Below are 119,618 nucleotides of genomic sequence, written 5' to 3'. Positions count from 1 at the left end.
ATATACATTTGGAGTACATAATCTTAGTTTGACACTTCTATGAATCTACTGACTCACTGTGCACTGAAACAATGTTTTATTTTCTGTACCAGTATTTAAATAAGAGGACTTCTAGGCTATGAACATTCAGCTCCTGTGTGTGTGTGTGTGTGTGTGTGTGTGCACGTGTGTGCATGCAATATTGGTTTTTAAATAAAGCCACGTCCTTCACATTTTAAATTTCTACTCTTGATATTTATTTTTTATAGGATAAATGAAATTTTTTATTTTTATTTTTTCAGCAATAGAATTTAGTGATTCATCACTTACATATAACACCCAGGGCTCATCCCAGCAAGAGTCCTCCTTAATGCCCCTCACCCCTTTAGCCCATCCCTCCACCCAACATCCCACCAGCAACCCTTAGTTTTTCTCTGTATTTAAGAGATTCTTATGGTTCGTCTCCCTTTCTGTTTTTGTTATTTTTGCTTCCCTTCCCTTATGTTCATCTGTTTTGTATCTTAAATTCCACATATGAGTGAAATCATATGATATGTCTTCCTCTGACTGACTTATTTCTAGTTCCATCCACTTTGTTGCAAATGGCAAGATTTCATTCTTTTTGATCACTGAGTAATACTCCATTGTATATATATACACACCACATCTTCTTTATCCATTCATCAGTCGATGGACATTTGGGCTCTTTCCATACTTTGGCTATTGTCAATAGTGCTGCCATAAACATTGGGGTGCATGTGTCCCTTTGAATCAGTATTCCTGTATCTTTTGGATAAATACCTAGTAGTGCAATTGCTGGGTCGTAGGGTAGTTCTATTTTTGATTTTTGGAGGAGCCTCCATACTGTTTTCCAGAGTGACTGCACCAGTTTGCATTCCTACGAGCAGTGCAAAAGGGTCCCTCTTGAGAGAAAGAGAATCTTAAGCAGGCTCCACACTCAGCTCGGAGCCCGACAATAGGGCTTGATCCCATGACCCCGGAATCATGATCTGAGCCAAAATCAAGAGTCGGACATTCAACTGACTGAGCCACCCAGGTGCCCCCATTTATCACTTTAATACAGGCTATTAAATAAGTAACCTACATGTTTTATGTGGTGTGATAAGCTCAAAAACTACTAGAACTGGAAAGGAAAAAGAAAAGAACTGGAAAGAAATTTTGAATTCTCAACTATTTGTATCAGACATATAGCAATGTATATTATTTAGCACCCACCACAGCAATATAGGATCCATTGTGTGTGTGTGTGTGTGTGTGTGTGTGTGTATGTATGGTTATGGGAATCCCATTTTTAGATATTTCATACATATGCATACACACATTATAATTAAAAATTATTATACATTGCTATACTGGGATATATATACATATATATACACACACACACGTCTATATATATACATATATATAAAATGTGTGTCTATGTATATATAGACACACAGAGATGTATGTGTACAGATAGCTGTCTGCTTTGTACACTGCCATATGCACAATACATATAGGATATATACATGCACAGGCATGCAGTATAGCAATGTATAATGACCTCCAATGTAGATGAAACGCAAACGTCCTCACTTTGTCTTATATACTGCAATAAGCATTACACAGTGTATAAGGCTCTTTAGCAAAGAGGCCATGATTAATTGTGAGGGAAATCTTAATCACCAGCCACAACCACAACCCCAGCTTCTTTGCGGTACACATGCAGCTACCCTCAGGAGCTGACTTGCACTTAAACGCTCTCCCCTGCCTCTACTGTCATCCTACAATTTCAAGGAAATTCACCGGTCACTGTTAGACATTCTTTTTATAAGGATTCCTTAGACTATTCCTATCAGAAAATACTTCCCCTCCCATCTTTAAAAAAAAAAAAATCCCTTGCTCCATTCCACTACCCCTTTCAATTACTGTCCTATTTGTCCTTTCTAGAATAAAGGTCCTATCCTCATTATCAGCAATTCTCTCCTTCTCTTCTCTCCCAAACCTATTACAATCAAGTGTGCACCCAATCCACTCTTAAACTGCTCATCTCAAGTCACCCATAGTCTCCACTTTTTCAGATCCACTGGTCACTTCCCAGGGCTCATCTTACTCACCCTATTAGCAGCATTTGTCATAGTCAGTTACTTTCTCCTCTTTGAATCACTTACATTTCTTAGCTTTCAGGACACTGCTCTCTCCTGGTCCTCTTCCCATTTTTCTGCCTGCTCTTCCTCAGTCTTTTTTTTTTTTTTTTCTTTTCTCATATTCCTCCTCATTTCTCTGTAATCTATAAATGTTAGTTCCTCTACCACAGCCCTTGGTCCTCTTCTCTTTCCTATCTATACTCATTCACTTGGTGACCTTTGTTGAGTCTCATGATTTTATATATCATCTATATGCAGGTGACTCCCAACTTTATATGTCCAGCCTGGGCCTCTCTCTCAAATTCCATACTTGTCTATCCAACTGTCTGATTGAATCTCCATTTAGATCAGTAACATCCATTTCAAATTTTACAAGTCCAAAACTGAGTTCTTTCTTTCCTTTTTTCTTAAAGTAATCTCTTCTCCCAATGAGGGGCTCAAACTCATGACCCTGAGATCAAGAGTCACATGCTCTACTGACTGAGTCAGCCAGGCACCCCTAAAACTCATTTCTTCATAGCTTCCCTTTCCAACAGCATCTCCATCAGTTCTCTCCATCTCAGTGAATGGCTACTCTATTCTACTGTTGCTTGGTAAAAAATAAAAAATAAAAAATAAAAATGTTGATGTCATTTGACTTGGACTCATCTCCCTCTCTCTCCTACTCTGCAGCTGATCTGTTAGTAAATCCTGTCAGTCCTACCTGCAAAATAATGAGACCACTTCTCACCAATCCTACTGCTGCCACCATTGTCCAGGCCACCACAATCTCTTGTCTGGATGACTGCAAAAGCCTTGGAGATACCACAATGAAAGGAAGAGAGAAAGTTAAATTAAGGATCTTGAAAAATAGGCTGTACAAACACTTCTGCCCTCCACACTACCACAAATTCATGAAAAAAAACCCAAAACCCCAAAAACCTGTACTTCCATCTTGGCTGAACTCCATCTTCCAGGAATAGCAAAATATTAAACCAACTCTATACAAAGCAACTATAAAAACACAAATACAAACAAAAAAAAAATACTTTTAGCTGATGAAAATTCTCCCCTCCCCCCAAAACCAACCACAAAGTAGTATACTGTAACACAAAACTCTACACTGAATTATATAGTCTCAAACAAGCATGTAAAGACAATTTTTTTAAAAGCACTTAGGATCATAAATTCCAACACTAAGAAGAGATATAAACAAACAAATGAACCCAGAATGAAAGGCAACAAGAATTGATTAAACTCAGGAAAGTAATGGGAAAAAAAGGCATACGTGTCTAAAAAATGAAGGATAAACTACAACATGCCCAAAAAGAAGGAATTCAAATAAAAATTTAAAAGAATCCATTGATGGAAGAATGGATTATCCACCATAAAAAAATCGAGAAAATTCTACCATTTGCAATACCATGGATGGACCTTGAAGGCATTATGCTAAATGAAATAAGTCAGATAGAGAAAGACAAATACTGTATAATCTTACTTACATGTGAGATCTAAAACACACACACACACACACACACACACACACACACACAAAACAACCAAACTCATAAAAAAGAGATCAAACTTGTGGCTGACAGAGGTGGAGGGCAGAGGAAGGGGAACTAGGAAGGTGGTCAAAAGGTACAAACTTCCAGTTATAAAACAAATCAGTCCTGGGGCTGATGTACAGCAGGATGACTATAGCTAACTCTGCTTGTATAGTATAAAGGAAATTTGTTAAGAGTAAACCTAAGGGTTCTCATCACAAAGACAAAAACAGAAACATTGAAGAAAGTGATTAAAATAACAAGAGAATGAAACTGAGGTAAAGATATTTAAAAAGAGATCAAGAGCATGTTGTGGGGATGGAAAACAGACACACACACAAATCAAAATACACATAATTGGAATTTCTGAAGAAGCGAAATGAAATAATAGAATAAAACTAGTGTTCAAAAAAATTTTAAAGGGTCCAGAAGTGAATTTAAATATATTCTAATGTTTGTTTGTTTGTTTGTTTGTTTGTTTTTAAGAAGGCTCCATGCCCAGCTTGGAGCCCCACACAGGGCTTGAACTCACAACGCTGAGATCAAGACCTGAGCTGAGATTAAGAGTCAGATGCTCAACCAACTGAGCCACCCAGGTGTCCCTAAATATATTCCAGTATTTAAATATAAATACTGATAGGGCTCACCACATGCGTGGGGAAAATGACCTGTTATGATGAACTCTGAGACATATCTTAGAAAAAATCACTAAATTTTAAAGACAAAGGTAACACCTCAAAGCCTCCAGGCACAAAGATAAAATTACTCATAAAGGTAAGAAAATTAGGCTGGCACCAGACTTCTCAAGAGCAACATACAGAACTTTAAAAGCTTCAAAAATATATGCAAAGTCAGGGCACCTGGGTGACTCAGTCAGTTAAGCATCCGACTCCCACTCAGGTCATGATCTCACTGTTCATGAGTTTGAGCCCCGCTTCGGGCTCTGTGCTGACAGCTCAGAGCCTGGAGCCTGCTTCCGATTCTGTGTCTCCCTCTCTCTCTGCCCCTCCCCCATTCGTGCTCTGTCTCTCTCTGTCTCAAAAATAAATAAATGTTAAAAAAATAAACAAAACATCTGTATAAGCATGCTCAAGGACATAAAGAAAAATGCCATAATGAAGTGAGAAATGGAAGATACTGGAAGAAAAAGCCAAATGGAAATTCCAGAGCTGAAAAAGATGACATATTTGAAATGAATAAATTCACTGGATGGGATTATCAGAAGATTAGACACTGCAATAGAAAAGATCATCTACTAAAGATATAGCAATAGAAATGTTTTCAAATGGAAGCAGAGAGGGGGAAAAAGGCTAGGGGGAGAAAAGAACTTCACTTCAGGGATCTGTGGGACAATATTAAGTTATCTAATATATGTATATTGTGAATCTCCAAACAATGGGGGCAGAAAAATATTTAAAGAATAGCCAAATATTCTCTAATTTGATGATAACCATAAACCAATATATTCAAGAAGCTCAATGAGACTTAATCAGACTTAAAACAACACCATCATGTTTTCATCAAATTGCCAAAAACTAGTGGAAAAAGAGAAACTTTAAAAAACATTTAAAACAAAACACATTTGTAGTAGACCAAAGGCAAGAAACATCAAAGACTATTTTCAGAGACAGTGGAGTCAGAACACAGTGAAATGACACCTTTATTTTGCCAGAAGAAAAACTCTCAACCTACAATTCTATATCCAGCAAAAATAGTTTTCAAGGGGAGCCTGGGTGGCTCAGCCGATTAAGTGTCCAAATATGGATTTCAACTCAGGTCATGATCTCACAGCTGTAAGATAGAAACCCACATAGGGCTCTGTGTTGAGCATGGAGCCTGCTTGTGATTCTCTCTCCCCCTCCCTCTGCCCCTTCTCCCCCAAAATCCAATAAAATAAACATTAAAATATATTTTTCAAAATAAAGACTTCTCAGACAAACACTGAGAGAATTTCTCTCTCACACACACATTTTTTTTTTTTTTTTGCCAGCCAGATTGTACTAAGGAAATATTTATGGAAGTTTATTGGGCTTAAGGAAAATTACACCAAGAAAACATCACTCTATCAAAGAAGAAGAACAAAGAGGAAGTGAGGCGGCAAAGGAAAAGGGAAAGGAATAGAAGAAAAGAGGAGGTAGAGGAGAAAGAGAAGGATGAGGAAGAGAAGCAGAATGAGCTTCGTAAGCAGAGAGAGCCTCCTGTTTTTGTAAATAAATGGAACATGTGAATATTTTTACATATTTCCTATAGACAGTTTGACACCACAACAGCAGAGCAGAGACCACTTTACTATCTGGCTCTCCAGAAAATGTTTGCTAAACCCTAGATTATATATCTCAATTAAAGGATAGAGATTATCAGACTGGATATAAAAGCAAAATCCAACTATATATTATCCCCAAGAGACACACTTAAAACACAGGGACATAAGTAAAAGGATGAAAATGATATCAATTTTAGGCAAACATCAATTTTGTTTGTTTTAGGCAAACATCAATAAGTTGGTTAAAGTGACTATATTAATATCAAAGTAAACATTGGGATAGGTAAAATTAACATGAATAAAGAGAGGTGTTTCCTAAAGAAAAAAGGATCACTGCACTAAGAAATAACAATTTCAATTGTGTATCTAATAACAGAGCATCAAAATACAAAAGCAAAAACTCTCAGAACAGACAGAACAAGAAAAACCCATAAGTATAGCTGGAGATTTCAACACTCCTTTCTCACCAACTGATAACATACAGAAAATAAGTAAGAATAGAGAAAACTTGAACCCTATTAACCAACTGACCCAACTGACTTCTACAGAACACTCAGCAACAGTAGAAGATACTTTCTTTTCAAGCACACAGGGACCATTCTCCAGAGAAAGAAGGGGAGAAAGAATCCCAAGCAGGCTCCGCGCTGACAGCTGAAAGCCCGATGTGGGGCTCAAACTCACAGACCGTGAGATCATGACCTGAGCCGAAGTTGGATACTTAACCGACTAAGCTACTCAGGCACCCTGAGGAATTTATTATACCTTTAAGTGTTCATATTGGAAAAGAAGAAACTTTAAACACCTTCCCAACGTTCGTTTAAAGGTGGAAATGTTTTGTTTCCACCTTAACAAAACCAGAAAAGGACAGTTAAATCTAGAGTGAATTGTAAAAGGAAATTATTCAGAGAACAGCAAAAATCAGTGAATAGAAAATAAACAGTAAAGAAAATCAATGAGAGGCGCCTGGGTGGCTCAGTACGTTCGTTAAGCATCCGACTCTTGACTTCAGCTCAGGTCATGATCTCACAGTCATGAGATCCACCCCCGTGACAGGCTCCATGCTGGCTTTGGAGCCTGCTTGAGATTCTCTTCCTTCCTCTCTCTATGGCCCTCCCCCACTTGTGCATGCTCTCTCTTTCTCAAAAAATAAAAATAAATTTAACTTAATTTAAAAATCAATGAAACCAAAATTGTTTTCGTAAGATCAACAAATGCTTAAAAACATCAGCTAGATCAATCAGGAAAAAAAGAGAGAAAATAAAATACCAATATAAGGGGACTACCTAAAGATTTGAACACAGGAGGGTGGTTGAATACACTACAGTATATTCACATGTTGGAAACCCGTACAGTTATAGTAAAAATTAAGGAAGATCCCTGGGGAAGAAATGTGTAGTGGTTTCTAGAATATGTTAAGTACAATAAGTAAAATGCAAATCAGTACATAAAGTATGCTACCTTTTATAAGACAAAATTTAAAAAACATATGTAAATCTGCTTACAAAGAAATTTATAAATTTATTATTATTATATTTATAGATTTTTTTATAAAAAGAAATACAGGAGAAATTACAACTGATACCACAAAAATACAAAGGATTATGAGAGACTACAACAAACAATTATATGCCAACAAACTGGGTAAATGAGAACAAAAATGGATAAATTCCTAGAAACACACTGTCTACCAAGGATGAATCATAAGAAATAGAAAATCTAAACAGACAAACAGGGGACAGGATTGAATCTGCGATCAAAACACCTCCCAACACAAAAAAGCCTAGGACCAGATAGTTTTCCTGGCAAACTCTACCAAACTCATCCAAAAAAGCTGAAGAGGAACACTCCCAAACTCATTTTCTGAGGATAGCATTACCCTGATACCAAAGCCAAATAAAGACCCTGCAAGAAAAGAAAATTACAGACCTGACAAATGTAAACGTGAAAATTCTCAACCAAATATTAGCAAACCAAATTCAACAGCACATTGAAAGGATCATTCACCATGAGAATGTAGGATTTATTCCTGGGATGCAAGCATGTTTCCACATCTGCAAATCAATCAATGTGATTGAGACACCATTAACAAAACAAATGACAAAAATCACATGATCCTGTCAACAAACGCGGAAAAAGCGTTTGACAAAGTACAACATTTTTTCATGATAAAAACACTCAACATATTGAGTATAGAAGAAATGTCCCTCAGCATAATAAAGGCCATATATAGCAGGCCCACAGCTAACATCATACTCAATGGTGAAAGTTAAAATCTTTCTCTAAGATGAAGAACAAGACAGGGATGCCCACTTTTGGCACTTTTACTCAACATTGTATTGGAAGTACAAGCCAGAGCAATTAGGCAAGAAAAAGAAATAAAAGCCATCCATATCAGCAAGGAAGAATTAGTTATCTCTGTTCACAGCTGATATGCTCTTATATATAGAAACCCTAAATACCTCACTATAAACTGTTAGAACTGGGGCTTCTGGCTGGCTCAGTCGGTGGAGCATGCGACTCTTGATCTCTATGTCATGAGTTTGAGCCTGATGTTGGGCTTAGAGTTTACTTAAAAAAAAAAATAAGAAATACAAAAAAAACTGTTAGAACTAATACATGAATTCAGTAAAGTTGCCGAATACAAAACCAACATACAGAAATCAGCTCCATTTCTTTTTTTAAATTATTTTTTATTAAAAAAATTTTTTTTAATGTTTCTTTATTTCAGAGAGAGAGACAGACAGACAGACAGACAGAGTACCAGTGGGAGAGGGGCAGAGAGAGAGAGAGAGAGAGGGATACACAGAATTGGAAGCAGGCTCTAGGCTCTGAGCTGTCAGCACAGAGCCCGATGTGGGGCTCAAACCCACAGACAACAAGATTATGACCTGAGCTGAAGTTGGACGCTTTACCGACTGAGCCACCCAGGCACCCCTCAGCTGCATTTCTATACAGTAATAACAAAACTATATGAAGTAAAAAAATTAAGAAAACAATTCCATTTAAAATAGCATGAGAAACAATACTTGGGAATACATTTAACCAAAGAAGTGAAAGACCTGTACACTGAAAATTGTAACACCTTGATGAGAGATATTGAAGAAAACACAAATAAATGGAAAGGTGTCCCATGTTCTTGAATTGGAAGAATTCATATGGTGAAAATGTTCACATTACCCAAAGCAATCTACAGATTCAATCAAAATTCCAGTGGCATTTTTTTTTTCATAGAAATAGAACAAACAACCCTAAAATGTGTATGTAACCACAAAAGACTCCAAATAGCCGAAGCAATCCTGAGAAAGAAAAATAAAACTGGGGGCAGCACAATACCTGATTTCAAACTATATTACAGAGCTATAGCAATCAAAACAGCATGCTACTGGCATAACATAAGACACACTGATCAGTGGAACAGAATAGAGAATCCAGAAATAAATCCTTACATATATGGCCAATTGATTTCTGACAGGGGGCCAACAACACACAATGGGGAAAGGACAGTCTCTTCAATAAATGATGTTGGGAAAACCAGACAGCCAAATGCTAAAGAATGAAACTGGACCCCTATCTTAATACCACTCACAAAAATTAACTCAAATGGATCAATGTAAGACCTGAAATCATAAAGCTCCTAGACGGGGTGGCTGGGTGGCTCAGTCGGTTGAGTATCCGACTTTGGCTCAGGTCATGATCTCACAGCTAGTGAGTTCGAGTCCCGTGTTGGGCTCTGTGCTGACAGCTCAGAGCCTGGAGCCTGCTTTGGATTCTGTGTCTCCCTCTCTCTCTGCCCCTAACCCACTCACATTCTATCTCTGTCTCTCTCAAAAATGAATAAACATTAAAAAAATTTTTTTAAAAAGTTCCTAGAAAAAAATGTAAGGAAAAAGATCCTTGGCATTGATCTAGGTAGTGATTTCCTGGATATCACATGTTAAGCACAGGCATCAAATGCAAAAATAGACAGGGGTAGGGGGGACTGCATTAAACTAAAAAGCTCCTGCACAGCAAAAGAAACAATCAACAGAGTGAAAAGGCAACCTATGGGTGGAAGAAAATATTTGCAAACTAGGTATCTGATAAGGTGTTAATATCCATCCATAATATACAAAGAACTCCTACAACTCAATAGCAAAAAAACCAAATAATCCAATTTAAAAATGGACAAAGGGCTTGAATAAAAATGTCTCCAAAGAGGATATATAAATGACCAACAGGTATGTGAAAAGATGCTCAACATCCTTAAACTTCAGGGAACTGCAAACCAAAACCACAATGAGATATCACTTCACACCTGTTAGGATGGCTGTAATTAAAACAATGGGTGGCTCAGTGGGTTAAGTGTCTGACTTTGGCTCAGGTCATGTATGGTTTACTGTTCCAGTCCCTTATCGGGCTCCATGCTGGTAGTGCTGAGCTTGCTTGGGATTCTCGCTCTATCCCCTCTCTTTCTGCATCTCCTCCACTTGTACTTACTTTCTCTCAAAATAAATAAGTAAACTTTTTTAAAAGATGCAATTTTCTCTTCTCTGATTTCCCCATATTGATTTGCATTTTTCTCTCTCATGGAACTTATATTTTGCCAGGGGATTATAAATCAGATCCTTTAATTTTTTTTTAAGTTTATTTATTTATTTTGAAAGAGAGAGGGAGGGGCAGAGAGAGCGGGAGAGAGAGAATCCTAAGCAGGCTCTCCGTTGTTAGTGCAGCACCGGACGTGGGGCTCGAACACACGAACGGTGAGATCATGACCTGAGCCAAAATCAAGACTTGGTTGCTTAACCCACTCAACCACCCAAGCACCCCCAGATCTTTCAGTTGAAATCCTTATCTTGTCCCTTGTGATCTTGGGAACTATGGAACTTTTTAGTACCTCACTCTCCCTAAATGTAAAGCAGAGTTGGTAATACCCACAGCACAGGTTTACCCTGAGGGATAAATTAGATGATGCAGGAAAAGAATTTAGAACAATGTCTAGCTATATGCCATACACTATATAATTAAAAGGCAATTCTTCTAAAAAGGAAACAAAACAAGGCCCTAAAAATTGAAAACAGAATTGAAACTAAATTAACTACATCTCAAGTTGATGGCACAGCCATATAGAGAAAATAATTAGACCAGGTGGCTTAAAAACATTTTTTAAGTTTATTTATATATTTTGAGAGAGAGAGAGAGAGAGAGAGAGAGCGAGCATGGGGTAGGGGAAGACAGAGAATCCCAAGCAGGCTTCAAACTGTCTGTGCAGAGCCCGATGTGGGGCTGGAACTCAGGAACCATGAGGTCATGACCTGAGCCGAAACCAAGAGTTGGACATCCAACCAACTGAGCCACTCAGACACCCCAGATCAGATGACTTTAAAACACACTTATTACAACAGACAAAAGGAATTCAATAAACTGTTAAGTAGTTTAAAATAGATAAGTGGTTTCGTAAATGTCATTAGGAAAAAAAGTTTTCATATGAGAAAATGAAACACAAATATAAAATCAAATACATTAAGATAAAACCCTATGTTACATTTGAACTGGAATATTGGTATGAATTCAACATTTTTTTCTCTTGAAATAATTAGATAATTCTTAGCTCTATTCATTGGAAAGATCTAGAACAATAATAACTCAGTGGCAATGAGTACTACTGCTGGTGGTTTCTAACTACCATTTCCTACCAAAAGGAACCAGTGCTTTTTGGAGAAATGACTGATTCGAGGTCAGGAGCAGGAAATGTACAGGATGAGTCTGGCCACCTTATGCCAGAAGGCAAGAAAATGTTCAAGGATTAATGTGATCACATCTAAAATACACAGGAACCAACTCGAATAATTTCTATTGGCCAAAATATTTAAGCATGAAAAAGAGTAACTAAAATAATTCAAATATATGAAAATCCATTCATCACAATTTTTGAAAAGGCCTTATTGTCACAAACGAAGATGCAAGGGCACCAATTCATTATTTTAAAAATAGATAAATAAAAAGAACCAAGCATTGATCCTATCCCTCATCTACAAATTGTATTTCAAGGTAACAACAGCTGATGATACAAAATTCTCTATGGTACCTGGTAAATTCACAAGGAATGACAGAATAACAAACTCATTATTGTACAACCTCTAATAAAATACTGAATCACAATCATCAATTGATGCAAAAACAATTAAGTGAAGGGTTGATGAAAAGCTTTTGAATACAGGAATCAAGCTGATACCACTTGAACCTATGATCAATATTTCACCATAAAAAAACGATACTATGACATTATATGCCTCAAGATGTGATGCGTTAGGAAGCATATAGCAAGTACTATGGAATATTCTCATCTAAAATATGGAACGGAATTTAACAAAAATTTTCGCTCTAATTACCTATCTACAAAAATAAGAGGACTATCTTAAGGAAGGAATATAATAAGGAAAGAATCGGCTAAATCCAGAATATGGAATATATCACTTCTCCAGTAAATCAATGGTATGAAAGAAAGGGTAAGGTGCTAGTAAAACTGAGTAAAAGGACTTAACCAAGTGCAATGCATTGACCTTGTTTAGGTCTTGAATAGAATAAAGCAACTGTAAAGAGAATCTTTGAGACAATCAGAAAAATTTTAATACTTGCTGGGTGACGGATAGTATCGAGTTTTTCTTAATTTTGTAAGTGTGATAATGGCATTGCAAATATGGTCTTATTTAAAGTCCTTATCAGGGGCGCCTGGGTGGCGCAGTCGGTTAAGCGTCCGACTTCAGCCAGGTCACGATCTTGCGGTCCGTGAGTCCGTGAGTTCGAGCCCCGCGTCAGGCTCTGGGCTGATGGCTCGGAGCCTGGAGCCTGTTTCCGATTCTGTGTCTCCCTCTCTCTCTGCCCCTCCCCCGCTCATGCTGTGTCTCTCTCTGTCCCAAAAATAAATAAAAAAATAAAAAAAAAATAAAAAAAATAAAGTCCTTATCAGACATGGGCTAGATGGGTGACGGGTATTAAGGAGGGCACTTGTGATGAGCACTGAGTGTTGTATATAAGCGACGAATCACTGAATCCTACTCCTGAAACCAAAATCACACTGTTAACTAACTAGAATTTAAATAAAGAAAAAAAAACCCTCCTTATTGGACCTGCATATTGAAGTTGGGATTCGCTTCACGATACTTCAGCCAAAAGAAAAAAAGGACAAATTTAGAGACTACTATGAATTATATGCCAACAAATTGGATAATCTAGAAGAAATGAATAAATTTCTAGTAACATACCACTTACCAAGACTGAATCATGAAGTAGAAATTTCTGCTCCCTGATTTCAAAGTAGTATATCACAAAGATATAGTAATCAAAATAGTATGGTATTAGCCTTAAAAAAAAAAAAAAGGATCAATAGGGGTGACTAGGTGGCTCTGTTGGTTAAAGCATCCGATTTTGGCTCAGATCATGATCTCATAGTTCATGAGATGGAGCCCCACGTTGGGCTCTGTGCTGACAGCTCAGAGCCTGGAGCCTGCTTCAGATTCTGTGTCTCCTTGTCTCTCTGCTCCTCCCCCGCTTTCACTCTGTCTCTCCCTCTCTCTCAAAGATAAGTAAACATTACAAAAAATCAATAGAACAGAATCAAGAGCACAGAAATAAACCCGCACATACAGAGCCAATTAATTTACAATAAAGAAGCCAAGAATATCCAGTGGGTAAAGGACAGCCTCTTCAATAAATGGTGTTGGGAAAATTGGACAGCCACATGCAAAGGAAAAAACTGTTACACTACACACAAAAATTAACTTAAAATGGATTAAAGACTTAAATATAAGACCTGAAACCATAAAATACTTAGAAGAAAACATAGGCAGTCAGCAACTTGACATTGGTCTTCATGGATGACTTTTTATATTTGACACAAGAAGCAAAGGTGACAAAAACAAAACTAAGTGGAACTATGTCAAAATAAAAAATCTTCTGCAGGGCAAAGGAAATCATCAACAAAATGAAAAGGCAACCTACTGGATGGCAGAAAATATTTTAAAATCACATATCTGATGAGGGATTAATATCCAAAATTATAAAGAACTTACACAACATAAGAGCAAAAAAGAATCTGATTTAAAAATTGGCAGAAGATCTGAATAGGCATTGCCCCAAAGGCGGCATACAGATGGCCAACAGGTACATCCAAAGGTGTTCAACATCACTAATTCAGGGAAATGCAAATCAAAACCACAATGAGATACCACCTCACTCTTGTTAGAATGGCTAATTTAGAAAAGACAAGAAGTAACAGGTGTTGGCAGGGATGTGGAGAAAAGGGAATCCTCATACACTGTTGGTAGAAATGTCAATTGGTATAACCACTATAGAAAACAGTATGGAGTTTCCTCAAATAATTAAAAATAGAATCACCGTATGATCCAGCAATTTGACTCCCGGATATTTATCCAAAGAAAATAAAAACACTAACTCAAAAAGATACATTCATTCCATGTTCGCTGGAGCATTATTTACAAAGGCCATGATATGGAAGCATAAGTGTTTGTCGCTGGATGAATGGATAGAGAAGTTGTGAGAAGGTATATAATATTCATATATATGAATATTATTCAGTCACAAAAAAGAAGGAAACCCTGCCATTTGTGACAACATGGATGGACCTTGAGGGTATTATGCTAAGTGAAATAAGTCAGACAGAAAGATAAATACTGTATTATATCACTTACATATGGGATCTAAATGAAAACAACAACAACAACAACAACAACACTAAGCTCATAGACACAGAGAACAGATTGGTGGTTTCCAGAGGTGGGGGTTGGTGGGGTGGGCAAAATGGGTGAAGGTGGTCAGAAGGTACAAACTTCCAGTTAAAAGATAAATAAGTCTTGGGGATCTAATGGACCATGTGGTGATTATAGTTAACAATACTGTGCTGTATATGTGAAAGTTACTAAGAGAGTAGAGCTTAAATGTTCACATCACAAGAACAAAAATTAACTATGCGAGGTGATTGATGTTAACCCAACACATTGTGGTAATCATTTCACAATATGTACATGTGTTAAATTATTATGTTGTATACCTAAAACTAATACAATATTCTACATCAATTATATCGCAATAAAAACAAATTTTTAAAAAGGCAAAATGGGGGTGGAACTAGGTTGTAAAAATGTGGATAATTGTTGAGCTAATCAGGGTCGAGGTTGATTATACGATGACCAATATTTTTGTGTATGTTTACATTTTTTGCACACAAAAAAATTCTACAGAAAAAATTATTTAGCTGTCTCCTGCCTAGCTTGGTATAAGCTACTTATTGGGAATACACTCAAAGTCAGTTCAACATTAAGTAATGTTTGTTGGGGGGGAACAAAAGCCCTCATTGTGTAATGATATTAACACACAACACAGTATCCCATGTTCGTTAGTAACACAAAAATTCACTATAGTGAGAAATGGTTTAAAGTTTTATGTTTCTTGAGATGAGATGATCAATTTTTAACTGGATTGGTGAATAAGTTTACAGTCATAAACTGATAAAGTCAGGTGATAGATAAATTTTCCTGAGTATATAAAAAAAAACCTTTTTAAATATCTTATTTTCGGAGGAAACCTTAGTAGACGGTAAAGCTGGCCCCACGTACGTGGGGAAGCACACAGCTTATGTGTGCATCTGGCAGAACCCCCAGTACAGAGAAGAGCAGGTGCTATTTCCCAACGACACCTACTTGTGCACATCCCAAAACTATAGTTAGAAAACAGCTCAGATTTTTAAGTTGCTTTCCCAGAACTCAAAGATCGTCTTCCTGTTTATCTTGGTGGGATGCCTGTGTGATAACTTGTGATTTTTCTGTTCTCTGTAACATTTTAAAACAAGATTGTCACCGATGGGGAAACAAGAGGTTGTTAGTTAACAATCCGATATTTGATTTTTATTTCCTGAGCGGCGAAGATACTCTCTTGTGAATTTTAAACATGTTTTTAAAGGAGAAATGGGGGTAGTCCCTTGAAGGTTAAGTTGTTCCTTGGGCTTGCCTCGAGTCAACACAGCCATTTCTAAATTCATTTCCTCACTTAGCTCTGTCCTGTGTATTTACTCTCAGCTTCACCTTGATCTTTCAGTAAGTCTCTTGTCAGCTTGTAGTGGATACTGCTTTACAGTTTATGTAAACATTGCCAGAAGAGCAAAGGGAAGCCAGATAGGTGGTCAGTTACCTTTGACCCAATCCAGTGTGATATGGAGATGACAGAACTTTTACTTAATTCATCCTCTGGTTTCGAGATCTTGATTAGGTTCGGGGCAGGAAAAAACTTGTAATAATTCCTGGCTTTGGGAGGCACAAGCCTTTGTTCTCCCCAGAGTATTCAGTAACACACCTAATGCTACTAATCATATAATCCTGAGAATTGGGAGGGACACTCATTGCCTTACTCTTGTTTCACCCTCTGTAAATGGGCATAACAATAGTACCCACCCGACAGTGTTTTTATAAGGATTAAATGAATATTTGCAAAATGATTAGAACAGAGACTGACATAGTATTAAGCACCGTACGTGTTTATAAGATAAATTCCCACATGACAATGTAATTCTTCTGTATAACATCTGAATACGCGGCGACTGCTACAATGCTGGTAGAGTTCCAGAATCTTGTCGGTGAACTTGTCATTGGCTGTTGTGTTGCCAGCAGATGGTTTGGTGAAACCCTCCCTAACTTAGAATTAGTTCACAGACTATTGAGCCTGAATGAAAATTCAGAACTTGTGGATCTTTGGAAATATTTGAAACAATACTTCATATTTGACTTCTGCCTATGAAGATTTTGGAAGTGTCATATTTGACTGATTAGGTATTTTCAAGGTGTACATGTTCAGTTTGTGATTTAGTACACTTAATTGGAACAAAATGAAAGCTAATGAAGGTTTTGACACGGACGTCTATTCTTTTAACTAGATATCAACGAAAATATAATGAAAAGAGCATATGGAGATGTAAATACACTTGTTTGCACTATTTAGGTAATTCTTATGTAAACATTGCCAGAAGAGCAAATAGTAATTCTTAACAAAGAGTAATTCTAACAAATTACAAATAGTAATTCTTAACAAAATTGTTGGACTACTTTTAGTACCTACAAATAACTAAGTTTAGAAGAATCAAGTGTTTGTGGAATGAGTGTTCTCCAGTAAAGTTCCTGCCCTTGAGAATTGTTAAGAATCATTTATAATTAGGGTACCTGGGTGGCTCAGTCAGTTGAGCGTCTGACTTCGGTTCAGGCCATGATCTCATGGTTCGTGGGTTCAAGCCCCACGTCAGGCTCTCTGCTGACAGCTCAGAGCCTGGAGCACACTTCAGATTCTGTGTCTCCTTCTCTTTCTGCCCCTCCCCTGCTCACACTGTCTCTCTCAAAAATAAATAATAAGCATTAAAAAAATTGCAAGAAACAAAGAATCATTTATAATTACCATAGCAAAAGGAGGCCTAAGAAGTATTTGGTTTTACTTGTATTGAAATTATACTTTATATAATTTATGTATATCAAAAATGAAAAGTTTGCTTTCTTAAGCCATTAAATAGTTTCTTTACATTTTAAAGAATTTCTAAACTAATTTGCTTGGAATCTGGATTAGTGCAAAGGGCGGACCCAGCAATTCCTTTTTCTTTGTTCCCTTTCCATCCTATCCATCCCACTCTTTGTGGACACTTGGTCCAAATTCTAGGTTGTCCTTTTTCGTTTACAAGTCTACTCCCTGCACTGGACTACATATATACCTCCTGAGTATAACTAGTGTAACTAGTTCATTTGTATGCCAAGGACTTGTGGCATGTAGCACGCTCCTAATACATTTGTTGAAAAGCCTAATTAGTAGTATCTGAAACAATATTTTACTCTATTTAATAAAGCTCTGGGATACACAAGTGAGACTGATTCAGATCTTGATTCTTTACAGAAAGTTGGGTTTTCAGTTTGGTTTAGAATTTGAAGCTGTGAGTATAACATTTACCTCGGTCTCCCAAAGTCCAAACTAATTGGAAATTACTGTCCTCTTTCACCAGGCTGGATTCCCAGGAAACTGTTCATTTATATAGAGGAACTTAATTACACTTTTAAGTTCTGTATAGTTGGTGAAGAGCTTTGATGTTTTGGATTCAGGCTAATTTCTTAAAAAATATTCTACAAAGTGGTTTATAATTATTCTTTATATTCTTCTGCCTTTGACCTACACCTTTCAACTTTTATGTTGTCTGAAAGACCATCACCTCAAGGACTGACGACGTTACTTGCAATCTATTCAGACGATATGAAAGCCTAGCACAGAATTTCCACATTAGCAGGTGTTCAATAAAAATTCTGACAATCAAAATCGCAGCTCTTTTTATTCTTAAATGGAGTGCGGAAAGAAATCTTTGGCTTATTTCTGATAAGGTTTTCACGTTATATAAAACAAAGAACTGTATTCATCTGCGTACCAGCGACTGTCAATACGAGATTTTTTTTTTCTTTTAAGACGTTAACGTAGCAATGTTCATTGACCACCAAAGTCCAATTCTCAGTAGTTTCATCCGTTTGAATTTAAGTGCCTGAATGTGGATACCGGAATGCGCATTAACTCATCGAACTTGGTAGCCAAAAATTTCTTCACAAGGTTTGACACTCGCCAAGATTTCACAGGGCTTAGAAATGGTTTTTTAAAAATTTAAACAAAACTTCAGCACCTTTAAATATAGCTCGAACGGGGCATAGGGGGCTTGGATGAACACCGCAGCAATAATTAGTACTTTTAACCATTTCAGGCCTCGAAATGGGGGCCGTGTTGGTGTGATGGGAAAAGCAGCCTTGGAATCTGACAGAGTCTAATTCCTGGATTCCGTCCAGTCCTGCGTGACCTTGGGCGAGTTACTTTACTTCTCTGAATTTCCGTTTCCTCCTAGGCAAAAAACCAGGCGAGAGCCACCTTGCAGCGTAGGCTGGAGCGCGCCTAGCGCACACCGGGTGGGCCCTAAACAAATAGCAGCCATCTTCTGGTCCCCCGCTCGGCGCCGCAACCCCCAGCAGGTGTAGGCACCGTCCGCGGCGTAGGGCCCGGCGGCGGCCGAGCGGCCCCGCCCTTCCGCCCTCCCGGGCCTGCCCCTCGGCGTCCCCGCGCCGGCCTCCGCGTCCCGAGCCCGCCCCGGGCGGAGCCCGCAGAGGGGCGGGGGCAGGGCGCCGGGACCGACTCCGAGGCCCAGCCCCGCCGAGCCGCGTGCGGGGGAGCGGAGGCGGCCCCGGCGCCGCCCGCGCCCGAGCGTGTGTGCTCGGCCGCCGCCCCCTCGGCCCTCCCCTCGGCCCTCCCCTCGGCCCCCTCCGCCCTCGCGCGCCGCCCGCCCGGGTCGCGGCGGGGCCGTGGTGTACGTGCAGAGCGCGCAGAGCGAGTGGCGCCCGCACGCCCTGCGCTCTTCCACAGGCCGGGCCGGGCAGCCCCGGACGGTGAGGCGGCGGCGGCGGCGGCCGGGGCGGCCGATCTCGCGCGTCCGGGCCCGCGTGCCCGAGCGGAGGTCGCCGTCCGCCGCGCAGGCCGCGGTCCCTCAGCTCGCGGCAGCGATGAGGCGCTGAGGCGGCCGCCGGCGCTGCGCGGCAGGACCCGAGGACGAGGCAGCGGCCGGGCCGAGAGCGCGGGGCGCCGGCCTCCCTCAGGCGAGGAGTGGCGGGTGCGTGGCGCAGTGACGGCCTCTGCCGCTCCGCCCGTTCCCCGGCCCCGGGCGAGGCCCTCCGGCCGCCACCCGTCCTGCTCGGCCGCCGTCGCCAACGCCGCCGCCATGGCTAATGACAGCGGCGGGCCCGGCGGGCCGAGCCCGAGCGAGCGAGACCGGCAGTACTGCGAGCTGTGCGGGAAGATGGAGAACCTGCTGCGCTGCAGCCGCTGCCGCAGCTCCTTCTACTGCAGCAAGGAGCACCAGCGCCAGGACTGGAAGAAGCACAAGCTAGTGTGCCAGGGCGGCGAGGGCGCCCCGGGCCCCGGAGCGGGCCAGCACCGGCACCCCGGCTCCGCGCCGCCCGCCTCCGCGCCGCCGCCCAGGGCCGGCGGGGCCGGGGCCAGGGAGGCCAGGAAGGCAGTGCCGCGCCGGGACAGCGCCGCCGCCGTCGAGAATGCGGGCGCGCGGGCCGCCGGGGACGCGGCCAAGGCAAAGGCCAAGCCCGCGGCCGACCCCGCGGCGGCCGCTCCCCCGCTTCGCGCGGCTGCAGGCGGCCAGGGCCAGGCGGCGGCGGCGGCGGCGGCGGCGGCCGAGGTGGAGCCCGCGAAGGAGGAGGCGCTGGCCCGCGCGTCGCAGTACCAGGAGAAGGCGAACCTGTACCCGCCGAGCAACACGCCGGGCGAGGGGCTGAGCCACGGCGGCGGCCTGCGGCCCAACGGGCAGACGAAGCCCCTGCCGGCGCTGAAGCTGGCGCTGGAGTACATCGTGCCGTGCATGAACAAGCACGGCATCTGTGTGGTGGACGACTTCCTGGGCAAGGAGACCGGGCAGCAGATCGGCGACGAGGTGCGCGCCCTGCACGACACCGGCAAGTTCACGGACGGGCAGCTGGTCAGCCAGAAGAGTGACTCGTCCAAGGACATCCGAGGCGATAAGATCACCTGGATCGAGGGCAAGGAGCCCGGCTGCGAAACCATCGGGCGGCTCATGAGCAGCATGGACGACCTGATCCGCCACTGTAACGGGAAGCTGGGCAACTACAAAATCAATGGCCGGACGAAAGTAAGTGAGTGCTAGAGGGTGGCGCTGGACATCTCTTACTGGGCGGGCAGCCCCCTGCCCGGCGACGGGACCGCTCAGGGCAGAGGAGCATGGCTTCTCTGTATAAAAGTAATTTCCTTCTTGTGTAGCACCCCCATAAGAAAAAGGGATATAATCCGTGCAGTAGGTGCTTATCTAGGTAGCTGCTTTCTCTGTGTCCACTATTTTCCACTTAACTACCCGTTGACAGGCCTCTCTAAGTGCATGGTTTTGTGGCTAAACTTAGGCCCTCCCTTTCACTTGGCTTTTTTTTCCCCCCTCCTTTTCCCTTGCACTGTTAGTCCATTCAAACCTGACTGGAGTTTTAAGCCTCCGGGTTTGGGGATATTAGGGTAGGACCCAAAGCAAGAGCTGGTTCTGGATATGCCTTGTGTCTGCATATGCCCCTCAATTCTCTGTGGTGTTGGAGCCAGGGGTCAGATTGTGGTTTACAGAGTGGAATGCTGTGTTTAGTTTAAGAATCTGCCAACTTGCCCACGAAAAGATAAACTTGAAATAGGCATGTAGTCCAAAGACTCCTCATATTCAGGAGCTTGGCTGCTCCCCTCTCACTATTGCTCTTTCCCCCCTTCCTGTCCCTTCTGTTTTGAAACCCACTACAAAAAACGGGGAAAGAAGTATTTCCGTCTTTAGACCTTTCAGTGTAGGTAGGTTACATTTTTAGCAGAGGTTTCCTTTATTTGCTTTGTTAGTGTAATCCTCCTGTTGAAAAAGCTGTGTTGTAGCTTCCTGGAAGAAAAAAACAACAACAACACGGAATTGGAGCAGGAGAGAGGGCTGGTTCTGAAGTCTCAATTTGGTGGAATCTCTTTGTTTTCTCTTGTTTTTCCCCAACAGATTCTTTAGTTCGTACCTACTCTAATCCTTCTTCTCTCCTCTAGATGGTAAATGGGAGACTCTTCCCTCCTTAATACTCTCTCCCAGTTCTTTTTCATTTTACTTTCCAGGTCTTAATCTTTTCTTTGTATCCGGCTCCTCCCCAGGCCACCCTGCTCCACCCTCCTCCACCATCAATCTCTGTCTGATTTTTTGAGTTTTGAGAGCTTGTCTTAGGAGATCGTCACATGTGTGTGTTTGTGCACGCATGCTGACTCTTGCCTCTGGTTCTTTTGTGTGTTGTCAGGGCGTCTTTTTTAGCTGTCGTTGTGGGTGACTCTCAGGCTGCCTGAAAGGCTGAGCATAAGGCAATGAGGAAAGTTCTAAACATGAAAATCTTGTGGGGGAAAATACAACGCCAAGTCTGATTTATATATTGCCGCTTTATTAGTGGATGAAGGCATAAGTCTGAAGGTCATGTAGTTTGAAAAAAAACTGAGCAGTTTCTTAATATTAAGCTGGAAGAGAAAAAGGGGTCTGATTAGACCTCAGTCTTGGTCTTCAATGAGAATTTCATTTATATTTAAAAAAAACAAAAAACTTTGTCATAGATCAGATCTGAATATAGTCACGGACTCTAGAGCAGGACAGGAACTAGCTTGAAGGGATATTAATATAGTTCTGTGCGGACTGACCAGAGTAGTTGAGGCATAAGCTTAAGGTGAAGTCCTGAAGAAGTTAATGTCCTAAATCTTCCTTGATCTGCTTTCCTTAGTTAATTTAGCTTTCCAAGTTAAGCTAAGCCCTCTCCTATTCTCCCTGTTTTCACCTGTCCTCAGGGAAGGGACAGGTGTTAGAGCTGTTAGTCAGCCCAGCTGTTAGAGAAGTTGCTTGTCATGGGGAGCTCCTTCCTCAGGTGTCCCAGTGGCTGAAGGGAGCAGTAGTTGAGGTTTTAAATCACTTGACTGCACATACTGTCATATGATAAAGGACTTGCTGCAGGACGGTCAGACTGTTAAACTCTTTGGATTGATCTTTCCTTACATTAATTTTCAGGGCACAGTTTGAAAATCTGTGAGTTATTGTTGGGAATCCCCTTCATTGTATTTGGTTGAGAGAGTTTTTGTTAAGCGTGTTTAATCATGTAATTTTAGTATTGCTTAAAAAAACACCAAAAACAAATATCTTGCTGTGAGGGAATGGGAAGGCAATCAGATTATTAGCCACTGTGCATTGAGCTAGCACAGTGGACTAGGCACCAGATTAAGCCCAGGAGAGACATGATCACAATAATCTTCATCCTATGAAGTAGGTAGTAGTATTCCTAATTTCCATTTGAGAAGGTTTCAGGTCTGACTCGCCTAAGGCCTACCACTTAATGATAACCTCACTGGGATTCAAATTTAGGTCCTTCAGATATCAAGCCCCAGGCTTTTCTACTACTGTGCATGCAGGTAGGATATAGATAAGATGAAGATTACCTAGCATACTGGAACTAAAATTTGGTAGATTTTATTGACAGTGGTAGTCTTGTATGTGAATAACTGTACTTTATGGTTGGGCTCTATAAACTTTTTATTAGGTGACTACACAATGCTTATTTCAAATGTTTATTTCAGTGTCTGCAAAGCCATTTTAAAACTAGCTATTTCAGTGTTGGTCATTTCGGGATAACTTGTAAGAGGGGCAGAATATGGGTACACAGTGGGATTAGAGAGGGGGTCTTCAATGAAGAATTCTGTTGTCCTTTACAACACTAGAGTGATTTAAAAAGTTACTTGCGTCAAACGTGTAGTGTTTTTCTCACTTAGCTCTTCACAGCAACTCTGTGAAATAGATTGTTGATATGTTATTCCTGTGTGTAGGTTAGAAAAGTGAGTCTCAGGGAATCGTGCACTTGTTGGAAATCATGCAGCATACCAGGACTTAAACTGAAGTTTTCTGACCAAGATTCTGATGTCCTTTTTTATTTTTATTATCTACTGTGTGGTTTTGTGTGTCTGAGGGCCTGATAATCAGATGAGGTATAACTGGTTGTGGCTCATTGAGCGTTAGACTCTGATTTCCCCCAAGTTTCTACTTCAGGCATGCTTATCTGGCTCACTGTTTGTCCAACTGCTTTAAAAGAGGAATTGCAAGGGAAGGATGAAGTAATACACAAGGACACTGATGTAACCCGCGTCAAGTTTCCACTTTCTCTGGTCCTTTTATTGGGATTTTCCCCTCTTATGCCCTTAGACTGACCTTTGATCCTTTTTCCTTTCTCATACCCTTTCTTTAGCTGGCAGTGGTGTTTGGGCGGGAGAAATCATTGTCTGCTGATTTGTGGACTTAAGAATAAGGGCCTTGACTTGGGTGGAGATAGACAAGAAGCACAGACCAGCGGGGATTGCGGGGATCATGGGGAAATGCCGAACCTTAAGGGAGTGATAAAATAGGTTGAGGCTACGAAGAAGGCCATATATATCTAAGATTTTTTGTTAGTGTCGTAGTTGGTCTGCTGTGGCTGATTATGGCTTTTAGAGCAAAGAATAGGATGAGGATTATCATCACTGCTGTAGACATGTGACAGTCCTAGATGTTACAAACCAAACCAAACTTCCTTCTCAGTCCACTTCTGCCACTTTCCTCTGTACTCTTGACATCCACCATGTATAAAGGGGAGCAGCCTGTTCAATGTTTTAATAGCGAAATCAGTCTTAAAGATCAAAGTCCGTTATTCTGTATGCAAAAAGGTTGAAAACATGGCAGCTGCAGTAATAACAGTTTCACTGTAGTGCTTTACAGTTAAAAGAGATTCATTTGGACTGAAAGAGTGGTCTTCATAGGTTGTTACGGAATCAAGGTCAACTTTGTAGGAAAATGTATAATGAGTTAGTTTGCATGTAGTTCACGTATAACGTAACTCCTTTAACTGTAAAGGAATTTCATTAAAAATCTTTTTTTTTTTTTTTAATTTTTTTTTTTCAACGTTTTTTATTTATTTTTGGGACAGAGAGAGACAGAGCATGAACGGGGGAGGGGCAGAGAGAGAGGGAGACACAGAATCGGAAACAGGCTCCAGGCTCCGAGCCATCAGCCCAGAGCCCGACGCGGGGCTCGAACTCACTGACCGCGAGATTGTGACCTGGCTGAAGTCGGACGCTTAACCGACTGCGCCACCCAGGCGCCCCTTTTAAAAATCTTTTTTAATGTTTATTCATTTTTGAGAGAGAGAGAGAGAGAGAGAGAGAGGGGCAGAGAGAAAGGGAGACACAGAAACCAAAGCAGGCTCCAGGTTCTAAGCCATCAGCACAGAGCCCAATGCGGGGCTTGAACTCAGGAACCGTGAGATCATGACCTGAGCTGAAGTTGGACGCTTAACCAACTAAGCCACCCCTGCGCCCTAAGGAATTTTATTTTAAATCAAAAGGAGTTTGGGGGCACCTGGATGGCTCAATCAGTCAAGCGCCTGACTCTTGATTTCGGCTCAGGTCGTGATCTCATGGTTCATGGGATCGAGCCCCGTGTTGGGCTCTGCACTGACAGCATGGAGCCTGCTTAGGATTCTCTCTCTCTCTCTCTCTCTCTCTCTCTCTCTCTCTCCCCCAACCTCTCCTCCCTCTCCCTCTCTCCCCCACTCGCATGCGTACTCTCTCTCTCAAAATTAGAAATTGAACAAAAAAAAACCTTTAAATCAAAAGGGGCTTTTTGTTTGCACGTTGATAATTCTTCACTCATCTATTACCTAGTAAGCTGCAAAAATATCCCATGAGACCTTAGTCACACAAGAGGACAGCATCTAAACGTGGAAGGAGGCTGGACTTTGTGCTGCTGTTCAGTCTGGCTGGGCTCCTGGATCAGCCACTGTTTCTGTGTCCTTGAGCCCCTTGCTTAATATTTCTGAGCTTCGGTGAATGACTCCATTTGCACAGTGGCGTTAAATCCATACCTGCCTTTTCTGCCTTGCGGGCTTGCTGTGAGGAGTACACATAATTATACATATAAAGGCACTTTTTAAAATTTAAAGCAAGGTTGTGAAACCTTTGTTAACTATTAGTCTTCTCATCATAAAAGTTTTCAGTTTTTCTGATTCTTTCTGGAAGAGTTCTATGCTTTTCCTGTGTTTTCCCCACTTATAACCCGGAGGGGAAGAGACCGAGAATGATCACCCATGTTTGACATGACCACTACCACTACCCCCCACCAACACATTCGTTTCTTTTTTAAACAGAGGAAATAAGTCCCAGAGAGGTTAAGTGACTTGTTCAAGGTCATAGAGCTCCTTACTGACAAATCAGACTGACGTTTGATTCACTTCTTTCTTACACCTGCAACTTTTTGCTGCATCTCTTGGAAAAATGGACATATTCCTACTTAACTAATTTTGGTGTATTTTATACCATTTTTGAGAATTGCTTGAACATTTATAACTTCCCTTTTCTTCTCCCTCTTATTCCTCTCATTGTACACTTTGGCTTATCTGACCTATTTAAAATTTTCCTCCTTTGGTTAATTCCTCCCTAATTTCCCCAGATGTTCTTTATTCACCTTCTTTTCTCTCCTCCAACATTCAATCCATTTTCCTGAAGGAGGCCTACCCTCTCATGTTTCCTTAGTAGGAACTGTCTTTCCATACTCTGCATTTCTGATTTACACTTTCATTCTCTGTTTTCCTCCCCCTTCCTTTTTTCACTATCAGACTGCAAATCTATGTTTGTTCATCTTCTCCAATGTTTTCTGAAGCCTGTGCCTTGCTGGTATGCCTTTTGGATAGTGTTATCAGCTTAGTCTTTTTTTTTTTTTTTTTGAGAGAAAACATAAGGGAGAGGGGCAGAGAGACAGAGAATCTTTTTTTTTTTTAATGTTTATTGTTTTGTGTGTGTGAGAGAGAGAGAGAGCATGTGAGCAGGTGAAGGGCAGAGAGGGAGGGAGGGAGAGAGAATCCCAAGCAGGCTCCTTGTTTTCAGCACAGAGCCTGACGTAGGCTTGATCCCACAACCCTGGGATCATGACCTTAGCGGAAATCAAGAGTTGGATGCGCAACTGACTGAGCCACCCGGGTGCTCCTATTTAATGTTTTGCTTTGCTCCTGTTTCATTTTTTTTGCTTTAGACTTTAAAGTGAAACCAAATGTTTCAGTCCCTTTCATTTGAATCCGTGCTTAGAGGGTTTTCATAGATGCAGTTTACTGCTGTGCTTGCATTTTGCTACCATGCTTGTGTGCTGTCTCCTTTTCCACTGTGCCCTTGTTTCTGTACTTGAAACCCTGTAACTATGGGATGGCATTCCTGTCATTTATTGAACCATATTCCTAGCTTTTCTTGGACTCTTATTCCAGCTGAAAGCCTTCCGTTCTGAAAAACAAAACAAAACAAAAACAAACAAAAGAGTCTTCCCTTAAACTATTTTTTTTTTTTTTTTGCACTTGTATTTCCTGGTCCAAACTCTGAACTGTTCTGCCACCTTTATGGGAATGTCTTCTACTTTGTTATCACATTTTCCCAGAACCACCTCACATTTCTGTTTCCAAAGAGCTTAAATAGTATCTGTAGTCTCTATTTGCTCATTAACACCGCTAGAACCTTTTCATGTGTTTGGAGTCCTCATTTTCCTTACTCAGTGTCCCAAATCCCATTTCTTTACAAGAGTGAAATGTATGTATTCTTGGTTCCCCCTTATTCCTGTCCTCTGAGTCCTGTTTTGATAATCTCTTCCGTCCTTCGTTCATTCACCAAATATGAAGTGAGTACTTTGCGGTTCTAGGAGTTAGGATTACCTTAACAACAACAAAAAAGCCCTCGTTCTCACGGGGCTTAAATTCTACTTGAGGTGGGTGAAAGGTGGGGAGAGACTGTCAATAAACAAGTGTGTAAGTAAATATACAACATGTTAGGTGGCAAATATTAAGGCAGAAGGTAAACAAGGCCAACATTAAGGCAAAAAGTAAACGGGGTACTCTCTTAGGATCCATAAAGTAGTAAGATGATATTTAAGGAGACGCTTGAACAAAACGAGGACCTGGCTTATGTGCATACATGCAAGAAGAACATTGCAAGTAAAGATACTACAGAGCAGATACAACAGTGCTCGGTGTGTTGGGAATACTGTGGTTAAAGCAGAGCGAGGGAGGGGGTGTGGCAAGGATGCAATCAGTGAAGCAGTGGGAGAAGAAGGAAGAGCAGTTCAGGTAGGATTTTGCCTCGTAGGCAGGAACGGTGGGTTTTATCCTAGGTGACGGGGAGGCCATTGGGGAGTTTGTTTTAAAAGCTCTCTGTGGCTGCTGGGTTGGAGTAGACTGGAGGGGAGCAAGAACACCAGTGAGGGAATCCTTGTAGTCGTCTAGGCTCTAGAAGACGGTGGCTTAAATCGGAGTAGCGACTGCAGACATGGTGAAAACGGGTTGGGTTCTGGGTATATTTTCAAAGTAGAGTCCGTGAGATTCGCTGATGGATTTGACGTGAGGTGTGAAAGAAAGGAAGGCGTCAGAGTGACTCCAAGGGTTTTGGCTTGAGCATTGGGAGGAAATAATTATTATTTTGTTTTGCCCTAACTCTCTGCCTTTCTTCTCTTGCCCCACTTTTTCAGTTTCTATTTATAGCAGCTTGTTGACACTTATTTTGCAGCCAGAGCTACAGAAAAAAGTTCTGCGCTCTTCTTTTGCACATTCCTTCAAGTTGGCTGTGCTGGCTGCTACCGTTGTTGACCTTACAGCCCATCTTTTCTTCTCCAGAGGCTTTATGGCTTCCTTGCACAGTGTGCGCTCCCGTCAGCCCTACCTCGGGGGCTGCCTGCAGGGATTGCTGCGGGAAACCTTGCCGCATTTCTGGTGCTGTCCGCAAGCCTGGCTGTGCCTTCTTGCGTGAACTGCTCACTTAAGATGGCTTACAGATACAAATCATGTAAAAAGAATTACACGGATTGGGAAAGTCTAGGGAAACACTGGGGAAAATTGAATGGTTCAATGTGAGAGACAAGCAAAGATGTAGATTAAATGTCCAGATAAAGTCAGAAATAAAACACCTTCATGTAAATATGCTGTGGAAACTCAAACGACAATAGAAAATTGAGAAGAGCTAGAAGGGATATAAAATATCAAAAGTAATCCCATTGACATATAGAGATAACACAGGATGATGTGATAGCTTCCTGTAGTAAGGAAGGAGGGGATAAATTTATGATCGCTTGGGGACCATATTCAGTGGTCTGAAAAGAGGCCAGAGAAATAGTTCTCATACCCTTATTGATAAGTTCCCATTAGAATATTGTATCCAGGACTTTGAAGGATAAGAAGCCTTGGTTTTGACTCCAGGGTGAGGGGAGGGCCCAGAAGTATGGTTGAACATTAGGTTATTGTGTATGAAATGGTTTTAAAATTTTTAAACCTGAAGAGTCGAACATGAGCTTATAGAATCCAGGAATCTGTACTCTCAATTTAATTCAAACAACTTCAGTTTAGGACTAAATAATAAAACCTAGGTAGGAAATAGCAGATCTAGCCAATTAATTGGAAAGGTCTAATAAGGATTTTGGAGTAATCAGAGATTGACCATGCATCTGAATTTTTTCTCAGTATAGGTACTCAGTTCTCATCTATAAATGGTAACTAGAAGTTCAGAGTCTATAGTTTTGTCTTATAATTATCCTTCATTCTAGCTCTAGAAAGTTTTTACCTTCTGTTGTGCCTTCCTCTGACTTCTTAGCACTATTCCTCTGAAATAGGTGTCTTAAAAGTTACTTTTTTTTTTTTAATGTTTATTTATTTTTGAGAAAGAGAGACAGAGTGCGAGTGAAGAGAGGGAGACACAGAATCTGAAGCAGGCTCTAGGCTCCCAGCTGTCAGCACAGAACCTGACGCAGGGCTCGGACTCAGGAACCGTGAGATCATGACCTGAGCCGAAGTCCGACACTTAACCGACTGAGCCACCCAGGCAGCGCTAACTATAGTTTTTTCTTGAAGTTCAGTTCTTAATTTTCTCCTCCTTGCTGTCAGAAGACACAGGTAGGGAGAACTTGAAACATCTCTGTTTCTATACTTTTCTTTTGCCTATTGCTACATAACAAACTACCCCAAAACGTAGTGACTTAAAACAGTACGGATTTATTATCTCACAATTCCTGTAAATCAGGAATCTGGGCACAGCCTAGCTTCATCCTTGCCTTCGCTGTTCCTCAAGATGTCGGCAAGGGTCTGCACTCTCCTACCAAGGCTTGAATGGGGTGTGTCTGCTTTCAAGCTCGCTCTCTGGATGTTGGGGGCGTTCATTTTCTCATGGGTTTTTGGACTGAGGGCCTCAGTTCCTTGCCATGTGGGTCTCTCCAACACAGGAACTCGCTTCATCAAAGCGTGCAAGCCAAGAATGCCCCAGCAAGACTGAAGTCGCAGGCTTTTGCAGCCTAACCACGGAGACATCCATCACCTGTACAGGATTCTTTTGTTAGCAGCAAGTCACGAGATTGATTCCACACTCAAGGGGAAGGAATTACACAGGGTGTGAATGCCATTTCTTAAGTTGTCTCTTCCTTTGCCACGTGTGCCCCTTAAATGTTACTGTTCTTCATGGTCTGTGGTTTGTCTTCTCTCTTTGCTCTAGTCAACACATTTTTCTCCCTGGCTGATTATCACTTTGTGCTTGGGAAGCTCACAGGTTCTTAGGGTAGTTTGCCTGTGTTCAAAGCCTGGTTTAGCTACTTAATTGTGCTCTGATTTTAGGCACATTTTCTAACAATTAAAGCATCAGCTTCCTCATTGGTATAATAGGAGTTAATAGCGCCTAATTCAATAATGTTTGTTTGAAGATAGATGAGATAATGCACGAGAAATGCTGAGCAGGTGATCAGTTAGTGCTCATTTAATATTAGTTGTAACTGTAATAATAATGGAAGGAGGAGGATGAGGAGAGGAACAACCATGACTTCAGCTAGCAGGATTTGTCAGAGTCCTCGATCTGGCCTTACCCTGGCATCTGCAGAGGACTAATGGATACCTTCACCTGAATGTTCTGGAAGTACTGCAAACTCAGCATGGTTAAGACTGAAGTGCCCTCCCAAGTTTCCTCTTGGAGGGGATGAGGGTTGGTGGGGCTATGTGGTGGGGAGAGTGGGGGAGCAGGTTTAAAATTGGTCCTGTCTTTGAACTGCATTTATGTTTTCAACAACTATTTACAGAGTGCCCAGTATATGCCAGGGTCAGTGCTAGGCAAGTCACGGTCATTCTCTCTGCCATTCTGGAGTTTTATTGTCCGAGGGGAGACAACCTTGAGCCAGCAATGCCATGTGTGGTGGATGTTGATCAGATGTACGAGGTCCTATGGGAGCTTGTTCGAGGGGCCCTAATAGCCTGCACGCCAGAGAAGGTCTCCCGGAAGAAGCAGTTCTTTAGACTTATGCTTCCAGCAGTTCAGTCAGTTTCAGTGGAGGAAGTCCATTGAAAGTCTCCAGGTCTGAAAAGAGCATGATGTTTCAGAAGAACATACCTTTTTTTATGACTATGGGAATTTTACCTATTTAAAAATTATTTCCTACCTGTGTCTTGTCCCTGTTTCCATTTACACTGCCCTACTGAGACCCACCTTCTTTTCTGTCTAGATGATTACAAAAGTCTATTTTTTTTTTCTCTTTTCATGTGTTTCCTTTCCTGTCCATTCTCTCTTGGTGTTACGTTCCGAAAACACAGATCATGTTGTTGTCCTGCTTGAAAATATTTGTTTCCTCCAGAGTCTTGATATGCCATACAAATTTTTTTTAAAAAAACATCATTTCTCATCATATACTTTCTACTCCTGCCACCGGAGCCTTCTGGCAGGTTCCTTGAACCTGCATTTGCTTTCTGCCTCTGTCCATTTCCCTGGCTCTTTCTATGTGGAAAGGTGGTAGGGGGGTTTCTGTGAGTGGAGTCTTGCCCCAGTTCCACTAAGCAGAGTTACAGTTCTATCCTGTGTGTTGCTGTGACACTTCTTATCAAGGATAGCGTGCTTTCTACAGTGGTGGGACTCCTGTCCTAAACGTGAGCCACTTGAGGATGGGACCCCTGTCTTATCCGTGCTGCACAATGCTCATCAGGTGAGGCGTCCAGTAAGTATCATATTTAAATTTCCACTGCCCTATTTTGATTACTTTGCACCTGGATTGTTACACAGTATTATTATTTGTTTCTTAATTCACTCTTTTCCATGTACTACTTGTATCCATCTTTTATAAATTCAACATTTGTCAAAAGCTTACTCAGAAATCTCCTGAGTTTCATTTAAAAAAAATTTTTTTTAAATATTTTTATTTATTTTTGAGAGAGAGAGACAGAGTACAAGCGAGGGCGGGGCAGAGAGAGAGGGAGACACAGAATCCGAAGCAGGCTCCAGGCTCCGAGCTGTCAGCACAGAGCCCGACGCGGGGCTTGAACTCATGAACTGTGAGATCATGACCCGAGCTGAAGTTGGACGCTACGACTGAGCCACCCAGGGCGCCCCATCTCCTGAGTTTTATTTAAAGGAGACAGTTTGATTCTTATGCACATAATGCTCACCGATGGCCTACAACCACACCATCTGTCCGTTGGTCTTTGCTTCTCCTCTTTGACAAACGCGCTACTTCTGCCAGCCTGTTTTCTTCCTGTTGCCCTTCTCACTCCGCCCAGCACATCTGTGAATTCTTTGACTGGTTTATGATTCGCACACCCTGCTCCAGCAATTTAAATCTTTTGTGTTCTTTAAGACCTCGCTTAAATCCCATTCCCAAATATCTCCTTGAACACTGTGCCTCCACCGATCTCTCTTCTCAAAAACTTTGTATACCATTTATTCCTGACGGATCTTCTCCAGAAAGAAGGGCAGAGGGGCTGTTTATATAGCGTTCTGACTTATGCAAAGCACCTTTTGTTGTTGTTCATGGTTTTTATTATTCACATATGAACACTTAGTCGTACCCAACTGCCCTGCACCACAGCACACCTCACCCTGCTCCCCCTTATTTCCGTCTCATTTCTAAATCTACAGTAAGGGGTTTAGAAAGTCCATGAGGGCTTCTGTCCTATCGTGGTCAGCTTTCCTTTTTGTGCTTACTGTGCTGCTTCTAGTCCCTATTTTTCCAGATAAAAATAACCCAGGCCAATATGGCCTAAACTATTTTTAACTCCTAAGTCTGGGTGCTGTGAAGATAAAATGAAGTTTCATGCCATTGCCTAGGCCCAAAGTCAGTTGATCGGGTTACAGATGGCTGTAGAATCCTGCCCGTCCGTGAATCTCAAGGGGGACGGGCCTGCGTGCGTATCTTCCCTCCCTCTCCCCCACCAGTGGCATGAGAATCCCCAGGGAACATGCGTCACTTCAAAACAAAGCAACATAATAAACATGATGTTGAAAGTGACCCCTTGTGTATTCTTCTGCATGACCTGGAAGAGAGAAGCTTATGGCTAGCAAGCTGACACGAAGTTCAAGTTGACATTGATACCACATGATTAATATCCAAAGTAAAAATTTTCAAGAGCAAACTTTGAAACTTCTAAAATTATCCTACTTTTGATTTGGTTTTAGAACTATGTTCAGAATTTCAAATAACATTAAAGATGGTTTAAGAGTGATATTTAACACCAGAGGACATGGGTTAAACAAGGTGAGACATACTTCTTTATGATCAGAAAACCTGTGACTTTAGCCACATTCAAGCATTCAATCAGTTTGGGGGAAACTGTTGACTTAACTGTTCCAAGAGGGCACCAGTAGTGCCGATGATGGAAACCCGTCAGTGTCATGGTCATTTGAATTTGGCCTTGAAACGTATTCGGACATTCGTATGCTTAAAAAGAGTTGCATTTCCTAATTTTGCTGAATTTTGGTACTTAAAATGTGTTTTCCTTCTCTGAGTACAGTTTTGGGGTTGGTAAGGAAGGGAACCTGAGATTTCATATTTACTGCAGATAATTCATGTGTGAAAGAATGGTTGTAGTTTTGGTGCATACAGCCTGGAGTATTGTGTATTTTTTGAATAAAGAAAACTTAGACTAAAAATCATGTATAATAATAAAATAGCATCCTTCCCCAATAGCTTAGGAGTTTTTTTTTTTTTTCAAAGTAATTATGCATGTTAGTGGTTTATAACTTTGTATTGCTTCTGGACCCCTTGGGGAATCTAATGGAAGCTGTGCAGTTTTTTACCCTAATGAAGAACATGCATGTAAAGTTTTGCTTATTATAACACGTATCATAGACCCAACATTAAGAACACTTGTTACAAGAAGAGTTCTAAAAGAGTAAAACAAACATTTTTAAGCATTTAAAAATTAAATGTTTGTGGTAGAGTGAATTTCTTATTTCTTTTATTTAAAATTTTTTTTAATGTTTATTTTTGAGAGAGAAAGAGAGACAGTGCAAGCAGGGGAGAGGCAGAGAGAGAGGGAGACACAGACTCCAAAGCAGGCTTCAGGCTCCCACCTGTCAGCACAGAGTCCGACACGGGGCTTGAACTCAGGGACCGTGAGGTCATGACCTGAGCTGAAGTCAGATGCTTAACCAGCTGAGCCACTCAGGTGCCCCCAGGTTTCTTTATTTATTCAGTTGCTGTTCCTCCCCTGTGTCTGTAGAACTGTGCCTTGGATTTCCCCCCCATGGTAGTACTCAAGTTGTAGAGACCCAGATAATGGGATATACATTATAATTTAAAACTAGTGGTGTATATGTATGGACTTCTGAAAGATGTTTGCCTCATACAATCTGAATATAATAAAACAAAACAAAGTTAACTGGCATGTACCAAGGTGGAAACCATAACCTTAGTACTTCTCTAAGCAGGTGCTGGGTTAAGCCTTGCTTTAGTATTCTAGATGTACAGTTCCATAAGATTGAGAACCTTTACCAGAAATGATTAACACTGCATTGTGTTTCTTTCTCTCTTTTCTCTTCCCTTTATACTGTCTTATTCCCTGCTCCCATTGCGTGCGTTCATGTGTCTTTTGCTTTTATTTTGGTTTCTTACTTGTAACTAGCATTTCAGTAAGATTAATTTGAATTTTTAAAAAATAAAAACCTCAGTAACAGTGCACCAGGGGCCCAGGAGTAGGGGTACTCTCTTACTAATAAAAATGAAACTAGAATTTATTGGTTGGTTTTATTTATATTAAAAATAGTTCCTAGAATTGTTAAGATCTAAAGCATCTCTTGATAGTTTTGGTAGAAAGTATCTTTAAAATATGTAAGAACAATTTGTTCATATTGTTAGTTTCTAGGAACTGTGTTTTGATGTTGCATGACAACAGTGAGGTATTTCTCTAGTGTATACTTACTGTAAAGGTTCCTGCAGGTGTTTCTTTGCTTAGAATTGTCTCGAGAAAGGGAGGACAGTAGGGAAAAGAGGTGATTGTTGACAGGAGCCAGGAATGGGAATAGACTGGCCACCCTGCTCTGGGTTCTTGTCCTCTGTCTCTCAGTGCTGAGCGAATCACTCAGCATCTCTCCCAGTTACTTTATCGATGCAGTGGGAATCATATTGACCTAGTTAAAGGAGATACGTTGAATAATTGATTATTGTAAGAAGTTTTTTACATTTTTTTAAATTATTATTATTTTTTTAAGATTTTATTAAGTAATCTCCACACCCAGTGTAGGGGCTTGAACCCACAAGACCGAGATCAAGAGTCGCACGCTCTCACCAACTGAGCCAGCCAGGAACCCCCGTAAGAAACTCTTAAAAAAGTGATTATATTTTTAGCTTTCTGCAGCACCTTTTCAAATTGTTAGGACTTGGCCTTGACTCTAGACCTTTGTTCTCCTGCCTCATGTTGATTAACATTAGCATCACAAGTTAAAGTTCAGTTGTAGATTCTGAATTCTTGACTTGTCTTTAATGGGATACCAGAACCGTATTTTTATTTTGGGGTTCTTTTTTGTTTGTTTTATTTTATTCCCAGTTAGTTAACATACATTGTTACATCAGCTTAAGGTGTATGATATAGTGATTCAACAATCGTATACATTATTCAGAGCTCATCATGGTAAGTATATTCTTAACCCCTTCACCTAGTTCATCAGTCCCCGCCACCCACCTCCCCTCTGGTGGCCATGAGCTTGTTTTCTATAGTTACAGTTTTTTGGTTTGTCTCTTTTTTTTCTTTGTTCATTTGTTTTGTTTCTTCAATTCCAAATAGGAGTGAAATCATATGGTATTTGTCTTTCTCTGACTGACTTACATTGCTTAGTATTATATTATACTCTCTAGCTCCATCCATGTCGTTGCAAATGGCAAGATTTCATTCTTTTTATGGCTGAGTAATATTCCATTATATATATACGTATACACACACACACACACACACACACACACCCCACATCTTTGTCCATTCATGTATCAGCTGAATGGATACTTGGGCTGCTTCCTTATTTTGGCTATTGTAAATAATGCTGCAATAAACATAGGGGCGCATATATCTTTCCGAATTAGTATTGTTGTATTCTTTGGGAAAATACCCAGTAGTGGGATTACAGGATCTTAGCGTAATTCTATTTTTAATTTTTTGAGGAACCTCCATACTGTTTTCCACAAGTGGCTGCACCAGTTTGCATTCCTTGCAGCAGTGCACAAGGATTCCATTTTCTCTACATTCTCACCAACACTTGTTTCTCGTGTTTTTGATTTCTAATTCCCTGATGATTAGTGATGTTGAACATCTTTTCATGCATCTGTATGTCTTCTTTGGAGAAATGTCCGTTAATATCTTTGGCCAAGTTTTTAATTGGATTATTTGGGTTTTTTGGTGTTGGATTATATTTTGGGGATACTAACCCTGTATCATATACGTCATTTGCAGATACCTTCTCCTCTTCAGTAGGTTGTCTTTTAGTTTTGTTGATTGTTTCCTTTGCTGTGCAGAACCTTTTTATTTTGATGTAGTGCCAAGAGTTTATTTTGGTTGTTTTTTTCCCTCGCCTCCGGAGACTTATGTAAGAAAATGTTGCTACGGCCAATATCAGAGAAATTACTGCCTGTGTTCTCTTCTAGGATTTTTATGGTTTCAGGTCTCACATTTAATCCATTTTGGTTCTTAATCCATTTTGAATTTATTTTTATACATGGTTTGAGAAAGTGGTCCAGTTTCATTCTTCTGCATGTAGCTGACCAGGTTTCCCAACACCATTTGCAGAATCTTATTTTTAATTAAAATGTATTTAATGTTGATTAGGCAGTTGGCACATAGCCTTGACACTGTAAAAAAAGAAATGGTCCATTGATAAGGGCATCTTGCACTGAATTTCAGGTAGTTGTGTTACATCATGGATAATGAAATAACAGACAGGGACACTTTGATCAAAGCATTTCTCTCTCTCTTGGCCCTCTTTTCCCCCCACTGTCTTCACTCTGCCACTCTATGTCCTCTTAGCAGAATGAAGTCAGATGGCAGTGAATATTTTATTTATTATTAATTTAATTACTTAAGGTGCATCTAAAAAATTGAATCTTTTAGGTGTTAATTTTAGAAGCTAGTCATGCATACAAATTAGCTAGTGCCTATAAAATGATTGGATCAGATCTCGCACAAGTGAGTTTATACTTATTTTATAGTTTTTATTGGTGATGTACACATAGATCCGGTTGTTTTGTAATCTGTTGGTATTAGTATTTCTTTTATTTACCATAGTGTCTATGGCTTAATAAGCTTTTATTTCATTATTTTTTTATGTTCATTTGCTCTTGAGAGAGGGAGAGAGTGCCCGCACATGAGCAGGGGAGGGGCAGAGAGACCAGGACACAGAGTCCGAAGCAGGCTCCAGGTTATCAGCTGTCAGCACAGAACCTGACGTGGGGCTCAAACTCATGCAGGATGAGAGATCATGACCTGAGTGGAAGTCTGCCGCTCAACCAACTGAGCCACCTAGGCACCCCAACAAAAAGCTTTTAAAACAAAATCCTAAAAGTTAATTCTTAATTCCCTAAAATGATGGAAAGTGTTTGGCGTTAACTAGTTATTTTTCAGCCATGCTTTATGGCTTCTTTTTACCCTTAATGTATCATATCATCTTGTGGCTGTCATCAATTCCTAGAGTTACTTTGGTGTCTGCTCTGTTGAATTTAACTCATGATATTTGTGCTCATAGTGAAAGATGCATTTTAAGAAGCCTGTGTTGCCCTTGATTTAAGAAATTGCTTGGGGATGCCTGGGTGGCTCAGTCAGTTGACTCTTGATCAGCACCTCAGGTTGTGATCCACCGTCGTGAGATTGGAGCCCCGTGTTGGGCTGTGTGCCGAGCGTGCAGCCTGTTTGGGATTCTCTCTCAGTCGCCCTCTCTCTCTCTAAATAAACAAATAAATAAACATTAAGAAATTGCTTGTAGATTCCACACTTTTTTTTTTCTAAAATTGATCGTTCTTGACAGTTGAAACATGAAACCATTGAAACCATTGAAACTTTGCATATTATAGGAAGCAGCTTTACTATGTTTTGACTCTGGTTAAGATTATTTTAGTTGTTTACAAAGGAAATAAAACTTACTTGAAAATAAGGAATGGAAGGGCAAGTGAAGTTAAACGGCACGTGTCCATAACTGAATTTTTCTTATAGCAATATATCTATCCAGATATTATAGAAGAGTAATTGCTTTGAATTTCACAAATACTTTGGATAATTTAATTAATATAGCTTAAATACGTGGTAATTTTAAGACTTTTTTAATGTTCATTTATTTTTTTGAGAGAGAGGGGGGAGACAGGATCTGAAGCAGGCTCTGTGCTGTCATGGCAGAGCCTGACATGGGGTTCAAATTCAGGAACCGTGAGATCAGGACATGAGCCGAAGTTGGACGCTTAAATGACTGAGCCACCCAAGTGCCCCAGCTTTATGTGTTTCTGATGAAAAATAATACAGTGCTTCAAAATACATGAAGCAGAAACTGATGGAATAGAAAAAAGCAATAGACAAATTAAAAATTAAAGGTGAAGATTTCAGTGCTTAGTTCTAGTCATTGTTATAGCTATAACAGTTATGTATAAAATAGAGGAAAATCAATAAGGGTGAGAAGACTTCATCACTATCAACCAACTTGACCTAATTGACATCTGTTGAAAACAGAAAATCTTTGTGACCTTGAGATAGGCGGAGATTTTTCAGGACAAAACAAAAAGATGAACCATAAAAGAAAAAAACCGACAAATTAGACTCTAAACATGAAAGCCTTTTGCTTATAGAAAAATATCGCTTAAAAAAAAAAGATGATATTTTCTCTCTTTTGAGAGAAAATGTTTATAAAACATAATATCTAATAAATCTGGAATATATGCTTTTTAAAAAATATAAGCATATATTGTAATCTACATATACAGACATAAAACAGGAAAGAAATAACCACTGTTAATGTCTTAATATTTACTTTTTCTCTCTCTGGGTTTTGCTATTATGGCTAACTTGTTCTTCATAATTTGCTCTTAAGCTTTTGTTACTTAGTTTTTGTGTTCTTTTATGAAAAATTTCTTTAAATGGGGGTTGCCTGGTTGGCTCAGTCAGTTGAGCCTCTGACTTTGGCTCAGGTTATGATGTCACGGTTCATGGGTTCAAGCCCTGTGTCGGGCTTTGCTGACAGCTCAGAACCTGGAGCCTGCTTTGGATTCTGTGTCTCCCTCTCTCTCTGCCCCTCCCCCACTCATGCTCACTCGCTCTCTCAAAAAATGAGTAAACATTAAAAAAATTTTTTTAAGGCAAACAGCAGTCAAGGTGATTCATTAGATATTGGAGTCATGGAGATAGATGAGTCTGCTCGCTTAGGTAACAACAGAGAGCTGGTAGAGAAAAATCCTGTCGTGTTTTCCATTCTCCCGTAAATGTCTCTCTGTTTTTTCTCCTTGGTTGTAGGTAGGATCCAGTTCATTGCAGACTGTTCGACTGAAAGCCTTAGTTTCTCACTGGCTGTTGGCTGGAGGACTTTCTCCTTCCCTTGATCTTTTGTAGAGTAGGAAATATGGACAGTTTCACAGTGTGGCAGCTGCTTCCCTCAGAGTGGGCAAGTGAGAGAGGGTGAGAGGTTTAAATATTTCTTATAACTCGGTAATAAGTGAAACAACTTAGGAGAAAATAGGCAAAATATTTGAGCAGGTATTTCACAAGAGAAGATATATAAATGACCAAATATGTGAAAAGATTCTCAGTATATCATTGGTTGTTAGGGATATGAAAATTAAAAGTGCAACGAGATACCGTTGTACATACACTAATATGGCTAGAACTTAAAATCCTGAGAGTACCAAATTTTGGTAAGGATGTAGCAAATACAACTGGAATCCTTCTACACTGATAGATTCGTTACTTGAGAGAATGCAAAAGGGAATGCCACTTTGGAAAACAGGTCGGCCATTTTTCTAAAGAGTCTAAATATAGACTCTTCTTATGGCCCTACGTATCTAAGTATTTGCTCCTAAGTACCCACCTAGAGAAATAAAAACATGTCCACACAAAGACTTGAGTATTATTATTCACCATAGTCAAAAACAGGTAGCAACCCGAGGGGCCATCATCTGGTGACTGGATAAATAAGATGTAGTGCGTGATGCAGTGGGATCCTGTTCAGCCATAGAATGAAACGAACTGTACTCTTGGGCAACAACTTGGATAAATCTCAGAAACATCGTGCCAAGGGAGAGATCGTACTATCAGCTATTTCGCTACTTGTAATGGAAGTTTGTGTTCTGATTTTTTGCTATGGCCTTAGATACCCTTGAAGATACCCACAGTTTTTGTAAGAAAAATTTCCAGTAGTAGAATTGCTGGGTTAGAGAAGGTTTTTATATGCTTATATGGCCAGCATTACTGAATGCTTATGTACCAAGCATGTTTGTAAGTACTCTTTCCACCCAGATTATCTTGTTCAGTTCTCATAACAACCATAGAAAGTAGAGGTACTATTATTTCCCTCATTTCTCACTAGAGGAAACTAAGGCACAGAAAGATTTTTTTTTAAAAACTTGTTTCAAATCACACAACTAGGAAGTTAGAGAGCCGGGGCACAAATCAGGATAGTGTGCTTACAGAGCTATTTATGCATGTTTTGAGGGTATTGTATTTATTTTCAGGTCCCCTACTTGATCTTGCTCTGTGCATTACAGAAATTTCTTAATTTTAGGAAGTTGAGGATAAGCCAAGTGTTTATCAAATGAGTCTTTCTCTTTCCTTACTGAAGTAATTTCAGAAATGTACCATTGGAATGTTGTTTAATTGCAACATAGACAAGCTCATACTCAAGGAAAATACCAACCATTCACTTAAAGGAACATTCTTTTGAGAGTATACAAATATACTATGCAATTCTTTGAGCTGGTTTTTCCATGCAGATTGTATAAAGGTATCAGATAGTAAAATCCATGTTAACCTCAAACACTTATCAAGATACTGTTTTTTTGGGTTTTTTTTGTTTTATTTGAGAGAGCGTGCACGCACATGAGCAGGGGAGAGGGACAGAGGGAGAGAAAGAGAGAGAATGCCAAGCAGGCTCCACACTCAGTACGGAGCCTGATGTGGGGCTCGATCCCAAGACCCAGGGATAATGACCTGAGCCAAAATCAAGAGTGGGACACTCAACCCACTGAGCCACCCAGGCGCCCCAAGATAAGGTTTTCAAATAGGCAGTGTGTGCAGAGGGTGTTGTAGTCCTTTTGGCGTGTAAGTTTTGCACCAGAATCACGTTAATGTCAGGGGCCTGCTGTACATCTCCTGAATCAGAGATTTTGAATCCAGAGTGAAGGCCAGACAACTTCATAGAACTTCACAGAAATTGATTCACATTTGGGTCTGAGGAAAATAGTATAGGACATACTGTTAATCAGTAAGGGATCTTAAAAATGTAATGTCCGATATATGAGATACCCAAAGGATGTTTATTAACTATCCTGAACACTTCTTAACCCAACGATTTGCAAAGAAAAAAGATCTTTTCATTAACTAAAATAATGGGTTTACATATTCTTGATTGCATTAATCCCATAAATTGCTATTTTCTCACCTCCCCCCGCCCATGTCTTCTACAAGTAGATGATACTATCTGCCTTTACTTGTTCGTCACTTACTTATTCTTAACCTCTCTCATAATGTGGCATGTGCCTTCAGGCACTGTACTGAAATTCATCTTCTGAAAGTTGTTATTCCCCTCTTACAAGAGGACCTGTCCTTTTCTGTCTCCCACCTTTTCTCTTTCCCACCTTTTCTCTCCTTAGCTACCCTGTAGCGCTTGACCCCAGTATTATGTGGTGTATTGGTTGGGGAGTGTAGGATTCAGAATCAGAATGGCTGGATTCACAACCTCGCTCTGCCATTGGCTAGTTGTGTGATGATGCTAACAAGTTATCTGCCTATTTTTCACATTTGTTTATGGGAAACAATGGTACTTACGCCATGATCGTGGAGAGCATTAAATGAGCTGATGTATGTAGCGCATTGTACCTGACGTGTCATAAGCTATCAGAATTCCCGACTGTTAGGCAGCCTCTTCCTTTTCCTTTTCTCCCCCTTTGGCTGACATGCTGCGCTGCCCTGGCTTTCTGTAATCTCTTGAAGCAGTCTTCTGCTGGCTTCCTTTCTTCTCACTGAATGTGGGTATTTCCCTCTGATTTGGTGTCAACATTTTTCTCTTCACCTGTAATAGGGAGACTGGCCACTGGCTTTGGTATCAAGTAGACCTGGGTTTCAATTCTTCCCCTGTCACATACTAGCTGTGTGACCTCAGAATTTAACCTGAATCCTTTCCAAGCTCAGGTTTCTGATCTGTAAAACCGGGGTGATCTCTGTATTCCAAGACGGCTGAGAGGATGAGAGAACCCAGTGCCCAGTATAGGGTCTGACACATGCAGCTGCTGTGCTCCTCCTGCTGTCATTTCTAGCATGTCTCATCCACTCAGTCTCACTCGGTTTTGTATCTTCAGGTATCATCGCTGAACTGAGGCTCCTTAATGCCGTTTCTCTAGTTGGATTTCCTTTATACACTGCAAAGGTGTGCTTTCTGTATGTCTTTTGATATCCTGCAGTTTTCATATCTAAGATCAACTAATCCCTTAGAAACTTTCATCTTCCCTCTGAAATGTCCTGTGTTCTGTTTTATTTTATTTTTAATTTTTTTTTTTTTAACGTTTATTTATTTTTGAGACAGAGAGAGAGACAGAGCATGAACGGGGGAGGAGCAGAGAGAGAGGGAGACAGAATCGGAAGCAGGCTCCAGGCTCTGAGCCATCAGCCCAGAGCCCGACGCGGGGCTCGAACTCATGGACCGCGAGATTGCGAGATCGTGACCTGAGCTGAAGTCGGACGCCCAACCGACTGAGCCACCCAGGCGCCTCTGTGTTCTGTTTTAAAATTCACGTTCTGGGGCGTCTGGCTGGCTCAGTTAGTTAAGCGTCTGATTCTTGGTTTCGGCTTAGGTCATGATCTTGTGGCTTCATGGGTTCGAGCCCCACATCGGGCTCTGCACTGACAGCATGGAGCCTGCTTGGGATTCTCTCTCCCTCCTTTTCTCTCTGCCCTTCTCCCTCTTGTGCTGTCTCTCTCAAAATAAACTTAAAAAAATTTTTTTTAGATAAAACCCCATTAAAAAAAATAAAATTCATGTTCTTGACGTCCTCCTAGTCACGGTACTACTTAGCCTTGAATTGATTTGTGCTCCTGTTCAGTCTGTCTCTGGCTCCTCACTGTGCAGGCTCCATTCTTACCCACACTGAGACTCAACCCGTATTTGGCTTGTAGTTCTCACTACTATAGTTTAGACACTCGTTACCTTGTTTGTGAGTTTTTTCTCAGTAGCCATGAATGTCATCATCCCACCTCCATTATTCCTTGTCCTTCCTAATCTGTTTTTTACATTCATTTTCCTCTATCAGAATCATCGTCTCAAAGTGGGAAATCGGCAGATTTTCCCCAAAGGGCTAAATAAATAGCAGATATTTTAGGCTTTGTGGTCCATACAGTCTTTGTTGCAGCTACTCCACTCTGCTGTCGTGTTGGGAAAGCAGCCTTAGACAATATGTAAATGAATGAATGTGGCTATATTCCAGTAAAACTTTATTTTAGAAAACAGGTGGTGGGCTAGAGTTGACCCACAGGCCAGAGTATAGCTCAGATTGTTATCTGTGCTTGTTTACATGACTTCAGGCATTCAGTAGCTTGAAAAATGGTGTCTGAATTCCTCAGCACAGTATGTAAGATCTGCTATTATGGGGCCTCCGTTTCACTTTATTTTCCTCTTCGCTTTATTTTCCTCTTCTCCGCATCACGCATTCCTCATCCACTGGAACTACCTCCTGTTCCTAGGACGTGCCGTGCTTCAGTCCGGTATCTCATGGCTCTTTTGTTGGTTAAGGTCCTAGAGTAAGCACTCTACTTTTCTTCCCTACCTCCCTAATTACCACTCCGTACAGTATTTCTTCAAATGATTCTCTTTTTTAATACTGATTGCAATGTAGGACAGTCTTCCTGGTGCCCTGCTTTCTTACTCTTAACTAAAATATTTTGGCTTTAAGTATAGTTTTGCTGCTCATCATTTGGAGAAGAAAAATACGATGCAGTTGCCAAAGTTCCAGAACTACTGGCTTTTACAGCATTTGCCCTGAATGATAGTTTCTAACTCTTTCTTAGATGCTACCAGACACAGGTTAGTGATACAGCGCTGTATGGATGGAGGTTCTTTGGGAAGGCAGCTTTAGGTTTGATGGGCCTGTTTCTTCAGAACCTGTTTCAACCTGTGTAGTAGTCTTCTATTTTCCCTACCTCATCTCATCCTTTCAGATTACACTGGATGATGAAGGAACATCTCTTCCTTAGGGCTTGGGGGCATTCTGTATCAACTTTGTGGGCACATCCCTTATGAGCCCTTGGAAATCTTCCTGGCAGTATTCTAATTTCTTAAGTTAGATATTTTTTAGTACTTTCTCTAGACCTGTGCTGGGACACAAAGACATGTAAAATGGGCCTAGCCTTAACAGTCCTCGTGGTCGAATGCAGAGGTCAGTAGGCTTTCCCAAAGGGCCAGATGGTAAATGTTTCAGGCTTTGTGGGCTACGTGATCTCTTTTGCACCCCTCAACTCTGCTGTTGTAATTTGAAAAGAGCTATAAGCAATACATAAATGATAGAACTTGGCTGTGTTCCAGTAAAATTTTACTTGCAAAACATGCGATGGGCCAGATTTGGCTTGTAGACTGTAGTTTGCCAGCCTGTCAGGCATAGTGGCGTTGTGCCAAAGGATATTTGAAACTACAGGTAACCAGTGTATCTTCCTTGAGTGTCACTTTTACTTAGTTATCACGTGGAAAAATTTAAGTAGTTTAATTGGTAAGTAATTTAAAAGATTCTTTTTTTTTAAGTAGGCCTCACACCCACCTAGCGTGGGGCTTTAATCATGACCCTGAGATCAAGACCTGAGCTGAGATCAAGACTCAGACAGTAAATCGACTGAGCCAACCAGGCACCCCTAAAAGATTCTTTTAATAACAAGTAGCTATTCATGGACTAGAATGTAAAATTGAAATGACTGTTTAAGGTGAAACTGAGTCTTGCAAGGAGTGTCTTGTTTATAATGCGCTTCTTAGATCTGGATCTCAAACTTTTCTGCAATTTGTTGGAAAAGTTTGAAAAGTGCTGCTGAGCATTGGAGCCATTGAAGGATTTAGAGGAAAGCAGTGACACCCAGGTTTTAATTTTGGAAAGCTAACCTGGGTGGGGCATGGAGAAGGGTTTGGAGCAGGATGTGGCCATCCTGGAGGCAGGGAGACGAGTTTAGGGGGATGTTACAGGAATCCAAGCAAAAGACAAGGACCCCTTTTAAGATAGAGCTAATGAAGATGGAGAGATTCAGACAGATTGGAGACAAAGCAAGGATGTTTGGTTGGATTGATTGTGTAGGAGAAGGAACAGGGAGAAGGATGAGTCAAGGATGATTTCTCAGATTTTCTAGGGAAATTGGTTGAACAAGGGTGCCATTTGGTAAAGGAAAGGGTATTGAAGAAGAGCCACTTGAAGGCCAGGGAAGATAGGCAAGTGAAGTGTTTAGGCTTTGTGGAGCCTCCTGTGCCTGTGGAAATGCTCCTATGCTCGGAGAAATTGGTTTTAGAGGCCTAAGACTCCAGAGAGCCTTCTGGACTGTGGTGGTTGGCATATAGACAGTAGCTAAAACCACAAAATTGAGTGCAGTCCCCTGAGGGAAGAGTTTTACATAGCAAGAGTAATGCTAATTACAGAAGCCTTAGGGAAAACAAAACTCTTCTTTGGGGTGGGGGGGGGGGGGTGGTACTGTTGGAAGAAAAAGAAAACCAGAAGACTATTTTAGAAACAAGAAAGAATAGAGGTGCAAGACGATCAATAGTATCAAACACAGCAGAGAGGCTTCATTAGGATTGGAACTGAAAGATGTGTATTGCTTTTATTAAAAAAGGAGGAGGGCCGGGGCTCCTGGGTAGCTCAGTTAAGCATCTGACTTACAAGGCTCAGGTCATGATCTCGCAGTTTTGTGGGTTTGAGCCCCCCCTCAGGTTCTGTGCACTAATCACATGGAGCCTGCTTGGGATTCTCCCTCGCTCTCAGCACCTCCCCTGCTCATGTTCTCTCTGTCTCTCTCTCAAAATAAATAAATTAAAAAGGGGGTGGGTGTAATCTGGGACTTTGCCCACGGCACTTTCACTGGAGTTGAGACAAGTCAGAAAGCGGTGATCTGAGCAGGAATGATCAGAGGAGAGGAGGCAAGGGGCACCTGGGTGGCTCAGTTGGTTGGGCTTCTAACTCTTGACACTGGCTCAGTTGGGCTCAGGTCGTGATCCCCGGGGTGGTGAAATCAAGTTGCACTTCGGGTTCCCCACTGAGTATGGAGCCTCCTTAAGATTTTCTCTCTCCCTCTCCCCCTCCCCTGCTTGCACCCCTGCTCAGATTCCCTCCCTGCCCCCCCCCCATAGGCATTCTCTCTCTCTCTTAAAAAACAAACAAAAAAACCCCCCAAAAAAACAAAAAAGGAAGATGTAGCCAAGCACTCTAGATCAGCCTTCTCACACTTTAGTGGTGTCTCAGTCACTTGGAGATCTTGTTAAAGTAGTCTGAATCAGTGAGCCTGGGGTAAATCTCCAGGTTCCCTCCCAAGCAAGGAGAATGCTGCTATCCCAAGGACCACTAATTGCACACCAAGGCACCCCAGGGCAGACTGCGGCGTGCCATGGAATGTTTTTAAGTCTCAAGAGAAATACAGCAATGTCTCTTAGATGCTACAGTGTGAAATCACTATATTCCTTTTGTTGATGTCATACCTTTGGAAGGTGGATGTTCGGTGCTTGCTCTGATAAAAAAGTAAGTCCCACCTAAAAATAAATGTGAAACAGGAAATGAAGCTGTCTGTCCAATCTGATTCCAAGGTTGGGAAAGTTGTGCAGCGCCCCAAAGGTGCAAAATTGTTAGGACTTAAATGCTTGCCAGGTGGTTTGGCCCATACTACTTGACGAAGAGAATAGATATTTCTTTTGGCTTAGACGTGCCGTGAAAAAATTACTGAGACATTAATTACTCTGTGAACCAAGATAGTTTGAGAACCATTGAATGTTTCTATGTTCTTCATAGAAACTTAGCTGTGGAGCCAAGCAGTTAAAAACATTGGATGGTAGCTAATGGAAGAGCAAAGGAAGGTTTGTTTTGAAGTCGAGGAGACAGATATGTTAAATGCTGGGGAAAGGAGTAGTTGATAGAGAAGCAGATGTGAAGATACAGGGGGTAAACAAGTACTTGGAGTAAAAGGTCTCTGAGGAGATGAAATACGATGGATCTAGACATTGCTTTTTCTTTCTTTCTTTCTTTTTAAAAAATTTTTTTAATGTTGTTTTTGAGAGAGAGATTGTAGAGAGGGGTTGGGGGGGAGGGGCAGAGAGAGAGGGAGACCCAGAATCATCAGAAGCAGGCTCCAGGCTCTGAGCTGTCAGCACAGAGCCCGATGCAAGGCTCGAACTCACAGACTGCAAGATCATGACCTGAACCAATGTCAGACGCTTAACTGACTGAGCCACCCAGGCACCCCTAGACCTCGCTTTTTAACGTTTATTTATTTTTTGAGAGAGACAGACAGACCGTGACTGGGGGAGGGGGAGAGAGAGAGGGAGACCCAGAATCCGAAGCAGGCTCCAGGCTCTGAGCTGTCAGCATAGAGCCCAATGCGGGGCTCGAATTCATGAGCCATGAGATCATGTCCTGAGCTGAAGTCGGATGCTTAACTAACCGACGCCGACTGAGCCACCCAGGCACCCCACCGTGCTTTTCTAAATGTTGCTCCAAACCAGCAGCACTGTTTTGTTGGAGAAATGCAGAATCTCAGGCCCCAGCTTCAGACCTCTTGGATCAGAATATGGATTTTAATAAGATCCCCAGGTGATGTGTATGCATGTGAAAATTTCAGAAGCAGCTTGGGAGGCAGGACAAGCCCTATTAGGAGAAGGAGCACCTCTTTTACTTATCCCATCACCATACGTGTATCTTGTACGTGCCAGCCATTCTGATTAAGGCAAATGAGGTGGTGGGCTTTTAGATTTCGATTCAGATGCCTTAAGAAATGTGGAAGTAAGAAGCTGAGGAAGTTTCTACCTGGTTGCCTTAATTACCTCAGGGAAAGAGGAAACATCTCCATCTAGTGAATTAAAAAGTTGGGGCTGAGATAATGGCAGAGACAGCCTGCGGTGGGCGTAAGAGCTGCAAAGATTGGAGTCATTTAAATTTTCCCATTTGCAAGGTGAGGTTAAGGAAAAAATAAAGAGGGATAGCAAGAAATCTATCCTGGATATAGAAAGGCATGAGGCCACAAGGAAAAGATGAGGAACAGGAGGGGTAAGAGGATTAGAGGCTTCCTTGAAAAGTCAATGAGAAGGTTGCACCTCCTGGAGTCAGAGGGGTCCTGCCCTGTCCTCATCCACCGGGAAGAAGAGCATTCTTTCCTGTCAGGGCTACAGAGACTTGGCGGGACTCCGTGATTGATTGGGTAACCGAGGAGAAGGATGAGTCTGGAATAACTCCTAGGATTCTGGAATCAGAGACCACTTAGAACACATTAATCGGTGAAGCATTGATCCCCAGTGAGGGTTGTTTGGGAGGGGCAGAGGGAGTGATGGACAGTGTGGAGATAGGATAAGATGAGATTTGACAATGTTAAATTTGAGGCCAGGGGGCTAACCCATTAGAAATAAAGACCTGGGACTCAGGTCAGATATGAAGATGGATTTGAGGATCAATGATATAATAATAGCTTCTACTAATTGAGTATTTACTGCCTGTAGGTGGAAGGCTGAGCAGTTTATAGGCATTGTCATATTTGTCCCCTCATCAGCCCTTTTTTTCTTTTGCCACTTTATTTACTTATTTTTAAGTAATCCCTGCACCCAACGTGTAGCTCCAATGCACGATCTTGAGATCAGGAGTCGCATGCTCTTCTGACTGAGCCAGCCAGGCGCCCTTCTTATCAGCCCTTTGAGGCAGGTATCAAACTGCTTCATAGATGAAGACGTAGGCTTAAACAAATTACCCATGGTTCACGCGTCTCTTGAGTGCTACAACCAGGATTCGAAACCAGATGTCGCTGATTTCAAATCTGTGCCCTTCGCCGGAAAGCTCGACTACACCCTGGGTCACCAGCTTCTGGAAAGTGATTGGGACCACATGTGTCAGATCACAGATGCAGATATCAAAAACAAAATGAAATATCCCTTAAATGGGCTTGAGCAAACCAAAAAAGAAATTTATTGGTCCCCATAACTATAGATCCAGTGATCAACAGTCTGGCATAGTTGGAACCAAGGGCGCAAATTATACACATCAAAACTTGCTCTCTCAGCTCTTCTGTTACTCTCCTGTAAGCTTTCTTCACGTGACATCAAGTTGGCCCCAAAAGTTTTAGCTTTACAACCTAGAGATATACATAGGAAGAGAGCTTCTCTTTACCAGAAGTTTCCAAATAGAATCCTGGGGTTTAGTCCCACTGGCTCCAAATGGCTTGGGCCATGTGCCCATTTCTGAACCAATCTCTGACCAGGCTTAAGCCTCATGCTCACCCTGGAGGGTAGAGAGTGAACCTCACCCAAACATAGGATTGAGGACAGCAGATCGGGGTTCCCAAGGAAGCCGGGGGTGGGGGTGGGGTGGGGAATGGGAACTGGGAAAACAAAAGCAGGTGTCAGCACATGAGCAAGGATGAAATCCTCCTGTGTCCGTGTTTGAGGAGCATATCGGCAGTGCTGCTAATAGCTCACATTTATCAGATGTTTACTGAGTACCAGGTGCAATGCCAGTCCTTTATGTGCATTCTGTTTTCAGTCCTCATAGTACCCCTTTGGGGTGTATGTGGTTGTTAATCCCCCCATGGAGGTAGTAGTTGTGGAGCTGAGATTTGAATCCAGGCTGCTGGCTCCGAACCTTACTAGACCATTTTACTGCATGTTGCTTTACCCTCTGTCTGCCACCGTAACATTTTTTTGTAGGTTTCCCATTGCCACTTTTTGTGTATTACAGTTAAGGATTTATGGTGGGTGGAAGCATACTGAATCAGATGGGTCTAGGACATTTGTTCTATATAATATGCTTAAGAAATAACTTATAGTGTGACTTAACTAACATTTACCTTAAGTGTTAGAGTAGAAATTGCTTTTTTTTAAAGAATCTTATTTATTTCTCTTTGAAATATTTTGTGATATTTTATAGTTTCATCTCAAAGGTTTTTTTTTTTTATATGTTTAGCCCCAGTACTCTTTTTTTAAAGACTGTATACCATCCTTGAATATATAAAATTCGAGTTGAAGTTTTGCATTTAACATGTCTCCAGAGACTGTGACAACTTTTTGTTGTTGTGTTTGTTTAGCCTTTATAACAATAGTTTCAGAATCTTATCCAGGATTTCTATAAATGCTTTAAAAAATAAAAAAGCTAGTGCTACTGCAAGGCTGTTATTATAAAAAATTTATTCTGGGACGCCTGGGTGGCTCAGTCGGTTGAGCATCCGACTTCGGCTCAGGTCATGATCTCGCGGTCTGTGAGTTCAAGCCCCGCGTCGGGCTCTGTGCTGACAGCTCAGAGCCTGGAGCCTGTTTCAGATTCTGTGTCTCCCTCTCTCTCTGACCCTCCCCCGTTCATGCTCTGTCTCTCTCTGTCTCAAAAATAAATAAACGTTAAAAAAAAAAATTTTTTTTTTTAAATTTATTCTGAGGTTACCTTGTTCATTTATGAGAATTGGGTATTCACAAAATTAAAAGATAATATTACCTTATTTGAAATGCTTATTTTAAGCAGTAAAACCTGGTGTTTTGTAGTGACTAATAAAGTGAGTTTTTAGAAAATAGAAGTTATTAAGTATTGTTTACTTTTGGCACCCATGTTTTTTGGACTTTGTGATCCCAGTAATATTTCTTTTAATCCTGTTTGAAATGTCTGCTCTGTGTCATTATAAAAGAAGCAATGTAGGTTTGGAAATCGATTGGGAAACCCAGATTTTTGTCCTTTGGGACTCCCAGGTTTAAAGAGTTTGGGCCAGTCCTGTATGGTCTCTTCCAGTTTTGAAATTCCAGAGTTTTTGTTTTAAACCTCTGCTATATCAGAAGTGTTGCCACATGGAACCATATAGTCTTCAGATGAGATTGGAAGATTGTGCAGACCAGGTTCCATGCCTTAGAAATAAACCTGGCCCAGATTATGTGACCCACGATCTCTCCCCACTCAGTGGCACAGGGAGCAGAGACAGAAGCTTTTCTACAGCTTTGCTTTCCTTACAGCTGTACTGAGTTGAAGACGGCTAGCATTCATTTATTTGATGAAGGAAACACTTACTGAACATCTTATCCATTTAAGGCATTTTACTAGGCATGTTATTAGTTGCCGAGATATACAAATGAAGGAACGTGTATGAAAAGCCGTATATAATGGAGGCTCAAAACTGGGCGACAACAAACCTGGGTTCCCAATCTTCGTGATGACTTAGCTCTGCGGCCTCATGTGAACTAGCCATTCCAAGCCTGTTTCCTTGTCTGTAAGCGAGGGTACTAGAAGCAGGCCTTTTATAAAGTTGTGGCAAGGATTACATGAGATAATAAAGGTTATGCTTAGCATAGTGCCTGGCGCATAGTAGGCTCTCTCAGAGATTATGACAAAGGTGTTTATGAAAGAAGGAAGGAGTTAAGATTTACCGAACACCTGTTGTCTTGTTTCATTCCTAGCCCTGTGAGTAAATAGTGGTAATCCTAATTTTTCAAGTGAGGACACAGCTCTGGGGGCTTGGGACTTCTCCAGTGCCCCATAGCTAATGGTCGTAGCTAATGTTAATGCTGCTTGCACACTGGGCAGTGTTTGTAAGCAATTTTCTATGTACTAATGTATCAGCCGTGCAGATACGCCACTGTTATTTTCATTTTACAGACAAGGGAAATCAGGCCCAGAAATGTTAAATAACTTGTGCAGAGTGACCCACCTGGGAAGGGGCAAAATTGGAGTGTGAGTAACGGGCAGTCTGGCTTCATAGCCCCGTCTTGTTAATCTCAGTGTGCTTCCTTTATTTCATGTGGCCTTTCGGGAAGGTAAAAGACATTTTGCAAAGTGGAAAGCACCATGTAAAATGTGGTGCTATTTTTATCTGACTCGGGCCCTGTATTCCAGAGATTGCAGCCCACTGGGAACATCTTCTCTAGGTTGAACCTCTTCACTTCCTGCCCCTTTTCCTTACTGGACGTTGCCCTCAGCATTTTGGCTGTTTTTTTAAAAAATACTTACACCAGGGGCACCTGGGTGGCTCAGTCGGTTAAGCATCTGACTCTCCATTTCGGCTCAGGTCATGATCTCACTTGTCACTCACATGTTTGAGCCCCGTATCGGGCTCTGTGCTGACAGCGTGGAGCCTGCTTGGGATTCTCTCTCCCTCTCTCTGTCCATCCCACGCCCCCCCCCCCCCACCCCCCACCTCAAAATAAATAAACTTAAAAAAAAAATGCTCTAGCTTATCAGTATCCTTCCTGTAATGTATCCCCAGAAATGAGTAGGGCCTGAGTCGTACAGAATCTAGTTAACTATTTAATGTGGCTTAAGGTAGGCAGAGCTTTTTAGCAACACTTGAAATTTATGGTCAACCAGCCGTACTAGGTTTGTTTTGTTTTGTTTAAGGTGTCTGTTCTGCCAACCAGTCTTATCCCCATTGTGTAGTTCACTCCATATGAGGAGCATGATACCTGCCTCACAGGGACTCTGAGGATCCAGTAAAAAAGTGTAAAGTTCCTGGTGCAGTGACTGGCACGTGGCAATTCCGCAGTGTTGCTGGCGGTTTTCCCGTCGAGTGTGCTCACCTACACTTTTCCTGTTCACAGAAGTCACACTGATAAATCACAGTGTCTTTGATTCAAAATCATTGATAAAAATGTAGATTAGTTAAAGGCTAATGGCAGCAGACTCCCCTCCAGGCTGACAAAGGCCGAGATGTGGATTCATAGAGAAGTGAGCTATTAGTTTGTGCAGCACAGCATACTAGCCAGATATGTGAGGATTTTTTTCAAGACTCTTTTAGATGTATCTGGTTGGTTCTCCATAATTAATTTACTGAAAATTCTCTCAAATTACACACACAAGTGGAGCCTTTAATACTTCAGCTTAAGACTTCTTGCAACATGGAACATCCTTTTCAAATTCCTATCCTTATAGCAATGGTCCTCAGATTTTATCTTATGGCCCATAGGTCAGTTTGGTTAGAGCCACTGGGCCCCATCTGGAACCAAAATAAAACTTCCTCTTTTACCAACAGCACGTTTACACATAATATTGAATAAGAATTTGCCTACAGTCGATTGACGTGTCATGTTGATCGGATGAGCAGGGTAGATCAGTTATTAATAGGATTCAGTAAACATTGTGACATAAAGACAGCCTGGGCCAGCAGAAAACTGTGGATCAGAGAAGCAGGTGGCTCTGAAGAACAGGGGAGAAGCAGCAGAGTGGCATAGATGCTTGTCTGGTGGGCAGTGGGAACAAGGGTTGGAGAGAAATCCTGGAGGTTGCTAGTTACTGGCAATATGCCTGAAAGTCTCTAGGTATAAAGGCTTACAGAACTTAACTTCTTAATACTTGTTGTAGAAATCTTGTGTTTTATTTAGATTCTTTTTCTAAACCATTCACTAGGTATACTTGAACATTCTTTTTTTTTTTTTTTTAAAGTAGGCTCCAAGCCCAACGTGGGGCTTGAGCTCACAACCCTGAGATCAAGAGTCGCATGCTCTACTGACTGAGCCAGCCAGGTGCCCCTACTTGGATGTCCCCCCCACCTTTTTTTTCCTTAAAATAGTTTTAAATCTAATCTCTACACCTCATGTAGGGCTCGAACTCACAACCTTGAGATCAAGAGTTGCATGCTCCTCAGACTGAGCCAGCCAGGCATCCCCCCCGTATTTGAAGATTCTTAAAAATAAGCTGTGCATGGGCCCAAAATAAAGGCATATGGTACTGAATGAAAACCAGTCTGTAGTAGTAATTTGGTAACTTTGTGTATATGCATACATCTCTTTTGCCTGGCTAATTCGTATTCTTCTTCCAAGACCCATTTTTCAAGAAGCTTTCTCTGACCCCAGCTTCCCCTTCAGTGGACTAATAGTGCCTGGCCTGGTCGTTTCGTTGGTTGTGTTGAAATGATTAGTTTTCCTTTCTGTTCCACTGGAATATAAGTTCTTTAAGACCAGGGACTGTCTTCCTAAAACTGTGCGTTATGCATGCCCCAACTGAACATGTTCGGAATGAAACCCCTGATCTCCCACATCCCCCCATACCCAGAGTCATCCTCTCATACCACATGTCAGTCTTTCTGGAAATCCTTTTGACTCATCCAATCATTTCTTAACCACCGTGGCCCAGATAGTCATTATACCTCACCTGATTTAGCTCAGTGGCCTTCTTAACCAGTCTTCGGCCTTTCACTCTGCCAGCCTTCAATCCATTCTGTACATCAGGGGTCAGTAAGCATTTTCTGTAAAGGGCCGGCCAGATGGTGAACATATTAGGCTTTCTGGACCACACAGTCTCTGGCATAGCCTCCCAGATCTGCTGTTGTAACATGAAAACAGCCATTCAAAATGTAAACGAAAGAGTGTTCCAATAAAACTTTACTTACAAGAACAGGCAGTTAGCTGTAGTTTGCCAGTCCCTGCTCTACATGGCGGCCAGGCTACTCAGAACCCTCCAGTGGCTTAGTCTTTACAGTGGTCTCTATAAAGCTCGACGTGATTTGTGCTCCCAACCCTGTTTCTCTGATGTCATCTTCCGTATCCCCTGCTTTGCTCTCCTCTCCAGCCACACTGACCCTCCTTTTCCTCAGACATGCTGGACACAGTGTGCATGGGACGCTCACTTCCTCATCTCTTAAAATTTTGTCAGATGTCAGCTTCTCAGAGAGGTTGACCTGACAACCCTATTGATAATGCGACCCCAGCATTGTGTTCCCCAGTCCCCACGGTGCTTCCCCAGTGTTGATCTTCTGACATGTATTACCCAAAGGTGGTCATTTCTTTGTTCTGTTCATTATTGTATCCCCAGGATCTAGAGCAATGCCTGGCATGGAATAGGTGCTTCGAAAATATTTGCTGAATGAACAAATAGTGGATATATTTTAAGTTGTGGGTTTTTTTGTTTTTTGGTTTTTTTTGTTGTTTTTAAGTAAATTCTTCTCCCAACATGGGGCTCAAACATACAACCCTGAGATCAAGAGTCACATGCCCCTCTGACTGAGCCAGCCACATGCCTTGGTTGTTGTTTGTTTTTTTTTAATGAGTTCTTGTTTCTCTCTCACCACCACCAAATCCTGTTTCACATTTTTTATTTGATCTTTAGTTTTATTATTTATTTATGTATTTATTTAGAGAGTGCACACGAGCGGGGGAAGAGCAGAGAGAGAATCCCAAGCAGACTGTGTGCTGTCAGCACAGAGCCCAGCACGAGGCTCAAACCCACAAACTGCAAGATCGTGACCTGAACCAAAATCAAGAGTTTAGACGCTTAACTGACCGAAGCACCTAAGCGCCTCTATTTTATTTTTTTTTTAAGCAGGCTTCACGCCTAGTGCAGGGCCTAACACGGGGCCCGAACTCACAACCCTGAGGTCAAGACCTTGATTTGGTTGTTTTGCTGCTGTTATTCAAAACTTGGCCACTTGCTAATCAGAATCCTATGGAGTGCGTGTTTAAAATTCCAGGTTCCCAGGTCTCAGTCTGTGCCTGCTAACTCATGATTTCAGGTGGAGGGTTGGGCAGCGTATGTTAAGAAGTACATCCAGTGATTCTTACTGAACATATCTGGCTACACTGGCTTACAAAACAAAGCTCCTGAGCAAGTCAGGAAGAACTTTCCTGACCCCTGCTCATCTTTTCTGCCCCATCATCTGCTCTGCACCACACAGTTCATCTCCCAAAGGGTTTACCCAGGTGCATTTCTCTTGGGATGCCCTGGTAGTTCTTTTTGTAGATACTCTGTTTCCTGTCCTCTGCTGGGAATTTCCCCTGACTCTAGAAACCATGTACTTTTATCCTTCAAATTCTGCTCATTTGTCACTTTCTCCACAAAGTCTTTTCTGAGTCCCCATTCCCACAAGAGCATTCATGATCTTTGCTGCGTGGGTACCTTGTATAAGACTGTTGTGTTTATCACACTGGCCTGGATGCTTTTGCATGATGTTTCCCTGTTGTGATTCATCTTGAATAGATTCAGTTGTTTGGGTATTCGGTTCTTTTTTTGTTAAATGTTGTTTAGTGTAAATATATATAAATATATAAGTATATTTATACCTCTCTTTTCTAGTACTGTAGTCATTTCTGATATCTGCGCTAATAATTGCCTACCTTATGGATTTGAGATGAGGAAACTGGACTTAATCTCACTGGAGTAAGATTTTTTTTTTTTTTAAGTTTATTTATTTTGAGAGAGAGGGAGCCCATGTGTCAGCGGGGGAAGGGCAGAGAGAAAATCCAAAGCAGACTCCAAGCTAGTCAGTGCAGAGCCCCATACGGGGCTCCATCTCAGGAAATACAAGATCACAACCTGAGCCAAAATCAAGAGTCAGGTGATTAACCAACCAAGTCACCCAGGCGCCCCTAGAGGTTTTTTATTAGAAGCTTTCAGCATTAACCAATGATTGTGTATATCCAGTAGTGGTTAACCCCTTGCTCCAGGACAGATATCAGGAACCTTCAGTCCATGCCCTCCAGTCCACTAAAACAAACACGCATTACACTCTGTGCTGAAATCATTTAAATAATGTTTTAAAATCACAACTCTCTTGTAGACTCTGGAATTGAAGTTTTTCATTGGTGTCCCCATGTGGACTGCAGTGCCTGCTCAGGAGGCCTAGGGAAGTGCTGAGGCAGGTGTTTGTAATGTTAAACAGCTGAGTGTTTTGTTCTGTTTTTATTTTTCTTTTAATGCTAAATTGCATACTCTGCCAGGGAGTTCTATTAATAACATAACACGTTTACCATAGCTGTCTGAGTATGTATGTTACCACTGACCCCTCCTTGCATGGGCTCGAATGAAATAACATAACTCCCTCCCTGGGTGGGGATCAAGCTGAGGCTTGCCTGGGATCCCCAGCCTTCTTGCCGAGAGAGGTTGCTCTGTCCTCCTCCTCAAGTTTGCGGTTGGTTGGGGGACAGGGGCGTTGTGGTTGAGTGGCATAAATACAGAGCCCTGCTTAGGAGCCTGGGGGAAGAGTTGTGCAGAGTTGGTGAGATTGTAGCCAAGGTTAGCAAATTATAGGTCTCTGTTCTGATGGCAGGGTTAGGCAGCTCAAATAGAAACTGCTTCACCAGATAGATTCCTAATTTATAAAGTATAACTTCACAATTCCTAAAAGGGAAATGGAGAGTTAGTAAGGCAGCATCATCGTACAGCTCCAGATTGCTGGAGTAATCCAGTAATGCTGCCTACTGGGAGCATTGCCCTTCAGCAAGTCGATTTTTAAATGTATATTGAAGTTTTTTCTCTTAGGATAGAATTAGGGCCCAGGAAGGAAAGTAGTGTGTGTGGTGTTAAACAGTCCGTCATTCCTGAGCCACGTGGGGAGTAATTTGGAACAATGCTGTTTATTATCTTTGCTTTTGTTCCCTGCATTTTTCACATTCCTATGAATATAGTCAGAAAGTCTCTTGGACTTTTTAAAACTTCAGTTTATGTTAATAATTAATGCGGCCATACTCTGCCTTCGTGCACAAATAATAACTACTTTGTATTAAAATATTCTGTAGGAGCACAGTAAAAATGTTGAAATTTTCCTGTTATGTGGCAGAAGGCTAGTAGTAGCTAATGAACTCCTAAAGTTCAGTAGAGAAAGGATAACCGCCTGGTAGGAAAGCGAGTAAATGATGTGAGTGAGCAGTTAACAAAAGAAGAATTTAATGGCCAATAAAAATATGGAAAATGTTTGCTTTCACAAATTGAGATGTAATTAAAATATTAATATACATGTTTACCTATCAAATTGAGCAGTTTTTAAAAGAATAAAATTTAGTAGCCAGGATTGGCAAATGAGTAGGAGGATGTGTATACTCCCAGCAGAGCTGGTGGGGGTGGAAGCTAATATAACCATCCTGGAGAACATTCTGGCAATAACAAATTTTTAAAGGCTTATAATTTCACTCTTAGGAGTTTAATTTTAGGAAAGTATTGAGGATGTTTACAATGACAAGCTCCAGAACTGTTGTTGATCCCAATATTGTTTATAACAGCAAGAAACTTTTTAAAAAAATTTTTTAATGTTTATTTATTTTTGAGAGAGAGAGAGAGAGAGAGAGAGAGAGAGAGAGAGAGAGAGAGATGGAGCATCAGCGGAGGAGGGGCAGAGAGAGAGGGGAAACACAGAATCCGAAGCAGGCTCCAGGCTCTGAGCTGTCAGCACAGAGCCTGATGTGGGGCTTGAACTCGTGAATCACGAGATCATGATCTGAGCCGAAGTCGGATGCTTCACCGATTGAGCCACTCAGGCAACCCAATAATAGTAAAAACCTCTTAAAACATTTTAAGAAACAACCTAAATGCCCCTATTAATCCCATTTTGTAGTATGTGTTTATCATGTACAATTAGTCAATGAATAATTAGTCAAAAAAAATCAGCCATAAATCATTTACAGTTATCAGCCTTTGCCTGGTTATTTAACTGTTTTTGCTGTGATCAGGAAAGCAAAGTTTAATGAGCTTTTATTCCAGATGAGTTTATGCCATACGAATCTGTGCTTTGTTTTCTTCTCTCCCTACACTCTCTTCCTTGGCAATGTCTGGGAGCCACACGGCTTCAGCCCCTGTGAAGAGGCCGCCTAAGTCTGCATCTCCAGCCATGACTCTTTTTGGAGTTCCAGACTTGCATTTCCAACTGCCTTTTGAACATCTCCGCCTGGATGGCCCATCGGCATGGCAAACTCAGTGTGTCCAAAAAAGGAACCGGCCTCTCCCAAGCCCATGCTCCCTGCTTCTGTTCATGGTCTGTTAATCTCAACCAGGCACAGACCCTCGTAAGGCATCTTTGGTTCAGCCGTGTCTCCCCCGCCCACCGTCTGTGAAAACCTTACCAAGTCCTTTCCCTTTTTCCTGGCCAGGATTCCTCCCCATTGCGCCCAGCCCTGGCTCCCTCTTTTCCACCCTCCCCAGAGACCCTCCTCCACATCACACTGTTTTCCCTTTCTTGATGTGTCGCAGTTCTGCGTGTTTCAGTGTGTTCTGGCCGGTCTTCTCAGTGTCCTGCTTGTTCCTGCTCCCTTGAGTGAATCCATCTTACATTCAACTTGCCGTGTTCTGATTATGTTGCTCCCTTGCCCAGGATGCTGGCTCTCCTCTGCCTGTGGAGTAAGAAGGTGCTCAGGTTTGTCTGCAGTCTGGCCCCTCTTACCTCTTCTCAAGAACTCGGTGCGCTAGCAAATCTGAACGTTCCCTGTCACCAAACGTGTTCTGTTATTTTCCCGTGATTAAAACTGCCCTTGTGAAATTCATTCTGTTGGAAGTGCCCACTTTCCACCTTACAGATTTCCTTTTTAAGCTTAGTGCGTATACGACTTCTCCCATAAACTCTGCCATGATCTGCCATAACACTTTCCCAGGACCTCCTTTTCCATTCCTCTCTTCCTCTTTAGAATGAGTTGAGTTTCAGTGAATGTTGATCTTCTGAAAGGTCTTTATTGCCCCATGTGGACTGGAGGCTTTTGTACCAAGAGAAAAACTGGCCTTGTTCTTACTGCCCAACCCTGTTTTTCAGTGCTAGTTTCATTTTTGCCATGACATGGATTTGCAAAATTTGCCTCCCAAAACGTAAAGTCTGGGTTTACTTATGGTGAGATATTTATTTATAACATTAAGCTTAGCAAATAAGAGATTAAAAACGTTAATGCGTGTAGATTGCCCTCTTTCATTACCCCCTCCCTCCGAAGTAGTTAAAGCGGTGAACAAAATTCATGACTTTCTATAAAGTTTTTAGTGGTATTTTTTTGGAAATGAGATTTACCTAAACCGGTGTAATTGAAGTCTGCAGTTTTAAAATTAGGTTATTCTTACAGTACGTGCTCTTACTTCAGTTCTTTTGATGACCAATTATTTTTCCCCATATTTGAATTAGATGTATATAACCACAGAGGTAGCGATGATGGGGCCGGGGGTGTGCTTTCAGAACGGATGGGGAAGAGACTTAAAAGGTAAGGTGTCCTATAGAGCTGGAAAACATCTGTACGTCTGAGAGTTGAGCATTATGCGAGAGTCTGGCATATAGCAGGCGGGGGAATCCTGTAGGAGCCTGTGTTACGGATCCCATCTGAACCTCTCAGACTGAACACAAGCCTCACTGGGGCCAAGAATTGAAGAACACAATAGGCAGAGTGATTTTTCCCTCCAGATTGCCTCAATTTATGTCCCACCTCCACCGCTGAGAGCCTTTGGCAAGATTTTTATTCTCCTTGTAGTTCAATTTTCTAACCTCTAAAATGGAGAGATTAATTGTACCTTCCTCATAAATTTGCTGTGAAGTCTAAAGGAGATCGTCCACACCTGGCTTGCAGGCAGGGACCGCTAGTGTTAGCTGTCAGCATGGACAAAGGGCAGAGGGCTGTGTACCCTTAGGCGGTACATTGTAATAGGATAGATTTTCAGAGCATGAACAGTTTCCCTTCATCCAGGGAAAATAGTACTTTGACAGCCCGTAAAATTTTAGTTCTCTTAGCTTCGTTTTTTTTCTTTTGTTTTTTGAAGATTTTGTTTTTAAGTGCTCTCTACGCCCGACTCAGGACTCGAACTTACAACCCCGATATCAAGAGTTGCATGCTCTACCGACTGAGCCAGTCAGGCGCCCCTAGTTCTCTTAGCTTTGAATCCATGTTTTAAAATAATTCTGTTCAAAAAGGAAAAATTTTTTTAAAGTTTCCTGGTTCAACTTCATATTGAATACAAGTCTTCCAATGCCAGAAATAAATGTCTTCAGATTCCAAAGAGGTATCACAAACCTCTTCCTTCCTTTTATTCTCAGAGTGAAAAACAAATTTATGGTGTTTCTTATCTTAAGAACATCCTCAATCATGTATATTTTCATATCAAAAAGGAAAAAATAGTATTTAATTGTTTTGCTTATGTTTAAATAGGCTTTTCCCAGTGGGAAATTGAAATATTTAAAGCTGGCATCTCAAAGACATGGCAGATTAGGATCATACCTCAGAATTGTAAATGAGCATTTGCATTGTTTGTTTGTTTGTTTGTTTTTCCGGGCAAATGCCTAGATTCTTCTGCTATCCTCAACCCCAAACCTTAGAGGAGTGCAGGGTCAAGTCTAGTCCTGCTTCTCCTGGGAAAGGACAGAGGACAACCAAGGAGTGTCATTTCAATCCCTGATAAGCCTCATTTTGAGTTTTCTTGATAGACTTTAATGCATTTCCTTATCCTTAGAACTAGTACATCTAACATAAATCTGTTGGAACAGTTTTATCTTTTACAGATGTGACTTGGTCCATTCAGACTGCCATAACAACAGCAACAACAACAGCAAAACCAGATTGGGTAGTTTTTAAACCACAGAAATGTATTTCACAGTCCTGGAAGCTGAAAAGTCCCAGATCAAGGTGACCAGCAGGGCCTAGTGAGGGCCTTCTTCCTGGTTCATGGCCAGCTACTTTGCCCTGTGTCTTCACATTGGTCAGAAGGGGCAGGGATCCCCCCAGAGTCACTGTTATAAGGCACTAATCCTATTCCTGAGGGCTCCACCCTCATTACCTCTCAGCACCTCCCAAAGGCCCCTCCTGTTACCATCATCTTTGGGGGTTAGGATTTCAACATGAATCTGGGGTGAACACAGACATTCAGACCAAAGCAGTGTGCTTTATCTTAGAATAATCTTTCATATAAATCCTAGAATAAAAAAGCTGCCTTCTTAAAAGCTTTCACAGTGGTCATACCCACCCAAGGACCACAGTGGCTCACCGTTGCTTCCCTTTCATGTCCTACTTCCTCTGCGTAACTTTCAAGATTTCATCCTGTTTCCACCAAATGAACTTCACCATTTAAGTAGTTAAGTAGTGGAGCAGATCAATAAAATACCCCACAGTCACTTAACTGCTGTATTTGTTATGCTCTTACACTCTGCTTTTCTTCCTGTCACCTTTTCAAATCACATCTGTCCTTCAAAGATAAGCTTCAGTCTTATGTGTAGCCCAAAGCCTCATCCCCTCACTTTTTCTTTATCCTACACAAATACTTCCTTTTTTCAGGATTCTTTTTCTGTTTATTATTTATACGACTCAGTTTATTTGTTTTGTGTGTGCCTATTTTTTTTTTTTTCTTTGCAGTTAAGTCCTTTGAGACAGCTACCATAGCAGGCCTTTTTGTAGTTGCAATATGGTAGGTGTGCCATAAATAACATTTTTTTTAATTCCTTTTTTAAAGTTTTTGTTTAAATTCCAATCAGTGCCATAAATATTTTTTAAGGCTGTTGATGACATCTAGATTAGAATGAGTGGCTATTAGTTGCTTTACCAACTGATTCATAGAAAAAAAAGTGAGTTTACTAAAAGTATTATGAATAAGAGCATGTTAGGTGCATATTGAAAGCAAACAAAACAAGAACAGCAACATCAGAGTCTTTTTACACAAATATATATAAAATGCACTAGGAAAACAAAAGTACCAATTAAGAAATAGAGCATGAATATTATTTCAAAACTGGAAGAACTGGAAAAGCTATGTTACTTTTGAGGAATTTTATTCATTCATTTTTTTATTGAGAGAGAGTGAGCAGGGAAGGGGCAGAGAGAGGAAGAGAGAGAGAATCCCAAGCAGGTTCCAGTGCAGAGCCCACCTTTGGGACTTGATGCCACAACCCTGGGATCATGCCTTTGCCGAAATCAAGAGTCAGACACTCAACTGACCGAGCCACCCAGGTGCTCCATATTTAAGGAACTTTAAATTTTGATAATTCAGATATTTTAGGATAACTGTTTAAATATGAATACTGGCTGAAGACAGTTGTAGCTGCCAGATTTCATGAGATTAGAGAAATACCTTTTTTTACTGTTTTTAAGTTTTTATTTTGATTCCAGTTAACATACAGGGTTATGTTAGTTTCATGTGTACAATGTAGCAATTCACCAGTTCTACACGTCTCCCAGTGCTCATCAAGACAAGTGCCCTTCTTAATCCCGAGCCCTAGAGAAATACCTTTTTGTGTTTTCTACAGTCCAAATGAGAGGAGTCTTGGTATGTGCGTCAGTTACTAAATGCACTGTCCCCATATCAGTATTTGAATGAATTCATCCAGACCTTTGCAGGTTTCCTACAGGATTTCTCTTTCCCCAGAACCCCCCAGAACCTCTAGGAGTGCCCCCCCCCCCCCCCCCCCCCCGCCTGGCTCACAGGTTTCCTGTGACAATCTGGTTTTTCTGGGTATGCTTAGGCTCTGCCCTCCTAGTGTCTGCCTGCAGGGATGTGCTCTGGGGACTCACTCCTGGCCTTGCTTCCTCAGTTGCAAACCAGCATGCGGGGAAATGCTGCCCCTAGTTGAAGGTTGGGGCAGAACCGCCTACTTTGGTCTCTTCTCATTTCTTTTTTTTTTAATTTTTTTTTTTTAATGTTTATTTATTTTTGAGACAGAGAGAGACAGAGCATGAACGGGGGAGGGTCACAGAGAGAGGGAGACACAGAATCTGAAACAGGCTCCAGGCTCTGAGCAGTCAGCACAGAGCCCGACGCGGGGCTCGAACCCACGGACCGTGAGATCATGACCTGAGCTGAAGTCGGACGCTTAACCGACCGAGCCACCCAGGCGCCCCGGTCTCTTCTCATTTCAATGCCTCCCCCCATCCTCCCCCACTCACTTCCCCTCCTCCACCCCCCCCTTCCCTTACCTCTACATAACCCCAGAATTCCAAGGAAAGCAGTTTAGAAGTGACCAGTACAGACAGATCCCACGTCGAGCCATAATCCCGCTGTGCAGTTTTGTTCTGCTCTGGGGTGTCTGGCTCATCCTGACCATTGCTGAGAAACTTCTTTCCCCTTTTTAATAAAAACCGCTCTTTCACCTAGTATTTCCATTTTGGGGAAGACTTAACTCCATTCATCAGATGATACAGGTAGAGAACCTTGAAGTCATCCTTGGCTCTTCCCGATTTCCACTTCCGCTTTGTTAGCAAATCACCTTGCTTTTCTGCCTTCAGAGTATGCCCCACTCTGCCAGCCTGGGCAGCCTCCTTTTCTGTTTCTCTGCTAGAAACTACAGCGGCCAGCTGGCCGCCTCTGTTTTCTCACTCTTTCTTCCCCGCAGCCTCATGTAGCGGTTCGGTATGCCTGCAGTATACCTGGCTCTACTGTCACATGACCCTGAGTGTGTTAATTAGCCTTTCTGGGACTCCGTTTCCCTCACAGTTAAATGAAGACCAGGATAATGATACTTTTTACCTCGTGTGGTTGTATCAGAGGAGTTCTTACACGCAAATCTCTTAGAACAGTGTGGGCAGATGGTCAGCATCTGGCAAACGTCAGCTAGTAGGTGATACTGAGGTTATTGCAGTTGCCATGTCTTATGCATCCAGAACTGAAACCGACCTTCTTGAAACATTGATCAGATATGTTTCCATTGGCTTTGTGTCCCTTTTAGAGCAGTATCCGAAGTCCTTACCATGGCTTGCTGAACCCTTCCTAATTTGCCCTTGCTCACTCTAGTCCAGCTGGCCTGCGATGGTTTTCCACTTGGCCCAGCCATTTCGGCCTTTGCTCTCATTTTCCCTCAGCCACAGTGCTCACCCACAGATATTTGCACAACCTACCACTCCCTTCATTTTAGTCTCTGCTCAGATGTGAGCTCCTCAGAGAGGTCTTCCTTGATTTCTGTTCTAGAAATCATCCTGTTTTCTGTGTCCTTTAACTTTATGAAAAGATAACTACCTAACATTATATCTGTTTGTTTATTGGTTATTTATTCACTACACTAAGTTCCATAATAAATGAAAACAAGGGACTCTGTTTTGTTCATCATTGTAGCCCCTCCCTACCAAGGCCTTTCAGGTACATAGTTGATGCTCAGGGGGTGTTTGCTATGGGATGGATGGGGTGGGGTGGTGGGTGGATGAACAAAGAAAGATTTTCCCCTTTGTTCTTTGCTCAGGATATGCTCAGGTTACCAGATAGCTGGAGAGGCCTCAGTGAACTTTTTTTAAGATGAGATCACTTTAGAGAAGACTTCAGGTTGGGTGTTTTGGTTTTGTTTTGTTTTATTTATTTTGTGAGAGAGAGAGTGTGCATGCACTCGTAGTGGGGGCAGAGAGAGAGAATCACAAGCAGTCTTCCCGCTATCATCATGGAGCCTGCCTGACATGGGGCTTGATCTCACAAACCATGAGATCGTGACCTGAACCGAAACCAAGAGTCGGACGCTTAACTGACCGAGTCCCGCAGGCACCCTGAATTTTGGTACCTTCTTATACTACTGTTCAAGGTCTGCTACCCATGCCTTTCCTAGCTGCTAGTGACAAGGAAATTATTTGGGTTTATTCAATCCACTGAGCTCATGCTGTTCTGCCTGTTACTACCAACCTCAAGTCCCAAGAGAAAGCATGTAAGTCTATCTGGAATCAGAAAAAATAGAGACGTATGGAATGTTTACCAAAAATTCTGCTTCTGAAAGAGCTGTAGGTCCAGGCTGTTTATGAAAATGTGATTTTTTTTTTTTTAAGCCTTCAGGTTTAAAATGCTTCCTAGTCTCTCAGAGATGGAACACTGAGTTACTTATTCACTAATCAGTTGAATATGAATTTTAAAAATTAGCATTTGCCATTTATCCTTTAAATAATGATGTAACTTAATTAGTGTGTAATAACTTTATACTAATTCATTGACATTAATACTGACCCTATTAAAAAAAAAATACTGACCCTATTGACTTCAATCCATGAAGAGATTGGAGAAGTGAAAGATTTCGGGAATAAGTGGTGACCATCTTTATTTTTGTTTTTTGCATAATTCCTGAGGTTTTTTGTTTTTAATCACTCTTTCTAATTTCAGTTGGTTACTGTGTACTACGGTCGTAGAACCTATGAGTTCTTTTAGTGCTTTTCTATTTTAGACCTCTCTTCACCTTCGTGTTTATTAACCCAACGGTCTTCTGAACTACATCTTGTTATAATCTGAGTGAAAAAACGACTTTCTTTCTGGTTTGAGGAGGAGTGAGTCACGTGCTAATTTTACACTTAGCCTTTTTTTTTTTTTTTTTTTTTTTTTTTAAGTCACTGACAAATGAGTTAATGTTTGGAGTTGAACTAAATTCAGAGACAGTGTCAGATTGGGTGTTTGGCCTTCAGACAGTAATAATGTAGGTGTTCTTTGGTTGAGCTCAGGGATGATAGAAGTCTCCCCTGGAGCAGAACAAAGACTCACTTGATCTTGATTATCAGTACGAATGAAGGCGCAAGTAGTTCCTGAATCCTTCTGACCTTTGGGGTTCTAAGCAAGGGCACATGGCTTGTAACAGCCAAGTGATACTCTCTGATTCTTCGATGTCAGTTCTTCCCTTCACCGTGAAGCAGATTTCCCCAGGCTTTGGATTACTCACCAACCTACCTTTGTAGTCTTTGTGTCAACGTAGAATATCTTCGCCTTTTCTTACCTACAAAATACGGTTTTTGTTTAGGAGAATGTAAGTGTAAAAGTAGTCCCAAATCAGAGATTTCTTTTATAAAATGTTTTCCTTTTTATTCATGTATGTATAGACTTTTAAAACCATCATCGTTATTATTACAGGCTATGGTTGCTTGTTATCCAGGCAACGGAACGGGTTATGTACGTCACGTTGATAATCCAAATGGAGATGGAAGATGTGTGACGTGTATATATTATCTTAATAAAGACTGGGATGCCAAGGTATGCAGCTTGCTTGACCGTTCTTTTTTTTTTTTCTTTTTTCTCATAGGTATTAAGACTCAGATTCCTCTTAGGTGAGACTGTCTTTCACACATGGAATAGTTTAAAATTTCTTAGATTTGTTTCAGTCTTGGGTATTAGGAGTGGATCTTTGTAAAGTGAAATCTAATAATATGTCTCAAAAAGTGGATTCCCTTGTTTTCAGATATTAGAGCATTCATCCAAATGTAACATTTTGTTGTTGTTGTTTTTTCTCTTTTAAGTAAGCTCTACTCCCAACGGGGGGCTCGAACTCACGACCCCGGGATCAAGAGTCGCATGCTCTACTGATGGAGCCAGCCAGGTGCCCCCCCAAATTTAACCGATACCAAAATGTATTTAATTAAAATATATACGTTTTAGTGGCTTTTATAAAAAACACTTCTGAGAACACTTGTTTTATAACGGCTTTTGAGGGAGATTATATATAAATATTATGGGTTATTTCCTACTTCTTCTTGTTGCAGAGATACTGTCTGGCATTGAGTTATTGAATTGAATATTGGAGGCAGGATTCCTTCTCTCCTGATTCTGGAAAAACTAGAAGTTTATCAGTGCTGACAAATCCTGTAAAACCTACTAGAGTTTACAGTACATTTAATTTTCTCTTGTTTTAAGTATTTATTTCCTTATATTAGCCTGAGTTTCACTTGAGTTTAAATGATTGAAACCTCAGAAGTATGTCATGCTTTGTTACTGCTTTGTAGGTTGTTTAAACTAATTTTGGGTTGATTTTTTAAAATCTGTATTTACTTTTATTGAAGCAAAATATTCAAATAGAAAAATGAACACACTGTATATAATAGCCCTGTGGATTTTCAGAGGGAACACACCTGTATAGCCAGGGTAATTTTTTTTAATGTTTCTTCATTTTTGAGAGAGAGAGAGAGTGAGTGTGTGTGTGTGTGTGAGCGAGCGGGGGAAGGGCAGAGAGAGAGGGAGACAGAATCTGAAGCAAGCTCCAGGCTCTGAGCTGTCAGCACTGAGTCTGACATGGGCCTCGAACTCCCGACCCATGAGATCATGACCTGAGTTGAAGTCGGATGCTTAACTGACTGAGCCACCCAAGTGCCCCAGTAATTTTTAAAAATCAAATAACCTTTAAACACTTCCCTCCCACAAACAAACATATACATAGAAATGGAAAGCACCAAGTCTTAATTATGTAAAAACCTAGTCCTATCCTAAATCATACCCTAAAACCTAAGGCATGCTCACAGTGTTGTTCCAGTAATCTTTCTGTGTTATACTGATTTAAAGATTTTCCTCTGGTTTTGCCCAAGTTCAAAATGAAGGTAAGTTTTACTGCTAAGTAGATGTTGAGGCATTACAACGTGCATGGTTTTTCTATTACAGCTTTCAAAGTTTAAAAGAAAGAAATTTGGTCATTCACCTTGAGCCCAACATACAAAACAGATTGATGTAACTTCGGTTAAAACTTAAAAAATATTTCTCCCCAATTCTGTGAATATCTTGACAGCTAGAAATATGTTTGAACAACTCCTAACTTCTGTATTTTGTTAGGTTCTTTCTAGGCTGATCTCCTTTTAATTTTGATATGACCTAGCCAAGGTCATTAATACGTAGTTTCTAAATTAGTACATAAGAAGAAAAAAGTCATTAGGATTTTTGTATATAGATCTAAAAGCTTCCATTGCAAGATTACACTGAGTATGTACAGCATGCCAGACATCATTCTGGATGCTGGAAATAGACCAGAAATAGAAATAGCCCTCATGGAGCTTGGAATCTAGTGGAGGGAACAGATGAGTACATTAACAATTGCTTATGCCCAGTGCAGGATAGACTGCTGTGGGACCACATAGGGGGCCACCTAATTCAGGGTTCAGGGAAGGTTTCCCACAGGGGGATTGGAAGCTTTAATTACGTGTTTTCAAATATTTTCAGCAGATCACCTGTGATATTCCCAGTGACTCCAGTCAAAGGGCAAGGGGAAGAAAGGATATGTTCTTGGTCACAGTCTAGAGATTCTTTAGATGTTTGCATGAGTGCCACAGGAATCCATCTGAAGAGAGCCTGAGGAAGGCAGGCCAGGGTACACAGTAGCTCAAATTTAACTTAAGAATGAGCCTGATAAACAGCTTGTCTACAGATTCTGGGCATAGGCTCAACCTCCTTGATGTCTTGATTAAGTATGAGTTGCTTTCAGTTTTAGAATCTACCTGCTTAGGAGTTCGGTTCTTCAAGGGTAAAGAGCTACTCAGTTGGGTGGGTTTTGCCTCACTTTAATTCCCCCCAGATTGTAAGTACCACAAGGACAGCATCTGTGTGCACTGTTCCCTCCTCTGTCCTGAGGGCCCGGCACAGGTCCCAGAACAGTAGACACTCGGTTGGTATGGGAATAAATAGGTGAGTCCATCTGATCCCAGATAGAGAAGGATGTATATTTGGGTGAATAGTAATTATCCTTTCTGGATGGAATCCAGTGCTGTAAGCAGCTAGCCGTCAATGTGTGAGGCCCAGTCTTGCAAGGGAGAGCCCCCATTTCTAATAAAATGACCACAGTGATGATCATAAATGAGGACACTTTCTACTGATAGGTTGAATTCCTTAAGTAAGAGCCATTAAATTTGTGACTGTCCTGTTAATTACTGTTGAACGTTAAAACACAGTAAGCCCTTTATTTGACATACTTAACCATTTATAGTAATTGAAACGGACACATTTTTAACGAATAGGCTAATTAAGCATATCATTAGCATACCTAAATCAGAAAGGTGTAATGACTAGTTTTTAAAACTTCCAAGTGTCATGTTTAAGCCTTTTGAATTCAGAATATTCATCTGTTTCACCAAATATTTACAAAAAAGTCCCTAAAAAAATGAATTTTTCCTCTTATCATTGCATGTACTTGGAATCTCAGCTCCTTTTCATACCTTGTTAATTGGAATGTATTTGTGAATAATCCAGTTAAGAATTTTCATTCTGAAATGATCTCCCCCTGCCCCCCATCAATTTAATTTTATAGTATTCTTACTCTCATACTCAAATATTTGGCTCTTTTCCTTAGGTAAGTGGAGGTATACTTCGAATTTTTCCAGAAGGCAAAGCCCAGTTTGCTGACATTGAACCCAAATTTGATAGACTGCTGTTTTTCTGGTCTGACCGTCGCAACCCTCATGAAGTACAACCAGCATATGCTACAAGGTAGTATTGCTTTTAAGAAAAATTTGGAAAAGACTGTGGTAGAAGAGGAGGGGATAGATAGGATATACTTGAAAGTTTTCTGCTATCTTCCTGTTCTTGAGTAGTCTTTATCATAATGCTTCAGTCATAACTTTTAACTTGGATAATTTTACATGATTTATTCCCAGTTCAGTGCCAAGCATTTGTGACTTTCTTTGCACAGCCACTTATGTTTAGGCTAAGAAATGGAAATACAGGCCATCTGTCTCCAGCCCTGTCTCCTTGTCTTATGCATCTCTAACTACTATCCATTCTGCAATTCTGTGATAGTCATTTGGGGGATAGAAGAATTCTACAGAGAAGGAAAAGGGCAGTTTTTTAAAAGAGAGTGAGGGAAGAAAAAGAGGGATAATGTAGAAAAATTTTACAAAACAGAAAAATCAGAAGCACTCAGAGTAGAAGTGAGGAGGAAAAAGTTGCCATGTGTGGGAGTTCACGTTAGCCAAGTAACTCTTCAGCTTTAATAGTAAGCATCTGTGAGCCTTATTATATATTCTTTCTGCCATTTTCCTACGTTGAAATGTTAAGAGTATTAAAATGGAAGATGTTGCGGACCTCATTATAAATATTTATAGAAAAATAGCACTGTTTTTCAGATACTGACTTTTCATTACAGAAGGGACCTTGAGCATCATGGTAGTGAATTACCGGCATGCAGTGGGTAGGTGGGGGCAGAGGAGGCCTAGCCTCAGATACAACAGGAGAAGAGTGGGCTTTACCTGGTGATGCTAGGCGTGGGCCAGCCCCAGTGCAGCTCCAATTCCAAAGACTTTGTTGTCGTCTCTCTTTTTCCTTCTTTGCATTTTTTTTGTTTGAAGTAATCCCTATACCCAGCGACCTCCGAGGCCAACAGTTGCATGTTCTACCGACTAAGCCAGCCAGGTGCCCCTCTTTTCTTCCTTCTGAGCTGTGCTGCCTTTAACCCTGATTCACACAGCTAGTAGCAAGCCTAGTAGTTTGTGGTAAGATATCCTAAGAAGCCACAGATGGAAACCAGGGGGGATCCTGTCCCATCAGATGATGTGCCCGTCCTGACTCTCCCATCTCTCCTGCTGGCACCCGGTGCCCGTCTCTGCTCCTGCTGCTTCTTTAAAACCCCTTTGACCTAGAAACGGCTTCATAGACCTTCCTTTTTATGGAATCTTGAGTATGGTCTGCTTGTATCGTTTCTAGATAAAGAGAGAGTGGGCACTGTTAGGTAGTAAATGCCAAACAGCTGTGGAGAGTGGATGCTACAGGACGTTGGAAGAGGGAGAGAGTGGCATTAAATGGAAAAGATGGACTAGATGAGCCAGGTGTCACAGTGAAGAGAGGAGCTCAGCTGGGCCCAGAATGACCAGAAGCGCAGAGTTAATGTGAGGAGAAGGACTCTTGAGTAGGTTGATGGGAGATCAGGGCAGAAGAATAGAATGGCGTGTGAGTTTTCAGCTGTGTTCTGGTGAGGACTATGGGCTAGAGAAGGGGTTGATCCAGATGGGAGGACTCCGATTACTAAGTAACTGAAAATTTGGGGCAATATCTGTGCACCTTTCCCATTGCCAAGGCCACTGGGAAAAATAGAAGAGGCTACATGGTTAGAAGGGTGCTGGAGCTCTGGAAGGAGCAGAATCTGGAAGTCAGGAGGCCTCATTTTGACCTCCTTGTTGTCACTCAGCAGCTGAGTGATCTGTGAGCCTCACTTTGCCCAGTTGTCCAGACTCCCAGACTCTGACTCTCCTCTGCCTTTGACTCCTTCCTTGAGACGCCTACACGATTCAGTTCTCATTCAGTTCACATTCACGGGCTCTTCATTCGATCCGTGTTGCTCCCCCACCAGGGAGCCCTGGCCAGAATCTGCATGATGGTTTCACTGTTGTGTTCTAAGGAATTACCATGTATAGGGTGTTTTTACTTCCTGTGTGTGTGTGTGCACTTTCCCCATTATTGGTACCAGAAGCTGTAACTGTGCTCTGTAGTATTTGGTAAACCAGAGATTCTTCCTTTATTTGTGGAATGAGCTCTTCCAATTAAGTGAAGTTTTCAGAGGAATGGAGTTTAGCTAAATAAACTTGAAATGTTACAACAGAGTGTAATTGTTTTGGTAAAAATCCTGAAAACTCTTAGCATAATTTGAAGTCTTTCTTGATGGCTCCAGGTTATAAACTTGTAAACGTCCCTCAGTCTTTGCGGTAATTCAGCGACGTCCTCAGAAGCGCTTCAAACTGTTAGCCCTCCTCCTCTCCACAGGACCCCAGGCCTGGGGTTCTGTTCTGCGGAACTTAATGCTATTGATAGTGTGCTTTTTCTGTAATAGCCAGTTCTTTTACCTTCTTATTGTCTGTTTCCGATCTACTGTGGGCTTGCAAAACAGATAATCAAGCAGGTTAAGTAGGTGGTAAGAACATCATAAAAACTCATCAACTTGGCAACATCACTGTTAGGTGCTCTTGCCCTCTGCTATACTCTTGAGCATTGAGCTTCCTGGAGAGGTGGGTTGTTATCCTCTGAGATCATTCAACTTAGGCATTACTTTGGCATTACACGTTTTAATAGGCTGTTGGAAGAGCTTACCACTTTTTTTCTTCCCCCCGGTGTGATCATTCTTAACCCTATTCTAAATTTTCTTGTAGGTACGCAATAACTGTTTGGTATTTTGATGCAGATGAGAGAGCGCGAGCTAAAGTAAAATATCTAACAGGTAAACATTATTTGGGGCCAGGGTCTACCGCAGGGAAAGCGCCCGCAGTCAGGCGGTGCTGTCCGTGAGTGTGAGCGCAGACACAGCCTTTATTAATTCCACAAAGACTTGCTCCTTATTTCTGTCAGATTCCTTAATTCCCTTAGGTAAAAGAGGACTTCTCTGAAGCTCTCTTCATTGTTACCATTAACCAACAAAATTATTCAAAGATTAGGAAAGTTTGAGGCAAGAAACCTTCGGAAAATTACTCAAACACAAGCTGAGTTTTTCTGTGATTATATCCCTTTCAATCGCAGGCTGCCAAACACTTCTGATAACTGCCATCTGGCTTCCTCTCATGCTCCTTTTAGCAGGAAGTTCATAAGTATGCTTTCCTTTTTATTTTTTACTTTTTTTTTTAAAGTGTATTTATTTATTTTGAGAGAGAGAGAGAGAGAGAGAGAGAGAGAGAGAATCCCAAGTAGGCTCCGCACTGTTAGCGCAGAGCCCGACACGGGGCTCCAACCCACAAACAATGAGATCATGACCTGAGCCGAAACCAAGAGCTGGATGCTTAACCGACTGAGCCATCCAGGCGCCCAGTACCCTTTCCTTTTTAAAAGTACATGCTCTAACGAATACGTAAAGAATCCAGGTTTTCCACATTGAATGTGAATTTGTGAAGAACATTAATACAAAGGAGATGAATTGAAATGCTTGAAACCATTAAGTGAGGCGTGCTGAGTCTGTACCTGCCGGTGGTGTCCATGGACCAAACACACTTGCACCAGATCTGAAGATCCTTCGGTGTGCTGGCCTCCCCCGCCGTCCCCTACCATGGACTCTCTGCCAGGAGAAGTGGGTCTTACTTTTCTAACAGATGGACCACTTCCTTCTTTAACCCTACCCTAGATCTCCAAAGGCTGCTCAGTGCTCACATTACTGATTAGCTGTATTTTCATGAGCCGTCGATAATCCCACATCAGCCTTTTTATAAAACTATAAAATTGGGGGCGCCTGGGTGGCTCAGTTGGTTAAGCGTCTGAGTTTGACTCAGCTCATGATCTCATAACTTCTGAGTTCAAGCCCCGTATCAGGCTCTGTGCTGACACCTCAGAGCCTGGAATCTGCTTCGGATTCTGTGTCTCCTCCTCTCTCTCTGCCCCTCCCCTGCTCACACTCTGTCTCTCTCTCAAAGATAAATAAAACATTAAAAAAAATTTTTTTTAACCCTATAATTGGATGTTTGTGCTTTTAAGTTCTTATTTGTGGCAGAACCCTAGTGGTGAGCTTTCAGTGACAACACACTGCTATTTTGTAGCAATTCACATTGCTTTTGAAGTGAAAAGGAGATAAAATCATGATCGCTGTAGAGAATGGCTTTTCCTTTTGAAGGTTTACTAGTTCAGAGTGATGCATCAGTTACAACAGTGCTGCCGGTAGATTTTAACAGTGAGTGTGTGATCGTTTTCAGGGGATGTATGTTTGCAAAGCTGAGGCATGGTGCACACTGTTAGCTCAGTGGGAAGCAGTAACAGAAGCTATCTGGTGCTTAATGAATGAATAATAATTGTTGTGTTTTTTTGTTTTTTTTTTGCCTTGCAGGCGAAAAAGGTGTGAGGGTTGAACTCAATAAGCCTTCTGATTCAATCAGTAAAGACGTCTTATAGAGCCTTTGATCCAGCAATACCCCCCTTCACCTACAGTAATTGTTGGCGCGATTTGTTAACTTGTGAATGCAAATAAGTGGGATAAAGACAAATAGACAACCAGTTGGCATTTTAATAAGGAAACAGAAACAACTTCTTTGTGTTGCATCAGAAGGAAGATCTGGACTGCGTGACTTTGTACTGCACGATCGACTCCAAACCTGTGATTGCTAATGGGAAGAGTATAAGCCACCAGCTGACAATGGTATTGACATCTGGACATGAAATAAGTGCCCTCGGTAGAATTTTTTCATTCTTAATATTTTGCCAGATCTGTCATCTAGATGAGTTCATTTCATCGCTCCCTTTTTTATATAGTCAAGTTTGAATTTGAAGTAATTTTTGTATGATCAGGTACAATATATCAAAACTGAATTGAGAAAAAATTACAGTATTATTCCCCAAAATAGCATCGATCTATTTTTGTAAACTTCTTCGTACTATTAAATTTTGCCCTAAAAGACCTCTCATAATGATTGTTGCCAGTGACTGATGATTCCTTTCATTTTCTTTTTACCTAACGTAAGAAAAGGAGCACTTTACTCACCAACTAAAAAATCAGATTGTTTTGTAGTCCCGTCTTGTACACTAATTTGAACTCTTAAAAATTGCTGCTGTCGTTTTTTTGACATTGTTAGTGGAACATAACAGTACAAACCATCACCATTTACTACTACAAATAACTTTCAGTTCACATTTTATAAGAAAAAATACCCAGAAGGCTTTATTTTTTAAGTTAGAATTTTTACAAGACTAAAGTGACTGGCACTAAATGAACTTGATCTGCCCTCCGCATCAAGTTCCCGAGATAAAGGGCTTTCTCACGCTTTCAGGTATATTCTGTAGACGTAGAAGGTAACGTCCCCTTCCTAAGAGCTCTCCTTCCCAGCCAGTCAGTCGTACTTCCAATTTTGCTGTTATGTTTTCCTCCTCCTGCGACCCATGTGATGTGCAGATCAGAACCTTGCTTCTGTTGGATGGTGTCGGGGCGGGGGCGGGCGGACAGAGCGCCAGGGCTGAGCCGAGGTAGCGCAGACCAGTGCCGAGGCAGGTATTCCCTAGGCGTGATACCCGCCTCCTTGTCAGTACTGAAAGGTGTGTGTTTAGCTTAAAAAAACAAAAGAAGTGGAAAACCAGATGATTTTTTCTGTTTTATGATTTTTCTTTTACTTTTCAGAAGAAGAGGGAATATTACAGTATCACACAAGGCCTCCCAGACTTCTGTTTTTGATATATGAACTGGGATGGATACATAAGACTTCATTTTCCTGGGCTAGTCTTTAGCAGAGCCCAGAGGGTGGTATCCGTATTTAACGTGAATTAGGGTCTAGACCTTGCCCACTTCAGTTTTCTATCTCTGTCCTTAATCTTTGCCAAAATGTGTGTACAGAAATATTTCTGTATATTTCAACTTATGACAGTTTTAGTATCTGTATAGTTTGTATTCAATTAGAGACCTTTTCTATGGAAAGCTCAGTAATTTTTATTAAAAGATTGCTATTCATGTAAAACATGAAAAAAAAAATCTAGTGAGACCAACAGTGTGGACTTAGGGTGGGGTTAAATATTCAGTATCGTGATCTCACTTAGAACTTGCAGGAGAAAATTAGAGCTTATGGTTGTTTTTCCTTGCCCGTGTTCAGTTTTGTTCCACTTCCTCTCTCTGTTCCAGATAATGCAATGTAACATCTCTCTAGTAAGTGCCTCTGCCAGCCGGACCTGGGAGAGCAAGCTGTCTTTGCCATCTGGTCTGCGTGCGGCACGCTGCACTCGGCCTTGACTCAGAAACGCTGTCATGTTTAGGTCTAGTGGAGACTGTTCTGTTGATGGGGGGAGGGGGGGTTGTGTGATTGTCAGGGTGGGAGCCCCTGTGTCATTCACATGTGTGTCTCTGCAGTTGTGCAAAGTGTCAGATTCTACTCTATGTGGGTTGTGCTTTCCAGGCAGGTCTTGACATTTGTACTTTTCGGAAAATTTTATCTAATTCCTTGGAGATCATTGTGAAAGGATCAAGGAATCCAGGAGAGCCATTTCTTTAATATCCATTTAAAACCTGTTCGTTTCATGTTAGCGGGACCGTTAACTTGTCACCAAACAGGACTCTGTTTAAGACAAAATTTAAAACTACTTGTGGCCTATATATGTTTAATCCTAGTTAAAGACAAAGCTTCTAATGCTGTTTTTCATTGAATACATTAACTGGCTGTAAAACACAGACCTTTATCAACAGCAGGCAAAGAATTTCAGGATTCATATACAGATAGACGGGAAAGTCATGTAATTTGAAAAGCAGTGTTCCGTTACGAAAGAGCTCTCAAGTTGCTTGTAAAGCTAATCTAATTAAAAAGATGTATAAATGTTCTTGAAAAATTATGGTTGTTATTTCCAGCTGTCTTTTTTTTTCTTTTGGTTTTTAAATCTTTTATCCTACACGGACAGTCTTAATGGGCCCTTCTATCAGATAATGTGCTTTTCTATCACACATCTCTGGCTCAGTCCAGAATGTCTGGGATGACTTTTTATAAATGATAATGAGGGAAAGAGAGACAACAGTAAACACAGGAGTCTAACAATCCTAGAGACGTCCTGGGGGTGATTGGCCTGTCCATGGGATCCATGAGCTCTCCGTTTGGATTCTCAGCAATTGGATTCTTGCCCTTTCAATAGAATTTTTAAAACTACCCTAACACCAGGGCTGCTGAGCATATCTGTATCACCCACTCCGCAACAAACAAGAAGGGGCATCAGGCATAGATCTATAATTGTCACAGGTGTCCTATCTATGTGTGCACAAAAGTTTACTTTGTGTGGTCGTGGACTAAAATATAAGAGCTCTTGTCATGTGAGATCAATAGACACGTTCCTTTATCTCTTATCTAAGAAACTTTTAGTGTGGTGTTCTCGTTATTTTCCAGCCTCTCTCTTGGGGCATTTGGATAACTGTACTGAAATAAAGCTGGGTGGATGAAAGGAGAGGGCAGATGAGTCCGAGACGAAGACTAATTAAATTAGGTAGTGTTGTGAAAAGAGCACAGGACTGACAAATCTCTCTTCAGTTCTGGCCCAGGAACTTAATTATGTGATCGCTGGGGACTTCTTCATCTGAAAATAAACACAGTAGCTCCGGACCTGCAGAGCTGTGTGAGACCTAATGAAGTACAGATTATTTCCCAAGGTGCACATGGCCCAAGGATGGAGCACTCCGCTGTGGCTGTAGACTCCGATGGTCAGTATTTGTACCGTACATTTAATAATGGACTTGTAGACTGGAGTTTCTCTGTTAGTTTATAACCACTCAGGAGTAAATGCCCAGTCTCCACTACCACATCTGAAGTCAGGAATATGTTCCCCAAATTCTGCTGTTGGTTTTAATGCATATTCTTTTCCTGATCCACCAGCAAGTAAATTTCACTTGAAATAGGGCAAGTGCCCAAGGATAAACCGTTGGACCAGTGATGTGGGTGAAGGGCCTGGCCTCACGAGCTGGAAAAAGTTTTGTAAGGAGAAAACAAGAAGAAACCACTTCCCAAGACAGGTGGAGCCCTAACAGCTGCCAGCAGCCAAAGCGCCTTCTATCGAACGGGTGATCTTTTAACTCTGAACAAGGTGTAAAGTTTATTAGATAGGGCGTTACTGGATCAGGTCTTTTCATTGGGATTAGGACCTGTCCTGCCAAAGTTAATTACTGTTATTATTGAGTTCTATAAAATCCCTCTACATTTTTTTCCCTCAGAACCAGCAGAGTAGGCCGAGCAAACCTCATCTCCGTTTAGAATTGCAACAGGATAGCGCAGTGATTGGCTCACAGTCACGGAGCTAGTAAGCGGTAGTGAGCATCGGCTTTCCTTTCCTTGTGTAACTTTTTAAAAATTATTTTTTAAGTAATCTCTGCACCCAGCGTGGGGCTCAAACTCCCAACCCCAAGATCAAAAGTGACATGCTGTACTGACTGAGCTGTCCAGGCGCCCCTGTTTTCATAGTCAAAGCTATACATGTACATGTAGCCAAGTCAACTTGTTCTGTAAGGGTTTTTAAGGAATACAGCCCCTCCTGTTCTTCATCTGAGAATTTAACTCTTACATGACTCTTTGGGTTTAATTAGTGGCCAGAAGAGGTCTAAGTAACATAATCCCATTGCTCCATGTTGGATCTTCAGTGTGAGACCTTACGTACTGACCGGTTCCCCACATGAAAGATAAAAATGTAGGTTCCTGTCCGGCCTCCCTCACCATCCCCGCCAAACATGTACAGCACGCCTCCATATCCCCCCATCTTCCTTTTGTAATTCTGTCGTAACCTAGATCAGGTTGATAGTCAAGACTACTGGTGATATTCAGAGCATGGTTTACACAGAGGAAATTGTGATGACTTTTCTTCCAGTTTTTGCTTTTATCCTGATGTCCTGATTTTTCATACTTTTCCTGTGGCTTCTAGCCTGCAGCAGTCCGGAGCGGCTGTCCTCTCTGCCTGGTAGACAGCCGTCTTCCTGAGGTCTCCTTTCCCCATTGTTCTGGAGACCCCCTCCACCACTCTCTGTTGGGTCTCCTGTTTCCTGGATCCCTTCCTTATCTTCCCCTTTCTCGGCTGATTTCCTCGGTCTGGTGGAGCATGTCCTTCACATGTCTTCCTGGGAAAGAGTATGTGGGTGGTATATTTCCCAAGACCAGTGTCTTTATTTTGCCCTCACGCTTCGTTGGTAACTAGAATGGAGCTTACCATTCGAGTTGGGAAATCATTTTCCTTCAGCGTTTTGAAGGCATTGCCTCACTGGTTTTAGGTTCCAGTGTGGTTGCAGAGAAATCCAAGGCCGTTCCTACTCCTCACTCTTTATATGTAGCCTGCGTGTCCTCTGTGGAAGCTCCTGGAATGATTCTTTGCCTCCGGGTCTCTGTAGTGTTACAGCATGCTTCAGCACGATCCTCTTTCTCAGCCAGTGTAGCAGGCACGCAGACTGTACCTTCACGCCTCACATTTGAGGATGTTTTCTGAAACTATGAGATTATTTCTCCTCTCCGTTGTCTTGCTCTTTCTGGAACTTCTGTTGTCCAGACAGTGTATCGACTGGTTTGTGCATATTACTCTTAGTTACCGTGTGTCTTTGTCCTTTACTTGTTTTACATCTCTTTTCCAGTTACGCCAAGTGAGGATTTGGTGTTAATTTCCAAGAGCTCTCTTTTCTTCTCTTAATGTGTGTGTGTGTGTAGGATACAATAACCTGTTCTATTTAATAGATACAGTATTTAACCTTACTTTGTGTTTAATTTTTCTCGTTCACGTTGTAAGTTTTGCTCAGATGTCATAATTCTTGTGCGTTCATATTTAAGGGGAGGTAGCCGGGCTTCTGGTTTTCCAAGAAATATTGGCAGCTGCCTAAATCTGAATCTCTTTCATAATCTTCCCAAGACCATACAGACAAGGAGAACCAAGTAAGTTCCCTATAACGCATACCTGCAGTGTAAGTGTGAGACACAGACAGAAGTTCAGCTTTCAGGAAAGCAGAGAAATAAGCATCCGAGGCCAGCATCAGGACCCATGTGAAGGCAGAGTCAGGTGGAAACTGTATGATAAGGGGACGAGCGCAAGAGGGGCCGAGCGGTGGCAGTACACGGGGGGGAAAAGGCAGGGACCCCACCACGAGTGATGGAAATACAGTCCCGGCTGATGATGGTTCAACTTAAATGATTTTTTGACTTTACAGGGGTGCAAAAACAATGCACACTCAGTAGAAACTGTACTTCGAATTTTGAATTTGGATCTTTTCCCAGGCCAGCAATACGAGGTACATACTCTCTCATGATGCCGGATGACGGCAGCGGCTTCAGCTCCCGGGCAGCCATGCAATCACAAGGGTCGACAACACACTTCATACCATTCTGCACCCACACAGCCATCTGTTCAGCACAGCATTCAGCCGATTACATGAAACAGTCAACACTTTATTATAAAATAGGCTATGGGGTGCTTGGGTGGCTCAGTCAGCTAAGCATCTGACTTTGGCTCAGGCTGTGATCTCATGGTTTATGAGTTCGAGCCCCAAATTGGGCTCTGCGCTGATGGTACACAGCCTGCTTGGGATTCTCTCTGTCCCTCTCTCTCTGCCCCTTCTCTGCTCTCTCTCTGCCTCAAAAATAAATAAATTTAAAAATTAAATTAAATAGGCTGTGTGTTAGAGGACTCTGCCCAACCACAGGCTAACATAATTGTCCTGAGCCCGTCTAAGGAAGGCTGGGCTGAGCTAGGATGTGGGGTAGGTTAGGTGTATTAAATGCATCTTCAGCTTATGATGGGTTTGTTCCGCTATAACTTGGGGAGGATCTCTGTACTGCTAAATCTGACACCAGTTCACCAGAGCACTGGCCACTGGGTCATCAAGAAGTTTGAAAGTTCATGAGATTGCAGGTGGCTGTTTGGGGAAAGTATTGTTTGTTGGAGGAGGGGCTGGATGGTAAAGTGCAAGAAGGAAGCGGGGGGAGGGGTGGGGGGGTATGGGCAGGGGGAAATCACAGAATCAGAAGAGAACCACCCTCCCAGCTCAAATAGCAAAGTGTTCCCTCTGAGGAATACTGTACCAACAGAACACTCTGGAATCATACCCAGGAAGCCGCACAGACCCCTCATGTCTGCCTAGATAGAGCCAATTTTCTGCAAGTCAAGAGAAAGAATGCCTTTCAAAATGAGCAGAAAAAGGAAGACAACATTTATAAACACTGCCATAGGAAGAAGACAAAATGAGAGTCAATTCCAGCTGATGAAAAGCCCCTCCTCAACCAGAAGGCAGAGAAAACCACAAGAGCCAGGCTGAGTCAAATATCCTTACCCAGGACTTTGCAGAAATTAAACTTCACGCCGGAACTTGAACATTCAAAATGTCAGCACAGAAATGAAACAAAAAAAGAAAACCTTCAACGACCTGTAAAAAAATGAAAAAGACAAAATCATCTCATGATTAAAAGGTGAACAAGGAAGAACAGATTCAGGGAAGGGCAGTGAAGAAAAGTAGGAGAGCAGGCAAGGGTACACAGCAGAAGTTACACAGAGGAAGCACACAAGTGTGTGCATCGTGGGGCGCTCACACAGTGACGAGAACGGACGGGCTACTGATACACAGCCTCCCCTTGTAGATCGAATGGAGGTAACTGGATATCTGGCATTAGGATGCAACTGAACAAGTGTGGGTGGGTCTATCTTCATAAATGAGTTCCCGGAAACCATTTATACCTGTGTAGGTACACACATTTATATACTGGATTTTTTTTTTTTTTGAAGATTTGAAGTAATGTCTCCACCCAACATGGGACTCATCCCTGAGATCAAGAGCTCTACAGACTGAGCCAGCCAGGCGCTCCTCTATTGTTATTTTAAATGTATACCAATACATAAAAAGAATCCTGTGAGGAATCTTGTAAGAACAACAATAAAACAAATACCCTCCCCATTTCTTTCATATAAATGCAGATTTTCATACGTTTCGTTTGTAAGGAATATTTAGTTTGTAAACAGTGCTGCTAACCTGGAATGATTTGCATCTCTTAAGAGTATTCTAGCTTGAAAATGCACAAACTTTGGTTCTTCGGAAAGAGTCCGTGTTCGTGAAGGGATTATTGAAAAAGCACATAAAAACGAACTTGAGAAATGTCTAACTTAACACCACTTAACACCAAGAATCTGAGAGGCTCCTCTTTGTTCTTTTGGACCGCTGATGTAGGGTCAAGCGACATTATATGTGTCCCAGGAGGCTTCCAGACTAATCTATGATACGGAGCAAAGTGCTAGATGTCAGACAGACTCAAAGGAACAGCACTGTAATTTCAGAAATAGTAGGAAAATATAGGTCTTGCCTTGTCTGGAAGGTTTCCTGTTCTGAATTATTACCGTTAGGCCCTATATGTGGGTTCCGGGTGTCTTTCTGGCAGAAGACTGTTCTGTTAGTGTGTCCAGTGAAAGGCGAACTGAAAACAAGGTTGGGGAGGTGAGGGTGCCTTGTGCATCAGCCCTTGTTTGTTTGAACAAGCACACATTCTTGGCCTGCCGTTCCCTTCTCACAGGACTTGAGATCATAACCTGTCCTTTCCTTTCTATGAATCAGAACTGGCAGCTATCATGCCAGTTGCTGGCAAGTTTTCTCCATTTCCTTTGGCTTCACCTTCAGTTTTTCAGATACTGAACTTCCCAGGAGCGCCCCCTGGTGTTCAATAAACGAGCGGTAAATTTGGCAAGGGTAATTCCAGCACAGAAACAAGCCAACGGCAGCTGGTTTCTGTACTACAGTATACAACACTGTGAGCCTTAATGATGATGTGGTTCCAGAGTCATTTAAGAAGAGCCAGTCTTTTGCTCTTCATTTCAAAAGACAGGTGATGATGAAGTATGATACATAACAACATTCTGGGGAAATGTCAGAAAAGCGCTAATTACGTGACGTCCTTTTCTGTTAATTTTAACTCCCTGGGCAATTTAACCCGTAATGATAATTGTCACATTAGAGTTTCACTTCACTAGTCAACAACAACTACAACAAATTGCTAAAAAACCAAGACAAAGAATAACAGGAAACCCTTGCTCTTCAGTAGGAATTAAACTACAGAGAGCTCAGCTTTTTTCTCCAAACAACCCAATGAGAGGAGGTCCTACACGTGCCCCGGGTGCAGGATCCCAGGGAGGTAGCAAGTCTGTAAGAAGATACAGCAGCTATTCCACTTTGACATTGAAATTGACTTAAAAATCCTACGAAGTCCGAAAACATACAAGCTCAGTGCTTCAGGACAATGGGACAGCATGAGATGCTCACTCTTGTGTCTTCCACTTAGATACACATTTATAGTCTAAAAAGCAAGACAGGACTTTCCAGATTTGAAGTCAGGTTTGCTAGATAATGAATAGCCCTGGCTCTAAGAAAACACAGAGTTTTTATAAAGTCTACTCCCCTTCCCCCCAACCCCCCCCGCAACCCATGTCCCCAGAACGAAGGGTGATAGCATTTAAAGGTGGACCCAGAATTTCCAGCTGGTATTAGGGTAGGAAGTTTGCTTTTTTTAAGGGATAAAAAAACGAAACCAACAGAACAGAAAATTGTTATAAATGACTCAGAGTTGGGGGTAACAGAATTCTTAAGGTAACATTTTTTCTCAAAAGTTTTAATGCGAATTGAAGGCTATTTAATTTCCAAATTTAAAAATTAACTTCTCTTTTCTTGCCAGCCAACAGTCTTCCATCATCCCTTAAACCTGACCACCTCTTGATTTTACCAGCTGGCTCTTTCTCGGCCCATCCCTCTCTCATCCCGGCCAGTGCCCTTCCTATGCCCATTGATGTTGCCCCCGGAGAATCCATCTGAACGCTTCTCAAACGTCCTTGACTCTCTGGCTTACAAATCTTTCCAACCCCCCCCCCCCTCCCCGAATCAAAAGATGTATACTCTCAGGGGCCACACGAAGTGGAGAAAGTGACAGACCGGGTCTCCACCCCCGAAACTCTATTCAGCTAGGTCTGTCTGCCGTCCTTCTGCCGTTTTACCCCTCACATCTTAACTCTGTTCATTCGGAACAGCTTACTTCTGCCAGAACAGTGTGGTGGTCTGTCTCCACCGCCTTTCTGGTGCCCCTTCGCTCTGCTCGGCCCTTTCCACCCTTCCTTACCCGGCTAGCTTGACTCACCCTAGAAGACCCAGCTTGGATGTGGTCTCATCCAGGAAACATCCCCCCGAAGTCCTGACGTCCCCACAGCACCCAGCAGAGCACTTTCTGTGTTCAAATTAATCCGCTCTCGTCTCACTCCCCAACCAGGCTGTAAAACTTACAGACATGGGGCATTTTACCTCGTTGCCCCAGAACCTTGTACGGTTTTGAGTCAAAAAAATGCTTACCTGCACATAATTTGCCAAATGAAGAGAAAATGATCCTCTACGCAAGCATATAACGGCATACACGCAACATAATACACATATTTGAAGTCCTTTATCTGTAAATATTAAGTACTATTTTTTAACTTCATACTTAAGAAATATCAAAACTTGTCAACACTTCACCAGACAAGCTAAAATGAAAAGGAATAATAGATGATAGTTAAGGTATTAGCTATTAATAGATAATAGATGGTAATAGATAATAGTTAAGACAGATGGATACCTGAAACGCTTCCATACTGCTGGCCCGAGGGTCCCGTGGCAGCATTTTGTAAAGCGAGACGTACATCTACCCTGCAGTTCCAATCCTGGGTATACGCCCAACAGAAATGAGGAAGCACGTTCTCAGCAGCAGCATTCCTGATAGGCAGCCCCAGATCGGAAAGAACTCCCACGCCCAGCAGCAGCGGAATGGATGAATGAACGCTGGCATATTCATACAAACGCCGCAGAGCAATGAAACAATGAACTTAGGCATCTACACCGGCGGCGGCAGCGAGGACAGTACCTTTATGAAGTTCAAAAACAAGCTCACCCACCCATCTGCGGTGACGGAGATGAAAACCGTGTTACCTTTGGAGGTTGTGGGTTCGGACTTAGGAGTGGGCACCCTTGAGGACACCTCCTGCGGGAACCGCAGCGTTCTCTGACTTGATCTGGGCAGCAGGCGCCCAGGGCCCCCCCCCCGGGGAAGCTCACCCCGCTGTACACTGGGGATCTGGCCCCTTAGGAACACACAGGTCGTGTTGCAACAAAGTCGAGAAAAGGGAGAACCCGTGAACTAAACTCTCGGGAATATGCCAACCGACGTGCTAGAGGCGTCGCCAGAGACAGAAAGTCGGCAGACGAAAGTATCTTCATCTCTTTGCCAGAGGTGGAAAGGAGTATTTCCGAAAAGAATTCTACTTTTCAAAATGCACAAATGGTATTCCTTTTTATTAGAACGATTACAACTTTGGCTTACGGCTCACAATACTGTTTCCAGAGAACGCGCTACCGTGAACACCACCGAGGCAGCTCTGTGACGTTGTACGTTCCAGGTGGGTAGCGCCGGATCCACTCACTCGGCAGCGCGTTGAGAAAACCGCTCAACCCTGGCCTACGAAACTGCAGTAGCTGTTTGTTACTGGCAACATTCTAAAAGAGGTTTATTTTACTGTACTCCTTATGTACTTGAACCTAAAATCTGCTGCCACCTTTCAGTGATGACAGAACTAAAATTCTTTAAAACAGAGAAAATTTACTTCCTGTGAAGACTGAAAAAAAACAAAAACAAACAAAACAAGCCTCTGAGTACCCTGAAACAACTAATATGCTGTGTACCCCAGATTGTGTTTTTTGGTCAGTATGTCTGACATCAGGAAATTAACATCAGTTCTAGGACTGAGTTTTAATGTAACTGAAGAAACGCTCAGTGTAACCAAACACCGGACAGGATTCCTCACGGAGCATTCTGAGGAAGGTGTACAAATAAAAAGATTAACCGCAAGAACACGAATATCTAAAACTTCTACGTGTATACATGCAGAGTAAACTCTGCGCTACGGTATACACAAGGCAGGAGTGAACGGTAGTGCCTTTAAACATAAAATATTTTTCATTATAATCTCATGTGTATATATAAAATAGAACTAGATTCTAACCGACAAATCGGAGTATGTACCAGAACTTCCTGAGGGCCTGACACTAGACGAGTGAGGTAATACAGGTGGCGTGTGACACCCGTCTGTTTTCCGAAGACCTTTTCAACTTTTGCCATCGACGCTAGCGCCTTCAAGGCACCGGTCCAAGTGCTCGTTAATTTGCGACTCTAGGACTTCGTTCCAACAAACAGGACAACTGACCGCTCTGCTCTGACTGGCTGAAGGGCTGGAGCTCTGAGCCGCGGCTGGAGGACGTGAACTCCACTCGGGATCACTTCCACCACGTTGCACTTGCTCTTTCTTGATAAAAAGCTCGTCAGAAACAGACTGGTCTTCTAGCCTGGCTCGTTTACTTGGCAATCTCTCTTCGGGCCCGCTCCCGTCCGGGGCCGCGGTCACAGGTGTCGATTCCGGGGCTTTTAAAGAATTTCTCGGGGCTATCTTAGAGGAGGGGACCCTTCTGTGAGACGTGGAAGAGACGGAGTTTTTAGGGAGGTCGCCGCCTGCCCCGCTTTTTGGTGGAGATCCACTCACGCTTCTGCAGGCCTTCTGGTTGGCGGCTGACACTCTAGGAAAGTAGCTGCTTACGACATTTTGGCGACTGGCAGCAAGAACAGGGGCGACGAGAGAGGTTTTTTTGCTTGGACCATTCTGTTCGGAGTTCACCTCCATTTTAGAATTAGGTCTCAGAGCTGTTGCTGAGCAGTCTTGACTTAAAAGATCTTGGGTTTTATTGACGGCATGTGAAGTGACAAATCTCCCGGACAAAGGCGAATTGCTCGCGTCTCCCAGGACGTATCCTTTCCCACTGAAAGGGATCAACAGCTGGGTCTCACCTCTGTTGGGCTGATCTGCAAAAGAAAGCAGAGGTTTTCCTGACTCGAGATCAACACGGTAACAAATGTCGAGCTAATGGACAGGTTTTTTTTTTTTCAAAATGAAGAAATACGGTTTTATTCTGTAACTTCGGTCCCCGCACTAACTACTTATTCGTCGGGAGGGGGACGATCTGCAGCGGTCAGGGGGCGCTGGTGGGGCAAAGGCCAGAAAACAACATCCTCTCCTATTTAGATCAGGGGTTCTACCATCCGAGGGCCACTAGCGAAGGCACTTGGACCTTGAAAATCGCATAGCGGTCTTGCGGTTCCGCCCCAGGGGGAAAAGTCTGCTCCCACATGCTTCGCTTTCCTCCGGCTCGCACAAAATGAGGATGCGTCATCTCCCCACGGACGTTCTCCAGCGCCTCCGCTCACTTTACGTTTCGGATTCGGGAAGGGCAGCTTACTACGTTCCTGCATCCAATCAGCAACTCGCCAAGGGAAGAAGCATTAACTCAGCGACCTGGTTCCCTCTTCAAGAGGCAGTGACTCTGAACTTCATAGGAAACGGATAAATCTTGCAGATGAAGGACCAGCACATACATGTCATATCCTTTTCCCATTCTCCCAATGAAAACACGTCCATCCACAGAAGTCACTCGGACAGAATCCAACTGATAGGAAGGGGTGGAGTCAGGACTGATTCCGGGCATTGTTATTTGAATCCCTGTTTTTATTTTGACAATCTTTTTGCCTTCTGTTTCCCAGTGACTCAGTGAGCCCAGACCGGGAAAGGGACTTTAGTCTCTAATATGGCCAGTGCAAACCATTTCTCCCTTAGCTCCCCTCCATACAGAGCAGCGTGAGTCACACTGGCAAAGGGACTTTTTAGTCTCTGATATGGCCAGTGCAAACTATTTCTACCTTAACTCCCCTCCATACAGAGCAGCGTACGTTTTTCTACCACCATTTCAGAAAAAAACGTGATCTTTTGAGGTCCACACTCACAAACATCTACACCAGCAACAATCCTTAAGCTCATCTAAACACCGCTCCTCCCCAGGCCGGGGCTGGCTTTTTGGGCCATCAGCCGCGGTCTCGGCAGAGGCAGAAGGACAGACAGAAGTACCTTTCTTTTCGGCCGCCGGCTGCCTTCCTGGTTTTGTCTTCCCCTTGCCTTTCCGGGCGTAGTTCTCCGGCTCCTTGATCTTCACGTAGGTGCCACCACACTTCTGCTGGTGCTCTGCCCACCAGTAGTCGTGAGCGGACGGCGCCCTGTTGGTGGCGCGTTTGACGTAGCCATAGTAGGGCTTCTTGTGCCGACACGGCCCGTCACAGCGCCACCAGTGTCGCCGGTACTCATCCACCTCGTCGTGGAACGTGTGGTACACCTGCGCGGACAGAACGCGGTAGGCGTTAGGGGGGCAGGTTAACGATTTCCAGAAAATACACGGGCAGCCTTTTCTCGGTTTCAACCTGGCAGCTTCCGAGGGCTCTCTGCAGGGATACCCGGGGGAAGGTGGCAACTAGATTTAGCTTCTGTTCGAAATTTCACGTTAATGGAAGGGCAGCAGTTCATACTCCAGGAACTGTGTAAAGATAGAAAACCACGAGACTGGAAGACAAAAGAAAATATTTTCTGACTCGCCAAAAGCTCTATCACATGCTAGAAGTTTTACTGACCAAATCGTAAAACGATCAAATATTTGGATAAAGACAAAACTGTGCATAGTGCCATGATAAGGAAGAACTGTTGCCACTGCTCAGTGGCAACTTTGTCCTCAGAGGTGACAGAACCATAGGGTCCTGGACCACCTGCTGCAAATTCTCGACCCCTGCCACCCAGCACCCTGCGCTGTCCCGGCCTCTGCCACACCCGCTATCCACAGCCCTGCAGCTCTTTGCTCCGGTCTCTGTAACGAGCCTCATGGGGCAGCATTTTATCTGGTTAAGGCAAAGGCTCCCCAGGATCGTTTTCATCTTTGTTCCCCTAGTGGCTAACTTAGGCTCCGGCACAGTGAGTACCTGCTTGCTGCCTGGGTGAGTGGAAAGCTTCACTCCTTGACTCAAATAAAATTCTCTGCGAATGTGCTTTTTGATCCTTACATGAGATCCTTTCGTTTCACCTTCTACATGGAACCTTACTCAGAACCCAAGCAGAGGACAGATCAAAGAGGTCTGAAAGGAAAGTTAGCCCTACCACCTTGGGGGCCTGGAGGATAGCAGGGCACCATTTAAAAACCGATAATCTGGGGCGCCTGGGTGGCTCAGTCAGTTAAGTGTCTGACTTCGGCTCAGGTCGTGATCTCAGAGTTCGTGAGTTCGAGCCCCGCGTCGGGCTCTGTGGTGACAGCTCAGAGCCTGGAGCCTGCTTCGGATTCTGTGTCTCCCTCTCTCTCTGCCCTCCCCCATTTGTACTCTGTCTCTCTCAAAAATAAATAAACATTAAAAAAATTTTTTTAAAAACAACAACAAAACCCCAGAAAGTGTCTTTTAAAAAAATAAATAAAAAATAAAAGCGGGTAATCCTAAATAACCCTGAGTACCTTTTTCTTCTCTCTTCTCAGTGGAATGTTACTATTGTACAAGATAAGGAGCATCTGTAGATGAGACTTTTTTATTTTAATTTTTAAGTAATCTCCACACCCAACGTGGGGCTTGAACTCACAACTTCAGGATCAAGAGTGGCATACTCTACCGACTGAGCCAGCCAGGCGCCCCAATGAGACTTTTCTTAACCAGAGACTGAACTTTCTAATAAATTCCCCTAAGGGAATGTGAAGCCTTCCATAACTCTACACCTAGTTTTATAGCACCTCTCCATCCTAAGCAAAAATCTCGTATCACTTGGCAAGCGTATCAGTAACGCACGGTATATGAGGCACAGAAGGAACTGGAGGGCAGAGGTTTAGGGGCAAAGAGATCTGGAACGCCCGGCCGCTTCTTCGCTTCATTTCTTGGCCAAAAAGATCAGGGAGTGGGATCTGTTTTGCTTCCAAGTCCTGTAACTCCTCCTCCAGCATGGGGATGTGACTTCTTTAACGACGTAGTCACTAAAATAAAATTGTGAAACTGGATGCCCTGTGGAGTTTGTTATAACAGGATGTAACCTGTAAAAGCAAGGGGTGTCCACTCAATAAAACCTCCTAAATGAAAACACACAGACGGCCGAGATAAAAGAATAGATGCTCTTTTTCCAAGGGAACAAGAGGAAGTATACCGGGACTTTGCTTAAAGTGAAAACACCAGTGAGGAAACTAAAAGCCTTTTGTACTGTACTAGCAGCTCCATACTTCTTCTGCTAATTTGGATTTGATGGGACTGATTTTTAATGCAAGCTACTTTCTTGATGTTGAAGGAACTCTATGCGATAATGAAAAGAGCTCTGGAGAAAATGAAAACCAATAGCTAGAAAAAAACACACACAGAAGGTGAACATTTCCATTTTCCACCACACTGGTCTTTACCGCCCTTTAAAGGCAGGAAATAACCAAACACACCAAAGAATTTAATCTTTGTAGGAACTAAGATTCTATTTGTTCAGTCCAATTCGGTATTTGTTAAGGCCCCGTCGGGGCACTGCATTACACACCTTATACAGAGGTCTACAGAGAAACAAGAGCTACCCGGTGTTCAGAGGTTTGAGAGCAGAATAAAATATTATAAAAGGTACAAGAGCTGCTGAGGACATTCAAAGGAGGGAGAAGGTCTAGCCCACTGCAAAGATGAAGTGCATTTGACAGAAAACAGAGGAAATGGCCTATTTTAGGAAGAGGATGTAGGAGGAGAGGCACAGGGGGTGGAAAGTTCACTTCGAAACAAGATAGTACAGGGGCATCTGGGTGGCTCAGTCGGCTAAGTGTCTGACTTCAGCTCAAGTCACGATCTCACGGTTTGTGGGTTCGAGCCCCATGTCGGGCTCTGTGCTGACAGCTCAGAGCCTGGAGCCTGGTTCGGATTCTGTGTCTCCCTCTCTCTCTCCCCCACCCCTGCTTGTGCTCTCTCTCTCTCTCTAAAATAAATAAACATTCAAAATAATTTAAAAAAAAAAACTAAAAAGACATTACGGTCACTTGATAAAATGCATCAGTAATAAAAACAACTGGTATTTAACGTGTGCTCAAACCAGGCTACGACGTTTTGTATTTTCTCCTCTGATCCCCCCCAAGGACCCGCAGATGAGTTCGTGCTGCCCGGGAGTACGCGGGGGTGCAGAGAAGTTAGGGAGGAGGCCTCACAGTTAACCATCCACAGAGCCAGCATCTCAACCCAAGCAGTCAGGACTCCTCACACTTTTTTGACCCCAGGCTCTGCTTCCTACAATATTATGCAGAAAGAGGAATCAAGGAAGACTTTCAGTGAGTGTAACGACACATGAAATGACAGAGCACAGGAACGATCGGAGGAGGAGGCCGTAATCCGGAAAACGAAGTTAACAAAGAGACAAATGTCATAACCCAGAGGTACCGCGGGCCTGCGGTAACCACGCACAACATGTCACACCAGATGTGCCGCGAGGCAACAGCAAGGGTGCTACTGTGAGGCCCAAACAAGCCAGTCAGCTTCTCTCGGCCTGTCTTACCACCCACCGTGGAAAATCCTCAAAGTCGGTACTCGTTTCCACCCTGTTGTCTATTTTCAGTGAAGCCCCAGGAAGTACAGAGTAACTAACGACTAAAAATCATAAACGTGCGCGGCTTTACACACCGTTATGTTGGCTCCGGTCAGGCGATTGATGCGATGCATATGTTTGCAGAACTCTGGGCCGTGCCCTTCCCGGTCTTTATCGTTATTAGTGACAAATAGATAGGCGTGGATCATTTCATGCAAGAGGGTCTGAAACAGAAACATACAAATGCATTTGTTAGGGCGCTTTTGAAGAGAGAAATGCATTTTCCTTCTCTACCTGGGGACCTAACTTCCCTTGGATCACAGGCTCCTTTCAGAAACTGTTAAGTCTTGAACCATTTTGCTAGAAAAATTACGTACACATACATTCACAAAACTCAGCGCATGATATCTGAAGTTCTGCAGATCCCAGGTCAAGGACTCCTGTCGCAGGAAAGCCCTTTTAATTCTTACTCAGAATCCAAAAGGAAAGATCAATGAGCTCAACTACATAAGAACTTTAAAATTCCGCATGGGGGAGAAAGCGGCATTGAGTGAAAAGACAAATTCAGAACAACGTGCAGTGCCTCTCACGGGCTACTAATTCTTCAAATATAAGACCGACTGAAGTCAACAGGAAAATGACCTAAAATCCAATTTTTAAGTGGGCAAAGGTTATAGATGGCTCACAGAAAAACGTAAATGACCCATAAACATGAAAAGAAATGTTGGACTTCATTTATAAAAATAATTACAAATTCATGCTACCTCTCGCTTATCTAAAGGAGTAAATTCCCGAAGTTTGACCCCATTAGTAAAGCTAAGGGAAGCAAATGTTCCCAGCTGTCTCTGGCAGGAGGTGCAAGATGGTATAAACCCCCACGGAAGAGAATTTGGTAAATCTCACAAAATGACAAAAGCATTTATCCCTTGACCCAGCAATACCTAGGCTAATAGGAAAGGTCATAGGTGCAAGGTATTTTCATTGTGGCATTGTTTATGGTAGCAAAACAATGCAAGTAAGTGTCTAGCAATAGAGAGCTGGTTGAATGAACTATGGAAAATCCTTACAAAATTCTATAGAGTTAAAAAAAAATGAAAAAGATCTCTGAAATCATTTGGAGGAACCTACAGAGTACATGGTTTTAATGAAAAAGGCGAAAAGCAGAAGACAGTACACAGTATATCGTGTAAGAAGTCTGTTATGTGATCAGGAGAGGGAATAAGAATGGACATAAATATTTGCAAAACAACAATAAAAGAAAAAAGAAACTAATGGCAAGAGTATCATACAGTAATTGGGGAGTTCTGGATACAGGGATGGGGTGGGACATTTCTCTGTGTACAGCTTTCCAGAGTTTGGGGATTTCTGAATATGTAAAATTTTAAAACACACAAACAAACACTAAAACCTACTGCTCTGGTGAATAGCATCTGAAGGGAAATCCTGTGACTGGCCCAGATTTCGTCTGAGTTTGTACTTAGAGAAATTCCAAAAATCTCTGACTTAAAACAACACCATCACCACGCTCCTGCTCATTCCCACACCACGAATGCAGACGTATAGGTGCAGAATTAAAAGTATTTAAAGCTGCTGTTTCATAATTGGTCCTAAAAAATATGAAGACGTTTTTTAAAAAGTGAAAGTCATACAGGTCTTCAAGAACAAACCTTGTTCATAATTTTTATAAAAAGAATTCCTGCCAGAAGAACCAGATTGCCATTAATGAATTGTAGGCTTATCAAATTATGCCGAACAGAGAAATGGGTGTGTCAAGCACTGTAACTTGGTCATTGTGAAAACACCCCTTTTACAACGATCGACTCTGTATCTCTGAAAATGAACTTAATCTTTTCAAGTAAATGCCACTCTAGTAGGACTCAAATTCAAAGGGCATTCCACATTTCAATTTTGTCCAACATTCTAAAGTAATGATCAGTAACTATTCTTACAAAGGAGGAATAAATTTAGATCCCTAATTTGGGGTTCAACGGAAACATCCTGAAAGCGGCACACGGCACCACACTGAACGTTTCTATTTTTATGTATTTTCTATTTTCCACATTTAGGCTAGATTCAAGGTTCTACTCAACACGGTCCCAAAACACCTCTATTTCCCACCACTGGGTTCTCTACCTGGCCAAAAGCAACTACTTCTAGTCCTCAATATGCCCTGAGATTCACGCCTCAATTTTGCTCACAGCATCCTATTCCTTCTGCCAAGAGTAGTTTTCCTGTACCATCTCTACTTGTCAGAATCCGATCTGTCCTATGAGGCTCAGCTCCACGTTTTCATTTGCAGCAGGAGCAATTACACAGCGGTAGTGATGAGGGGACAGGACAAGAGTTTTAGGGCCAGGGAAACTAGAGCCTACCACAAGGGTTTGTCACTTATGATGCACAAGACCTTGGACAAGTTACAACTTGCTGCTCGTTGCTAAAATGGGGATATCCTAATCTTGCGGGGCTACGGGAAAGGCACACACTGGATTAGCTATTGACTAGATGAACACTAGTCCAAAATCTGGCATATAATACGTGCTCAATAAAGAGTGAGAGGCAGGAGTGGTGATGTTAGGTAGTAATAAAATACACGCGTATGAAGCTTTTCTTCTCTGTCCTCAACCAGACTCAGTCCTTTCCTTTCCTGAATCCTATTCATTATAATATGGGTCGCTACTTTATGTACAGGCCAGAGTCACACTGTTCCTCCGTGGGCCTTCTTACAGTGATCCGATATTGTAACTTTCTGCCAATAGCAAATGCTCACTTGACAGCACTACCACACATTTTCCATTCTCTTCTTGCCTGTTACTTTAAAAAAATTTTTTTTGTAATGTTTATTTGCTTTTGAGAGAAAGAAAGAGAGAGAGAGAGAGAGACAGAGAGACAGAAGAGCGAGTGGGGGAGGGGCAGAAAGAGGGAGACACAGAATCCGAAGCAGGCTCTAGGCTTTGAGCTGTCAGCACAGAGCCCAAAGTGGGGCTTGAACTCACAGACTGAGATCATGACCTGAGCTGCAATCAGACGCTTAACCGACTGAGCCACCCAGGCGCCCTCATCGCCCATTACCTTTAAAAAGAACACTGTTCGTGTGTTTACTTAATCATTTACACAATAAATATTCATTATGCAACTACTACTCTAATTAGGGCTCCTCAGAAGGTTGATTTGGTTAATTATGTTCAACTTTTTTGTTTTATGTCTACAGTTTTTTTTTCCGCTTATTCACTGAGTTACCAAGAGTGTTGTGTTTAACATCTGCAACTATGATTATGGGTCGATTATTTCTCTTTTTGCTTCTACTAATTTATGCTTCATGTAGTTTAAAGCTGCATTATTACTGTTAGAATCATTATGTGTTTTTATTTAATAGATTATTTTACCATTATAAAACGTGAACCTTTTTTTCTAGTAAAACTTCTTCCCTTAAAACCTTTAGTTTGCTACAATAGCTTTCTGTTAGGGTTTTGGATGATATACTTTTTCTGAACCTTTCACATTTAACGTGTGTGTGACTTTAAGCACACCTCTTTTAATCTAGTATGTCACTCCACGTCTTAAACCAGTGCTTAGTCCGTTTACATTTAATATAATTACTGATATCGTCTTTACACCTACTCTTCTTTTTGGAGGGCTTTGTTCCTTTATTCCTCCTTTCTTTTTTATTAATCAAGTATTCCTGTTGTACCATTTTATGTTTAGTAGCTATTTACTTTTTTTTTTAATTGTAAAAAAAAAACCACAACACAAAATTTAACATCTTAACTATTTTTAAGTGTACAGCTCAAGAGTGTTAAATATATTCACAGTGTTCTGCAACCCATTACCTTTTATTACCCTTAAAAACAGCATCTTTTGTATTTCCAAGCATATTTTAATGTACTTCCCACCCAGCCTCTACCACTCTATCTTCTTTGGTGCCTACGTTTCAAGTTATACAATTGGGGCAAGACAAGTCATACTGGGTATATCTTGAGGAATTTCAGACATCTTCTAAACTCAAACTAACCATAATCTGGGAGCTCCTATGGCTCCATTTTGCTAGTCAAGTGCCCTCACTCATGTGGGCTGGTTCTACCAGCTCAGCTAGATGTTCTGGGAGGACAGCGTCATTGTGGCTGAACAGAGGACAATCAAAATTTGTGTGCCTCAATAGGAAGATATGAGTCCTGATTTTGCTCTGCTTCTTAGTATGTAACTTAAACTAGCTTACTTATGCTCTCTGAACCTTAAATTTCTTCATTTATAAAAATGAGGACAACACACACATTGCACATAAACAAGGTGGCTGTAAAGCTCAAATCCGGTATTATACCTGAAAAACTTTAACTGTGAAGAACCATAAAAATATAAGGTAACCATTATTATTGGCCCTGCAATTAAAGTTGTGAGGAAATAAATTTTTTTTTTTACACGTATAGGTGAATTCACATCAGTCTAAATCAATAATAAGCATTTTTAAATAACTGAGGTAAGAACCAAGTTTATGCAAAGGATACCTCTACAAGATCCTTTCTCGGTCTCAACTTTAAAAGAGGTTCACTGAGCCGGATGGAACACATTCCGCCCCTCCCTTCATAGCTGCATATCCCAGCACACCTGGAAAACAACCACCACAAAAGCATTATTTACCAAATATACACAAAAGAGAAATAGAAATGAAAGAGTAAATCACTTCACACTAGTTCACACCAGGACACCCTCTTTGTCAGGAGATATTTGCACCTCACCCTAGGGAGAAAGAGGTGTGAATGGTAGTGACATTCACTAGTGTCAGTAGTGACAGGCAGTGACTGTCCCTTGGCCTTGCCAGGCTGCAAGAGCCCAAAGAAGATCATCCTCTTCTGCTGCGCCCAGTCTCCTCCCTACAAACTGTAATCGGTTTGCGGTGATTACGGCCAGATCGCCATGAACACGTCTCCAAAGCGGTAACAGAAGCCTCTATGAAGGAGATTTGTTCTTTACACACAGTTTTGTATCATTATCTTAACCTGGCTTACTTAAGGCTGTCGTGTAGCACTTCAAAGACAAGCACATAGAACACAATCCCATCTTAAACTTGTTAGCTCAGTTCATGTGCAGGAATAGATGATTTCAAATTGGGACTTCTCTCCTTGGTGGGAAAGGGATCCTTTTAGAGGCATCCCCTAAGATCCCTTGGGTCCAGCAATATGGAAACGGTCAATCCTGTCCCCCTTCTAACACCTGAGCTCACTACTAAGTGGTGGTGTCTTAACGAGCACGGAAAAGGACAACACTCACCCTTGGGAGGCTTCCCTGTGTCCTCAGCATTCTTTCTTTGGGGCAGACTCGCTTCTACCTCCTGGGTCCCAAAGCACTACCATAAGACAAATCTGGAATGTGCTAATTGATTTTCAAGCGACGGGAGATTCAGAGAAATATCCTTTCGGGACCCCTGGGTGGCTCCCGCTTTCAGTTCCGGTCACGATCTCGGGTCCTTGAGTTCGAGCCCCACCTGGGGCTCCACACTCAGTGTGGAGATTCCCTGCTTGGGATTCTCTCTCCCTCTCCCCCTGCCCACTCCCCCCCCCCCACTCGTGCTCACTCTCTCTCAAAAACAACAAAAAAACCAAAGGAATATCCTTTTCTCTGTGTCCTTTATTTGCTTTTTAAGTTTATTTATTTCGGGAGAGAAAGCGCGTGCGCGCGAACACAGAGAGAGGGAAAGAGAATCCCAAGCAGGCTCCATACTGTCAGCCCAATGGGGGAGGGGGATGCAACTCACCAACCGTGGGATCATGACCTGAGCCAAAACCAAGAGTCAGACACTTAGCTGACTCAGCCACCCAGGCGCCCCTCACTGTGTCCTTTATAAATCAAACTCTTGGCGAGATGGGCCACACAGCTTTCCTCAAGTTGTTGGAGCACGAGAGAGAGAGAGAGAGAGAGAGAGAGAAGGGAAGGGAGAGATACACCAGGAGATGCTGGCCCAAAACAAGACCGACACCGACACTCCCCTCCACCCCCCGCATTTCACAGACCCTGGGACCACTGGGGACGGAGAAAGAGGAGAAGTTCACGGCCGGCGGCTGCAGAAGAGCTGCCAGCCGGTCTCTTTTCCCCAGCGGGGTTCGAGACTCACAGGGTCATTCGCATGCTCCACTTCACCTCGACAGCCTCCAGCTGGCCCCAGAAGAACCGATCGTTGAACTGCACAAACAGGGCCTGCAAATCCGGGGTTGGGTCCACCAACTCCCAGGACGCGTCCACCAGCGACAGGGGCGCCTGGGCCCGGTCGCGCTCCGACACCTGCAAGTTCCACTCCTCCTGAAGCCGTAGTGCCAACACCAGATCCTCATCCATCTCTGCCGGGATCCCAGGCGGCGTTCGCCGGCGTTAAGCGGGCCCCCGGGGGAGGCCGCGACTCCACCTCTCTGAAGCGGCGGCGGCGGCCTGACCCGGCTCCTAGGAGATACCGGCTCTCGGGCTGCTCTCGGGGCCGCCCGCCGATCTCGCGAGAATTCAAGAATAACCGGCTCGAGAACGAGAACTGAATTTGCCCCAAACGCCGAAGCCAAGATTCTGCGGCTTAAAGTAGAGAACTCAGCATGACACCTCTTAGTGGGCTCAAAACGTGGGTTCCCAGGCCTTGGTCTAGAGGAAGGTTTCAAGAAACCGGTTGCCGCCTTTACGCTTCGCGACTAACTTCAAATACCAACGTCACGCTCAGAACATGCGCAGTACCCACGTCTCGCTGCCTCGCCCTCCACTCTCTTCCGCAACAGAGCCTCCGGCGCGTGAGCCCTAGCCGCTGGCGTTTCCGCGCAGGCGCGCTGTCTGCGCTCGGCCCCTGCGCAGGCGCAGTCTGAAACTCAGCCCCGGGCGCAGGCGTACTCGTCTCCCTTCCGTCCTGCTTCCTCAGCCCTGGAGCTCCGCGGGACTTGGGTGGGTCTCGACCGCGGCGGCACCCGCGGAGGCGGTAGTGACAGCGACTGCGTGAGACTCGGGGGGAAATGGCGATGGCGATGTCGGACAGTGGGGCGAGCCGTCTGCGGCGGCAGCTGGAATCGGGGGGTTTTGAGGCCCGGCTGTACGTGAAGCAGCTCTCGCAGCAGTCGGACGGGGACCGGGACCTGCAGGAGCACCGGCAGCGCATCCAGGCGCTGGCGGAGGAGACGGCGCAAAACCTGAAGCGCAACGTCTACCAGAACTACCGGCAGTTCATAGAGACTGCCCGCGAGATCTCCTACCTGGAGAGCGAGATGTATCAGCTCAGCCATCTGCTGACGGAGCAGAAGAGCAGTCTGGAGAGCATTCCGCTTACCCTGCTCCCGGCTGCCGCCGCCGCCGCCGGGGCCGCCGCGGCCTCTGGAGGAGAGGAAGGAGGAGGTGGCGCGGGGGGCCGAGACCACCTGCGGGGCCAGGCTGGCTTTTTTCCTACACCCGGGGGCGCCTCCCGCGACGGTGCGGGTCCGGGCGAGGAAGGGAAGCAGCGCACTCTTACCACCCTGCTTGAGAAGGTGGAAGGTTGCAGGCACCTGCTGGAGACGCCGGGGCAGTACCTGGTGTACAACGGGGATTTGGTGGAATACGAGGCGGACCACATGGCCCAACTGCAGCGGGTGCACGGCTTTCTCATGAACGACTGTTTGCTGGTGGCCACCTGGCTGCCTCAGAGGCGTGGGATGTATCGCTACAACGCCCTCTATCCCCTGGATGGTTTGGCCGTGGTCAATGTCAAGGACAACCCGCCCATGAAAGACATGTTCAAGCTGCTAATGTTTCCCGAGAGCCGTATTTTTCAGGCGGAAAATGCTAAAATCAAACGAGAGTGGCTGGAAGTGCTGGAGGAAACCAAGAGGGCCCTCAGTGAAAAAAGACGCAGGGAACAGGAGGAGGCAGCGGCCCCACGAGGGCCACCGCAGGTGCCTTCCAAGGCCAGTAACCCATTTGAGGACGAAGACGACGACGAACCAGCTGTTCCTGAGGTAGAAGAAGAGAAGGTGGACCTCTCAATGGAGTGGATCCAGGAGTTGCCTGAAGACCTGGATGTCTGTATCGCCCAGAGGGACTTTGAAGGGGCCGTTGACCTGCTGGACAAATTGAACCATTACCTGGAAGATAAGCCCAGCCCACCGCCTGTTAAAGAACTAAGGGCCAAAGTGGATGAGCGCGTCCGACAGCTCACGGAGGTGCTAGTTTTTGAACTCTCCCCAGATCGTTCCCTGAGAGGTGGTCCCAAGGCTACCCGAAGGGCAGTTTCTCAACTAATCCGGCTTGGCCAGTGCACAAAGGCTTGTGAGCTGTTTTTGAGAAACAGGGCAGCAGCTGTGCATACCGCAATCCGCCAGCTTCGCATCGAGGGTGCCACTTTACTCTACATCCATAAGCTATGCCACGTCTTCTTTACGAGCCTTCTTGAGACTGCAAGGGAATTCGAGACGGATTTTGCAGGCACTGACAGTGGCTGCTACTCTGCCTTTGTGGTCTGGGCGAGATCAGCCATGGGCATGTTCGTGGATGCTTTTAGCAAGCAGGTGTTTGACAGTAAGGAGAGCCTCTCTACAGCGGCTGAGTGTGTCAAAGTGGCCAAGGAGCACTGTCAGCAACTGGGTGACATCGGACTGGACCTCACCTTCATCATCCATGCCCTTCTGGTGAAAGACATCCAAGGGGCCTTGCACAGTTACAAAGAAATTATCATCGAAGCCACTAAACATCGCAACTCTGAGGAGATGTGGAGGAGGATGAACTTGATGACTCCAGAGGCCCTGGGCAAGCTCAAAGAGGAGATGAAGAGTTGTGGGGTGAGGAACTTTGAGCAGTACACCGGGGACGACTGCTGGGTGAACCTGAGCTACACGGTGGTTGCTTTTACCAAACAGACCATGGGCTTCTTGGAAGAGGCACTGAAGCTGTATTTCCCCGAGCTGCACATGGTACTTTTGGAGAGCCTGGTGGAGATCATTTTGGTCGCTGTGCAGCATGTGGATTATAGCCTTCGGTGTGAGCAGGATCCAGAGAAAAAGGCCTTTATCAGACAGAATGCATCCTTTCTATATGAGACCGTCCTCCCCGTGGTGGAGAAAAGGTTTGAGGAAGGTGTGGGGAAACCTGCCAAGCAACTCCAGGACCTGAGGAACGCATCTAGACTTATTCGTGTGAACCCCGAAAGTACAACATCAGTGGTCTGATGCTCGCGTCGTGGGTATATGTATACGTATATGTTGCTCATATATTATTTATATTTATATATTAAGTTGCATTAGCATATTCTTTATAGTCTCAAACACAGCTTAAAAATAAAAGATGCCCTCTCAAATGCAGAAATGCAGAATCAAAAGGAAAAAGAAAAGAAAGTTCCAATTAAGCCCCAATGACAAAACATTGGAATTGTTAAAATACATGCTTTCCTTTTAAGTTATGCTAAGAATATGTTGTCATACTGCAGCATTTCAGTGTATCCTTTGAGTCAAAACACACTTCCTTACAGTATATTTTATGCAGCACAGAGAAATCATATCTAAAATACGTAGGGTTTAAGTACGTTGTGAAGTTTCCCCGTTGACTAAAATGTTAGGTTTCTTAAAGAGTACAGTTCCATACAAAACACCCTGGTTCATATACTTCCCCACCTTAAAATGTGATTGAACAACTTTGGGAAAAGAAAGGAATTGAGAAGATTGGTTTTAGGGTACATTTTGGTCAAAAGAATTCCTTCTTAAAAGTGGCTAGTTTGTGGACTCCAGTACTTGGAACCTTCTAGAATACAAGGGGGAGCTTTCATAAAAACAGTTCAGCAAACATTTCCAACGTCATTTGAATGGCTGATTATTTTGAGCTGCTAATTAGCAGCTTTATGATACTTGATTTGGGAGCATTTACTTGAATCTTAAGGACTATGGTAAAAAACATTTTCAACATGTTCCTGAACTGTGTGAATTTCCAGCTGGAGCTTTTGTCTTTATCATATTAAAAAAATAAAAATGATTAAAGAAGCAGGACAGACTGAGGAACCTGGCAACCGCCAGTGATTTTTAGCTGCCTCCCCCGGTTTTTTCCGTGTAAATTATATAGTGGCTCAGACTTCATGCAAATGGGAGAAAAGTATACATGGAAATATTTATGTAGATTTCAGGTCTGGGTGGATGGGAAAAGAGAAAAAATCATATGCACACCCTATAGTGTTCTCAAGTATGACTGCTTTGAGCAGAGATCTGCTTTTGGTTTTTTTTGTAACAAAGTAGAGAACAAAAAAGTGAGACAGTGTGCCCAAAGCAAAGGGAGGAAACGAACTTTTGGTGACTCCTACTGCATGTTTCATGTTTTATATTTTCCTTTATTCTTAAAAGTGAATATAATGCTTACTTCAGATTGTTTAGTGAAACAAAAATAGCTCAAGATATTTGAGCCTCCCAAGGTTTCTGAACTACTGTTTCTACTGTACCTTGAGCATATCTCTCATCCGTGGAGAGAAATTGTGCTCAGGTTCATTTCTCCACTAGCTTTCAGTTGTGATTCTTGTCCAAAAGTGCCATTTCTGATGCCACGGACTTCAAAAGGTCATATCTTTTTCCTGAATTAAAATAGTGATATTAAGACTGGAAATTAGGTAAAACTTAAAATTGCTTCCAAGAGTGGCTTACGGTTGCGAAGCTCCTTGACGTCATTACTCATTGGCAGAGGAGCCCTTTTATTTATTTTTAGCGATGCCTTTTAAGGGTGGAAAATTGTCAGAGTTACAGATTTTCTTTGATTAATTTTTCACATACAGTTAGGATTTTCTAGATAACAAAAAAAAAAAAACAACTATAAATTGTCTTTTTTAAGATCACTGGAAACATGAATTTGATAAAAACTTTTACGATTACTTTGTGCAACTTACGGTTTCTAAAATTATATTGTGTGAAACACATAGCGTGTAAATATTTGATGTTGGGTCCAGGAAATGATACTTTGGAAGTCAAAACTTAAGGCATGAAGTTGTAAAAACTTAAATGTATATACTCAGATAATTCAAATGGTTGCGTCTTCATAGAACCGTTTGCTTTTTAAAACTGGAAGTACAGAATTTTCTTCTGGTAAAATCTGTGTGTTCCTTGATCAGAGTTATAGTTGTTGGTGATTCAATTACCGTGGGAAGTTGATCAAAGACCACCACCAGTGTTACAGTGTACCTTTGTGCCAAGACAGAGCCATTACATTGCATTCCCCAAAGTGGAGTCAGTGCTCTTCTCTAATTCTTGTTTCCTTAGATTCCCAAGTGCTAACAATGGAATGAAATTGTCCAAAAATACATAGTACGTGCTGTAATATACCACCGAAGAGTTGATTGCCTTTGCTTGTTTGCCTCAAACAGAACACTGTCGCTCGAGCTTGGAATCACAGACTTGATTGAATTCATTACTGTTGCAAAAAAGACACCCTGTGGTATTAAGTCTCTCTTTGATTAAAGCCTCATTGAATTTAAAGTGCTGAACACTCAGTTTTCTTTAAAATACTACCTATAGTTAAATTATCGGCACTTGTATTTTGCAACTTGCTTACCTGGGATTGGGAATTTGGGGCTCGACATGTAGGATAAAATCAGTACATGTACATCTTGCTTATTGATAGGCTGTGATACGAGGGAATCTGAAATGTTTTATCAAAATAAAGCTTAAAATTTTTCTTACGCTGGATAAAATTGGTATTACAATGTTATATCTCTCTTCTTTAATTAGGATTCAGTATTCTTACATTCTTGTTACTGAAATACTGTTTCATGAGCCCAGGTTTTGTTTTTTTGGTTTATTTTTGTATATGGGGATGATAGGTAGGAAGCTGTTAGCTAATTGAAATAAGTGTTCTGCTTACTATCCGAATTGTGATCAAATCAGATCTGTTTTTGGGGGACTCTCTTGAGTGGGAAATTTCAGACACACAAAGTGTGAATTGGCTCTAAAAAGTGGGTTTGATGCCATCTGCACATCCTAAATGAAGGAAATATAATGTCGGCCATGTGACCCAGGACCTAGGAACATAAATGACAAGGGTCTGTTTTTTTAATACATACAGATCCTGAGGGAGCTTTCACATATGATTGATTTAAGAAGTAAAAGTATTTGTTGAATGCCGTGCCTCACATGGACCATAATGCGGGGTGGGGAGGACAAAATAAATTTGAGCATGCTTTCTCTGAAATGCTTGAGACTTGGAAAAAATAGAGAATAAAAAATTGGAAAAAAATAGGTTGGAAAGGAAATGAAATACACAACAGTGTGATGCAAATTACGTCAATTAAATAATTGAGTGCAGACAGCGTTGCAAAAAACCCCAAAGCCCTGTGTGTTGTCATTTTCGTGCTCAGTAATTTCGTGGGAATACTGAGAAGGAAGAGGGCAGCATTGTTTTGAGAAGTTTGGAGAGTCCTCATGGATTTGTTGGCCTTGGAGCTGGCCCTTGAAGGATGGACAAGATTTAAATGCACAAAGGAAAAGGAAGAGCAAAGGTGAGCAGGGACACAGAAACGGGAGTACCTGAGGCACAGGCTAGGATGGGCTGCAGGGACACACGGAAGATGTTTCAAATATTGGAGGCAAGAAAGGTGGGGTCATTAATTCGTGCTTATTAAGAAAGCTTGAGCCCATGCAGAAAGGCGGGAGGTAAAAAGGGTCATTGCACCCAAGCCCGGTGACCCACTCACCAGAGGTGGCCTCTCAGAAGAGTTTCTCGTACATTTTTTTCCCTCAGAAATTGGACTGGGGACACCTGGATGGCTCAGTCCGTTGAGCGTCCGACTTTGGCTCAGATCATGATCTCACGGTTCATTGAGTTCAAGTCCCACATAGGGCTCCTAGAAATAAATACTTTAAAAAAAAAAAGAAAGAAAGAAAAAAGAAATTAGACTGTAGTATACATTACTGTTCCGTATCTTGCTTTTACTCACCAATTCAGTATTTTTAAGACTTTTACGTGAATACCTGTAGCTACACCTACTGGGTTTTGGGTTTTGTTTTTTTTTTTTTTTTCCTGTGATTTAAACAGTATTCAGTCACATTGAATGGATTTATCATGATTTTGCATTTTCCAATTACAATACTTTGTTGGCTTCAGGTTTTTATGATTACAAAAACTCCTGAAAAAAGTTCCCTGTAGGTATATCTTTGCTTACATGCGTGAATATGTCTATAGGATGCATTTCTAGAAATTGCTCTACCAAACTCTACCTTAAATTTAGGCAAACATTGCTAAATTGCTCATTAGGCAAGTTGAACCATTTTACCTCGTCCCAACTATGTACAGTACCTGTCCACATTCATTCATCCAGTTTTAAATAATCAGATTATTCTTATTAGTAATACAATTTATTTATTTTTACTAATCCTATCTGTGAAAAACTAGTACCTAGTTTCGTTTAATTTTTATGAGTGAGGTGAGCAATTTCGTATTTTTTTTAAGCTACCCGTTTATGTTCTTTGCCATTCTTAGATTATCTTTGTGTTACCATTTTGCCGGATTCTATTGAATACTTGGGAAATTCATGAGTACGAAATGCTATCAGTGTTTCCTACTGTCATTTATTTATCTACTTATGTAGTATAGTAAATTAAAAAATTTTTTTAATGTTTTTTTATTTTTGAGAAGGAGCACAGGTGGAGAGGCGCAGAGCGAGAGAAACCGAAGCAGGCTCTGTGCTGTCAGCGCAAAGCCGGATGTGGGGCTCGAACCCTCCAACCCGAGCCAAAGCCAGATGTTCAACCAACTGAGCCACCCAGGCACCTTTGTAGTATAGTAAATTTTAATTGAACCCAGGTATACCTGGGTTTTTTTTCTTCTCTGTTTTCCATCAGGCTTTGAAAGACCTTACCAGTCAGATTCTTACCCTACCCAGATTCTAAAAATGTCATGTTTTTGCTCACTTTAATATTTGATTTTTTCCCACTTATAGTTCATTTTAAAGAATGATGTAAGAATCCCATTTTCCCACAATAAGCACGTTGTTTTCACAGTTTTGAATTGTCCTTTTTCCTCACTGACTAGAAGTGCCATTTTAATAATACATTACATTTGGGGGTGCCTGGGTGGCTCAGTCTGTTGGGCACCTGATTTCGGCTCAGGTCATGATCTTGTGGCTCGTGGGTTCGAGCCCACATCGGGCTCCGTGCAGACAGCAATGAGCCTGCTTTGGATCGTCTGTCCTCCTCTCTCTCTGTTCTCCCCTGATCGCTCTGTCTCCCTCTCAAAAATAAATAAACATTAAAAAGAAAAAAATATATATTACATTTGTGCTAGGTGTGTATCTGAGTACATTTTTAGGCTCTGTATTCTGTCTCACTGATATTTCTATTTGTGTGCCATTATCAAGCTGTTTTAGTTACCTGTAGGTTTGTAGTATAATTTAGTAACGTGGCACTGGCCTCATTCTTCCCCTGTTTCACATACTTATTAGTCAAGTTGCATTTTGAATAATTTTATGATGTTCTCTACCACCCCCCCGAAAGAGTCGGCATTCTGATTGGAATCATATTGAGTCTGTAGGCTGATTTGTAGAGAATCGATATCTTTGTAATTTTGAACTGTATAATTCCTATTCAGGTATACAAGCAGTTATTCCATGTTTCAGTAGCATTTGCAAATTCTCTTCAGGTAGATCTTGCACGTTTCTTGGTGAGCTTATTTCTTGGTACTTCCTCTGTTAATGCTTTGGGAACGGAACATTTACCTCCATTATGTTTTCTGACTGTTTGTAGGTAGGAAACGTACTGTTTTTTAATTACACATATTGCAACCAGTGCCTTAATTAAGTTATGAGTTTTAATAGTTTCCCAGTTGTTTCTTTGGAGTTTTCAAGTATATAATCACATCACCTGCAAATAAAGATCATTTTGCCTCATTTCAATTTTTACACATCTTACGTAGTTTTCTTAGTATCTGTATTAAGTTGAACATCCAGAACTAGGTTACATCACTCTTTTTGCTTGATATTCCTCCCTAAGAATTAGGAATTATACTGGATGTGTATCTGGTAGGAGCGTTTTTCCTATTTGTCCATTGAAGCCTGACATTGGCTTTTGGTCATTATGTTAAGGAAGTGATTCCCTACTCTTGTTAACTAACAGTTGTTTTTATTTTTTTTAGGTCCGGGATGCATTCTGAAATACCAAATGAATCTTAGCGTCCGCTGAGCTCATCGTGATTTTTCTTCTACGTCATATTAATTGGATAAGTTTTTAAAATCGATTTCCTAACACTGAACCACACTTACACCCTGTGAATTAATTCTATTTGGTTACAATATATAATTGTTTTAATATACTGCCTGATTCTAATGAAGACTTCATTCACATTTTTGTATCGGTATCCATTAGCAATATCGGTCTATGATGGTGTGTGTGTGCTTTGTCATGCTTATGTCATTCATGAGGTGCGCGGGGCCTGATAATAATGATAATGAAATGATAAGACACATTCTCATTTCTTTCGGTCCCCAAACAGTGAGAATGAAAAATCAGACAGTGTGACACAGCTGGCTTGTAGCCCTCAAATCAGAATTAGTCACTCTAAGCTTATATAGGACAGTTAGAGCTCTTACAAAAAGAGATAGGGAGGCGTTCCATTGACCCTCCTCTCCATTCCATTTTACTCTTTAACACAGTTGTACGGGACATGCAAGATACATGTATGTTAAATATATTCCCATTATGTTGAGAAACACATGTATGTTTTATTTTTTTTTATTTTTTTAAATGTTTATTTATTTTTGAGACAGAGGGAGACAGAGCGCGAGTGGGGGAGAGGCAGAGAGAGAGGGAGACACAGAATCTGAAGCAGGCTCCAGGCTCCGAGCTGTCAGCCCAGAGCCCGACGCGGGGCTCAAACCCACCAACCGTGAGATCATGACCTGAGCCGAAGTCGGACGCCCAACCGACGGAGCCACCCAGGCGCCCCTGAGAAACACATGTATGTTTTAATCTCACACCACATATACAGAATATTTGCATTTCATTTTTTCTCATCGGCTTCCCTAGAGCAGTGTTGGGCATAACATAGACACTTGATAAATGCTGATTAATGAATATTATTGACTGGATGATTCGAATAACTAATGACAGTTCTCGGTTATGAAGGTCCTAGTTTGCACCGGGCCCTTTCCAGGCGTTATCTCATTTGACCCTCACAGTAACTCTGGAAGATAGCAATTGTTCTAGTCCTTGTCCAGCTAAGGAAAGAGACAGAGAGGTTGCTGTTTGGCCAAAGCATCTCCCCACTGAGCATGAGAGGCAGTGCTCAAGGCCAGGTCTGTTCAACGCCAAAGCAACATTCTCTACACTCCACCTTTAACCCTACCACTACTAATACACAGAATTCTTTCAAATTGGTGTTTCTTTGTACATTTTCTGAAGATGAAATTTTCTTGACATGTGGCTCCATCAATAAGAATCAGAATATTTAGGGCACCTGGGTGGCTCAGTTAGTAGTTAAGCGTCTGATCCTTGATTTCGGCTCAAGTCATGATCTCACAGTTTGTTAGATCAAGTCCCACATCGGGCTCTGCACTGACAGCACAGAGCCTGCCTGGGATTCTCCCCCGCTCACACGTGCTCTCTCTCTGTCTCTCTATATATATCAAAATAAATAAACAAACATTTTAAAAAAGAGAATCAAAATATTTGACATGGAAAAAATTCAAGTATGATAAACAACATGCAAACCTTCCTTTGGAGAACCATTTATCCATGATTACAGCACCTTTAACAGGTTATTTTATCTAATCTTCACATCAGTCTCTGAAGGCATTAAGGTTTTGTGAAGTTAAGTAATTTGCAAGTAATTCAGCCTGTAAAGAGTTCCCATAAGTAGCCTAGATGGGATTTGAACTCAGACAGACTTTCTTCTAGGGCTGGCTTCTGAGCCAGTAGGCTAGATTATTGGATTTTGTCTGATGGTTGACATCTCACTAGTATAGATCACTCTTTATTTCAAAGGTTTATCCATTTACAGTTGTAAGTATTCTGTTAAAGTTAATGGTGTTTTGACAGAGGATATCATAATTTATCATTTCCTTAAAGTGGCAGATTTGAGTTAATGAGATAAATAAAACCAGATTATTTGCATTAGCACCAATTTGGGTTTTTTAAAAGATATTTTATTTCTTTGTTTATTAAGTAATCTCTATGCCCAATGTGGGACTCAAACTCATGACCCCAAGATCGAGTCACATGCTGCACCAACTGAGCCAGCCAGGTGCCCCATTAACACTGACGTGTACATTATTGAATTCTTTGTAATTGGCAAAATCAAACAGTCTCAAACTTGAAGAAATTTCACTGGGCATGAAGATACATATCACTTAGCTGTTTAGATGAGCCTTCTAAACAGGTGAGTAGGTGTCATTTAAGTAGGAAAATTGCAGGACAAGAGCTTATGTCTTAAATGTCACATTTGATTACTTTTACCTAATATGTTGACTTACCCTCTCTAGCTAAACATGTCCCTCAAAGTTACAGGATCCACGCCAATGTTGAAGTGTCTCTAAAATATTTGTGTGTGTGTAGCCTCAGCCATTGCTAGGGGGAATTACAGTAAACTGGGTCACTGGCACTTTGGCGATATTTACAGATTGGAAATAATTACAGAGCTATGGGGCACCTGGGTGGCTCAGTCGGATGAGCATCCAACTTCAGCTCAGGTCATGATCTCATGGTTCATGAGTTCGAGCCCCACGTCAGGCTCTCTGCTGTCAGCACAGAGCCTGCTTCAGATCCTCTGTCCCCCTCTCTCTGACCCACCCCTGCCTCAAAAATAAATAAAACATTTTTAAAAATACAGAACTATACAAACCATTTGACCCTACGATCCATTTCTGGAGATTTATTCTACAAAAATATTAGCATACTTCCTAAATTAAATTTACTCCGTAAACTTATGTGATTTATGAATCAGATATTTTTAAGTTTATTTATTTTGAGAGGGAGCCAGTAGGGGAGGGGCAGAGAGAGAGGGAGAGAGAGAGAATCTCAAGCAGGCTCCACACAGTTGGCACAGAGCCCAAGTCAGGGCTCAATGCCACGAACTGTGAGATCATGACCTGAGCCAAAACCACGAGTCAGAGGCTAAACCGACTGAGCCACCCAGGCCCCTGTAAATAAGTTTGTAAGAACACTTCTAGTTTCCGGTTTTGCATGTAAGCCCAGAAGTCTCCCTCTGTCCTGATAAGTAAAAGCTGAAGAGACTGAAAAAGCAGCCAGTCTTCTTGGATCCACAAGTGGGGGTGGGGGTGGGGCACAGGTGGGGTCTGCCTCCAGACTGAAGAGACCAGTTGGCAGATATAGGATGTCTTATCTTACTAGAGCAGAAAGAAGTTTAGGGTAGAAAGCAGTGCTGGGGCAGAGAAATCTGAACACTCACTGGAGGCTCAGTGCCCAAAACTCTGAGAGTTAACTCCAGGGGGACCCCCACTGATGAGGGAAACAAAGGCAAGAAAAATGTCATTTAAATTAAATGCCCTTACAGCCTGCAGCCCATTGACAGATGTCAGTGTAATACTCCCCAAGATGTTCATGGCTGCCTTAATGCTTAATGTTGACACTTCCTTAAAAACTAAAAGCAACCTTACCTTGACAATAGCTAAATCTTCAGGGTCCTGGGAGACCCTGCTTTCAGCATCCAAAAACTCCTTGGAGACCTCCGTTATCTATACGTCCACAAACTTAAAAGTATATAATCAGTCATTCCTCACAACCCCAGTGCAACTCTTTCTGCCTACGGTCCTGTCCCCGTGCTTTAATAAAATCACCTTTTTGCACTAAAGTAGTCTCAAGAATTCTTTCTTAGCTCGCGAACCCCACTTCAAATTTCATCACTCACCATATTGTGAAATATACCTCCTTCTAGGTTCTCCTAGTATCAGAGGAAAATCCCCAGAGGCTTCCAGCAGGGGGCAGGGCAAGGTACTTCCTGAAAGAGGATTGAGCACTCTTTTTCTTAACAAGGCCCGCCCTCAGGGGAGACTAGTTAACCAGAGCCTAACCTACTGGGGTATCATCAGAGCCTAGCTGACTGGGGAAGGGAATACCCCACCCCAGCCCACTCTAGCCAGCCTGTCCCACCCGAGGGGGGCGAAAACAGCTGAGAAACACTCCTGAAATTCACTAAAGACAGACCTCCTCATTGGATAGTACAGCCCTGCTCCCCCGCCCTCACCATATCACTAAAGGCCTATTTACAGCAGTTCCTTTCTTCCCTGGGAACCCCATGTGCAGCCACCAAGAAAAAAATGACAAGGCGTCCCAAAAGGCAAAAACAGAATTTGAAGAGACAGAGCAAGCATCAGAACCAGACATGACAGTGTCCGTTGAATTGAAAACAGACTGGGAATTGAGAACAACCATGATTAAAATGCTAAGGCCCCTAACGGATAAAGAAAACAGCCCGCAAGAACAGATGGGCAGCAGTAATGCAGAGATGGAAATCTTAAGAAAGAACCAAAAAAAAAAAAAAAAAATGCTAGATATAAAAGCAACTCACAAAAGCCCACATCGTAGTGGAAATGAAGAGTGCCTTTGATGGGCCTCTTAGTAGACTGGACCTGGTTGGGGAAAGCTTCAGGATGTATCAACAGAATCCTTGAAAACCGAAAAGCAAGGAAAACAAAGACTGAAAACCAACCAAACAAACACAGAACAGAATATCCAAGGACTGAGGAACAACTGTAAAAAGTGTAACAGGGGCTCCTGGGTGGCTCAGTCGATTAAGCATCTGACTCTTGATTTTGGCTCATGGGTCCTGGGATCGAGCTGACAGCACGGAGCCGGCCTGGGATTGTCTCTCTCCCCTCCCCTACTCATGCTTTCTCTCTCTCTCAAAACAAATAAACATTAAAAACAAAGTGTAACATATCATAATGAGAATACCAGAAGGAAAAGAAGAAGGAAGAAACACAGAATATTTGAACGGGTTTCGCTGAAGCAGTGTTTGTATCAGCAAAGGAATGGAAACTACCCAGAACCGTATCAAACTTCAGTGCGCATGCACAGTATAATACCATGCAGCTTAAAAAGGAATGCCCTCTCCAGGTACCGAGGTGGAAACATGTCTTAAGTAAGTTGTTAAGAGGGGTGGCTGGCTGGCTCAGTGGGCAGAGCGTATGACTCTTCATCTTGGGGTCATGAGTTCAAGCCCCATGTTGGGTATAGAGATTACTTAAAAAAGATTTCTTAAAACAGGGGTGCCTGGGTGGCTCAGTCAGTTGAGCATCCTACTCTTGGTTTCGGCTCAGGTCACGATCCCAGGGTCGTGGAATCGAGCCCCACGTCAGGCTTTGCACTGAGTATGGAATCTACTTGGGATTCTGTCTCTCTCTCTCTGCCTCTGCCCCTCTCCCCCACTTACGCTCTCTCTCTCTCTCTTTCTCAAATAAATAATAAATCAATTACTTAATTAAATAAAAATATGTTGTTAAGTATAAGACAACATACAGAATAATCCTACAGTGTGCTGCTTTAGGAGTAAAAAAGGAGAAAATACAGTTGTATATTTGCAGAGAAATTCTGAAGGGGTCTGGGCAGCTAGAACTGAGTAGATGGAGACAGGGATAGAGATGCACTGTAGATTGGTTTTGTTTCGTTTTGTTTTAGTACTTGAATGTATCACCTTTTCAAACCATTAAATAAGAAAAAGAAAATTAAGTACGTGATGTTAAAAATTAGATCCACTCTCTGTTCTGTGCTACATCTTTCCAGCACTTTTGTTCTATACATTATGTGTGAGGTCTAAGGATACTTATTATTTTTTTTAAATGTTTATATTTAGAGAGAGAGAGAGAGAGAGAGACAGAGCACAAGCGGGGGAGGGGCAGAGGGAGAAGGAGACACGGAATCTGAAGCAGGCTCCAGGCTCTGAGCTGTCAGCACAGATCCCGACGCGGGGCTTGAACCCACAAACTGTGAGATCATGACCTGAGCCGAAGTCGGATGCTCAACCGACTGAGCCCCCGCTAAGGACACTTATTTTTAAAGACTTTTTATTTTGAATTTTTCAACACATAGACAGTAACAGAGCAGTGTAAAGAATCCCTGTGTCCTCGTTACCAAGCTTCAAAAATTGTCAACATTCGGCCAGTGTTGTTTCACCTGTACCCAACAGCTCCCCCCACCCCACCCCATCTCCACTGGTTGTTGTTGATTATTATTATTACTTACAGTTTTGCTGGAGATAAGCTTTGAACGCACTGGAATGCATAAATCTTGGCTCGAAAATTTGGAAAAATGGTTGTGCGGATGTAACAACTCCCCAGTAAAGATGTAAAACGTTTGTGTTTTCCCACGTGGCGATGGCGTTACCTTTCCTGTGTGGAGCACTGTGCTTGTTCTTGCCCTTACCTCAGGTTCTTTTTCTGGAAAAGAAAACCAAGTATGTTTTCAAACATACTTGAGAGTAGTAACACTTAGACCCCGTTGCTTGGAGCTTGAAGGTCTCAGTCAGGTACGCTGGGGAGGATGTTAGGAGAATCTGGGGTGGGTGATTCTAGTCTTTCTCTAAGAGATGAAACATCTAAGGTTGGACTGTCCAATATGTAGTCACTTAGCCACATGTGGCTGTTTAAATATAAATTATCAAAGGACGCCTGGGTGGCTCAGTTGGTTGAGCGTCTGACTCTTGATTTAGGCTCAGGTCATGATCTCACAGTTTTGTGAGTTTGAGCCCCACGTTGGGTTCTACGCTGACGACAAGGAGCCTGCTTGGGATCCTGTCTCTCTCCCTCTCTCTCTGCCCCTCAGCCTCTCATTCTCTCCCTGTCTCTCTCAGAATAAATAAACTTTAAAAATACATACAAATTATCTAGGGGCGTCTGGGTGGCTCAGTCAGTTAAGCCTCCGACTTCAGCTCAGGTCATGATCTCACGGTTCGTGAGTTCGAGCCCCCTGTCGGGCTCTGTGCTGACAGCTCAGAGCCTGGAGCCTCCTTCGGATTCTGTGTCTCCCTCTCTCTCTGCCTCTCCCCCACTCTCACTGTGTGTCTCTCTCAAAAATAAACATTAAAAAATATAAATATATATATATATATGTATATATATATATATATATATATATACATATATATATATATATATACTATTAATAATAATAACAATAAACTCAGTTCCTTGGATATACTAACCACATTACTAGAGCTAAGGAGTCACAGATGGCTAGTGTATACCCTATCGGACTATGCAGTTATAAAACACCTCCATCATTACAGAATATTCTACTGGACAGCACTGATCTAGGGCACGAATGAGGGGTGAGAGGGACAGAGAGGGATGGGGGGGAGAGAGGGACAGAGAGAGGGAAAGAGAGGGAGGTGGGGGGGACAGAGAGGGATAGAGAGGGAGGGGGGAGAGAGGGACAGAGAGAGGGAAAAAGAGGGAGGTGGGGGGGACAGAGAGGGATAGAGAGAGGGAGGGAGGGAGGGACAGAGAGAGGGAGGGAGACAGAGAGAGAGGGACAGAGGGGAGAGAGGAAGGGAGGGAGGGGGGACAGAGACGGGGCCTAGCGGGGTGGGAGGTGGGTCGGGCACTGACGGGAAAGCCATGGGCAGCCAGAAGCCCTAGCTGCCTCACCTGAGAACCTGAGGCTCCCAGTCCAGGGCTGTTCCGTCCCCAGCAGGGTCCTAGGGCTTCTGGAGTCACGCCATCCCCCATGGCCCGGCGGTGTCGCTGCCCCAGCTCTGGGCCTTTGCCTGGGTTCCGGCTGCTCTGGCCATTAGCCCCCTGACCCGAGATTTTTTTTTTGTCTTGTTTTTCACGGAAACAAGAATTGGACTTTATAGTCTTGTTAGTCCATGATTCTTTCACAAAATTCATGTGAATGGAACCGGGAGATGATTTACTCCCTCGTGTCGCTGACCTTCCATGGGGCCCACTTCCCTTGTTGATGAAAAGGGGGTAATCCTCACATGACCCTCTGCACACTCGTCCCGAGCACACAAAGAGTTAATGTTTTGGGGCACCTGGTGGCTCGGTTGGTGGAGAATCCGACTCTTGGTTTGGGTTCAGGTCGTTTCCCCAGGGTTGTGGGATCGAGTCCTGTGCGGGGCTCTGCAATGAGAGGGTGGAGCCTGCTTGGGATTCTCTCTCTGTCTCTGTCTCTCTCTCTCTCCTTCTGACCCTTCCCCTGCTTGCACGCACTCTCTCTCTCTCTCTCTCTCTCTCTCTCAAAAAAGAAAAAAAAAGAGCTAATGTCTGGAAGGCACTTCTAGAAGTGCCTGGCACACAGTAAGTGCCCGGTAAGTGTTACTCAAATAGAACAAGTAAGTCACAAGTCTTCCCTCTGCAGGGGACACAGCCAGCCCGTCAAGGCCTGACATGAGCCCAAGGTCCCCCGGCTCCCCACCTGCTTCCCCCAAATTAAGCTCCTCAGTTCAGACGCTGTTGCACAAGACAAGGAGTGTGCTGGGTGAAAGTCACCTTCGGTTTTTTGAGCATAACATTACCTTCCGTTTTAATAAGCGATTTTTACACTTAAAAAAAATGTTGATTTATTTTTGAAGGAGAGAGAGACAGCGTGTGAATGGGGAAGGGGCAGAGAGCGAGGGAGACACAGAATCCGAAACAGGCTCCAGGCTCCGAGCGGTCAGCACACAGCCTGATGCGGGGCTCGAACTCACAAACTATGAGATCATGACCTGAGCTGCAGTCGGAGGCTTAACTGACTGAGCCACCCAGGCACCCCTAAGCTTTTTCTTTTTTTTTTTTTTCAAAGTAGGCGATTGAGAGAAATCTGGCAAAAACGTCGCAGGCGTGCGCTGAAAGTTACCTGACTTAGGAGATCCAAACCTTAACCTGCAGGAGACGAAGCCAACCAGTGTGTGCCAGGGAACCCAGCCCCGGAACCCTAGCGAGGCTCAGGAGAGGCAGGAGCGTGAGGACGAGCCTGGGAACCTGTGAGAGAAGCAGTTAGAGTCCTAGAAAGCCCGCCCACCTCGCCCCTCCCAGCAGCGGTTCCTCATCCTCCGGGTTAGAGACTTACTTTCTGAAGAGGTTAAACCAACGTGACCCTAGTCTTAGATTCACCGAGCACACCGGGGCCGGGTGTTGTGAAAGCCTATACGCTGGAGGAGACCCCCAGGCTCCCGGATGCTAGGAGACCAAAGGATTTCTCTCTGGAGAAACGAGGGCTGCCGATCAGCTCAGTCCCGTCTCACTCCTAAATGTGGATAGATAGGCAGAGGTCGCTAGGCATCTGGGGAAATCTCATTAAGATGGTAGTGTGTCCCTCAAACAAAGACAGGGGGTTAGCAAATTAGAAGCCAGGGGGTCCTAAAATAAAATAATATGACTTTTAGCTGTAAAGAGTAGAGGAAACAGAAGGAAGACAGTTATAAAAGAAATAATACAAGGACATTCCCTAGCACTGAAGAACACGCATCTATTAAAAAGGTCCACTGAGGGACCAGGATAAAGAATTTAAAAACATTGACAACAAATCAAAAAAATGAAAAGGCAACCTACTGAACAGGAGAAAAGATTTGCAAATCACACATCTGATAAGGAGTTAGTATCCAAAATATGTAAAGAACTCATACAACTCCGTAGCCAAAAAAACAATCCAATTAAAAAATGGGCAGAGGCTCTGAACAGATATTTTTCCAAAGAGGACGTCCAGATGGCCAACAAGTACACGAAAAGGTGCTCAGTCTCACTCATCCTCAGGGAGACGCAAATTAAAATCACACTGAGATATCACCTCACATCTGTTAGAATGGCTAAGAAGGTTAGGTGTCTTCAAAAAGACAAGAAATAAATGTTGGTGAGGATGTGGAGAAAAGGGAATCTTCGTGCACCGTTGGTAGGGATGTAAATTGGTGCAGCCGCTGTGGAAAACAGTATGGAGGTTCCTCAAAATATTAAAAATAGAATTACCATATTATCCAGTAATTCCACTTATGGGAATTTATCCAAAAGAAATGAAAAGATACCTGCACCCCCATTTCACTGCAGCATTATTTACAACAGCCAAGACATGGAAGCAACCGAAGTGTCCATTCATGAATGAATGGATAAAAAGGTTTGGTTCATGCACATGAAATATTATTCAGCCATGAAAAAGAAGAAAACTTTGCCATTTGCAACCACATGGATAGAAGTTGAGGGCATTATGCTAAATAAAATAAGGCAGACAGAAAAATGTAAATACTGTATGATTTCACTTATAGGTAGAATCGAAGAAACCACCCCTCCCAAAAACATCGACAACAAAAATCAGTTAGTTCATGGATACAGAGAAGAGATTGGTGGTTCTCTGAAAGGGGTTTGGAGATGCATGAAATAGGTGAAAGCAGTCTATAGGTATAGATTTCCAGTTATGAAACGAGTAAGTCAGGAAGATGTAATGCACAGCATAGTGACTTTAGTTAATACTGTATTGCATATTTGAAAGTAGATAGATTTGATCTTGAAAGTTCTCATCACAAGAAAAAAAGCTTTTAGAACTATGTGTGGTGACAGATATTAGCTGAACTTAATTGTGATCATTTTGTAATATATACAGATATCAAATCATTACCTTGTACGCCTGAAACTAATATACTGTAATGTCAGTTATATCTCAATTTAAAAAAAAAGTGGAAGAGGAATATGGAAGAGAAAAACAAGAGGATGTAGAATGAGGCCTCCACCTGACATTGCTGGATTTGAAGAAGCCCCAAGCCAAGGAATGAAGGGAGCCTCTAGGAGCTGGGAGAGGCAAGGATACTGATTCTCCTACTAGAGCCTCTGGATCAAGGGGACACCTTGATTTTATCCTAGCAAGATTCCTTTCAGATTTCTGACCTTGTCAACTGTAAGATCATAAATTTGTCTAAGCCACAAAAACAAAACAAAACAAAACATAAAACACAACAAAGCACATCACCCGAAATTTCAGAAAGTATAAAAAACAGATCCTAAAAACTTCCTGAGAAGGCAAATAGTTTGTATTCAGGAATCAGAATGTTCTTTTGACTTCAGAGAAAAATAACTTTAGAAACTAGAAGACAATGGAGAAATATGCTTTTCAAAATTTTCGTGGAAAATTATTTCTAAACTAGAATTTCTATACCCAGCTAAATTGTCAGACAACTGTGGGTGGAAAAAAGACAAGGTGATGTCTATAACATTAATCCCTCCTACAGCTGGAAGATAGGCTTCACTAGAATTGATAAACAAAAAGGAATAAATGGGACCCCAAAGAGGGGAATCCAACACAGAAAAGTGAAGGGAATTGTCAAGAGAACAGTGAAGGGAAATCCCAGGTTGACAGCTGTGCAGCAGGTCCAGAGACGGCTCTAGAAAAAAATGATGCTTGAATCTATTTTTTTAAAAGTCTATTTATTATTATGAGAGAGTGCACATATGCGTGCATGGTGGGGAAATGTGGAGAGAGAGAGAATCCCAAGCAGGTTCCATGCTGTCGGTGCAGAGCCTGAAGCAGAGCTCGATCCTATGGACCGTGAGGTCACGACCTGAGCTGAAATCAAATTGATGCTCAACCGACTGAGCCACTCAGCTGCCTAGATGTTTGAATTTGTCGATGGGAGATTTGTGCTTCTGTCAGAGTTGGTAATTTAGAAAAAAAGAAAGAAAGAAAGAAAGGAAAGGAATGAACAAAGTCAAACGACATCAAAATCTACTTTCTACCCTACATTGAATGTTCCCATTCTATTAATGGAAGAAGAGATGTAGGGAAAAGTTGTGATTTCCAGCACCGCTCAGCTGAACTTGGAACATGACAGGTGTCTGTGGATGAGGTACTGGGGCAGCGCACAGCATGATGCTGTTGGGCTGAGCAGCTGGGCTGAGGCACAAGCATCTGCAGCCACAGAAACCACCTGAAAGCATCCAATCTCATCTTCTTTGAGAAGCCAACTAGGGTTTGTCCCTGTCAGTAGTAGAAGATAATAAGTAGATAGATAAAGATAAGTATAAGTGTAATAAGATTACACTTATTGCCAAAAACTGTTTCAAATGTGCTACCGGCATTTCTATTTCTTTTTAAAAAAATTTTTAAATTTACATCCAAGTTAGTTGGCATATAGTGCAATAATGATTTCAGGAGGAAGTTCCAGTGATTCATCCCCTACTTATAACACCCAGTGCTCATCCCAACAAGTGTCTTCCTTAGTGCCCCTTACCCATTTAGCCCATTTCCCCACCCACAACCCCTCCAGCAACCCTGTTTCTTCTCTATATCTACGAGTCTCTTATGTTTTGTCTCCCTTCCTGTTTTTATATTATTTTTGCCTCCCTTCCCTTATGTTCATCCATTTTGTACCTAAATTCCACATAGGAGTGAAGTCATATGATATTTGTCTTTCTCTGACTTATTTCACTTAGCATAATACTCTCCAGTTCCATCCATGTAGTTGCAAATGGCAAGATTTCATTCTTTTTGGTTGCCGAGTAATACTCCATTGTATATATATATATATACCACATCTTCTTTATCTATTCACCAGTTAATGGACACTTGGGCTCTTTCCATACTTTGGCTATTGTCGATAGCGCTGCTATAAACATTGGGGTGCATGTGCCCCTTTGAAACAGCACTCCTGTATCCTTTGGGTAAATTCCTAGCACTGCAATTGCTGGGTCACAGGGTAGTTCTATTTTTTAATACTGTTTCCATACTGTTTTTCAGAGTGGCTGCACCAGTTGGCATTCCCACCAGCAGTGCAAAAGGGATCCTCTTTCTCTGCATCCTCGCCAACATTTGTTGTTGCCTGAGTTGTTAATGTTAGCATTCTGACGGGTGTGAGGTGGTATCTCATTGTGGTTTTGATTTGTATTTCCCGGATGATGAGTGATGTTGAGCAGTTTTTTCATGTGTCTGTTAGCCATCTGGATGTCTTCTTTGGAAAAGTGTCTATTCATGTCTTTTGTCCATTTCTTCACTGGATTGTTTTTTGGGGGTTGAGTTTGGTAAGTTCCTTAGAAATTTTAGAAATTTCTTTTTGCTTTTTGAAGTAAGCTCTGCGCCCAACATGGGGCTTGAACTCATGACCCCGAGATCAAGAGTCCCATGCTCTACTGACTGAGCCCCCCAGCATTCCCGTTTCTCACAGCCCAAGAGGGATCATCATCCCTAGTTGATGGATAAGGAAGCTGAGGCTTTGAGTATAAGTAAATCCTACAAGAACACAGGGCTAGCAGATGGCAGCAGCGTTGGATTTCAAACCCGGTTGTGTTCCAGACCCTGCATTCTCAGCTGCAACATTGTGTTGGGATAGCAGACTTGGAAAGCCACATGCTAGGGGCCTTTCTACCCACTTCAAAGCAGTGG

The 119,618-nt window shown here is 42.4% G+C and overlaps 3 protein-coding genes and 2 long non-coding RNA genes across 7 annotated transcripts; 2 read left to right on the top strand and 3 right to left on the bottom strand.

Moving 5' to 3' along the window:
- The first annotated feature begins 19,291 nt into the window (after positions 1-19,291).
- EGLN1 (egl-9 family hypoxia inducible factor 1) lies at positions 19,292-76,773 on the top strand. Of its 3 annotated transcripts, XM_019419018.2 has the most exons (5): positions 19,309-20,622; positions 66,670-66,789; positions 69,860-69,996; positions 72,645-72,712; positions 74,297-76,773. In XM_019419018.2, exons 1-5 carry the CDS (start codon positions 19,684-19,686, stop codon positions 74,359-74,361), a joined length of 1,329 nt encoding a protein of 442 aa, XP_019274563.2. In that variant the 5' UTR covers positions 19,309-19,683; the 3' UTR covers positions 74,362-76,773. The 3 variants fall into 3 exon arrangements, with proteins under 3 accessions (XP_019274565.2, XP_019274564.2, XP_019274563.2); XM_019419020.2 differs by lacking the exon at positions 66,670-66,789 and having other exon boundaries at positions 19,292-20,622; XM_019419019.2 differs by lacking the exon at positions 72,645-72,712 and having other exon boundaries at positions 19,294-20,622.
- Positions 74,456-84,302, bottom strand: LOC128779091 (uncharacterized). The gene is made up of 3 exons (XR_008425021.1): positions 84,054-84,302; positions 81,218-81,310; positions 74,456-75,507 (listed from the first exon to the last, which is right to left on the bottom strand). It is a non-coding gene; the product is annotated as an uncharacterized LOC128779091 (long non-coding RNA).
- A 914-nt stretch (positions 84,303-85,216) lies between these two features.
- Positions 85,217-98,119, bottom strand: SPRTN (SprT-like N-terminal domain). Its single transcript, XM_019419022.2, has 5 exons — positions 97,478-98,119; positions 95,874-95,973; positions 91,470-91,598; positions 87,892-88,153; positions 85,217-86,795 (listed from the first exon to the last, which is right to left on the bottom strand). The coding sequence occupies exons 1-5, from the start codon at positions 97,696-97,698 to the stop codon at positions 86,047-86,049; spliced, it is 1,461 nt and encodes a 486-aa protein (XP_019274567.1). The 5' UTR covers positions 97,699-98,119; the 3' UTR covers positions 85,217-86,046.
- Positions 98,120-98,194: 75 nt separating this feature from the next.
- On the top strand, positions 98,195-106,698 carry EXOC8 (exocyst complex component 8). Its single transcript, XM_019419017.2, has 2 exons — positions 98,195-100,539; positions 106,456-106,698. The coding sequence occupies exon 1, from the start codon at positions 98,349-98,351 to the stop codon at positions 100,527-100,529; it is 2,181 nt and encodes a 726-aa protein (XP_019274562.1). The 5' UTR covers positions 98,195-98,348; the 3' UTR covers positions 100,530-100,539; positions 106,456-106,698.
- On the bottom strand, positions 102,009-113,135 carry LOC128779092 (uncharacterized). The gene is made up of 2 exons (XR_008425022.1): positions 112,518-113,135; positions 102,009-104,183 (listed from the first exon to the last, which is right to left on the bottom strand). It is a non-coding gene; the product is annotated as an uncharacterized LOC128779092 (long non-coding RNA).
- Positions 113,136-119,618: the final 6,483 nt, after the last annotated feature.

The sequence above is a fragment of the Panthera pardus genome, unplaced genomic scaffold, assembly GCF_024362965.1.
Source record: "Panthera pardus isolate Hobbes unplaced genomic scaffold, ASM2436296v1 HiC_scaffold_22, whole genome shotgun sequence".
In the NCBI taxonomy this organism is placed as follows: Eukaryota; Metazoa; Chordata; class Mammalia; order Carnivora; family Felidae; genus Panthera; species Panthera pardus.
The sequence above is the reverse complement of the archived record's forward strand: the minus strand, read 5'-3'. Positions and strand labels throughout refer to the sequence as shown.

Bases quoted from the DNA above. Each gene is read 5' to 3' on its own strand.
- EGLN1 (XM_019419018.2), top strand. From the start codon at position 19,684: ATGGCTAATGACAGCGGCGGGCCCGGCGGGCCGAGCCCGAGCGAGCGA. The intron at 20,623-66,669 runs GTAAGTGAGTGC...TTATTATTACAG, and splicing joins AAATCAATGGCCGGACGAAA to GCTATGGTTGCTTGTTATCC. The intron at 66,790-69,859 runs GTATGCAGCTTG...TCTTTTCCTTAG, and splicing joins ATAAAGACTGGGATGCCAAG to GTAAGTGGAGGTATACTTCG.
- SPRTN (XM_019419022.2), bottom strand. From the start codon at position 97,698: ATGGATGAGGATCTGGTGTTGGCACTACGGCTTCAGGAGGAGTGGAAC. The intron at 95,974-97,477 runs GTGAGTCTCGAA...GTTGTTTTCCAG, and splicing joins TGGAGCATGCGAATGACCCT to GTGTGCTGGGATATGCAGCT. The intron at 88,154-91,469 runs GTGTGTAAAGCC...CTGTCCGCGCAG, and splicing joins TGACCGGAGCCAACATAACG to GTGTACCACACGTTCCACGA.
- EXOC8 (XM_019419017.2), top strand. From the start codon at position 98,349: ATGGCGATGGCGATGTCGGACAGTGGGGCGAGCCGTCTGCGGCGGCAG.